At 38.6% G+C, this 128,035-nt stretch overlaps 3 protein-coding genes across 8 annotated transcripts in view; 2 read left to right on the forward strand and 1 right to left on the reverse strand.

The window, feature by feature from the left end:
* The first annotated feature begins 4,203 nt into the window (after positions 1-4,203).
* Positions 4,204-111,124, forward strand: adarb1b (adenosine deaminase RNA specific B1b). 3 transcript variants are annotated; one of them, XM_056754783.1, is made up of 12 exons: positions 4,204-4,372; positions 39,650-39,712; positions 74,603-74,658; positions 92,470-92,547; positions 95,100-96,025; positions 100,024-100,138; positions 100,484-100,652; positions 101,044-101,195; positions 101,840-102,008; positions 105,130-105,311; positions 107,042-107,220; positions 107,457-111,124. In XM_056754783.1, the coding sequence occupies exons 4-12, from the start codon at positions 92,520-92,522 to the stop codon at positions 107,631-107,633; spliced, it is 2,097 nt and encodes a 698-aa protein (XP_056610761.1). In that variant the 5' UTR covers positions 4,204-4,372; positions 39,650-39,712; positions 74,603-74,658; positions 92,470-92,519; the 3' UTR covers positions 107,634-111,124. The 3 variants fall into 3 exon arrangements, with proteins under 3 accessions (XP_056610761.1, XP_056610762.1, XP_056610763.1); XM_056754784.1 differs by having other exon boundaries at positions 39,653-39,712; XM_056754785.1 differs by lacking the exon at positions 39,650-39,712.
* A 7,897-nt stretch (positions 111,125-119,021) lies between these two features.
* Positions 119,022-121,623, reverse strand: agr1 (anterior gradient 1). The gene is made up of 8 exons (XM_056755328.1): positions 121,489-121,623; positions 120,617-120,739; positions 120,434-120,497; positions 120,301-120,353; positions 119,958-120,034; positions 119,779-119,842; positions 119,429-119,512; positions 119,022-119,240 (listed from the first exon to the last, which is right to left on the reverse strand). The coding sequence occupies exons 2-8, from the start codon at positions 120,714-120,716 to the stop codon at positions 119,173-119,175; spliced, it is 510 nt and encodes a 169-aa protein (XP_056611306.1). The 5' UTR covers positions 120,717-120,739; positions 121,489-121,623; the 3' UTR covers positions 119,022-119,172.
* An 808-nt stretch (positions 121,624-122,431) lies between these two features.
* traf3ip1 (TNF receptor-associated factor 3 interacting protein 1) overlaps positions 122,432-128,035 on the forward strand; it is a 17,803-nt gene continuing 12,199 nt past the window's right edge. For all 4 annotated transcript variants that reach the window (XM_056755652.1, XM_056755653.1, XM_056755654.1 and 1 more), the window contains exons 1-4: positions 122,432-122,674; positions 124,997-125,065; positions 126,545-126,706; positions 127,471-127,599. In XM_056755652.1, coding sequence (XP_056611630.1) covers positions 122,552-122,674; positions 124,997-125,065; positions 126,545-126,706; positions 127,471-127,599 — 483 coding nt within the window. In that variant the 5' untranslated portion in view covers positions 122,432-122,551. The remainder of the gene's footprint in view (positions 122,675-124,996; positions 125,066-126,544; positions 126,707-127,470; positions 127,600-128,035) is intronic.

A 128,035-nucleotide genomic window follows, 5' to 3' on the forward strand; every position in this document is an offset into this window, starting at 1 on the left:
TGAACCAAACCACCCACCCACTGTCTGAATGACCGATCACCAATCATTTTATTTTTATGTCCCTTATAGAAGCTAGTTTATCTGGGACGATAACGAACCGCCATCTAATTAGTCATTTAAATAACTGCACAACCGTGTCCAATTTATTCATAATTATGTGAATATATCTGCTTCGATCTAAATAAAGAAATCTTCAGTTCACACCATGCATCGCTACAGCTGATAATGTCCTTTTCTTTTGTATGCTCAGAGGAGCAGGCATTCCAGACTCATCTCTAGGCCATCAAGTGTGTGATTGTGTTATCTCACAGTGGCATTACCCACCGGCCTTCACTCTGTAACCCTTGGAGAGAGCTCACCGTGCATATCCCGGTGACGTGTTAAACACTTCTCTCCCGGTCTTTCCCACCCCCTCCCTTTCCAAGGCCTCTGTAGTCTTGTTAATCCATTTTGAATTAATTATCTATGCTGCCGGGCCCAGTGTTCTTTAATCTTGCTCTTTCATCCAATTGCAGTGTCTGACAGCCACACGTAGTCTCACGCTTTCATTTGTAAATATAACGTTTGAGCACTAGAGCCGAAAGGGGAGGCCTGACCCTTAAACAAAGACACTTTGGTGCCATGCCATGAAATACTTTCGCACACTGCCAGCAGTCAATCTGTATTGCCAAGAAGTTCATTACAATGACTTGATTTTTGTCAGGACATGTCATGATTTCGTAAACACGATAAAATTATTTTGTTCTATAGACATAAATAATGTCTAAATCGAAAGTGTTGTGTTAGATGTACATAGAAGTTCATTCTACTTTTGCGAAAGAAACTGCAATGTTGGTGTTGCTTACCGGATGTGCTCTTTTAAAGGTATTTCTGACCTCCTTCAACCTAATGCAGGGAAGTGCCGTCAATAGACCAGATGGCTAAAGCTTTTCAGATCAGATGAAGATGTGATGTGTTTTTATTCTGTGTTTACAGCGGTGACCCCATTGCTGTCTCTCCTGTCTATCAATGATGCAGCAGGCTGGCCGTCTCCAGAGATGCTCCATCCGCAGTCACATCTTGCAGAGTTCACAGAAGTGGTTATATTTAGCTGCTAAGTGCAATATCACAACATGGTGGTGTTTTGTGAACTGAGAGGAAGTGATTTTTTGAGGTTTTTGGGAAGGGGGAATAGATGAAAATTTTACTTCCAAGGGATTATTTTATTAACATTCAATTAGGCCACTTTTCCAGATTATAAATTAACATTTGATGAAGTTTGAGAAGATGGTAGCGTTGGTTTGTTTTAGTACTGTGAATTCTGTCTTGCTATTAAAATGTCTGTAAAATGTTCTATAATTCCTATAGAAAAAACACAAGGCACACAGGATGACTCATCTTTTATTTCATAAAATGTGGAAATAAGCAACTTAACATTATAGTACAGAATCTTTAACCTTTTCAGTTAAAACTGTGGCTGCTTGAAGGTATTGTCTTTCAGACTGAGTTAGAGGAAAATTTACATTAGAAATAAAAAGATTTCAGCTTTTATATACTGTACACACAGGTTAAGTAAAGGGGCTGCTGCTTCCAAAATTAAAAATGTGTTCATTTCAAATTTTACAAACATATATATGCAATGAAATCCAATGATAGGCATTTTCAGTCAACCAGCACATGTAAAAATCTATTTCAATCATCTGAGTGATTGGTGGTCCAATAGTTCATCATTGAGTGACCTTTAAAGTTATTGTGGCAAAATTCCAACTGACGCAATTTTGTGCAATATTTTATATTTCTTTGATGTCTTTCTGTTTGCCAGACAAAAAGGACAGCATAAAGAAATCTTTCACACATTCACCCCAGGCTAAGTTTCTTATGTGGATTTATCTCCTGAGCATTGTTGACATTTGTGTAATTTACTAAAAGAATATCAGTTGCACAAAATTATTTAATTATATTTTTACAGATTTTTTACGCTTAAATGAAAAGCCTTACAATTTACTGATCTTCATGTTGTCCCAAACCCGTATGCTGTCATTTTTCTCTAGAATACAGAAGGAGATTGGTTTAAGAGGCTTTAACCCCTTTAAATTCCTGTGGGCCATTGTTAAGTGAAGGACTCTCGTAAAGCTGAGCTTCCCCTGAGTGAGTGCAGCACTGAAGATTTTTCAGAGAGGCGCAGATTGTGCCGTCCTCTGTGATGAGGGGCAAAGGGTCTTCAAGCCTGTTGCAGAACAAAAATCTAAAATGTTTAAAAAAAGATTAATCAGAAGGTTATTGCTCAAAGGTTGGCCTTTCACTTATAGGAGCTTTAATGGAATTAATGGATGTTTCATACAATTATCAATTCATAAATCAATATTGAATATACATTGAAATAAATTATCTCTTTCCATACAGAAGATTTAAATAGTAAAATTAAAGCTGGCTTTAGAAGAATTAGAAGGAAATTTAAAAGTTCATGTTTCAATTTTGTAACTTTTAATTGCAGATTTAGATATTTTGACACTTCTAAGCAAAGTTTTTCATTGATTTATAATTAAATATCATTTTGTATCAATTCAGTTTACTAAGATGGTTACCTATATTCTGACATGTTTCAAAAACCCACTTCTTATCTTTGATATGTAATGGTTAAGAGATCAATAAACTGTGCACTTCTAAAAAAACATTTGCACTATTGATTTCTCACCACTTGTCTTTCCCGTTTGATGACAATGGACCATAGCTGCAAATCGGATGGGCACTGCTTAATTTAGACTGTGCGCATTTATATAAACAGTGCAGCGGCGTGTACATTCCATAATAAATAAATATATTATTATTTGACTGATATTACATAAAAAATGACCATGTATTATTTTGCGATTCATGTGAAAAGATTGAAGACATGTGATTGCAGCTACACGAGAGTCATATTGTCATAAAAACCCAGGTTTAGACTGAGGTTCAGTTAAACACTGATTTTAGACAAATGATATCTGAGGCATATCTTCAGACATAAGAGTAAAAAGTCTATATTTAATGTTAAATGCATAAATGTTGTATGCTATAACACATCATTTATTTATTTTATCCAATTGTGGAGAGTCAACATTGAATAATGGCTTTTATTCCAGAAGATAATATAAAACTTTTATTGGACTTTTTTTCACCATTAAATCAGTTTGGTGGTTTGAAACGCAGATACTGAAACTCCTTAGCCTTTCCTGTGCTTTCTGATGGTGTTAGGGACTATTACAGGCTCAGCATCTTCACAAATGTCCCAGACATGAATGGGTAACAGTGTTCCACAATTTAAATTGAATGTAACTCCATCCACACTGGTGGCTGATTTATCTGTTCTACCTGTAAGGCTTTCTGATGAAACTGCAATAAAGGGAATTAAGCAAAACCGTTTCTAAAATGTTTTACTGTTTACTGTGTTACTGTCACAGATAAACGAATAAAATCATATTAGGAGAAAAGAGGAATCATGCAGGTTGCATCATTTCTACTGTAGAAAATAAGATGTTGCATTGTTCCTTTTTTTGTCAAATTGAATATTATTTAAATAAAAATAAAGCGATAAAATAAAAGTATTTTCTTTAAGTCTTTTTTTCCCTTTTCTCTAATAAACACGTTTAAGTTGGAAACTTGATTAAATTAAATTCATCCTATTTCAAGAAAGTATTTTAAAAGGTAAAAAAATATAAATATTTACTTCAAGTATGTAACCTCAACAGGCTAAATCTCAGGTCACTTTCCTCCTGTAGCCATTATGTTACCTTTTTTGTTATTATAAGCAAATAAAGTTATAATGAATAAAGCTACGTGCCATACATTGCTATACACATCTTTATAAGAGTTAAAGCTGCAGAATGCAAAAAAACTTTAACGTGACAGAACAACCTTTTTTTCTTAATGTGCGATAAATGTGCAAAAGTTAAGAGCACTTAAAATATTAAACTAAATAATTGCAATAGACCCCATCCCTGTTATGCGTAATCACGCTGTATGTTACACATATCAATAATCGCCACAAATGTGCATTTTCATATCACAAAAGTAATCATCCGCTGTGTTTACAGACCGTCTATTTCGCTCCGCCAACCATATTCATCTCCTCTGTTCCGCCTCCCGCCCCTATCGACCGAATATGGGCGGTCCTTCAGTCATCCAGCCAATCAGAGTATGTATCTGAAAACACGTTGCGAGCCGCCGACAAGCGACCCAGCGCGAGTATTCTAGGCCGCTCGTCTCTCGTGTGATCGAACGTCTTTGCGGCGTACACATCCGCTCCGTTCCCGGGAACATCAACGAGATTAGAGGTGAACTCAACTTCATTCAAATGGCACACGAGGGTCCTCTGGATCTCCTTTGAGCTCTGTCGATTTCTGCGCTCAAACCCGTGAGTACTGATTCAAATGCACTCTTAGATTTATTTTAAGACATGGGATATTTCGCGCGTGTTCACGTCGTGTTTATGTAACGCGAGCAGATAATGGGAACAGAATAGGTCGGTTTCTCTTTTGATCGAATGCTCCGCAAACCATCATGCAGACGCAACTTTACGCAATCGGAAGACTGTTGTTGTGATGTTTTGCCACCGCGCTTTTGGTGGGCGAATGTATAACGGGCTCCAACGCAGAACGAGATCACGCTTTTAGTGTTGTAGTGCAATGATAAAGCGATACATTATTGCGTGGTGATGACAAAAGGATACATTGTTGCTTCGTGACCTTAAAAACGATACGTTGTAGTTCTGCGATGATCAAAGCGATACATTGTTGCGGGTCTGATCGGATGCGGGGCACGCGGCTGGCTGTCATAATGCAGTTCCACGGTCTATAATGCAACCCAGAGCCCCGCGTGAAAATCCACTGAGCTTAAAAACACGACTGCAGGAAACCACCGTGGAATTGCTGTAATGAAAAGATTTGAGCAGGCAAGAACGGATAATGCGTACTCGATGTGGTAGAACAAGTGTCGGGAGCTCTTTAAGCGAAGAGGATTTTGAACGCAACTTCAAATTGTGTATTTTATGATTGTGTTTTACGCGTATAGCCTGTTAGGTGTTTGTGTAAAGCGCTGAGGCAGAAATCGCACATTAACACATCTAAATTTGGTAAGTTCGTCGAGTCGCACCTTGGCACCAGCTACACACCCTCATGTCACTTGAAACTCAAATGACTTTGTGTATGTCTTAATAACAAAGCTGCTCTTTTTGTGACAACCAGGTTGTATGGGAATCGCCATGTGTAAAGAGCATTTTTCTTTGGTCATGTGTCCTCTGACCCAGAGCAGAGGGTTTTGCGTTTGGACCTGGATTTCACATTGGGCATGACGTGATAACTCAACAGACGATCAAAACAGCTCCAGGACCAATAGTGCGCAAAATATTACAAATATATTTCCCCTCCCCAAAATTAAAATTCTGTCATTTGTCCTTCGACAGAATGTTAGTGACTGACCACTAAAGTCCCCATTCACAAAAATTGTGCAAGTGCAGCCTTGCCATTCTACAAAATATTTTTTTCTAATATTCCATAAAAGAAAGTCTTGTTGGTTTAGTCACATGAGGGTGGATCAGTTCATCACCAAAATGCTTTGTGGTTTACCCTTGTTTATCCTTTTTGCAAATGAATCCATATTTATTGTAGTCTGGATCGAATTTGTTCTTGCATACTTGCATGGTCTCTGAAGATGAGGTCATGGCAAGCAACCTGCCCTTGTGGCCATTTAACTTATTTGGCTAGTTGCTGTGGAGTGGCAGATAAATTTGCACCGAAATAACATGGAGTGATCACCCTTTTATGTTAGCGGCATAAGATATTTGGAGATGTCATCTGCCATTGGAAAACACATGTTGACCCTCCACCATCAGTGTGTCAAAGCAGCCGTTAATCATATTGTCCCATAATGCAGACCCCTGTGTGCTCTAATATAAACTAGTACTGTTGGGTGTCCATGAGTTAACCTGAGAGTCTGTGTCATCTGATGGGCGGTTGTTCTCTGCCGTGCCTCTGCGCCAAACAGTTGTGGATGATTCACTCAGAGATGGCCAATCTCATACTGCTTTAGTCAGATGTGTCCTTAAGACTAGAAGCTCATATTTGTGTCCTAACAATGGCTCTGAATGCTGCAGTAATCAGATGGCCTACGACATTATGAACAGATTATGTAAAAAAGCTTTTGAGGTTTTTATATTTGACTCTCAGCTTTCTGTGTTTAATTGGATGTTCATTAAGTGTCCAGCTATTCTGCTTCTTCGTTGCCACTGCTTTGGCATTGGTTGCATTCAGCATGCGGCCCTCAATATTCATACATTGATACATACATTATACTGAGTCTTAGACCTAAGTTTGTTAAAATGTCCCTGTAGGTCAAAAAGGGCATAATGCTGGCAGCGCCAAGATCACAGGGATTCAGTTGGTAGGATGCAACATATACCTATATAAATTTGCGCATGCACCGCATGCAATGTCTAAGTCGCTGTACAACAAGTGTCTTATCGGTCACATGGCACGGCCGCATGCTTGTTAGCAGCTTGTGTAGGGCCACGGCATCGTGTGCGTGTGCAGCGCTTCCATTAATCAGTTTTCGACCGGCTCATTTACAGCGACATGGAGAGATTCCTGTGCTGCGATCTTTATTGGTTAGACACGGATGAGTTTAGCCACAGGGCGGACAGAAAGTGAATATTGAGTGTTGCATGTAATGTCAAGTTCGGAGTTGAAGGTTAGGTGTCTCGGTTTATTTGTTCCTCTCTGTACGCCAATCATGTCAGATTGAATTTCATCTCATAAATTGACTTTAGTTTGAATGTTCATTGGGCTAACGAAAATACACAGGACATGACACGGGTGCTGTTGTTTGAGGCGGTGAAATAATGGATCTGTACGGTCGCCAAATAAATCAATGCGAGGAGACTTTTGTGTTGCGTGCAAGCAGGCTGGTGCCTTGCAGATTTGTAACAATTTAAGTCCATTGAATATCATTTTTTTGCATTTTGAAGCGGTTATAAAGTGTATTAAAATGAATTGAAAATCGAATTTAAAAGACCTTTTTTATTTAAAATAATGGACCAAAATACATGATATGCGTCGTGAGTATTTTTGAGTGAAAACAAAATTGTTCAAGATGTCGTCACGTTTTCGCTTCTTTGCCGAAGGAGATAAAGTATTTACAAAACACTCTGTGGAGAAGTTTGTCCGTTAAAGGCTAATGTAGAAACAACATGTAAGGGGACCCGCGGTGTATGTAGATAGAAATAGCTCATTCTAAGGTTATAAAAACGCATCGCTTCATTATGTAAGGTCTTTATACACCTCTAGAGACAGTTATGTATATTATATTGCAATAGAACAATAATTACACACAGCACCTTTAAGCTATGAAAGGTTTAAGCAAACCTCTGACCTTTACTTTACCGCAGTGCTCAAGCTGTTGAGCTACCGGGACTACTTTCATAACAAATCATCACATTTCTGGATGTTTTGTTTATAGGCATCGACATAGTAACTTCTAAGTGTATGTGTGGCATCAATGCACAATCAAAACTTTAATATACACCAGCCACACGAAAACCCATTTAAGGGTGTTTCTTTTTAAATAAAAAGTCACGGACAACTTTATGAAATCTGTTTTAATCTGGTAAAACCATGTATCTGCTTTTCCATTCATTTTTAATTAATTCAGGTCTTCATTGAATGTTAGCTGTATTACAGAGTTTCGCATGAGCAGACATGTCTTCTCACCAGCAGTCTGTTTGATGGTCATTCTGTTAAATTCAAGCGGCTCTGTTTAACCGCTAACTGTTGAAGTTGTAGACTTCTTATTTGTTAATGTTTGGAAAGTGTGACTAAAAGTTATGTTAAAGCTGGCGAATAAAGTTTTAAGGGGAGATTTATTGGACTGGAAGTATCGGCCCTTCGATGAGTTCTCTCTAAAGGCTGGGGGCTCCTTTATTCAGACTAATTGGGCAGCAGCAAGACCCATAGAAACGAAGACACGTGATTCAGAGTTTTTGTCACAGTCCCGGTGATGAAAACACGGGCCGGGACATCCTGAATGCTTCCCGCAGGGCGCATCATTGCCGCCCCATCTCCCCGTCACAAAATCTGGGCGATGCTGAACCTTCAGGTTCGCAGACAGAGCCGGTTGCGTAATTCCTTTTTAGAACAAGTAAATGGCCCTAAGAAAGTACACCAATCGCATCAGCTGCACTTAGACGGGCTGGGCCTCGGCCAACATTTATTTTGTAACCCGTTTCATAACTTTAATTCAAAAGAAAGCAACCAAGAGGGGGGTGGTCTTCCCGTGTATGACAAAGCCCTGATCTATGAAGCGTGTCCGGTTACTACTTCATTTGATGAGATTCTCAGAGCTCCTTAAGTAGAATGTTAGCAGCGCTCAAAGGTCGTTCTTTCAGCTCGGAGCGGATAAGACACCTTAAGGGGAGACATTCCAGCATTTAAAATGATTGCGTCATTCATATTTATAGTGCACAGTCACAGAATGTCCAAACCTTGTTTGTTCCAAAATGGTCTCATCACCACTTATGTTTCTTTCCTACGTTGTGAAGATAAATTTTTTAGAAGTTATGTAAACGAATGAGCTGCTGCAGTTCTTTTATAATTACATTTCATTTTTGTGGGATGTAAATAATAGTGCTTTTTATTGAAAGGAAAAACTCACCTTCGTGTGATGTCCATCAGAACAAGATCGTGCTGGTCTCTATGCCAATGTGTCATTATATAAACTATATTGTAAACTATGCAATGTCTGATCTCAAATCTAGGAAAAATGTAATCTACATTTTTGTAACGTTTTGAATTTTGCATTTTTGATTTTGTTCCAAATACTGTGATTCTATTGCATTGTAAACATTATGTTTTGTATCAATTCATGCGCCGTGTGTATCGTTGCACCCTCAGTTATGTCATCTGCCTCTTCGCTGATGTTCTTTAACATTGTGTTGGTTTCCAGTGTTTTCATTTGTAGCAAAGCAATGTGTTTATTAATTGTTGGTGTTTGTTTGAGATGCCACTGCATGCTGGAAATATAACTCTTTGGATCTGGCTTCGGAGAGTCTAAGAGGTGCGTTGTTAAATACAGGCAGACATGTAAATACATCGTGGATGTGTGTGAAAACAGCATGATGTGTTTGCTTGGACCATCAGGATGAGGTCTTGGCCCATAATTAACTGACATCAGCAGCAAGCACCAACGATGAATGTACCTAGACATACAATCCAATTCCCAATAGTGCAGTCTGTTTATATGAAGGAACCAAAGAGTGATTTCCAATTAGCCTAGATATACTTTATTTGATCATGCCAAGAGTTGTGTGTCTGATTTGTGTGGCACATCTTAAGATCAGGGTCTAGTCATGTTGAGTCATAGAACAGTTCAGATTCAGCTGCAATAGCGGTTCAGTTATCTTTACCTTGAAGGTGAAGTTAATAGTCATGTGTTGTGTTCTGTTCAACTCTTATTGAAATGTGCATTGGAACGCCAATTTAAACCAGATAGCCAATGACAAAACAAGGCTTAGGAAATGGGGAGCTGAGTCGGCACCGAGAACCCTGTGGTTAGTGCACCGACAAAAAGTGGCAACTCGAGTTTGAGTATCTCTGCCCAATGCTTTCCTGACAGCTCTATACTGTCATGTCCCAATAATTGGTTTAAACCCCTTAAAGGGATACTTCACCCCAAAATAAAAATTCTGTCATCATTTACTAACCCTCAGATTGTTCCAAACCTGTATAAATTTCTTTCTTCTGCTATACACACAGGAATATATCTGGAAGATTGTCAAATCTCACCCCCCATTAGCTCCCATTAGGGCTGGGCGGAATGAAGGAATATGCCGTTGCCGTGGAATATAATTTCAACCGTAAAAGATTTTTCTATTCCGTGTATTCCCCGGAATGCAAATAGGCAGGCGTGGTGAACTCGGCGCTGTGCAAGTTGGGATTTATGATGAAAAAACATGTGAATAAATGCAGCCACAACAAAGTATCAAATCAAATATTCTTTTGACCTTGATCCAGTCCGGCGCTCTCTCTCTCACCTGCGCGTGCATATTAAAAAAAGCTCCTCAAGTATTTCAGAAGTCAGTTGTGTTGTTAAGCTGTTAATAGTTTTAATTAAGTTCAACTTTAGGCAAGCCGAGGCGGTTGAAAAGCACAATGATGCTCACAACATGAGTGCTTTGACGTGCCGCAAACCCCCGTTTGGGAGACGCGTGTGTCACCAGGGACTCGCAGTGCAAAGACAAGCACCAGAATAAACAAACCTAAAGATCGAGAGTTGCAACACACAAAAAATGCTCATCAAATAGAGAGTAAAGAGCGATGAAGACCTACAGTACAGACCCCATGAACACCTGTTTATAAGACCAGCCATATACTGTACTCTCATTGTTTGTGCATACTTCATTGTTATACACATTGTCTATCTTCCTTCTGTATACAAATGATATAGCTTGAAGATAAATAAAGATATCAAACTAAGTTCTGATAATGAGATTTATTATTTAAGACTTTTCATAGCTCGCCTACAGTATTGCAATGGTGAGCATTCAAATGAACTGTAGTAAATAATTAAATTAAATCAATTTAAGAAAAATTAGGTATAAGACATAGAATTTTAATGGGAGATTGGTTGCCGTGAAATAAAATGAAAAATTCTGTGAAATCGATTTTTGGTCTTTCGGCCGGAGCCCACCCCTAACTCCCATAGTATTTATTTTCCGTACTGATGCAGGAAATGATGGGTGAGATCTGACATTCTTCCAAATTTCTTCCTCTGTGTTCAGCAAAACAAAGACATTTATACAGGTTTGTAACAATCTAAGGGTGAGTAAATGATGCCAGAACTTTCTTTTTTGGGTGAAGTATCTCTTTAACCTTAAAAAAAGACAACAGGGAGAGAGCTGCTTTTTTGTGGAATACACTCGGTTCATGATTTGATAAAGGACGTGATGCAGGGTTCACAATATGATGGCATCACAATATTTAGAACAAATATCAAACGAAAAAATTATGTTTACAATGGATTTATGAGGTCATAAAGTAAAGTTTTGCATTACATTTGACAAAAAAGCCCAAAAATGTACACAAAGAAAAAACATCCCATAATGTAAATTAATTGTCACAGAATAACTACATTTTGACAAACATCTCAGGTCCTAATTCCAAGCCGACATCTGTTTTGTTGTGCAAACAACTTTGTTATAATTTAAACGAATTATTTATCATTTTAACGTAATTTCATTTAGTTAAAATTCTGGAAGTAAATTAACAAGAATTGAATATAAAGATAAAAGATTGAATTAAATTGGGATTAAACGGTATTAAATAGACTCGATATCATAAACGCATATATTGAAGATGTATTGATACACCCCTAACATCCCATATCAATGATGCCAAGCCGAAAGAGTTTGTGGTAAACAATTAATGAAAAACTCTTTAGATGAGTCCAAGCTTAAATATTTTGTTAGGATTAAACCAGCTTTTCATTGAAAATGTCAAATAGCATTGTTTTGGGCATTAGAAGACTTGAGGTCCCAGATTGCTTGGACTCTGCGTGAGAAAACATCCTCAGCTAGCAGCGGTGAAAGATTCTCTTCTGTATCCTTTAACACGGTGCACTTTACAACAATTCAGGCCTTTTGTTTCTAATGCAGTAAAAAAACAACAGAGGGCAAGTCCATATCTGCAAGTCATACATGTGCTGTTCCTCTCCCACAGAGTCCCTGATGGAAGCACTCGTAGGTCTTAGATAAAATAAAAGATCTATGAATAATACACCTGAATCTGATGTCCTGTGGGAAAGAACAGCCCTCTTTAGTTTTCACCAGCCTACCATGAGTGCTACTATAAATGACTGAGGCTGTTGTAGTTGGCACACAATGAGTCAAAAAAACAAGTCAAGCTTGCCACATGGAGTTGGGCATTGAAATGGACATTTACGTTTGTGCATTTGGAAGATGATTTTGTACATTTTTATCAGTATAATTTCTAGGAGCTTTGCATTTTTTCACAATGTTGTACCAAGTAAGCTACAGGAACGACTTGGACCATTACTGTTATAATGGATTTATCAGTCAAGGTTAACCGCGACATTAAATTGAGGACAGTAAAAATGTAAAGTAATTTGATTCTGATATGTAAAATCTTAAAAGCACTTCCATTTGACTCTAATCGCTTGAGTGGCAATTCAAAACTGCTTGTTTGTTCTTTCTGTTGTCAGAGTTTAAGAATGAATGCATCAAGATTTACCACTGCCATATTTTGGCCTGTCCTGCTGTTTCTGCTTGTGTTGTGGACAGAAGGCTGAAGCGAGCATCTAAGCGTTTTTCTGCAACCCAGCGATTGGCCGAATGTGGATTCCCTGGGAGCCATTGTTCTGTTGGAGGCAGTGCAGCCATCTGCTCTTTTCGCAGTGTCTTTGTACAATCTGCCTCACTGTTTCTGTCCACTCTTCATCTCCTCGGCACTGTTAGATGTTTATGGAGACGATCCCAAGCCCCTATGGCTTGCCGCAAAGGTTCCGTCATGGTCCGGGTGTGTGTATATGTGAGAGTGTGTGAGATCGTAGTAACACTGGATTAAGGTGATGTAACATGATCGGCGATGTCAGTTTCACATGGACAGACACGCACCATGCCATAACATCTCTGCGGCACGGACGGGTACAGATGCTGCTATTGATGCATGATAGAGTTTTTGTCAGTGTTTTATTTGTAAATATTAGTTGTTGTAAATGTAAATAGTTTTACATTCACGAACAATTCACTTCAGAGCCACATGCTGCAGACCACAAGCTCGGATGTGTTCGGTTATCGCCTCTCCATCGTGACCATTAGATGCTGTTGGCAACATCACCCCAATTATGCGGGTCGGTGGATTGGCTTTTAGGAATTAAAACGTAATGAATAATTGATCACAGATGCCTAAATGTGGATTCTGACTGTTCTGGTCACCTGAGGCTGGTGCAGGGTTGCTTTGATGAATATTTCTGAACTAAAATTTGACTTCTTTAACAATAAATTAAGCGGTATTCACATTCTTAATCTCTAACATTGTTTTATTCACACTGTAAGCATTATTGTCAGCTCGGAGACTGTCGATTCCGTAGTGGTGCAGTGCAGAACCTACGGCTTTGAATTAAAACCGGTTCTCGATTCCCAACTCTGGTTAAAAGAAGAGATGTCCTCATCTGAACTCTTACTTTTCATTCTGACGTGACTGCCCATAGTTTTTTCCGTTTTGATGGATGAGTCAGTATGTTTTTTCCCCTTACAGGGCTTGCTTCGTGCTCAAGGGCAGAGCTTGATGGCGACCTGAGAACCGTCCGTATGAGTTTGTTATTTCTTGTGAACGTTGTCTCGCTTACAGAACTGCTCCTCAGAGTTCTGCAACATTACAGTTTTGGGGCGCTTCACAATTCCCCGGCCTCTCATTTGTGAGGATATATGACGCTGCCCGTCGTCCTGACCGAAACCTCGGTGGGAGTCAGGTGAACCTGGTATTGGCTGATGAAAAAGTAATGAAATGGCTGGAAGAAATAGATTGTTAACTGCACTCCTGACAGCTTGTGAAGGCGGTTGCGAGATTTGGTGGCAAAGCATGCCGTTAATATGGTATAGGAACATTTTCAGTCAGTTTTGTGATGCAGCATGTGTTGCATATGAAACCAGATATAATATACGTATAAGGTAGAGATTACAGACCACATTTTGAAAAATATATGAGAAAAATACCAAAGCTCAATATTGCGACTGTATTATTGGAATCCGGTTTTTAAACCTTTCTTATCCTCGAGGCAATAGTAGCTGCATTTGCTTTACTAAAACAAGCTATCGTAAATAAAAGTAATGTCCACAGGATATCTGTTGTCTTATGATTCAGAACGGTTTGATTTTTTTTGTGTTTAAAACAAATAACCATTCAGGCTTTTTTCCATCAACAAAGAAGTTTGGCAAATTGCTTTCCATAATCATATTCTATCTTTATTTTTAGCCACGACTCACAAGAGGCTCTGTGTTACTGTAGGTATTCCACGGGTACAATGTCTTTTTGGTAAACCCCTATAAGTAGTCTCACACAGCAGCAACATTTCCATGTCGTATAATAAAGGCAGTTCCCGTCATTGTCCCTGCATGAAGCAGAACAGCCCTCCAGAAAACATTTCCAACCCTTTAAAAGGTTTCTTCCTTATTTGCTTTCATACTGGAGTCACCTGAGGTGCTGAATGTCTATGAAAAAGAATTCCTCTGATGCTTTGCTTGAAATGACAGCCGCTAACTCTTTTGTGCCCTGTAACGCTCTTATGTTTTTATTCTCCTGTTTGGTATCGGGGTCACATTTCAACGTCCGGGCTCTTGTTTTGAACGTAGACTGGTTATGAAACCGGAATACCAAAACAATGTCAGCTTAAATGAGGTTTATTCTGGACAAGCAGAGGGTTCCTGTTTATTTCGCTCGTGACACCGGCTTTTCCGAGATGGGTTATCTATTTATGGTATTCAGATGACTTGAGTTTTTTTCTGAGTTTTGTCAGCATGTTTAGCTCTCTCTGTCTCTTCTTGTCTCCAATGATTTACTCGGGAGAATATGCTGCACAGTGTTTTCTAGATCATGTCAATCACTGCCAAGTTTTGCTCTTCCTGTGTATATTTGTCCGCACTGGCTGCTCTCGAAAAATGAGGTGATGTTTGTTAAAGTGGGTATTGCTTTGCGTTTTGCCGGGTTGAACCTAGGGCTGCACTATTATGACAAAAATCATAACGATTATTCACCTTGATATTGTAATTGGGATTATTACTGATTATTAATAGATTTTACTTTGAAGATTTGAAATGTTTTATAAACTTCTGTGACGCAGCTGCATGACATATTCTTTATATAAACAAACATCCAAAAATACAAATAAGATAATGTTAATAACAAATAATTATGGGAGTTATTTTGCCAATTAATAATCCAAAACTAATATTTTGAAGACACGTCAAGTTATTAATTCTTTGATTCGCCGTTGTATCCGGTGCCCAAACACGTACAGAAACGTACAGAAATGAGCGCAAATGGACAGCTGTAATTGAGGCTTTTGGTGATGATTTAATTGTTTCACACGTATTTGTAATCCCGATAATTTTTTCGATAAATTATGCAGCCCTACATGAACCGTAGTAAAACCGCTGTACATAGATATGTAGGATTCAGAATTTCGGACTGCAAGATGGTTTATAATAACTACTTGACTTTAAAACTTGGAAAAGTTATGAAGTCAACATTTTTACTAAATATTTAATCCCTGGATGGATTTCCATTTGTTTCTCTCTCTCTCTCTCCGTCTCTCTTCCTCCTGTCACAAAGTCTCCCAGCATCTGAGTGACGGCTTCCGCCAGGAGCGCTCTGGCCACGGAGACTTATTTCCTTCCCTTCGCTAGCGCGGCTGACAGCCTGTCTCTGACATATTGGGAATGCAGGGACTTGAATGTGATATTTTTGTCTCCTTGTGGGAATAACAGTTGTTGTCAAAATAAGAAGGCAGCATCATTTGTAAGCACTTGCCGACGATCGCTTACCTCTTCATTTGTTAATGATGGAGAGTTTTGCTTTCTGCTTCACTGTTTCCATGGCATCTCTTTGTCACCGTGTGCTTGAGATAGCTGATGTGTACAAAGCTCTAAATTTAGGTCAAGCTGAGATGAGCCGCATAGACATCACACAGTTCATCTCCGTATCAAAACCTTGTCAGCTGCCTACAGGCAGCATCAAAGGCGTCATAGGTGCGCTCGGGTGAAGATAGGCAGCATCATTCAGCTTTGTCTGAAAGAGTTTGGGCCAAAGTTGTGGAAGTTTTGTTTTTTATTCACAGTTCAGGAAATCCTAGAATGTGCTTAATTCAGTTTCACCAATTATTGGTTGAAAGTGTCAGTCTAGTTTAATAGACTGTTGACTGTTTGTAACAATAAATAAACAGTCTAGTGCAAATAAACCATATTTAGATGTTTGTAAGAGCTTGGAGTGTTGAGTAGCTCTCCGCTCTAATGATTTTTCTCCAATTTACTTACTTTTCGTAATGTTTAGAAATCTTTTTACTGGTTCACCACTGAATAAAAGCACTTCCATTATGATATTTTGCACATTCTCCTTGGCCATTTTGTGCCTTTTTTACACCATTCAAGGGCATGAGAGATTAAGGCCACTTAACCAGCGCCGTCATTTTTTAATGAGGCGACAATCGCGTTCCTCGCTCTCAACCCACGGTTCTATATTGACAGCATAAGACTGACAGTAAAGGCCGGATGAGATTCAGTGATGCCTTCATCATGACCTTCACATACTATGGCCTCCAGTGACCACCTGCTTGGCCAAATTAAAATGAAACTCTAATGTGGTTATACAAAATTCAAGCTAGCCTTGTTTGGGCAAAACATTGAGCAGCCTTATTTGTTTACCAAACCCAACAATATAATCTTCACTGCACGAGTAACCGTTTGAGGATTTGTTTTTCATTTGATTGACGGGAAATTGTTTAGTGAAAATACAACACCTTTAATAATTGAAGAGCAGTCTTATTGTATGGCTAGGATTCCCGATGGTTGGGTTTCTCCTGGTGTTTTATTCATGGACTGGTGAATGCCGTGTATCGGGCGTATGTGAGGCGAGAGACAGATCTTCCACCCTGGGGTTTTCAAGCTGCAGACGCTGAAATGTTATGATGGTGTGAGGTATCTTCTCACTGACTTCATTATTGCATGCTGAATTAGTCAGAAGCCTTGAGATGGAAAGAGTCGAATCGCCAAAAGAACTGGCCTGAACTAAAATCGACAAGGAGATGGGTAATAGCTACTTAATATTTAACAATATGATAGCACAATCGGTTTTAATGGCTTTTCATTTATATTTAGGTTGTTTATACAGTCATTTCGGGTCGGCTGTATTCAGTTAAAGAGAAACAAAAAATTCTGGGTGTTTGTTTGCGTTTTTGAGGACATATTTTCTCAATCTGAAAAAATACTGTACAAAATATTAAACCCTCTGGTAAAATGCATTTAAAATTAATCTAACATCGAGGCCATCAGGCAAATATTTCTTACTTTCTGACCTTTCCTTCACCTCTGGAGCTCCACAACCAGCCCTCAACCCTGCTTTATTTATTTGACTTTGTAGTGACCTTGTGTTCTTTAGGAAGATGAGTGGACTATGAGTGTCCTTTGACACATCATGCCTGTAAGGTCACTGTTCTGCTGACCGAGATCACGTCATCTTACTCGGCTCTTCATTTTATTTGACATAGAAATTGTAATGGTTGTGCATTAGGACGGAGCATCACACATTTATGGTTTATGTTCTGTCATAAATTAAGAAACATTGTGGATATGAATGTTTGTGTTATTTGGTCATGATGTTTGCATTTCTGGACTAGTTTCTGTGTGACTTGCATATGAGATTTTTTTTACATCTTTTTAAAAAGCTTGCTATAAATGGTTATATAGCTGCTAGGGATGTAACGATTCACCATGAGCCAGTTGAAAATCGATTATATATGTGACGATTCATGCCGGTTGAGATGTTATTTGAATCACAATATGTTTTGAACAGCAGGGGCTTCTGTTATTTCTTAAATTTAAGTATCCAAGAAAAGCAAAGACAAAGTCTAAGTTTGTTTATATTAGATAATATATATAAGATACTTTTGTCTTATAAATTTACGTTTTAAAATTGCAGTTTAGTTTTGTAATTTGATAATAAATATATTTTTATTTGTCAAAGAAATGTCCAGCATTTGAGAAATAATAAAAGGTTAGTTGTTCATTGCTAATTTTTCTCGAATCATTTTGTAAAAATAAATCAAACATGAATAGTATGTGACATCAGTATTGTGAATCGCATTGCATCATGATCTGAGGGAATCGTTACATCTCTAATTGTTCCATGAAATTAAATTTGTTATAATATTTAGAAACTAATTGGCTTTTTGTTAAAAATGATTGCTCTATAATTTTCCTTTTTTAATTCTGATCATTTCAACATCTAAATCAAGATCTTAAATATTGGAAAAAAATGACCATTACAGCCCATCTCCAATATGAATTCTTATACAACGTATACATTTCCATATATTTCTTTTGTTTTTGAATCCCAGGTGACCTTTGCATGTGCTGGACATTCAGTCGTCTGCATGTAGGGTATCACCCGTCTTGTTGTGTTTACTGCTGTATAAGCTTACGGGCTCTTATTGCACCGCTGACAGTGAGTTAGAGATGCGGTTGGATTCTCCTAATGATCCAGTAACGTCTGTGAGATGGATCTTAGTCCCAATGAAAGGCCTAATTGTTTGGAGCTTGTTATGCAGAAAGCGTTTGCATTAGTAATGTGTGAACCTCAATGAAGATTATTGTGTCTCTATTTTACAGTCCCTGCTTTAAAAAGTGTCAATTATGCGGGAATATGGTTTCTGTGCTGGTCCTTAGCTGGTTTAAGCTGGTCAAACCAGCATCAAAACATACCTAACCCAGCATATGCATTTTTTTAATCAACAGGGCTGTGCACGTCCATTAGTACGGTTTTGGTTAGCTCTCTTGCAAAGCCACGGTAAATAATTAAACTGAATAGACGTTCCAATATTGGTTGTATTTAGCAGGAATGTGGGAGAAGGTTCAAGCCCGGGGAGATGTGGAGTTTCTACCCCTGTCTGTATGAGTCAACCCCATCACTATGGTACGATACAGACCTAGAGTCTCTGCTGCATCTGGCATCGTTTCCATCACCACAGCCCCTGGTGCAACATGCAACAGCATGAAAAACATTGCAAATCACCAAAGACAAGGAAAAATAACGCTCTCCTTATCTCCTCAGAGCCGCGTGGTAATGTGTGTTTGTTTAACACTTTGTAACGCATCCTCGGGCGATTTCTGCATTGTAGGGACTGTTGCAGAGGAGTGGACTGCTTGTCTCTCGATAGGAGGCTCGTGTTGGACCACAGGCTGAGGGGATTTAGCTATTCTAAGCCTTCTCAACAATTGTGCTTGTGACATGAGCGTTCTGTAGTTTACAGGGGCAGCGGTGAGCGTGTTAATCCAGCTCGATACGGTGTTTTTTTTTTCGCTGATGCTTCCGGTCCTCAAGCAGCTGCGGACGCCAAGACCTCTTCCCAAAGATGTATTTCTTTGAATTATTATGCACGCACACATCAGGCCAGTTTAAAGAGCATGTGCAAAACTATGTATTTTTTATATAGTCTATGGATAGGTAAGTGTGGGCTGGTTTAATGTCTACTCAAACTCAAGATTTCAAAATCTGTAATAAAGTCACAAATTGTGATTTACTATTATTCACCCCTAAAAAAAAAAAGTTAGGACTGGTTTTAGAAGGATGGCTGTCATAAGACTCTTTTATTCTGTGGAGTACAAAATATATTTTGAGAAATGTCTCTGTGGTTTTGTGCCCATACAATGGAAGTCAATGGAGCCAATGTTGTTTGGTTACCAACGCTCTTCAAAATATCTTCTTTTGTGTTCTTCAAAAAGAGAACCGTCATATACATTTGGAAATACATTTGGGTGAATAAATGTTGATAAAATGTTCTTAATGTAGGTAAACTATTCTAGAGTAAAAAAACATGCTTTGATTGCTCACATTGCTGTTAATGCTCTCTGAAATGTGTCTCCCACTGGGATAGCGAGTGCTCCCCTGATCTGCTTACAAACACAGATCAATGGTGATTTTGCCTTCTGCAAAGATCTCACCGACTGCTCTGGAACGGTGAAAATTGGCTGCCCGCTGCAGGTGGCGTAACAGGCCTCTTGTTCATGATGGGTGGGGGAAACTAGATATAATAAACAAATAAACATGATGATTTCGCTGATGTAAGACAAAATCAGCAGCCAGTGTGAAGCAAAATGCCTTCTAGAATACTCCCCACATTTAATTGTTTATGTATGTATTGTACAATTTGGCAAGTATTTCATAATTGTGTTGACTGTGATTTATAAATGGGAAGATCATCATAGAATTGGTAGTGTCATGTAGCGTGGTGCAGAGATGACGTGTATTTGCAGGCCAACCCGGAAGTTGCCGCCGCACTGGTTCCCTCTCCCAAAATTCTACAGATTTTCCGCATATACTTAAGGAAGATCACAAAAAATAAGCTCTGTGATATTTGATGCACAATATATTTACTCTGTGAATGAATCTCCATCCACGTTTTTAGTGATTTCTGTCCATTTAACATTATTTGTAAGCTTTTAATGCAAGATGACGTTTTATCTCCCCGCCAAAGGATGAAGTTGCTTTAAGCAACATGTAAGCGACTGCCGTTTTTAAGACAAGAAAAAGGCATTAAAAACTACATGCAGGATATCACTGGCAATGTCTGTGTGTCATAGAATAAAACATGAAACTATAAAGAGGATTAAACAAAAATGAAAACATAAAAACCCATCGACTCCGGAGCAGGGTCGATAAGCTTTGCATTAGATACCGAAATATTCAAAGTTGACAGCAATCTGCGTTCACGTTGTACTAAGAGTTGGATATGTTTTTGGTCCCCTTGAGGTGTGATAGTGTGTCAGTCAAAGATTTATTAATTTCATTTCATTTATTAATCTATACATTATTTATAACCGTACGTTGTAGTAACAATTGCACAATATTGTGGCAAAATTGTAATTTCTATTATTTGGACTTACAATGGTACTATTGTTGGTATGTTTTTCTATTTCTGTTTAGCAAAGCTTCATGCGCTTCTCTGGGATTTTGAACATATTTTGCCTCCATAAAGGATTTTTTTTCTATGGTGTCTTACCACTGGGCCGGTCTAAAAATAGGTTTAATTAACCAACCTGCTTCAGAATTAGATCATAACTCTGACTCATGGCAAATAATTAATGAACTCTCAACAGCTGCCTTTAATTTAAGAACGCCAATATTTATAGATTATAAGTATATTTGTCTGCGCTTTATTTTGCCTATAGTATCTCTGCATTTACTCTTTGTATCAGTAGAATTAGACCTACATAGAATCTAATGTAGGTGAATATTTCATGTAGACATAATACTGGATTACTGCTGAAATGTAGAGTCATTCTTTTGAAGGGACAGTGCAAGGATCTTTCTTGGGCTGATGATTTTATTGCTAAGGGTTATGGGAAACCCTGTTAGCCAGGCAGCGAGCTCAAGACAGCGTCAGCAGACTTCTGGATAGGTCTCTGAAAATGTCTGTCAGCTAAATATAGGACGCGCAGCACAGTATGCACTGCTGGGATTTTGCGGCGTCTGGTTTTGTCTGCCCGTTGAACCCAGAACACTGAAGATAAGAAACGCTCACAGCACAGTGGGTCTGGAAGATCAGTATCAGTGTTCTCCATATGATAAGGTGTAAATATAAATAAGGATAATTTGGTATGCTTTGAAAGATAGGTTTGGATAATAATAAGAATTGAATGATTCATGTATGCTGAACGATTTGCAGGCTTTAATGGTTTAATTAGTGAATCATTTGACTGAATCATTTGAATCATTTTCGAAATGAACACTGATTTGAGCATTAAGTTCTTAGATTTTTAGAGCTGCAACCTCTATATCGCCATGTTCGAGGAGGAGTTAAAAGATGCTCCGCCCAAGCCGTCTAACATATGTCGTTTAAGATGGATAGAAGGCCACATTCCCCGCGATCACATCTTTCAACCTTTAGCTAATGTGTAATTTTGCTGTTAGAGCATAAACAATACCTGCAAAATGATGAAGTTCAAAGTTGGGTGCCAAGCGAGATATTGTCTTTAACCGAATTCGCTTTTCAAGGAATGCAGAGAACTGCTGGTATCTGACTACAGCCTGTCCCTATTCCGAGTGCTTTTAATAACCTCCGCCCAAAGGAATACTCCAAAAAAGGGGCGAGGTCTTCCTTTGAAAAGAGGAAGAGCCGCTCGAGTAGCGTTTGGTTAGCAGAGATTGTAAACTTTGACTGAGCTACGCGCTAAACTACTTTCATCACAGTCCTACAGCTTGTAATAAGAATTCAGCTACAAACATTCTAAGATAACCAACTATCAAATAACAGCTTCATGACTTTTACATCAGCTGTGAAAGCTGTTCTGTGTAATACACTGATATTGTGTGTGCGTGTGTGCGCATAGCCTACCTCTTAAACACTTCTATGAAACGACCTTTGAAGTCCTGCTTGTAAATGTCTCCTAGTCAATCTGCTTGTTTTATTATCCTACTCGGGTCCAATACAAAAAGGCAATACTAACGCTTCTGTTAATTAATAAAACCGGTCTGATGGCAGGCAGTCTGGTGTCATTTCCCTATCTAATAAAGACTGACGTTTGCACATGCACTAGCAGACCTCCGTTACACTTCGATTGATCCGCATGTTTTTAACTGATGAATTTGACGCAATTGTTACTGTTTATTACAAAAAGCCAGAGCTTATGAAAACACGTGCACAGAGAGGGGGCAGACCAATCACAACAGCCTGAGCAGAGGAAGCTCACTGATATGGTATGGGTGGGACATCTTCTAGGCGTTGAAACATGAACATCCATTGTTAAACGCACAAAAACATAATCAAAGCTTCTAAAACGGCAAAAGACTGGGTCCTTTAACTTAAGATTATAAGGGGAACACAAATTTTAAATAGAGAATTACCCACATTGATCAACTATTTACAATAAACTCACGAAAAAAAGGCATTGTCATTTTTTATTTAAATGGGACTTTCACTGGGAAGTCAAATGACGTCAAATTGACATTTTGCCCAAACGCGCTTGACAAAAACTGGTTTACATGTCGAGCGATTTGGGGAAAAATGTCAATTTGATGTCATTTGACTTCGACTCACTTAAAGTCTCTGTGAAATAAAGATTACAATGCCTATTTTTTCATGAAATAAGAACAAATTAAAGATACAGTCAGTTTTCAGTTCACTTTTTTGATAACTGATTTGTTTTTTTAACAAAAAGTTATAGATTGTAGCTATAAAAAACACTGTCACTTGCAAATCAAACACTTCTGGTATGTTTGCTGTTGCGTGTAGCCGACAAGGACATCGTAACCGCAGAAAGTGCATGAGGTCATCAAGATCCTAGGGATGATGTGTTTGCCCAGAGCTTGACACGTCTAACCACCATCTTTAAGACGACCTGACACCTCCTGAAGTGGAACCGATTATTTTGGCGGCTTACACTCTCAAACCAAAGACGCCCTGGACTGTGGCCCCAAGGGGGCTCTTTGAAAGGTTTCTGGGCTTTCACTGAATGCCAGAAAGACCTTGGGGTGCCTCATATTTTGAATCCAAACAAACCAGATTCAATCTTTGACGTATGGCTGCTGGAAAACGATGACTGATTTGGGCACGCTTCTTCCAAAAGTTATGAAAGAGTTGGCGTAAGACCCCCACCCGCCTGCCTGGAAGGCCAGGGCTGTCGGATTAAATCTCAATGAATTCATTATCGCATATTTAAATGCCATTTGCAGACAGCAAGCTAAAATTATCCCACTTGTTCATATTTTTTCATTTCACTTTTTGTTTTTTGTCAAGTGGACAGCCATGAGGTGTGCTCAAGCACAGTCATGCATGCAAGATGGGAAATTTGACATCAGTGATGTCTTTGTGCACGGCGCTCAGACCCTGTCCTAGTTTGGCTCATCATAGAATCTCATATTTGTTGGTCTGTCTTTATCTGTCTGGGTCAGAATTGAACCATTTTTAATTTTGTTGAAGCTTATAACATTAAAGTGATAGTTCACCCCCAATGCGTAGCATTGGTAACCGAACAGCTGCATACCCATTCGCTTGCATTGGTTTTGTGTCCAAACAATAGAAGTAAATGAATACCGTCGCTGTTTACCAACATTTTTAAACATGTCTTCTATTGTGTTCTGCAGAGGGAAGAAAGTCACACAGGTTGAGTAAATGATGACAGAATTTTCATTTTTGGGTGAACTATCCTTGACTGTAAGAGAAGAAGGTTTATTGGCACCATTTAAAAACTTGTGGTCTCTTCTGGAGTCTGCGAAGAGGATTCTGGACTTTCTTACTTTGCTTTATGGATTTAGCTTTTTTTCCATTCCATTTTCTACCGCTTATCCGAACTACCTCGGGTCACGGGGAGCCTGTGCCTATCTCAGGAGTCATCGGGCATCAAGGCAGGATACACCCTGGATGGAGTGCCAACCCATCGCAGGGCACACACAGGATTTAGCTTTTATCATCGCTAAATGTTGCTCATACCATTCTGGCTCTGTTCCTCTGTGTCCCTCACATTCACTGAAATGGATACAAGCCTCCATCTTCGTTCTATTGGTTTTTGTCACCCCTCTGAGTGGTTTTGTGTGTGTGTAGGTACTGTCAGGTGTCTATGGAGGTCTTTGCGTAATTCATGGCAGGAGGCCTGAAAGGAGAGATGCTTGTCAGAGAGGCTTTCTCCAGGACCTGAAATCACCAGCTATTATGAATAAATGCCTGCTCAGTGCTCACACAAACACACTTTCACCTTCACTCAGGGCTTTGGCCTTCTCTACGGTGGGGGATTATGGGTGTAAACACGGGACATTGGAGAAGCTGTAAAACTCATTGCTGAGGGGAGCGAGGCGCTCTTCTAATTCCCTGTACTGTTTTTAGAGCTCGTTAAAAGGCGTTTTGGAACGGTTTGGAATCACACAGCATTTTCATTTCATGAGTGTGGCTTCTGTGCGTAATTTAAAAAGACTTTATGTTTGGTTTGTTGATTGACAAACAGCATCTGGGAAAGATCTGAGGGTTAAAATAAACATTTACAATTGCCTCCGAATGCTCAGAGCACAGACGCAAAAGGATAGAAGAAGTCTTTTTTTAATTATTCGTCTTTTACTCACCCTCATGTCGTTCAAAACCCGTCTGACATACTTTCCTCTGTGAAACACAATATTTTGTGAAATGTCTCCGTGATTTTGTGACCATACAATGGAAGTCAATGGCCAATGATTTTTGGGTACCAACATTCTTTCAAATATCTTTTGTGTTCTGTAAAATAAAGTCGTACAGGTTTGAAATAAATGTACAGGGCGTGTAAATGACGAATGAATTTCACTTTCTTGGGTGACGCACCCCTTAAAAATGTCCTTCACTTTGGTTAAAAAGTACAGGGGGGAAATGTACGGTTCTTTGTCATTGAATGTTTTCAAATCTCTGGCAAGCCACAAATAACAGCTGTATTAAAAGGCTGCTCATTTTCCAGATCACACTCCATTTTTTTACTTTAATTATTAATGCGACAGCTTCGTAAATATTACTTCAGCAAGCAGCCCGTGGTGAAGATTTTCAATTATGAGCACATTCTTGAGCCAGATGTCTTTGGGTTCCGACAGACTTTTTGTAAAACCCTTCGGACTTGATGTGTCAGAGATAAAATGGGCTTCTGTTAATTAGCCAGCCAATGAGCTGAGACGGTGACGTGCATGTCATTTGGACAGGCATTTATTTTTCGGGGGACCGTAGCAAATGTGAGTTGCTGTCAGCTGGGCTAATGCTGATAGTTGTGATTGATAGTTTAGTTGGAGTTATTTGTCAGCCTGTGTCCCCAGATGTGACATTTTGGTATTTGATTCTGAGGTTTTTGAAGCATTGGTATAAGTGGGGTTCAATCGTCGCCTACTGTTGGTTGCTCATTTTAGCCAACCGACAATTTAAGAATAAGGTATACAAATGTTTTGACAAACAGATCTTTAAATGGTAAGATTTGGGCCATATATCATGTCTTGGTCTGGATTGTTGTTGGTGTGTCACTGTTTCCTTGTATTCAAGAAGAATGAGTGATTAATTCATAGGATTCATCTTCTTTAATCTTCTTTAATCTTCTTTAATCTCTTTCCAGTCAGCACCGGGACATCATTGAGCATGACTTCAAATGTCAAACATTTATTTAACTGTGCCACTAAAACATTTCACCTATAGTTCTCAACAAATCAGTATTCTTTCCATATGACTTGTTACTGGACAATATTGCTAAAAAAAGTTAGACGTGTGTTGAGATACCATATTTTTCCCCTAAAATAAACAGGCACATTGTGTATTTTTACCATATTTCCTTTTACAATTAAATAGTTAACTCTGTTTTTTTATTGTGCATTCCAAGTAATATTAATCAATTTGCATTTGGGTTCTTTTGATTAAGAAGTAATAAGACAAAATATATAGATTAAGGAACTCTAAAAAAACATGATAATGAATTAAAACGAAACATGCCAATAAACTCTTCAAATATTGGTTGAGTTTGTCCGGGTAAAATATTTTCATGTGCAAATATAGTGTTTTATATCAATCAAATACGAAACGGACTCTTTATGTACAGTATGTAGCAAAGAAAATTGAATGAATGTTTAATCAATATTATATTGGTTTTCATCAATATTGATTTAACATTAAATGAATGATCTCTTTTGCTTATTGGTTGGCATAAAATCTGGACTGAAGGGTTTCCAGGGGAGGACTGTCAGTGTGTTGTCATTCACAAGACTGCTGTTGTTCTAGTGTCAGAGCTGCTCTGGCCATGATGTTCAGCTCTCCTCACCTTAGTATACTGTGTCTAGAGATAAAGCAGCTTTGGGTTTGCTCTGGGTGATATGGACATAAAGACGATGTTACCGTATGCTCACTCAAGCAGAAATAATGCAGAGGTGTCTGTGTGAGAAGCTGCATCTCTCTCTCTCTCTCTCTCTCTCTCTCTCTCTCGCTCTCTCTATCTCTCTCTCTCTCTCTCTCTCTCTCTCTCTCTCTCTCTCGCTCTTTTAGTGTCGAATAAATAATGTAATCAGTATTTCTGCCTCTTGTCAGCCTTCAGGATTCTGTTTTTTAATATCATGTAATGTTCAATGCAGATTATTCTAAATTTATTTAGATATTTTTTGCATCTGTTAAAAAGACTGTATACGTAGGAGTGGATCTGAGTCATGGAGTAATGAGTTATATAAAATAAATGCTGTTTGTAAGCTTCGCAAGTCATGACCCACCAAGTCACTTGGCTACTGCAGTGCATGAGACATAACGTTTATTCCAAAAAGTAACAATGACATTTATTGTGTTTCCACGTAGGGGTGGGCGATCTAGAAAAAAAAATCAAATCACGATTTTTTCCAGATAGATCACGATTCACGATTTTATCGCGGTTCTTCTTCAAGTTGGTTTTAAGACTATTTTGCAAATTGAAGGGGCTTCAATACAGCCAAACTAAGTCCCCATATAAAAATATACTCTTTACCATTTATATTATGAAGAATATTTTAATCAAGTTAATATTTAATGCAAGTGCAAGACCATAAATCAGCTGTTAGCAAAAAACTTTTGAATTTTGTTTTTCAACTTGTTGCGGCACTCGGAGTAAAGCTGTGGAATGGGCGTGGAGGATAAATATTTTTGGCTGGGTATTTTGTAACGTGGATCTACGACTTTGAGCAGTTTTTTAAAGCCCTCATTTTCCACAGTCTTTATGGGAATCATGTCTTTGGCCAGGTAAAATGTGACCGCGTCAGTGACATCTTTCCAGCGCTTGTTCATTCTGTCATACGGATACGTGTTTTTTTTCTCAAATGGTTCTTTCGCTAAAGTCGTTGTTTAAGCCCTTTAGTTTCCGTATGCTTGGTTGTACCTGATTTACTCGCGTGGGATCCCTTTATAATTTGACTGTCGGCATACTCTTTCAGTCCCTTTTATTTTGAGGTGGTTAAAAAGGTTTGTTGTGTTGCCTTACGACGCTCGAATCTTATCATTGCCACATTTGCAAATAACTGTTGTTTGGGCCGTGTCAGTTGGGGAAAACCCAAACCATTTCATTATTACTGATGGATAACTTTTTTTAGGTACCAAGTCCTCCGTGTTTCCCTCCATCTTCACTGACCGCGTCACTTAATCTTACTGAATTCACAAGCAACGTATACGAGCTTGTTAACATGGCGCAATCTATCGCAAGTATGTTGACGAATTCTATAGAACAGCACTATATATGACGATTTAACGATTTTCCCGAAAAAGTGGATCGTGCAGTCATTTTAATCGTTCGCGATCTAATATCGTCATATCGCACACCCCTATTTCCACGGATGTGACGCCAGCACATTCAAGACACGGATGAACCAGGGATTTTAACTGCCCATGTTCATAGTTTTTACTGTAATGCACCACAACGGCCAAGTGACTTGCATGACCGACCTTATTCCCTTGTGCTAATTGCACGAGGGATGCAATCCCCAGTTTGGGAACCCAAACCTCAGATCTAAAGGGCCATGCATCGCAAATGTGCATCGTATCGAAAAACATAGCAATATATTGTATCATGACCCATCTATCTTGATATGTATCGTATCGAGAGGATCTTGCCAATACACAGCCCTAATATGCAGCATTAATACCCATAATGCATCTGGCCAAGGTTTTAGATTTTGCATGCATGAAAGTTATTAATCTAATTTAGGTGTCAGCTAAAGTAGATAAGAAAAGGATTGAGTGTTAGTATTTCCTGCATTGTGTGTTTGTTTGGGTGTTAAAAGCTTATGAGCGTTTGCTGATTGAACAACACAATAAACACGTTTCCTAAGTGATTTAATTATCTGTGAGTTTGTACTTGGGTCTTTACAATTTTGTTTTTGACTTTATTTGTCTATCTGAGCTCAAAGGTCAAACATCTTTTTTTGTCTAACAGATGTGAATTCGTGCAGTTCAACGTTAAGGTCTGACCAATTCAATTCTTATTTTAGCTCTCTTTATTTTGTTATTTTATGTATATGTATGCATAATGTATTGGCATAAAGTTGTCAAATCAAATTCCATTATTGCTACAAAACTAAAACATTGCTGCAAAAAGTAAAATATTGCAACGAAAGTCTTAATGAAACTAACAATAAAACACATCAAAATCCTCAACAATATTCAAAATTTGTCTCTCAGTGCCGTTTTAATTTTTACCTTAATGTGACTTCAGTTCTGCACATCTCATACATTCTGTCAGTGTATTGTTCTCCATCTGTGTTTATCTTTATTCATGTGTTGTTTCCTTGCCTGCGTGTGTTTTGGGTGTTGTTTGGAAGTCTGTCACATTCTGTGCTTCTGGGAAGTTTTGGGGTTTGTGCTGTGACGCTCCATAAAAATGAGGGAACGCCACAACACAAGTTTAGCGCAAGTTTTATTAGTTAATAAATCCATAGCCCTGTTTGGATATCAAATTTAAAAGGTTGCAATTCAAATATATTGTGGATTGATTGTTATAAAGATCGCGATTGTTTTTTTGGGGAATATCCCTACCAGGATTCTGCTTTGCGTTCATGAGCGTTTGCTTATGAAAAGACCTCAGTGTTTCGCCTAGTCTGCGTCATTGTCTCAGTGAGATAGATGTCTTGAGGTAATGAAGCGCAGCCCTGTCAACTGTAGGAAAATTATGCTGATGTTTCAGGCATGTCCTTTGGATTTAGACATTTAGATTCTTTCGATCTGGCCGTTGTCCATGGTAGTCATCACTTTCTTAGTCATTTTTTCTCCTTCGCCCCTTTTTCAGAAAAAAAAAAGTTTTCCTCTGGGATGGAGGGTAAATTGTCACTGGGTGAGTGCAATGGCCCGTATCTTGATGTGCGTGTGCATGTGCTTGTGTTGGGTGTCGACTGTATGTTAGCCAATGAAATGTTCCATGGTAACACCAGTTATGACGTTTCAATTGGTTAAAACTCTTATGCTCTGTAATTAATCCTGAATGAAATTCATATGCGTTTATTCAACCGATACAGCCCCGCATCTAAATCCAGCAGTCTGCCTAGCAAAAATCTTTCCAGAGAACAGTGAAGCTTTTGTGTGCTTTGGCCTGATTATTCAGGACTTAGCTTTAGCTATTTTTGCTGCGGCGCTGGAAGAGAGCAGTCCGTCAATATTTAATTTGATGTTTTATTGAGATCAAAACAACATATTGACATCTCTGAGAGATTTGGTCTGGTGAACGGGTCGCAGGCGGAGGGTGAATAGACGTTCGGTGTGCTTTGAAGGAGAGCACAATGGACTGGACCCAGAGATGTTTAATAAATCGTTGTTTCTTACATTATTCTACCATTATTTTTAGAACGACTAGGGATGAGTTTCACTCAATGAAATTAAGTTCTGAATCATAAACTAGACAGTGAGCACTGCATTACTTGGATTTTACCACATGTTAGAGATGCTCTTTAGAGGCCACCAATAAGGAAATTCTGCTGGACTTATTTCGCTAATTTCTAGATTTTGACCACATTTTCACTCCGCCTGACACTACAGTATAATATATTGCTAAAAATAATGTAAGAGTTTGTGCATAAATGTATATAAATGTTTATATTGTATATCTGTGTCTGGATTCACCTCTTTATCTTTTATCTATTGGAAAAGTCGTAATACACACACACACACACACACACACTCATAAATTACAGCGAGTTAAACAGTCATCATTTCGTAATGGGTTCATCAGAAGTTTAATTTTCCTTTGCTCAAGCCTCTTGACCTTCAAATAGGAGTCATGACCTCTGTTTGTTCTCTACGGTCAGCGGCGGTCCGTCGTCACATCCCTCTCTCCGCCTTTTTTTCTCAGCATGCGCTTGGCTTACGATGGGCTGCTGAGGTTTCACGTGTCTCCGTCAGTGGACCATTACAAAAGGTCCTTCTTTTCCACATCCTACAGGGGTTGGGGGTGACATCATTGGCCTGGTTTATAGCAGATTCATGTGAGGGGGGCATGGACTGTCTATGTCGCTGTAGATCTTGTGTCTTTCACTAAGAGACCGCCAGGATCCATCTGCGTTATCAACGCACTGATGGAGTAACACCTGGCAATATGGTAAATGTTTATAATGCGTTTGCTGTGAATGTGTTGGCGCCATGGTATGTGATTATTTTAAATGCACTTTTTGTAAATATAGTTTTGTTTAATGGCCAAGATATATAAAGATCAACTATCTTATACATTTGAATAATGAGCTATATTGTAAAAAGCAATGTAAGGTGTTTGAGCAGCTGCCACCTCTCAAACTCAATAGAATTGTGTATTGGTTTCTTCATTGCAGCAGCTGCTCATACAAGATTAATATTTTCTTCCGATCATTTGTATGGCTTATTTAGTAGATTTATCTTTAGGTTAGACTGTTTGCTTGTGAAGAAAAAGTGTCGAGTCAGCTGTGGGTTTTCTCCCTTTTGGTAATTTGTCTTTTGTGGAACAAAAAGATCACAGTATGGAACATAACGTCCTGTACTGACTTGTTATCCCCTTGATTTTCCAGCTCATCAATAAGACGAAAAGAATTTAACAGGAAGGCGAAATGTTGATTTATGATTTCGTTTCATAAATGGGACCTTTGTAAGCAGGCCCACACAATGCACACAGAAATCCCCTGAAAGTTAAAACGTTTAGAACGTCTGCATATCTGCAAAGCACCTTACCATGTTTAAATCTGTAAAATGTTATAAAATATGAAAGTATAAAAATATGAAAGAAGTATTCACCTGGGCCTGTTTGTAAGCGGGCTAGAGAGATGTTTAGAAATGAGATGGTGGCTCAAAAAAACTTGGATCTTAAAGGCCACATTTCTTTTAAATAGCTTTTTTTTACTTTTTTAATGAAAATGTGGCGTCCACCTGATAGTCGGAGCTTTGTTTTTGTAGAGCAGATCCATGTGGAGTATTGGAACAGTTGAGAAGATCCAGATCACTGGTCTTACCGCATGCAGTTGTGTGCAGGTAGATTAGCAGCAGGTTTTCATTTGTTTTGAAGGCACAATATGTACCATGTTGGAATAGCAAACAGTCTTCCAGGTGCCCCAGGATGCAGCATAAGTGTTTAGGTATGTGGCACCCAGAGCCTCCTCTTTGTAACGTCACATATGCAATCAACAAAGACAAGACACCTCTGCAATCCATTTACACCACCAGACCCGAATCACCCGATCGATGCCGTTTCTGCTTGGTTTGGAGGTTTCTCCTTGACGGCTGCTATAGATTAGAGCATGAATTTATCCTATCTGGATGTCATGAGGTGAAGACCTCCTTTTTCAGGTTAGCGCGACTGCAGTAATGTCTACCACAGAGGCCGCCGAAGGGTCAAAGCCGTGGCTGGAGAATCGATAGAGTTACAGATCGCTAATGATAACCTCTCATGGGATAGGACCGCACTGCAGAGAAGAATGAGAATGGAAATGTTCGAATGCAAATGAGCAGCTTTTCATTCGGATGGTGTCAAGTAATGAGGTTCTGAACATGCGTGTTTGTGTGTGTGGTTTTTATATGGAACTCATCTCATTCTTTTACACTAACAGCAATTGGCGGTCAATTGCTCTTTATTGCTGTTGATGGAAACATTTTATTCGGGATCAAGAACATCAAATGCGTAAACGGGTGCGTTTGTGGATAAAGCGATTGTAATGCATATAAACCATTAACAATAGGAAGTATCAGTATTACAGCACCTTTTAGGACATCATTTAATAATAAGGCTGTCGCCATGTTAGATTTTCACTTCATGATTATCGTGGCCAAAAGAATGTATGTGAATGATATTACCGTGATATGCCCAGTCAAATTTTTGGCTGTCCATCACTCAAAATACAAGGCATGGCTCGGTATGAGATTTTTACCGGATGATAACCGTAAGCCAGAATATGACAGTATGTGTGTCTGGTAAAAAACATGGAACACATTATATTTTATTTTTAAGCCACACAAAATATTTGGGACAGTAGTAAAAATGTAGAGTAGTGGTGCGCAAACTTTTTGAAAGCATGTCACCCCTTTCTAGTCTTTTTTTACTTTTAATTTTGGGATTGAAAAGAAAGAGTTTGTAATGAAAAGATGCTGTCGCTGAATTATTTACGATATCATACTGTATGTGTTGTATTGAAACAATATCAACGATCATATTATCATTTGATTATGAGGCACCATTTTAATGTATTTAAATGTTTAAAAAATGGAAGTAACGATCATATCGTGACGTCTTTAATGTTTGATGTTTCAGTACAACTGATCCCAGCATTGTGCCTTACTCTTTATAGATGATTTTCTTGAATCGCTTGTAATGTTTTCATAATGTAACTGATCCTCAGCCATATGTAATTTGCAGCCACCGTAAAAGGGGGGATTAAGACCAACTGTCTGTCTTGGTAGGGTTCATTTCGAGTGCTATGCTTAACGTAATTGCATGTTATCACGCAAAAAGGAGCTTAGAGTAACCACCTCTCCTCTCCGGTTTCATATATTTTTCCTTAAAGAAGGTTATTTGTCACGTTTAACAAAAACGCAGATCCTTCTTTTTGGAGTTGGATGCGTGCTATGTTGCTGTCAGTAAGCGAAACACCTCACTGAAAGAAAAGTTGTCTGATCACCTTTTCACTGTTTGGTTTTCAGTAAAACTGGAGTCCAGGGAAGAGAGACGGCTGCTTTATTGTGCCTCTCTGTGATGGCTGGATGGATGTGGCACATGGCAACCGGAGTGGTGTCACGGGAATGCGTTTAGGCGGAGCACGAGTTGGCATATTTAAACCGTGGCTTTCAGCCACGACACGTCGTCTAATTGACTCCGCTAATTGCATCTGGAAACTCCTCCCTGTAGGTTTTCCAGGTCCAAAAGCAAACATATTTTCCCTAGCACCCTCATGCATGCCATGCTGATACAAATCACACGGCTTGAGTTCCACACTTTCCGTCTAAAGTACTCCTCCGTTGCAGTGTGTGGTTGGGCAGGAACCTAGATCATTTGCACAAATTCCCCCGAGTCCATAATGATACTGTCTTGTTAAATCAGATTGATGTTTATTTCAATGTGGCGCCTGTCATCCCCTTTTAAGACCCCCCCCCCATTCCCGATGGTACATTACAGCTCCCCTGCTGCTTAACAGGTTCGAACTTTCTATCCCAGCCAATTTGGGTGACGGAGCTGTTGCTTCGACCTCCCCAAAATAAAGACGCCACGGAGCGAGATGAATTTGAATCAAGCCCCTGCTCAATTAGACGCCAGCGAAGCCACTAACGGCTGCCTCCGCATGAATATAAAATTGCCCTCAGCCTCGTAGATCATCTATTGCAACAATCAGAATTGATCTTCCTCATTACCCAAGGTTCAGGAGCAGATCATAGGCCTGACGCTTGTCCAGGCGTCAGCAGTGCCCATTGAATCTTGAACTGTGTCCCTGAAGTCATGATGTCATAGATTCTCCGCTCCATCATGTGGACCCATTAGTGCCATGTCCGGCTACAATGTGATTTTGATAGAGCGAGAGATCCAGTCAGATTTGCCCGTCGCTGTGCTGTCCCATCTGAAACTGTCCCCCTGGCCCACGGCCTACGGCTCAGGGAAAATTGAGTGCACTCCTGCGGAATTCAATATGACATGCTGGAAATAATGGCCTCTTGTCTCACAGATATCCATCAGACAGCCCTGGACCCTTGTAGACATTCAACTGCAATAAATAATAAATCATGTTTGGATGATATTAATAAGGTCGGTTGAGAGATAGTCATTGATTTGGTGACTGCGTGAGTAGAGTCAATGTCCGATTGGCCTCTGTGGGTACAACATCTAATATTTCTGGGTCTTAGGTACATGATACCTGGTTTGTCACCCTTAAAGACTTCATGAAATTGCTTGACAGGTGTAGTTTTATTCCCTGGATTGATATATTTGCTACATTATTATATAGATTGCCTTAAAGGCATAGTTTACCAAAAAATGAAAAATCTTTCATTATTTACTCACCCTCATGTTATTCCAAATCTGTATGACTTTCTCTCTTCTGCAGAAAACAAAAGAAGATATTAAAGAACGCTGGTAACCAAACAACATCAGACCATGTTATGGCTGTTCAATGATTAATCGTGATTAACCAGATCCAGAATAAACGTTTCGTGTTTACATAATATACATCTGTTTACTGTGGATATTTATTTTGTATTTATTAACACATTCATGTATATAATTAAGAAAGAAATATAAATTATTAATTGTTTGCATATAATTTAAAATCTATATACACTCACCTAAAGGATTATTAGGAACACCATACTAATACTGTGTTTGACCCCCTTTCGCCTTCAGAACTGCCTTAATTCTACGTGGCATTGATTCAACAAGGTTTCATGATTCAACAATTCATAGTGTAAATGTTGGCCCATATTGATAGGATAACATCTTGCAGTTGATGGAGGTTTGTGGGATGCACGAAGCTCCCGTTCCACCACATCCCAAAGATGCTCTATTGGGTTGAGATCTGGTGACTGTGGGGGCCATTTTAGTACAGTGAACTCATTGTCATGTTCAAGAAACCAATTTGAAATGATTCAAGCTTTGTGACATGGTGCATTATCCTGCTGGAAGTAGCCATCAGAGGATGGGTACATGGTGGTCATAAAGGGATGGACATGGTCAGAAACAATGCTCAGGTAGGCCGTGGCATTTAAACGATGCCCAATTGGCACTAAGGGGCCTAAAGTGTGCCAAGATAACATCCCCCACACCATTACACCACCACCATAATTGCATTAATGAGAAATTGAACAGGTGTTCCTTATAATCCTTTAGGTGAGTGTATGCAGTATATTAATACATGCATGCAGGTATTTCCTAAATATATATATATATTTGTGTACGTGTATGTGGTTATAAATATATTTTATAATAATATTTATTACACAAAACTTTTATTTTGGATGCGATTAATCGCCATTAATCGTTGAACAGCCCTCAATTAATAACACTAAACGACGCAGACGTTTCTCAAAATATCTTCTTTCGTCTTCCACACAAGAGTCACATGCAGGTATTGACTCGACATGAGTGAAGAAATGACATGAATTCTTATTTAAAGGTGGACTGGCCCTTTAAATCGAACCTAGAACTCTTTTTTCTTTAATAAATTTGCTTAAATGAAATTGTCAACAGCATTTCCATTGAAGGTTTTGTGATATCTTCATCCATTGCCGCACGAGAGAGCGTGGTAATTGTGTGAGCTGTTTTAGTATGCAGAGTCACAGACTGAGTCGACTTCCTCGTTCATTTACCCAGGCGCCAGAAGTCTACGCTTCTGCTGAGTCGGCCACATTGCTTTCATGGTTCAGGTCTCATTAAGCCTCTAATATCTTAATTCTGTCCTGTCTATGAAGCCATACTGATGCCCAAAATGTTTTACCTCATCTAAATGCATCACAGAATTAATGCCTATTATGTTCAAAAGTTCAATTCTCTGCTGGTGGAAGAGTTCTCTTTTCAACAATAAGGGACTGTTTTCTCTGAAAAATGCTGTTGCTTTTAGTTCATTCTGATTTCTGAGAAATACATGCTTTACAAAGACTGCAACGATGAGGGAAATATTAGAATGGGGTTATTTATTTTATCGGATATTTATTTAGTGAACCATGGACTAAATCACACAATCCAATGCATTCCGGTCTAACCAGAAAATGTGCCGTTTCGCAGAAATGTATTTTCGTATAAAAAGGGCTTTGTGTTTCTAGGAAATTGCTTTTTATGAAGTATGCAGCGTATTTTGGGAACAAACCACATGCTGTCAGGCTGATCTGAATGGCAGATGTGTTGGTTTTTAGACAGACTGACCACAGGGGTGAATCTGTCAGGACTGACCAGAATAAATGAACACTGCGTGATCCAGACGCCTGAAGAGGGATATCAGGACAGTTCACCCAGAAATAACATTTGTCGTCATTTATTCACCCTCACGTACCTTCTTGTGGTAAATACAAAATAAGATATTTTGAGAAGTGTCCAAGTGTTTTGTGCCCACAGCGGAAGTCAATGAGGACGAATGTCGATTTGTTATAAACGTTCTTCAAAATATATTATTTTGAGTTCTGCAGAAAAAAATAAAGTCATACAAGTTTGAAGGTGAGATTTATCTTTGGTTGAACTGTCCCTTTAACAGTCGGAAACCCTCCGATCGTCTTTGCTTGAGATGCACTTTTTATTAGGCCATTACGTTTTCGAATGTCATTGGATTAGTATTGGGACTGATTAAAAAGCTATTAAGACTTTAATAACCTCTTATATAAACTTCAGTAGCCAAAACTGTGTTCAAGTTAATGTATAATATAAATCTTTAACATGAAGGTATTAAGACATTCTGATTGGCTGATCAAGTTGGCCTGCAAATGTGCAGAACAGAGCCAAGATTTTTCTTTCTGGCTTAATCAGCACTGTAACCGCTCTCAGAGGAATAGCCTCCAGCCTCCATCTCATGTGCAACCTTATCTGAACGCTGACGGAGCTCATTTGCCTTCAGTCTAAACAAATTGTTTCTTGAATTTCTGTAAATCTTGAACACTGTCGAACAGCTACAACCCTTGTTTTCCGCATCGTGAGCAACACTATTATATTTCTGAAACAAGTTGTTTTTGTATGCGTCTTATTTGAGCTGACTAATTGATGTGTGGCGTCACTCTCATTTGAGTTGGTATGATGGGACGCTCACTCTATTTTAAGACCTCCATTTCAGCGCTGCTGTGATGTCATCTGTTTGGAGTCTTTTATTGAGTCTCGTTTTTTTCCCCATCGCTGTCAGAGGTGTTTTTATGATAAGGAAGGGAGGCGGCATCTTGACAGCCGTTCGCCGCAGCTGATGGGGAGGACCATTATAGACTTGCCGTTTTGAAAGCTTTAAAGATTGCACACCGTAGCTATACCATCCTCCCAAAAATGATTTAGCAAGATGGGGTGAAACGAATTTTTAACCAAAAGTAGCTGATTCGATGATGACAAGTGGGCGTTGCAGAATGACAGAACTTTTGTGATGTACCAAAGAAAATATATTAACATTCACAAATGAATTGCGCACAGTGAGACTGCTTTTTATAATGGCAACACGATATCTTGCCAACAATAAGTCGGAAATACCTTTGCCTACTAGGTCACCAGCCCTGATGTTTATGCCATGACATCAGTTAGATAACTCCAAACATGTCCTAGATTGTGCGTCTTATAAGATGCCACTTTCTGTTAGAAGCTCCACCGCTCACAGGAAGCTTTTTGGTATTGATTTTATAATAAATAATTATCCATCTGAATGAATGGACTTGAATATTATGAACTGCAGACAGGTTCTTTAATGAAGCTTTCGGCTTTTTAAGTTAACTTTGATCTTTACTCTGAGCATGAAACTCTCAATTTAGGTGGTTTACAGTCGTGTTACAGGGACATTTTAAAGCCTTTTCAGTCTGACACAAATACGTCCAGTATTCGACCAATCACTACGCACTGGTTAACTGGCCAATAATAGCACACCTTGTTTTTCAGAGCGATGAACTTTGTATATAATCTGCTCATTTCAGAGAGGCTGGGCAAACATGTATGGGATGTGGAAATACAGCGTTTTTTAACCTTAAATCGTGTCTAAAACAAACGATAATAATCGTTTCAGGCGTGTCATATCACCCCATAAGGATAATGTTTGAAATGTCAGGTCTCTGTGATTGATATAATAATAAATATTTATTACATTTTTCTATTAAAAGACTGCATGTTCCGGTTGTATTATTGGTTCTTCTGGATATGTATAACTCCGGTCTGCAAATATTCTCGCCTTACAAAAAAGCTTTTGTGCCTTTTTAGACAAAACAAGGGCGCTTGTCCATTTTCAAATGTCACTGGAAGCTATTTTCAGTTTAGACAACTCTAACATTTATTTTAGTCTAGTCTTAATCCCTGTCCGGGCAACCGCCCCATAGAGTTTGAAATATCTGAATGTTTCATACTTAATTAAACATGATTTTATTGTTTGATTAAATATTCATATTTATTTATTTCGAAGCAATATTTACTTAATTCGCAAATGAGAAGGCCACACAAACCCATGTTCAAGTTTAAAATTAAAATGCAATTGATATAAAAAATTTATACTTCTGTATATTCATCTTTTTTTAATTATGTTAATACCAGGTATACAACATTACAGCTAACTCACGGTTCAATACGCATCTCGTTTTTTTACCCACGTTTTTCCGGTTCGTGTGGCCTGGCACTTTAAAGTGTTGTTTTCATTATTCTATGCTTACGTGGCGGAACAGTAAGAAGTTAAGAATAAACGAGTTAATTGAAATTTTCTTTATCTTTCTTGACTTATTTTATTCTCGTTAAGCAAGAATCAACATGTAAAAAATTTCTTGTGTATTGCATTTTGTGAAATAAAGCTCTGTTTACTGTTCATCAACATGCCAGTAAAATAATTTTCTTGAAGAGGCCTTGAACATCCGTGTATTTAAAGTAACATAATGCACACTTGGGATTTCTGTACTAGTAGTAAACAGACAGACGTCCAAACTCTGTTCAATGGGCAGCTTAGAAGCTCTCCATGCATGTGCTGGGTGAGCAGCACGAACGTATGCTTAACAGTGCTAAAAATTAGTTTATTATCATTAATCATCATGTACTGGTGTTGGAACAGCTGACATCACGACAGTTCATCTGGGTGCCACATTCTCAGTCTTGTTAAAGCTTTTTAGACTTTATGTGGAATCAGACAGGAGGTGTTTAAAAACTGATGGTTGAGCGGAAATGAAGAACATTTGGGAAAATTGTTCATTTATCTCACCATGTTCTAGAACTCCTTGTATTTGAAGAGTTTAGGAGGATATAATAAACTGAGCTTTGGGCTGATGTTTTATTCCTCTCTCTTCGCAGCAGGAAGGATCTTGCTGAGGACTGTTAGAGGTCAGAACATCGTTCACTTCTCTGAAACAGCGGGTAAGTAAGTCTGCTGTGAACACGCTCAAACACATACAGTATAAAAGTGGCTAAAGAGGGAAAGACTTGATGGTGCAATACAACAAATTCAAACTACTGACATTTTCTTTCTGCGTGTTGTTGATATGTACTATAGCTTCCCTGAGGATGTGAGTATGTAACTTGTATGATCGCTGATGTCTGATCTTGTTGGAAGTGGTGTGATGCGTGCCTCCTTATCTCGATTCACAAGGGTATGCTTATAATAATAATTCATAACTTGAGCTGTCTTGTATGATTTTGCGGTTCTACTGTTATTTGACTTCAAGCTGTGTAAAGATAAGCATGTAAAGTAACCTGCAGTTTTAATTTTCAAACAGAGATGGCGATAGAGAGGCAAAAGTAATATGATGTTTTGATAAATTGGGCGAAAAATATCACACTTCTGTAGACCGGAATATTGAATAATCAAGACATGAGGTGGGCCTTTGTTACCTCAGCTAGTAAGCATCCCAGCGCTCATATTTTCCTACTCTATAAATATCTATTTGCCTGTTTTCGTAAGTAACCCCCATTTCTAAAGAATAAGAGAAGTTAAGTTAATCTTATTCAAATCTGACAAACAAACTATGAGAAATATCATCAAAGCAGTTGTCATTCTAACCTTGTTTTAACTTGTTGTAGAGCAAAGCTATTGTCGAGGATGCAGGTATCATCACTTTGTCCACTACATGTAGTGACCGTGCATTATGGGGCACATACGTATGTGCATGACTGCTCATGAGTACTTTATATTCTGTATAGTGTCTATTGTTTAATCTTCGTTAGCACAATGGTATTAGTATTTGAAAATGTTTACATTATATCATTTGCTAAAATACTAAAATCTACCACATCTATTTTATAGTAAGTTTTTTCAACGATTAATAGCGATTAATCGCATCCAGAATAAAAGTTTGTGTTTACATAATAATATCCATCTATGCAATGTGCATATTTATTTTACGATTATAAACATGTACACATATATGCATATATTTCTGAAATATTATAGTATAGTATATAGTAATATTTATATATCATTTAAATTACATATAAACTTTTTTTTTCTTAATATATACATGCATGTTAAATACAAAATAAATATACACAGACATATGTTGCATAAACACAAACTTTTATTCTGGATGCGATTAATGTGAATAAGCCAGTTTACAGCAAGCAAGGCAAGTTTCAATTACTTGTATACTATACATAACTTATCACTTTGAAATAAATTGAGAATCGAATATTTTGCATTTCAACATATGTAGGTAATTTTTTTTACTATTTTGTTAAATGACACATTATAAAAATATATAAATATAACATGTTTGTGAAAAGCGCTTTTGAAAACATTCTGAACTAGGTATTTGGTAAATGTAGAGAGTGAATCTACTTCTATGAAGATGACAAAAAAGGGGAAGGTTCATCCAGATCGTATCAAATTAGGCAAGACATTGTCTAAACAATAAAGAATATTAAAATGTACATTTTGTTCCGTGGTCGTACATCGCCCAGCCCTTGTAGAGTCTGTGATGTTTATAAAGTGGATGAAGAATGGAAAGTTGCATCCATTTCTTATGGAAATATGAAACCAGCTTTTTAAGAATTAAAGACTTGCATTCATCTATTAAACAAGGGTGATATGAATAAAGCCTTTGTTTCAAGGTTTCCATGACTTGCCTCCGAGACATACGGCTGCCTGTAAGATGAAATTACGTGGGGCTGGATTCATTTACCTCTTGCTTTTCAACTCCGTTATTTAACATGCACTTGCAGGGCCTTTGCAATTTAAATTTTAAAGATACAACAAAATATTTTTCATTGTTGAAACGGAGCTGATTTTCTTTTGATCCATTCAAAATTTCTGTGCAAGTAGGCGGTTCAGACTTACATGTTGTTTCAGTCATGTTTCTACTTTTTCCGTTCTCGTTCCGCCGGCTTATCAAAACCTCTGGGCTTTGCACATCCCTGGTGCAAAGCCCCTCTTGTTGTAGAAGTAAGCCATCTAAAGACGTGGGTGCCAGGGGTCCGGAGCATTCTGGGATTTCGGGCCTTTTCAAAGTTTATTCGGTTTCATATACTTTGAGGAATTAAGAGTCTTAAAATACGGCAGACTTAAAACTGCAGTGAGAGCTGATGTGACTGGCAGGATGGAGATGAACATCTCTACAGGTGATGCAGGAGAGATGCGATGCGGGAGGAGACTGCAGATGAGCAGAGATCCTCCTAGAATCAAGGTTATTCACTCTTTTCATCTTTGTTTTGCTGTCTTACGCTCCCTTGCCTATTTAGAGTTGGCATATGGATATTTGACATGGTATTGATGCTGTGGCTTAGTTAACATGCGCTTTAGATGCAGTGAGGCTTGGTGCTCTTATGGAAGATGTTTTGTTTAGTTCAGGCTGTGATGTGTCACTATCCCTCCTCCCCTATTGGCCCAATCAGAACAAGCCAACTGCTTTGCCAAAGGCTAAGTTTGTTACAAGTTAATGTTATTAAGCTCAGCTTTCTCTGCTTATTGATTAGAGACGAATATAGTTGTTCCCTGTAGACCTTATTATAAATCTTCACCCTGCTTTCCTAAAAGAGCAGTTCTTTCTTTTATCTGGGAGCTTTTGGAGGGAGTTCTGGCCAGACTTTCAATGATCCGATACCTGGATCAGAGCAACGAGCTCAGAGCCAAACCTTTGTAACACAACAGTCTGGCTCTGGAAGTTCATCTTGTTCCACCATATACAGTTTATCCATTGATTGTTTAGCGATGGGATATAAACATTTTTGAGACTGAGTTGCAATGAGCACCAACGTTTATATGCAATGATACAGCTGCAGAAAAAAATACATTTTCAGTAGTTCTAGATGTATCGTGTCCATTCTAGTCCAGTGTCTGTTAAATTTAAACAAAATCAAACCTCAGGACTGACAAAGTCATCTAACAAGAAATGTGAAAGACTGACAGCATGTCAAGACCCATGAAAACTGATGAAAAACCGAATGATCACATAAATAAAATAATATTGGAACTTTACCTAAATACATGTACAAATATTACTGTTTTATTGCTTTAAAGTGAATATGAAGTTGTTTTCCTTGCAGTATTTGAGCTCTGAAAATAAACATCTATATAAAAATCTATATAGCATCTTTTCTGTTATTTTGACATGTTCTCCAGTTTTCATTTTCTACCAATAAATGGAAATAGAAACATTACTTTTATTTAAAATATGGGAGAAATATTGTTCCTAGTTAACAGAATGAAACAAAAGTGAACCTAAACCTAAACACATACTTATTAACTCAAAAAAACTAAAATCACATTTGAATTGGTCTCTTAATTTCCGATGGCTGTGTGTTGCAATTTATATTTATATTTAATGTCAATTTTGTCTGTATTGTCATCATTTTACTGTTTCAAGTCATTGTAAGTGCTTTATGGGTTGATAAATTTGTTCCCAGATAAAATAAACTAATCACATGCTCTAGTAACATATGTCAATTGAATATTTGTGTAATTCAATTTGGTTTTAAATATATATATTTTGTAATTGTAATGTTTAAATATAGCAACTGAATGTGATACAGATCTGCTGTGAAAGGAGGCGGTCACTGATGCACGCTGACGTCAATATAGTTTCTGGCCTTTTGGTCTCCACTCCCTCACTGTTGATGAATGACCTCACACGCAGGACTGCAGTGCAGCGTGAAGCGTTTTGTTATGGGAAATGCAGATCTAGGACTTCTGCAGTGGGCAACGAAATCGAAGAGAGATAAATCTCCTCCAGCCGCTGTCCTTTGTTATGTAGAACAGCAGTACATCTTGTCAAAGCAATATTAAAATCTCTCTCGCATTTCATATGCGGGTAGTGGGGCATTAAATTCTATAATAGACCAGTGCTTTGTATGTGTCAGAACTTGCAATATCGAATAACATATTCATTTTCGTAGGTTCGCTGCCCTGCACCGGGAGATGGAAACCTGGATAGACATACAGACATCTAGGCTGGACTGTTTACACTACTGTATTATGATATAAACCATATTAAATAACAGTAAATTATATTATGAATTCATCTTAATGATAAACATGTCATGGTTTGTTGTGCACAGAATAGATTTTAAGAGTGTGGGCTGTTCAGGCCACGTTAATAATGTCATACGAAGAAAGCGGATCCGAGCAGAAAATCCGATTTGGGCCACATTCAGACGCGGTGCAAATGAAGTCGTCGATCAGTGTGAGAACGGCAGAATCGCGTTATTTTTCCCTGTGCGTCACTCATTTTTGTTAGGGGCGAGACGTGTGGGAGGTCTCGGAGCTCAGCCGTGGTCCTGTGAGAGCGGGGACAGGGAGTGCGAGTTCATTATTGAATTTGCTGTCAATATAAATAAGTGCAGTGAAATATACGGGCAGCTGCTATCCTGTCTTCCCCTATAAACACAAGGCAGAGCTAAAGCCCTGGAGGTCTGGGCCAGCTCTGATAATGGTCTGCCAACTATTCAATACCGCCAATCATGTAGATGCGTGTGATTTTTGTCATGTAGACCAGGCGGCGTAAGGAAAACCCAATACATGCCCTATTTACCGCGGTACGAGGCCGAGGGCCTCTTTGATCGGTAGCTTTCGCCAGATAGTCTATGTTTGTTGTTTAAGGTCTGAATCCAGGGCTTGGGATATAGTGTCTCATATCAAAGCCTTGTGGATTTTGGGATAGAGGATTGTTGAATCTGTTACTGTAATAATAATCATAATTTTTCCCATTCGGCTAAAATGTTGCATGCTGTCAGATATATTGCGGATCTTCAGGGAAGCTCGGATGTCCTGCGACGCGTTTTCTTATCTGGAAGCGATGTGTTTGACTACACGAGCGCTATCACTTTCTGAGACCCTGTGATTGGTGCTGCTATCTGATCTTGTTGGAAGTGGTGTGCTGCGTGCTGATTGGCCGATTTAGATCTTGGCCTTCTTATTGGTTTAGAGGGTGTTTGAAGCTGTAATGCCATGTTTAAAATCAGTCAAGTTTGTTTCTTACACTAAAGGACGTGTGCTTGCACTTTGTTTTATTTAGTGGTGCCCAAAGCTGGCATTCATAATGGATGAGTTCAAAATACAGTAAACCATTGCTCGAGTCCAATAAAAATCTCCTTATCTCGATTCACAAGGGTATGCTTATAATAATAATTCATAACTTGAGCTGTCTTGTATGATTTTGCGGTTCTACTGTTATTTGACTTCAAGCCGTGTAAAGATAAGTGTGTAAAGTAACCTGCAGTTTTAATTTTCAAACAGAGATGGCGATAGAGAGGCAAAAGTAATGTGCTACAAGTTAATAATATGATGTTTTGATAAATTGGGCGAAAAATATCACACTTCTGTAGACCAGAATATTGAATCATCCAGACATGAGGTGGGCTTCTGTCTATTTGCCTGTTTTCGTGAGTAACCCGCCTTTCTAAAGAATAAGAGAAGTTAAGTAAATCTTATTTAGATCTGACAAACAAGTTATGAGTAATATCCTCAAAGCAGTTGTCATTCTGACCTTGTTTTAACTTGTTGTAGAGCAAAGCTATTGTCGAGGATGCAGGTATCATTATGTAGTGCACATCTGTCCACTACATGAAGTCACCGTGCATTATGGGGCACATATGTGCCAGACTGCTCTTATGACCGAGAGCTGTTTATACTGCCAGCCTGACCCACGATGCCATCAGCATGTGAATCAGCTTTTTCCTGCCTGGTGTGCAGGTTGTACGTGGCATTAAACATCAGAGCCGCAGATTCACATGAGTCATTTCCACACACACAAGACTGCTGTGTTTATAAGAGCCTGTAGATTTCCTTTTAAAAATGCTTGAATGTGTAATTTAAGATCTCTGTGCCTTCGTTAATAGTTCATTAGTCCATTTTTAGATAAACAGCCATTCAAAAGTAGCTGACTGTTTTTCAAAAGAAGTCATAACAAAGGTCTCAAAAACCGAATTCGACCAGCATCTCAATCACAGATGTTTTTTAGGAAACCCTGGTACTGTATGTTGGTGTATTCATTTGTCAATATTTATGGCCATAGGATTTTTAAACTCTTAACAAGAGTCAACTTTGTACAGGTAGAGCTTTGTCATTGTAGTATTGATTTTTATTTTGTGTGAAAGTTTTGTCATTTAAGTTTTATAACTTCTCTTTCACGACCTTGATGTCCAGCCTTCAGCTTGTTTTTCAGGGGAGATCACGTAAAATGCTTCTATCTTTTTGGTCCTTTGTGCCATTTTTTGTTCCAAAGGTCATTTTCGCCCTCAACAAAGCAGTAATTGCCTGAGGCCGTCCTCTCCCCACCACACAGTGATAAACTCATGCCTTTCTTTTTTTGTGTGGTGACTTTAATCTGCAGTGGGATGTGACGGGGATGAGCAAAAATATGGCATCCGAGAGAAACACAGAGAAATAATAATAATAAGAGGAATAAATGACTTTTGGCTTTAACGAAAGGCCAAACTGATCGTTTTACTTTTAAAGGTTTCATTGTGTTTACTGTGTTTGTCTGTGAACAATTTGCCTTGTTTGTTTAGTTGTTAGTTGTTTGTTTAACTTTGTTTTTCCAGACCGTCAGACTTTAAGCATGTTTGCAGAAATGGGTGTGAGAGGAAACGCACCAATGAACTTGTCCCTCAAATCATCCGTGGTACAGCAGTTATGTTCACACCGTTGCCGTGCAAAATCACATCAGCATGTTAATGCGTACCCTTTTTTTTTCAGTTACGGTTGTGTATTAGCTGAGTATAACTGCACTTAAAGGCGGCGATTTCATGGGGTCATTCAGCAGGGAGATTAGATGTTGGAGGAAACGTAACTACAGGTTCACTTGATTAATGTTGCTGATGTAATTAGAATTGGGGCTGAGAAGACGGATGAGAGCACGTGTTTGAGTCTGTGCACCCGCTGCGTGCTCTACACCCGCCACCTGCAAGAATGCAGAAATGCGACAGACTTATTAGGTGGGTGGAGAAGGGGGCGTGTTTCTGTAGCTCGCTCTTTGTGTCTCTGTCCATTTAAATAATTTCTTTTCAAATAATTAACTTATTTGGCATTTTTTAGCTTTATGAGATTAAGAAAGGACATGAAATCATGTGAGCTAGAGAAGAGAAAAGCAGTCGGGAAAGAACCACATGCCTGGATTCGAATTTAGGCGTCCTATGACTGACATGATTTTGACAGTTAACTATATATTGATCTTTATAATTCTAACAAATACAGTTGAACGGCAGTGCTGCATTGAGATGCGTTTGGATTTATCTCTTGTGACCCCGATGGCCTGATTCCATCATGCTGTAGCTGTGGGCCATATGATGCAGACTTGTTTTCAGTATGTGTGTCAGACGATAGTTTCCACAATCATGACCGTGACGTTCTGTCTATCATATATTGATCAGAATGTAGACAATCTGTCTGTCAAATTCCGATAGATCACTGTGTGACAAACAGGATGGGCACACTGGAGAGACACTTAGCGTAACAGTGGAAATATGTTTGGGTTGTTGTCCAATCACTGGTTTTGCTCAGATGTTTGTTCGAAGGGGCTCAGATAGGTTTGTGTATCGTTTGTGTTGCTGAAACGTAGCCTTCATGTAGCTAAACTGGTTGAGGTCAGCAAGGACATGGGTTTGATACCCAAATTCTGATATAAATAGACTGTAATTAACTTGGATAAAAATGTCAGATGCACACCATAAATGTAAAAATGGCATATTTCATCCGTTCTCACTAAACTGCGGGCAATACAGATAGCCAGACCCATTTGGAATCTGCACACGTTTGTTTTTCAGATGAATTCTATTTGAAAAGACAAGTTCTTCATTTTTTATGTCGTTTAAAAATTGGTGAACGATAGTATTGGTCAAAATAGCTTATTCTGTCATCATTTACTCATCCTCTAATTGTTCCAAACCTGTATAAATCTGCTCTGATAAACACAAAGAAAGATATTTGGAAAAATGCTTTTTGACTGACATTTCTGGGACATCATTGACTACCATAGTAGTCTATAAAAAAATTAAGGTGCCCCAGAACTTTTTGCTTTCCTAAATTCTTCAAAATAAAAAAAAAATTGTTCAACGGAGTTGAAGTCATTTTTTCTACTATTGTATGTCCCAGGAACGTCAGTTGATAACATTTTTCCAAATATCTTTCTTTGTGTTTATCAGAGCAACTTGAGGGACAACTTGAGGGAGAGTACGTGAAGACAGAATTTTCATTTTTGGGTGGAGTATCCCTTTAAGAATGGTAAAATATTGGCATTGAATACAAGGTTCTCTGGGCAACCGCAGTTACTCTGATCCCATTTAAACGGTGCTATTCACTCTCATTCTCTGATAGTATTTCTTTCCCTATTATTAAGCTGATTTCACATGGTTCTGTTATCTTATCTCTCAGAGTCATAGGAGATTCCCAGAGGGCTGAGATTTGGAAATGTAGAGACAGGTTGATTTAATGTCTCTTGTGCTACCTTACGGAGACTGGCAATGGAGGACACTCGGCATCGCTGAACATCATCACTTCTGTCTCCCTCTATCTGTTCCCTTCTCTTATTTTACAGTGACTTTGGTGAGATGTACAACTATTTTGTGCACAGGTCACATTAATAGGTTTCCCTTTGCAGATTAAACATTGTAAGGATTCCTCTTTGACTACACCTTTTGGGATAAGCACCATTTTTTAAAATCTGCTATGCTTTGTGGTTGAAAGTCAGCCAGCGTACTGTTCTTTTTGATATGTTGTGTAATTGTCCTTTTGTGGCAATCTCTGAACATAGAGTTGGAACCGAGTATGTCCCTGGGCAAGTTACAGGATGTCCCATTTTGAGAGATGTCCCTGCTGCCATATTGGACAGGGCAAGAGGTCTCTATAAGCACATACGAGTAAATAGGGAGGTGCTGTTTTTCTGGATAAAAAGCACGATGGCGTCATTTATTTTAGCTGCTTTAAATGCTTGGCGAGGTCTTTTGTACGATGATAAAATACAAGCATTTTTTTGTGGTGACACGATACACAGATTGTGTGTCGACAAAATACACACACATCTCCTAATATACTTTTTTCAACCAGATGGTTTTGTTACATAAGTAACAGGACCGGGCCTGCAAAGCGTATGGAAAAGGAGGTATGAACAAGAGGTGTGGAAACGGAGGTACTTGAGATAATACTCGCCACATGTCAGAGAGCAGCAGGTCCGGCTTAAGCCTGCTCGCCCGAGGCGGGTGTCCTCTCGAGAGCCGGGTATCCTATAGAGAACCATCATGCTCCGCTCCTCACTACAACACTTCTTTCCTCAGTAAGGGCAGAATGCAAGGGCAAGCAAGGGTAGTTCAGCCAAGCGCAGAGTTATTTGACAGAATGCAGTGCTCAGCAGGAAAGCCAAGGCAATCTGTTTCTCAGGGACCTCTGTCAACCCAATATAGCACAGCGCCAGGTTTTCAAATCTCTCTATATATGCGGCTATTCTGGATTTTTGAGCTTTTTTAATGCCAATCAGAAGAACGCTATATTTATGGTTCGGTATTACAGTTGTGGTCTGTTGGAATTTTGCTTACGCAAACTAATGAATTGTAAATTCTCTCAAGCGTTGCAATTGAAATGTTTACAGCAGAAAATCAGTATGCAGTCTGAGTAATTGAGGCGAGGAGCGCACGATTTCGAGGCGGGTTGTTTTTGGACTTTAAAGGTTGTCATTTGGTGTGGGAGAGGAAGTTTCCTTTGTCTGTGTGTAATGTGTATTACCAAGTAGTGCCACATGTGTAAAGTTTTCTTGCATTGAGATCTGAGAATTCTGCTATAATGCACAGTAAATCGCGCTATTCGTGTGTAGTCGGACGCTTGAACATTTTGAGTTTACTCGCCTCATTCGCGCGTCAAATTCACTTCTCTACAGATACGAATTCACGTCATGGGAGGGGCTTCTGCCAGGCGGCTCCAGTCTCGTGTGTGTGTATATATATATATATATATATATATTGCTCAAATTGTGTAAAGATCTTCTTTGACAACTTACGAGATTGTCCGACCTCCTCACTCACTTTCTTCAAAGCAAGATCCTTTTATTTCTGTTTTGATAAAAGTAACGTTTCGTACAGCTCCAGGTATCCACATACAGCAACGATGATTTTGTTTGGGATTTCTGCCTCCGCTCGCAACATCATAATCACATCATTACTAGAGCAAGCTCCTGATTGGTTAACGCGGTGCAAATTTTCGCCAAAGTTCATATTTTTCAACTCCTGGAATCACGCGAATGCTCAATTCGCGTGATTCGCGTCATTCGCGCCACTAGTATGTCTTTCGCGTCTTTGCATTTACTTAACATGTAAATCACTAAGGCTTAACGCTTCATTCACATTTGGTCTGAACACACAGTTACGCTTTACATGCTAAAACATTTATTGAACAAATTTAGAATTCAAAAGTAATTTAAGTATCTATAACAGTTAAATGAAGGTTATTTTTCCAATCCAAGGTCTATTAAAGGCATAGTTCACCCAAAAATAAAAATTTGATTTACCCTCAAGTTATTTAAAACCTGTATATGACTTTCTTCAATGAAACACAAAAATATATATTTTGAGAGACGGTTCAGTGGTTTAGTGTTCATAGAATGGAAGTCAATGGGGACAAAGTTGTTTGGTTACAAACATTCTTCAAAATATCACCTTTCCTGCTCTGCAGAAGAAAGTCATACAGGTTTTGAACTGATGGTGATTAAAATGATACAATTATTTACATTTTGGGGAGAATGTGTACCTGTTATAAATAATTGATTCTAATTGCATGTATGTGCATAAAATGTTTAAAATGTTTTTTTTTTAAGACCAAAAACTCATCACCCATAGAATAAGATGGTGTATACAGTATTGTCAGAGCGGCCTTTGCTGACTGTCTGAAAGCAGGTGCTGTCTCATCCACGTGTCAGCGAAATGTACTTTGAGTCATGGCCACATCTGCCGCTCCGCAGCACACTCTGTGACCTTATGCAGGTTTTTATTCTTGTTGTCTGGATCAGTTCCTTTCTTGGGAAGTGTCTGTATAGATGCATTATAGATCTGATATCTTCTCAGAACCAGTGTGAGTAGGTTGGTGTTCAGTCTTGACAAGTGTAGCGATGACCAACGATACTCAGCGTTTACCATACAGTCTTTTGTTTAGATGAGCTATTTAATATGACCTGTGATTATGTACTAAATCCGCTTCAGAGCCTGGCTGGAACAGTTGGGGGATTATGTGGAATGAAATATGAAGCCTCTTGGATGTAGTTCAACACTATAGAAGAGGACCAAGCGTGAGCATTTGGGCATGTCTTGGATTTCTTAGATGGCCTTACATGATTCAGTGTATTGTTGCAGTTTCATCATTCTTCAGCTGTATTTTAATCTTCTTTTGTGTATTTAGTAGGATTCTCTGTATATTTCATATTCTGTGCGTTTTTAAAAACCAAGGTGAACGGTGATCCTTTTGTTCTTTAAACATTTGATTGGTTTACCTTTAGAAAGTAGTGGTCAATGTATTTTTCCAATAAATCGAAGGTGTTTCTCGTATTTAAAGTTTTTTTCATGGGTACAGGATTGAAAATTAAACATGACAAATCCAACCAATTATGAGCTTTTTGTAAAAAATATTGATCAGATTATTCACTTCTATTGTCAGGGTATAAAAAACTTTCAAATGATGATTCATTTTGGATGTGATAATTCATAATGAATGTTTGCTTTTTTGTTGATTGTGAAAAAAACATGCAGTATTTTGGCTAGTATCATTTTGTCCTTTGCTTCAGCAAGGACAGAGATGCCAGTAAGGTGCAGGAAAGCCAAAACAACACAGCCTCACCGCTTTTACGAGGTGGCAAATTCATATGAATTTGAATGTTTAAGTACGATTTGCTTTTGCGCCACTGGTTCACCCCAAAATGAAAATTCTGTCATCATTAAATTCTCCCTCTTGTCATTTCAAACCTGTTAAGCTTTCTTTCTTCTGCAGGACACAAAAGAAGATATTTTGAAGAATGTTGGTGTGACAAAACCGTCTGTCCCTATTGACTTGCAATGGTTTTGTGTCCATGCAATAGAATTCAACGTGGACCAAGAATTTTTGGATTTTTTCGAAATATCTTCTTTTGTGTTTTGCAAAAGAAAGAACGTCATACAAGTTTAAAATGACAAGAGGGTGAGTGAATGATGAAAGAATTTGTATTTTTGGGTGAACTATGCCTTTAAGTTCGAGGGTGGGTTTACTCAGTATTGTTTTTTTCTAATGATCGTAAGGTTTGGATGATGAAGACTTTTTAATTAAGGCACCTTACGAATTTCAACAAATTGTTTAAATAGTTTTTTTCTTTTTTGTCAACTAACGGTACTGTTTAGAGTGTTGAAAACATTTTATTTGTTCTCATACTTGTAAGTCGGTTTGGATAAAAGCATCTGCCAAATTATTTAATGTTGTTAAGAATGCCCTTGAGATCAGGTTGGAAAGCCATACATTTTTTGTTTGTTTGTTTTCTCACTGTAACGATTTAGGGCATAGAAAGCTTTGTTACCCCTGCTGTTTTCCTCTTGTGTGCTCAACAAGACTTTATTTCCTGATCAGACCCATTTTTCAGAAGCTCTATTGTTCGGGCTCTCTTCACCACGTTCCTTTTTAATATCCGCTGCTCAATGAAATTACCGTCAAATGGAAAACAACAACCCACTGTAAGTTTTGTCATGTACCAGACAAACACAGTCCGCATAATCAATCTTTTCTATGGAGACCACAAGAAATCTGGACTGGAGAAACACAAGAACAAACATGCCGAATCCTTGCGGTAGAAGATTGTTTTCCATACTTAATTCTGAATGGGCTAAATGTCAAGTAATAGCAAATTGCTTGTATTGTTCTTGTGATTATCTCAAACTGCATTTCTTTGTTCTGCCTCCTTTTCATCTTGCGGATGAAAGTCTGATCAGACTTGGACAATTCATGAGACATGGAGTGCGTGTTCCAACACGAAACAGGCGATAAAGAGAAAACAGGACAGTGATTATGGATCATATTCCAGCTTTAGTGGCATAAACTCTTTGATTTCTTCCTTGTTATTATTCGCATTTAATGGTTATTCTGGTCATGCAAACTCTGTTTTGCTGAAAAGTTTTTATTTACCTTCTTGCAAAGTGCTTTGCTTTAATGATTTGTCCTTGTACCTAATGTAGGCATAATCTATTAATATTCTGTCCACGGTTTCACGCTAGTTTTCATTCACAGCTCTCTGAAGGTGTAAACACCCCGCAGATGCCCTCTACTCCGACGTCCTTTTACATCCTTTTCACTTCCCTGTATAAACCTGGACGCTAGAGGACCAATCCTGACCTTATAATATGAGTGGAATGGTAATATACTCAGGTGAAATGAAGTCGTATCCCGTAGTCGAACCAGACAAGCAGCAGTGGCTGTCCAATTGTGCTGTAGATCAAAAAAACAGTTTGTCTTTAACATACGAGTAAAAAACATTTTGAGGTGTGTCACTGTTCTGGTATAGTTTAGAGTCAGTGGGTCTCAACTGGTTTGGCTATGGGACCCACATTTTTCCATGGTCATCATGCCATGACCCAACTTTAGGATACACAACGCCATATGTAGTTTGTTTAGAAAAAAAACAAGAGATTTTTATGTGCTTTACTTTTATTTCACACGCTGCATGGCATGCTCGTAGTTTGGTGCTTCATTGAAGACCGAGCGCTGCCGAATTTGCGTGAGTATAGCACCGCTTAATGTCCAACAGGACAGGATAGTTTGTTTTCTGAGGTGACTTTTAATTTGTAATAAGTTAACGATAAATGACGATCTATTAAAGACACTAACATTCAGCCTCACAACATTTCATCTAAGGGCAGATATCGAATTGGGACAGCAAGCGCTCACTCGCTCGGGCATCTGCTGACAGCTTTCACACACATTTCAAAATAAAAGTCTTGCATCAGAAAAACATTTCGAATTACATTTTTTGTTGTTGATGTTGTTGTTTTAGAATGTACACTCCGCGACACACTTAGAATGGTCTTGCAACCCAGCAGTTGAGAAACACTGCTCCTACGTCTTAAAGGGACAGCTCACCCAAAAAAGTGTTCAAAACTTGGTACTCTGTATCAAATACTGCACTGCTCTTTGGTCAGTATAATAAAATTGAATGGGGACGGACAGTTATTGCTTGTATTCCATGAAATAAAGAAGCTCATACGGTAGTAAACAAAATTGCAGAAGAGTAAAGTTGAGTTTTAAAACGAACTGTCTCTTTAAAAATGAAACGCAGCAGCTGTTAAAGAGAATTCTTAGCCTGCTTATTTACTCTGGCAGTTCGGGCGCGTCTTAGAAATTAATCATTTTGTTTTTTTAATAAACGTCACCTCCTACGCACAAAGCTAATAACAGACCATAACAGCTCATTAAAATCGACGTGCCATTTACACTTCAGGTTTTTCTCCCGCTGCATTACATACCATATGTCATATGCTAATATTTAACTTGAATGTCATTCAGGAGCCGGTCGCCATAAACACTATCCGTAAACGTATATATCAGTGTGATATGATCGTAATAGCCAAACAGTAATTTGCAGCGTGAGTGAGAAAGCTGAACTTTACTAAAGACCAGAGGGGAACTGCCACTCGGACAGAATGGACTTGAGAGAGAATGCTTTACTTGCATGACATGTGCGGTTGTGTGATGGTAATGAGAGGATTGCTCAGCTGGTGAAGTCAGTTCTGCTGAATCGCTCCGGCCGACCGCCTGCCTCAGCATCCAAACTTGATGATTTCTTCATTCTGGTCATTTGGTCTTACAGCCGCTGTGAGGGGATTCAGGCTTTTATTTGGGCCGTTGCTCTTTATCTCTTTGTTTTTTTGCATTGTTGTGTCATATCTGAATGAGCTCAACGACTGTTTACTGTAATAAAACCGTTTCAGATGTTCAGCTTGTGATGATGTATATCTCAACCATTGCCATCTTTTTTATGTTCCATTTGATCTCCTCTCCTTTATCATTCTCTTCTCCCTGCTTCTCTTTTTGTGTTGTTCACTCTTCCTCTCTCTTCTGTCCCTTTTCTCCCTAAGGCCTACTTTTCCCCTTATTTCTTATTTCTCTTTTCCCACTCAACCTCTGATTCTCTTCTCTTTTCCCGTTCATCCTGTTCTCTTTTTCCCCTCATCCACTTTTCCTCTCCCTCTCATCCTCTTCTCCTATCCCGCTCATCCTCTTCTCCCTGATCCTCTTCTCTTCTTCTCTTTTCGCACTCATCCTCTTTTCCTTTCCCTCTCATCCTCTTCTCTCTCATCCTCTTCTCTTCTCTTTTTCCGCTCATCCTCTTCTCCTATCCCGCTCATCCTCTTCTCTCTCGTCCTCTTCTCTTCTTCTCTTTTCCCGCTCATCCTCTTCTCCTATCCCGCTCATCCTCTTCTCTCTGGTCCTCTTCTCTTCTATCCCGCTCATCCTCTTCTCCCTCATCCTCTTCTCTTCTACTCTTTTCCCACTCATCCTCTTCTCCTATCCCGCTCATCCTCTTCTCTCTCATCCTCTTCTCTTATTCTCTTTTTCCGCTCATCCTCTTCTCCTATCCCGCTCATCCTCTTCTCTCTCGTCCTCTTCTCTTCTTCTCTTTTCCCGCTCATCCTCTTCTCCTATCCCGCTCATCCTCTTCTCTCTGGTCCTCTTCTCTTCTATCCCGCTCATCCTCTTCTCCCTCATCCTCTTCTCTTCTTCTCTTTTCCCACTCATCCTCTTCTCCTATCCTGCTCATCCTCTTCTCTCTCATCCTCTTCTCTTCTTCTCTTTTCCCACTCATCCTCTTCTCTCTGGTCCTCTTCTCTTCTATCCCGCTCATCCTCTTCTCTCTCGTCCTCTTCTCTTCTTCTCTTTTCCCGCTCATCCTCTTCTCTCTGGTCCTCTTCTATCCCGCTCATCCTCTTCTCCCTCATCCTCTTCTCTACTTCTCTTTTCCCTCTCATCCTCTTCTCCTATCCCGCTCATCCTCTTCTCCCTCATCCTCTTCTCTACTTCTCTTTTCCCTCTCATCCTCTTCTCCTATCCCGCTCATCCTCTTCTCCCTCATCCTCTTCTTCTCTTTTCCCACTCATCCTCTTCTCCTATCCCGCTCATCCTCTTCTCTCTGGTCCTCTTCTCTTCTATCCCGCTCATCCTCTTCTCCCTCATCCTCTTCTCTTCTTCTCTTTTCCCACTCATCCTCTTCTCCTATCCCGCTCATCCTCTTCTCTCTCATCCTCTTCTCTTCTTCTCTTTTCCCACTCATCCTCTTCTCTCTGGTCCTCTTCTCTTCTATCCCGCTCATCCTCTTCTCCCTCATCCTCTTCTCTACTTCTCTTTTCCCTCTCATCCTCTTCTCCTATCCCGCTCATCCTCTTCTCTCTCATCCTCTTCTCTTATTCTCTTTTTCCGCTCATCCTCTTCTCCTATCCCGCTCATCCTCTTCTCTCTCGTCCTCTTCTCTTCTTCTCTTTTCCCGCTCATCCTCTTCTCCTATCCCGCTCATCCTCTTCTCTCTGGTCCTCTTCTCTTCTATCCCGCTCATCCTCTTCTCCCTCATCCTCTTCTCTTCTTCTCTTTTCCCACTCATCCTCTTCTCCTATCCTGCTCATCCTCTTCTCTCTCATCCTCTTCTCTTCTTCTCTTTTCCCACTCATCCTCTTCTCTCTGGTCCTCTTCTCTTCTATCCCGCTCATCCTCTTCTCTCTCGTCCTCTTCTCTTCTTCTCTTTTCCCGCTCATCCTCTTCTCTCTGGTCCTCTTCTATCCCGCTCATCCTCTTCTCTCTCATCCTCTTCTCTTATTCTCTTTTTCCGCTCATCCTCTTCTCCTATCCCGCTCATCCTCTTCTCTCTCGTCCTCTTCTCTTCTTCTCTTTTCCCGCTCATCCTCTTCTCCTATCCCGCTCATCCTCTTCTCTCTGGTCCTCTTCTCTTCTATCCCGCTCATCCTCTTCTCCCTCATCCTCTTCTCTTCTTCTCTTTTCCCACTCATCCTCTTCTCCTATCCTGCTCATCCTCTTCTCTCTCATCCTCTTCTCTTCTTCTCTTTTCCCACTCATCCTCTTCTCTCTGGTCCTCTTCTCTTCTATCCCGCTCATCCTCTTCTCTCTCGTCCTCTTCTCTTCTTCTCTTTTCCCGCTCATCCTCTTCTCTCTGGTCCTCTTCTATCCCGCTCATCCTCTTCTCCCTCATCCTCTTCTCTACTTCTCTTTTCCCACTCAACCTCTGATTCTCTTCTCTTTTCCCGTTCATCCTGTTCTCTTTTTCCCCTCATCCACTTTTCCTCTCCCTCTCATCCTCTTCTCCTATCCCGCTCATCCTCTTCTCCCTGATCCTCTTCTCTTCTTCTCTTTTCGCACTCATCCTCTTTTCCTTTCCCTCTCATCCTCTTCTCTCTCATCCTCTTCTCTTCTCTTTTTCCGCTCATCCTCTTCTCCTATCCCGCTCATCCTCTTCTCTCTCGTCCTCTTCTCTTCTTCTCTTTTCCCGCTCATCCTCTTCTCCTATCCCGCTCATCCTCTTCTCTCTGGTCCTCTTCTCTTCTATCCCGCTCATCCTCTTCTCCCTCATCCTCTTCTCTTCTACTCTTTTCCCACTCATCCTCTTCTCCTATCCCGCTCATCCTCTTCTCTCTCATCCTCTTCTCTTATTCTCTTTTTCCGCTCATCCTCTTCTCCTATCCCGCTCATCCTCTTCTCTCTCGTCCTCTTCTCTTCTTCTCTTTTCCCGTTCATCCTCTTCTCCTATCCCGCTCATCCTCTTCTCTCTGGTCCTCTTCTCTTCTATCCCGCTCATCCTCTTCTCCCTCATCCTCTTCTCTTCTTCTCTTTTCCCACTCATCCTCTTCTCCTATCCTGCTCATCCTCTTCTCTCTCATCCTCTTCTCTTCTTCTCTTTTCCCACTCATCCTCTTCTCTCTGGTCCTCTTCTCTTCTATCCCGCTCATCCTCTTCTCTCTCGTCCTCTTCTCTTCTTCTCTTTTCCCGCTCATCCTCTTCTCTCTGGTCCTCTTCTATCCCGCTCATCCTCTTCTCTCTCATCCTCTTCTCTTATTCTCTTTTTCCGCTCATCCTCTTCTCCTATCCCGCTCGTCCTCTTCTCTTCTTCTCTTTTCCCGCTCATCCTCTTCTCCTATCCCGCTCATCCTCTTCTCTCTGGTCCTCTTCTCTTCTATCCCGCTCATCCTCTTCTCCCTCATCCTCTTCTCTTCTTCTCTTTTCCCACTCATCCTCTTCTCCTATCCTGCTCATCCTCTTCTCTCTCATCCTCTTCTCTTCTTCTCTTTTCCCACTCATCCTCTTCTCTCTGGTCCTCTTCTCTTCTATCCCGCTCATCCTCTTCTCTCTCGTCCTCTTCTCTTCTTCTCTTTTCCCGCTCATCCTCTTCTCTCTGGTCCTCTTCTATCCCGCTCATCCTCTTCTCCCTCATCCTCTTCTCTACTTCTCTTTTCCCTCTCATCCTCTTCTCCTATCCCGCTCATCCTCTTCTCCCTCATCCTCTTCTTCTCTTTTCCCACTCATCCTCTTCTCCTATCCCGCTCATCCTCTTCTCTCTGGTCCTCTTCTCTTCTATCCCGCTCATCCTCTTCTCCCTCATCCTCTTCTCTTCTTCTCTTTTCCCACTCATCCTCTTCTCCTATCCCGCTCATCCTCTTCTCTCTCATCCTCTTCTCTTCTTCTCTTTTCCCACTCATCCTCTTCTCTCTGGTCCTCTTCTCTTCTATCCCGCTCATCCTGTTCTCTCTCGTCCTCTTCTCTTCTTCTCTTTTCCCGCTCATCCTCTTCTCTCTGGTCCTCTTCTCTTCTATCCCGCTCATCCTCTTCTCCCTCATCCTCTTCTCTACTTCTCTTTTCCCTCTCATCCTCTTCTCCTATCCCGCTCATCCTCTTCTCCCTCATCCTCTTCTTCTCTTTTCCCACTCATCCTCTTCTCCTATCCCGCTCATCCTCTTCTCTCTCATTCTCTTCTTCTCTTTTCCCGCTCATCCTCTTCTCCTATCCCGCTCATCCTCTTCTCTCTCATCCTCTTCTCTTCTTCTCTTTTCCTGCTCATCCTCTTCTTTTCTTCACTTTTCCCGCTCATCCTCTTCTACTCTTCTCTTTTCCGGCTTATCCTCTTCTCTTTTCTCTCTCTCATTCTCTTCTCCTCTTTTCTCTCATCCTCTTCTTTTCTTTCCTCCATCATTCTCTTCTTCTTTTCCCGCTCAGCCTCTTTTCTCTCTCATCCTCTTCTATTTCCCCTCTCATCTTCTCTTTTCTCTCATCCTCTTCTCTTTTTTTTCTCATTCTCTTTTCTACATTATCCTCTCCTCTTCCCTTTCATCCTCTTCTATTCTTTCACATCTTCTCCTTTTCTGCTCATCCTCTTTTCTCTCTCATCCTCTACTCTTTTCTCTCTCCTCTTCTCCTCCTCTCCCCTTTCTCTCTCATCCTGTTCTCTTTTCTCACTAATACTCTTCCCTTTTCTCTCTCATCCTCTACTATTTTCTCTCTCGTCATCTTCTCTTTCCTCCATCATCCTCTCTCATCCTCTTTTCTTCTCTTTCCCTCTCATCCTCTTTTCTTTTCGGTCTCATCCTCTTCTCAATTCACTCTCATGCTCTCCTCTTCAATTTTACTTGGCAGGATTGTGTGATGTTGCCAGTGTTGCCTACAATGTTACCATAAAACTGTACTTAAAACAATACAATAAAACCAAACAGTTAGGGGGTACACATTTTTTCTCTAATGTTCCCTTACACTCTCTGCTTCCCTCTTCTCCTCTCTTTCTCTTCACTCTCTTATTTCAGCTCTCTGCTCTGTATATTTTGTATTGCTCTGTATTCTCTCAGCTGCTTGTGTATGCACTTCACTGTGGTGCTTGTTGTAGAGCAGGTGAGAGAGCAGGAGAGAAGAGTGCTCAGAGGCTGTGGTCCATTAACAGGATCAGACAGATTTGTATCAGACACTTCTCAACGCCCCTTGGGCCGGGCTGACCAAAGGCACCGGTGACCAGTACATGAGGACTATGACCTCAGTGTCCATTCATGTCTAATTATGTCCTTTAGAAAGTGCTTTTTTTCCCTATTGTTTGTGTTCTGGCTCTGAGCCGTCTGCTATGTGGATGATAACACATTATATCAACTCAGTGTTTCTACTTGCCCAGTGTTTGTAACTTCACAAAGCTGCGTGATGGAGTATCTCAAAAGTACAAACCGTACATTTTGCTGAAGTCTTTAAATTGTTTATAAGCTTTTATTGATAATTCAGAGGTGTGCCAGAACACTTCAGATCCTGATCCATATCTACATTTTACTGTGTTGACCCTTTCATAGTTCACATATTGTGTACGTACGCCTTTTTTCATTGTAGATGTGATTTTGTTTCCAAGTTGTACATGGTTGGACATGTTCAGCGTTTTTATTGCTCTACTCACATTGAAGTTTTTTTTGTTATTAAACCGATCAGATTAAAGGATTGGTTTTATAATTTATTAAAAAATAAAAAAATACTTTATTGTCATCCTATTTTTGTAATTCAGATTTTTGATCGATAGACAACACAATATTGCATGACTTATTAATTTTTTTGGTGTATTATTTATCACAATTGATATTGCATTTATTTGTACTTTTGTAATTTGTAATGTCGTTTGTTTTGCAGGGTTATCCCCCTTTTCACATCTAATGACCAAAATTTGTGCAAATTGCCATTTTTGGTGATGGAGCCCATCTATGTGCATGAGACACTTATATAGTGCTTTATATATACATACTACATATGAAAGTATATGCATGTCTATTCAGTTTGGGATACTGTATTTTTAGCAAGTTTGTTGGTCTAGGAACAACATAATATGCAGAATTGCGTCCTATGTGAACTCTGTGTGTCCCACATGTGCGCCACCCATTAAACATGTGTTCAGCATGTGAACTTACCACCAAGCCAAGGCCTTGACCCTGCATATTTTCACTTAACTGATGTCTTTCTGTGATATTTTACTTTTGCTTTCCACAATCTTCAACACCATTCAAAATGACGATTTCCACGCCTTTATTTTTTTCTCTCTTTTTCCTGTCGTTTTCTCCTCTCGAGTGGTTTGCCGGGACATCACTCATTTCTCCTGAGCAGCTCGGTCATCTGGGAGCTTTTTGCAAGAGCAGCATTTTGGGATTTTCACAGAATTGAGGAAAAAAACATGGGGGATAAATGATGCCCTGAGCACCCCGAGGGAAAATGTTCACATGTATTAATGATTGCAGGTGTGCATTTTTTAGGAATGTCCTGTCCAGTGGCGGCTGGTGGATAGGGGCCGCACTGAAGAGGACTGTTTAACATAAGTTCAACATATAATATAAATTTCAACATAATTTTAATATTCAGATTTATTCATATGACATTCGCCTTGCTGATAGCCTAGCAATATATATTTTTATATGTTTGACCTCATGTGATTGGACAATTCTCAAGAGAGTCCTTTTCTTGCACAGAACCCCATTAGGGAACATTATGAAGTTTAAATACAATATTAGATGTATAGACTGCATAAACGTGTTTTACAAATTTACTCAACAGTGATAAAGGATGAGCATTGCTCGCCCTCAGTATAAAGTGTTTACGTGAGCAACGCGACAAAAGCAGAAAATGTACTATAATCAGTGATGCTATTTGCGTTGCTTAAATAATCCCTCTTATTGTTTTGTCTGTTTACTCTCTGTAATACTGTAGCACACTTTTTGATATTACCTCTAGGAAACTGTATTAAATTGTAAGGTGCTATTATATTGTATAGCTATATATAGATTTTTTAAATGTTTCAGTAGTGCTAACCATAGTTGTTGTGCTTGTATTGCATTAGCTTAACATTTACATTTATTCATTTCGCTGCACTTTTATCCAAAGCGACTTACAGAGAGTTCAGGGAGCAATAAGCGATAACTCATACAGGGGCAATAATACAATAGGTTCTAATACAAAATTACTAGTTTCAACAAAAGCCAGTCCAATACCTGTTGAGGGAAAGAGAGAGAGAGAGTTTTTTTTCATTTGTCTGTCAAGTATTCACAGAAATGCGTTTTAAGTAGTTTTGTGAATGTTGTGAGCGATGTGGTTGAGGGGACTGAGTTAGGAAGAATGTTTTAAAATAAGTAAATGGTGAGACAACCCATGGACTGTTAATTTTTCATTACTGAACTAAAGTTAACTGAAAAGTTTCTATCGTATTTTATTACAGAAGAGATGGATGGCCAACCAAAATACTAAACAGGGTTACTCTCTCTATGGTCATTATTAAACATTTACACTACAATAGTGAATTGATAAAATGTATTATACTTTAAACTCTATTATACTTTAATATTTACCATGGTACTGTTCAAAAACACTTTAGCATCTAGGGATATTTTGTTTACTGTAATAAATAATCACGTATACTCTAATATATTTTTTTGGTTTGGACTGGCACCTTATGACGGTTAATAAACATCATTATATGCTTTGATAGTTAAATCTTATTTTAGCTAAGCAGTGATGATACGTTTACATCACATGTCAAATGGTTTGTTGCGCCCCCTCAAAAAAACTGTGCACCAGCTGCCATTGGATCTGTCGTAGTTGATCGTCTGAAGTGAAGGCCTTTCCAAATGTTCATTGGAATAAATAATTTTTGCAACCCTATGCACAAAGATAAATTTAAACACAGTCTATGTTTTATAATCAAGTTCTCTGTTCCCTTTTAGAGGACAGATTAAATGCAATCAAATGTCAGGGTGTTTGTTGTGAAAATCCCTGTGGTGATGTAGTACATAGGACCTGGGTTCATGTGCTGGCATTTGGGTATGTTTCCACCATCCTGTGGCTAAAGTGGAGTCTTTTTTTATTTCAGATTAACGCATTAAAATATTTAACGCAATTAACACAGCATCTGTTTATTTGGTCAGCCTTTGTCTAGCGTGATTATATCTTATTCATGTAAAGGCCTTTAAACCCTTTAAGCGTGATTTAAAACATTGCTTTGATGCGTTCAGTGTAGATAGACACCTTCTAGCTGTGGGACGCGCCGCAATGCGAAAGCGGTCCAGCTAAAGGCTGCGTCCGGGCATCTCGGTCAGACTGCGCATCAGTATTAAGTTCTATTTCATGCTTGAATGAACGAAAACGCACAAGATTATGCCAGAAAGCCTGTTTTGCATTTACATAAGCACAGATTTCATGTGTAAAATAAATCCTAAATAATTGCAAAGAGTTGTGAAAATGTGAAAGGCCTCAGATCTGCATAGAGCGGCAGCTCTTGAAGAAATCTGTTGTTTTTTACATTCATTCGGAGATTAAATGTGAAATTATTAGAATGTAAAAGTGTATTTTAATGGATTGACAGCACTCGTATAAAGCATTGTATAAAGCTCAGATTTCACTGATTTTTTTAATCAAAAGTTGTGTCTGTCGACATAGTTAATGCACAATCAACTAGCGATAGTATTGGCATTGCCTAACATGATCAAAGATAAATAAATTCATAAAACTGTTTTGCTATTTGTTCATGTTCGCAAATGCATTGAGTAATGTTAACAAGTACAAGCTTGTTGTAAAGTGTTTTATGGGAATACTGTATCGAATAATCTTTCTACTGTCAGCTGGCTCCGACTTAGGGCAGAGGATGGAAGTATGGTGTCATGGCAGGGCCGGGAGTTGTGATGCATAAATATGTTTGAGAAAAACAGACTGACAGTTTTGGTCTCAGACTTTTCCTCCTGCAAGGGACAACTGGCATTTCTGCTGTGAAATATGTCTGATTATTATGTGATGTATCGATTCCCACATATCAGCCTTGTTCCTGACTGTCTGCTTAGATCTGTCAGAGCCATCTGATCTGAGAGGCGATGTTAGATATAGTTTAGTAGGGGCATGAGTGGGTGACGACGTTTTTGGTTTTGTCGTTCCACAAAGGAAAAAGTCTCAGCCTTTGCTTTATGACAAAAAACAGACTAAATATGCTTTTATTCGGGATGCTTTGCGATACTTTTATCTCATCATGAACTTGACTTTTTGCATTACAAAAAGCTTTATCTGAGCTGACTAGTGCACCTTGTCTTTTAACACGACCAGAGTTACCTCTCATAATAGTCTCTCATTATCCTCTACGCTGAGGTGAGACCAGAACGTGTTTCCATTTTACCAGAACTCCATTTGTCATTGAGGCCCATTGAGAAACTACCCACAATACCTTGTGGCCCATCAGTCGGGGCCGCAGGGGCTCCAAATTACCTCCTCACAGCTGTTCCGTTCTGCATGGCTGACCCCACGGAGAGCCTCCGACTGAATTGATTAAAGTCTCCAGCTGAAGTGATGATGTGTTTAAATGGAGATGATAGAGAATGCCGCCGTAATGGATTATGCTGCCAAACCCTTGGTGATGTCTCGCATGTGAAAGATGAACACTGAATATTGATTAAGAAAAGCGAAAAAAGTTTCTTTTTATGAATGAGGACTGAAAGTGAATCGTGAAGTTTGGTAAAAGTTAGTCCAGGACAGGCAAACCTTTAGGCAGGAGGTCTTGACTCCATAACCGCTTTCATTAAACAGGGATGTGCAAGAGACTATCTGAGTGACATGTTAAGCGACCAATCACAGTTTGTTTTGTTCAGCATTGTTTAGGGGCATGTATACATTCTGTAGAATTCAACCAATCAGGTGATGACTTTAAATCTCCTGAAGAGTTTTCTGAGGGGTTTTGTGTATCATGTCATGAGATGGTCTTGCAAAAATGCCATTTTTAATTTTTTACTTTGTATTCCTGTCTTGTTTTGCTGTACACCTAGAAATACTTAAATAAGGTAGGTTAATCCTTCAAACTAGCAGAAATATTTGCAAGAGGGGTAAGAAAATTTAAAAAAAATAGTTTTTTTACATCATCAATAATACTTAATTCAAGTTTGATCTAATATCTTAATTTCAATAATTTGATTTAATATCTATGTTTATTCCTTGTCAAATAATTGTATGTTGAGTGAAGATATTTTAGATGTTCGTTCTGCAAAGCTATACCAAAATACTAAGTAAGATATTAAGATACTTGGTAAAATACTTTTAGCGGTAAAAGTATGTTATTTGGATTTGAGAAAGAAATTCTAGAAGAAAACATTCCCAAACTGGGCAAATATTTATCTTATAGGCACAAAAGCAGAGGGAGAAGAACTTTGTTTCGGATATCTGCATGCGTGCTTTGTGTGTCTGTGTTTGAGATCCTACCGCTTACCGCAAGTTTATGTTGTGATTTTCAGATGTTTATCAAAATACATTTAAAATAAATGTTTCTTTTTCGTCCCTATGCCGTAAGTTGAGGAACCATGACCAAAACCTGATGGCATAATATTATCGGCCACGCAATCTTTCCGACTGCTTCCTTCCCTGAATGTATCCGTGACGTTTTTAAAACACCCTGGTACACAGAGTTCCCCGCTGTCACACTGCTTTACTCTTATGCGGTTCTTATGTAACCTCAACCCGCTGGCTTTTTTTGTCAAAGCAGTTGCTGAAAAGCAGCATTAAAAGAGATCTCTCCAGCCTTTTTCCGTCTGAATGAGCTTGTAAATGTTTCGGAGCGACTCAACACACGAGAGGTTTGTAATGAAAGACTGTTAAACATGAATACGGGACTTTATATATTTAATGACAGCTTGAGGGTGAGAAAGAACAGCAACATGCTAAACACGATAAAACCCCTCGCTGCCAAGCTAAAGTAAACGCCCTGGCAGAAAATAAATATCTGCACAGTGCAAGCACGGCCAGTCTTTCTGCTTTTCTTTTCTTTCGTGTGATCTCCCGTCCTCTTAAAAGTTCACCGTGAAGGTCGTTTGATGTAGATGACGGTGACCGTATGCTATTGATTTATCTGATTTACGTCGAGACCAGTGTGAACTCTTTCTGAAATGATTTAGCACCTCCAGCTTTGCCGGGGCTTTTAGTGTCAGTGTGTAGCAGGTGAGGTTAATGAGGTTTTCCTTCAACATAATTCCTCTGTAATGATATACAGCAGATCGGACGAACCCTTTGTGGATATCAGTCTTTCTTTGAGGCAAACTGCTTGGCTTGTGCGCGCCTGGCTGTGTTGCGGATGTCCAGATGTTATGGAAGAGCGAGAGAGATAAGCGCGCAGTCTGATGTTCATGTTGGATTGAGAAACGTTTGAGAACCGGACAGAGTCTGATAGCCTTGTTTCAAATGCCCCCCAAGACCCTTGCGGTGAACACTTATAGACTTGTTTTAGTTCTTAATTGTGGATGGAAGTTACCTTAACATTGCAAGGATGCATCAGTTGTGGGATTTAGGAAAGTAACGCACCGTACGTCTCGTACCGGAACTGCTGACCGGCTCATGCCCTCTCGTTGAATTTAGGAATTAAGAGCAGCTTTCACTTCCTCGTCCCGCGGAAATGGCTGTTTGCTTTGGAGACGCCCGCTGATTGGAGAGATGGATGTCGGGCAGTCCGGCGGCCAACTTTTAACCCAACGCCCTCCTCTACAGACCGCAGGCATCACAAGTGTTTCCTGAGTGCTTGTGAAAAAATCTGTTTGTTTTCTTCCTGTTTTTTTCTCTGTAGGTCTCGAGTTTGCTCCCACTGCTCCTTTTGTTCTATATACAAATATATATTTTTTTACTTATTTGTTTAATGGTTAGTTTTTGCATTATTGACAATAATGCTTTTATTTCTTTTCCATTCTCCTTTCATTTGTATTATTATAATGCATAAAATAACTGTTGGTAAGGCAAAATATTTTTTTGTTCTGGAAAGCTTTCTGGTCTCCTTCTCTGAAATATACTCTAGCCTTCTTTTAAAGGTCCAGTGTATGAAATTTAGTGATGTCTAGTGGCGAATTTGCGAATTGCAACCAACGGCTCACTCCACCCCTCCCATTCGAAGCACTACAGATGCTGACACAGAACTAAGATGTTTAAATTTTTTTCCGAAGGAGATCACGTAATAATGAAACACGCTCCTATAGAGTAGTTTGTCCATTTAGGGCCACTGTAGAAACAACATGGCAAATTCCATGTAAGTGGACCCAAGGTAGATGTAGAAATAGCTCATTCTAAGGTAATCAAAGCATAACGCTTTATTATGCAAAGTCTTTATACACCTCTAAAGACATGGTTTTGTAGATTATATTGATCCTCCAAAAAATGATACACTGGACCTTTAAATGTGATGGATTCTTTGGTCAACCTAGTTTTATCCCACCTCTACTTTTCCCCCTCAAGAGCGCATTGAAAGATCTGTTCTTATGCTCTCGTCGTTGCTCTTTCTCACACTCCTGGCCTACTTAAGCACAGCATCCGTAACACAAGCTGGAGAGCATGTGCAGATCCTTCGTGGGAAAAACTCTGTGGTATTGTTCTTCTGCACTGACAAGAGCACTAGGAGTGTTGAGAAGGAGATCTTATCCTCAGAGGTGTAAATTTTCTGGATTGTCACAGGTGGTACTGGATCTTGATAATCAGTGGGTTTCAGTTTCTGCCGAAGAGCAAAACATCCAGCTAAAAAGAGACAGGTTAAGCTTCATTCACATGCTTACAGATCAGGCTTTGTTGGAGCTTTGTGTGTGTGTGTGTCTGTGAGGACATTTGGTAGAGTTTGCCAGGAACCACACACACAAAGTAATACCAGTTTGCTCCATATGGCTTTAAATCAAACTAAATGATGTCTATTGCAGAAAGATTTGTGTGAGGGTTAGGTTAAGGGGTGAGGTTAGAGAGAGAGCCTGTGTGTGAGAGAGAGAGCATGACATTTTTTGAGTGTGTGTTTGTTGTTGTCAGTGTCTGTTATGACAGTGTTTGTGGGTGTTTTGAGAGTGATCTTGTAAGATTGTGTTTGTTGTGTGTGAGACAAAGGTTGTGTGTGTGCCTTTGGGAGTGTGTGAGATTGAGAGAGAGAGAGAGAGAGAGCGTGATGGTTTGAGAGTGTGTGTGTGTGTGTGTTTGTTGTTGTCAAAGTGTTTTATGACTGTGTTTGTGGGTGTTTTGTGAGTGATCTTGTAAGAGTGTGTTGTTGTCACTGTGTTTGAGTGAGACAGAGGTTGTGTGTGTGCGTTTTGCTAGTTTGTATGAGAGAGTGTGATGGTTTGTGTGTGTGTGTGTTTGTTGTTGTCAGAGTGTGTTATGACTGTGTTTGTGGGGGTTTTGTGAGTGAACTTGTAAGAGTGAGATTGTTGTCAGTGTGTGTGTATTTTGCGAGTGTGTGTGTATAAGAATGCGTTTGTGTGTGAGAGAGAGCGTGATGGTATGTGTGTGTGTGTGTTTGTTGTTGTCAGAGTGTGTTATGAATGTGTTTTTGGATGTTTTGTGAGTGAACTTGTAAGAGTGAGTTTGTTGTCAGTGTGTGTGTATTTTGCGAGTGTGTGTGTATAAGAATGCATGTATGTGAGAGAGAGAGAGAGAGAGAGAGAGAGAGAGCGTAATGGTTTGTGTGTGTGTGTTTGTTGTTGTCAGAGTGTGTTATAAATGTGTTTGTGGATGTTTTGTGAGTGAACTTGTAAGAGTGTGTTTGTTGTCAGTGTGTGTGAGTAAGACAGAGGTTGTGTGTGTGCGTTTTGGGAGTGTGTGTGTATGAGAGTGTGTGTGAGAATGAGAGAGAGAGAGAGAGAGCGTGACGGTTTGTGTGTGTATGTTTGATGTTGTCAGAGTGTGTTATGAATGTGTGTGTGGGTGTTTTGTTATTGAACTTGGAAGAGTGTGTTTGTTGTCAGTGTGTTTAAGTGAGACAGAGGTTGTGTGTTTTGGGAATGTTTGTGTATGAGAGTGTGTGTGTGTGTATGAGAGAGAGCTAGCATGTGTGTTGTGAGTTGGTGGGCGATTGTGTGTGAGAAAGTGTGTATGGGTTATTGGACGTCCTTTATTTTCTCCTGCCATAGCACTTTTTTATTTGGTGCAAGCTGCACTGCGTCACTTCTCCCTTTTCGTATCATAAGCTCACCCTCTGAGATCTGTGGATTGGGAAAGGTTTGGTAGCATCTATATCTCACGATTATTCTCACAGCATCTCATCCCATAACCGACTTGGTTTCCAGGGTCTTGAGCTTTCTCGTTCCCAGAAGGTCTCATCCGTGCCCAGGTGGCAGAGTTGGGTACCCGCCCTTGGCCTCAGAACTGCAGATGTCACCTGGTGGGCTCCATAAGCCCCAGCTGTGCTGGCCAGCTGCTTTCCGCACACTATCCTTCACATCCCCAGAGAGCTGACCCAAATAGCACGCCTCAGGGAATATCAAAACGCAGCGTAAACAAACAACCCCGATGCGTCAAATGCAAGTTAAAATGTGAGGGCGCAAAAGCACACATTCCAAGTTTAAGGTCTAGGAAATGAGATACATTCTCCGATTGTGCTTCACAAACATGGTACATGTGTTGACCATTTGTTCTGCATCACTCAGGTTGTCATAACCTCCATTATAAAGGTCCTGACGTGTTGAATCAGGCAATGCGGTTAGGCTTGTCTCCACCCCCAGTAGGAACTAGAGAACGGTTGTTTTTCTTAAGAAACGTTGTTCTCGTCCCTAGTTGAGCACTGCAAATCCTGACCTGTAAGTGGTGTATTTCTTTTCCCCTGTTTTGTTTTCTTTAACAGGTCCTGACTCAAAGCGATTCAGCTTTGGAGTCAGCGAGTCTGCTACGGCTATTGTGTTGAGCGTTTTCACTTAGACTTGTGTAAATGACTCTTGTTAATGGGCCGAAGCTTCCCATCCTCCGAAGTAACCGGAGAATAAGAGAAGGTCGCACGTCTGTAAATGGGATCGGTTTTCTTTTGCACTTACAGACTCCGCTATCTCACCTCCCTCGATACCCACACCTTCACCACGGGAGCAAATATTGTGGATATTGCAGAGGAGATCATTTACAAGGCACACTTTGTGTGATTGTTTACACGTTTTTGATGCATGTTTGTTTTGTGCCTGTACTTGCAGAGGCGAGGGCGATGCTGCCCCAGTGCCTCATGGGAAAACAGGGCTATGGAGGATATTAGCCTGGCATCTTTAAATAAATGTAATATCTTGCAGACTCTGTCGGAAGTTCACACTCGGGGCAGCAGCAGTAAATTTTCCCTCGTGTCTTTTCTGCAATGTAATGACTCTTTATTTCCTGAATGCTCTGCCAGCAGGGCCCCTTGAGCGGAAGGGGGGTGGGAACAGCCTGGCAGCGGAGATGGGCAGCACGCTTTTTGTTCCGGGTTGTGCAGACCGAGTCCCTGGCATCTCGCATTCTTTCACGCACTGGTCATTCTTTAGGTTAGCAGGTTCTGTCGGCCTCTTGAGTCTGGTGATGACTGACAGTGACAGTGCTTCTGTTTCATCTCTGGATTTAATGTGCTTTCTACTGTACCATCTACTTGGCAGCCGTTTCCTCTTATGAAATATATACAGTGAAACCATCTTCTATACGTTTCAGTGAGCCAGAGCATCAGCGCCCCTATCAGGATGAAGGTGGTATTGCACCTGTTGGCTGGTGGTTTTTCTGCATACAGTCATTTAAACACATGCGTTAGAGGGATGCTTCACCCAAAAATGCAAATTCTGTCATCATTTACTCACCTCGGAGTTGTTCCCAATCTGTATGGATGTATTTGTTATGAATAAAACAGAGAAAGATTGTTGGAAGAATGCTTGCATCCAAACATTTCTTGACCACCATTGACTACCATACAATGGTAGTCAAAAGTCCCCAAGAACAGTCTGCTGTCCTACATTCTTCAAAATGTCTTTTGTGTTTAAAGTTAGAAAAAAATGATAATGTAATATTTCCTACTATGGGGGGCAAGATCTCTTTGGTTATAAGCATTCTTCCAAATATCTTTCACTGTGTTCATTACAACAAAGACATTTATACAGATTGGGAACAACTTGAAGTTGAGTAATAATAATACATTTTATTTATAAAGCACTTTACATTTTGAAGAAAATATCAAAGTAATAAGTAGCACAAGAGTAAATGATGACAGAATAGTCATTTTTGGGTGAAGTGTCATTTTAAGTTGAAACCAAATGGCCAATCAGATGATCGGTGATTTTACAAAGGCTTAGGGACTTCTTATTCCTTTTATCTTATTTTATTTCATGTTTCAGAAAACTGTCTGAAAGTGTGATTTATGTCGTCTTTTATTGAATTCCTCAATGCAGAGCTGCGTTCAGCAGAATTTCATTGGCTGCATTAAAATGGGTCTCATCTGGTACACTTTGATCTTTTAAAGACAATCGCACGCTGGAGAGATGCTGCACAGGATTGTGGGTTATGAAAGCACTTGGCATGTGTAATACTCAGAAAAGGAAAAAAGGTTTGATTCACTTTGCTGGTCTCTGGAATTGCTTGTCATAAAATGTAAAGTAATTAAATCATTTTATTAAAAATATAATTCTATGAAATATTTGCTTAAAGGGATAGTTCACCCAAAATCAAAATGTCAGCGTTGATTCACCCTTCATATCATTTTAAACCTGTATGATTAACCTTATTCTGTGGAGCATAAAAGAAGAAATTTTGAGAAATTTGAGTTTTGTGTCTGTACAATGGGGGGCAATGTCGTTTGGTCACAAATTTTTTGGTGTTCTGCAGTACAAGGTCATACAGGCTTGAAATTAGGGTTGTTGTGCAATATATCACTATTGTTTGCAATAAATGAGCTATTTAATTCTTCCAAAAGATATGTATGGTCAAAGTTTTAGGTCGATGGGGATAGTAGTATCTATCTGGCAAGCGGATGTTAGTTGGGATATACGTGCGTGTGAATGCAAGCGTGCATCTACTCTGATGCAAATCAATCAACGATCCGCGTCTCAAAGCTTTCATAGCGAGCAAAGATGAGCCGTCCAGAGACATCCGCAGCTGCTGCTGACGATTTAGTGCCAAAACGAAGAAGCACCTCAAAGATATGGCAGTATTTTTCAGCAATCTTTCAGAAGTTTTAGTGATGCTTTCTTTTTCCTAAAATAATGTGAAACATATGTTGGTTATATAATTTTTTATATATATTTTAATACAATTTAAATTGAGTTTAGAAAAATAAATATTGCATATCGAGCTTTCCTGTAGCTCAGTGGTAAGAGCATTGGTTGTGGGTTCGATCCCAGTGGATTGCAAATACCTATGTAAAATGTATAGGATAAAGCAATGTAAATCGCTCTGGATAAAAGCGTCTGCCAAATGACTAAATGAATATCTCAGTATTTAGCATGCTATCGCATTTTTCCTCAGTATCGCACAGCCCTACTTGAAATGATGAACTATCATTTTAAACAGACATAAAGTATCTGAACAGTTCAAACCATTTTTACTTTCACCTTTTTTGTGGAAAAGGTAGAAAATGATTGAGGGGTTTGATGGAGGTGTAATCTCATTCTTGTTACCTGCAGTAAATTCAGGCTCTCTGATCTAAACGTGTGACTCCGGCATTTAGTTTGGCTGAGGAGGTTGTTGCCTGACTGTCTGCTCCGTTGAAACATCTCTCACTGAATACTGAATGTTTGTGGTCACACAGTGCTTCTGATGCACATTCCAGTCACTAATGTTCTTGTTTGGACGTAAACTTTCATGACTAATATTTGTTCATCATTCTGTGGGTCCCTCTGGCATTTCCAGGGCTAAAGCTGTCGATCAACCTTCAAACAGTATTTACTGTAAAGGAAATAAATCTGAATCAGTGCATTTTATGTCATTGTAATGGAAGCAAATAATGGCGATTTAAGCATTGATCCCGAGCAGTGAGCTGTAATGCTTCTCTTAGTTCAAAGGGAAAGTTAACCCACAAATGAAAATTCTGTCATTATTTACTCATCCTCTTATCATTACATTCTTTCTTCTGCAGAATACAAATCTCTTTGTAAGAATATTTGTAACCAAACAATGACGATACCCATTGACGTCTGTTGTATAGACACAGAACCAATGCAAGTCCATGGGTAACGCTGTGGTTACCAACGTTCTTCAAAATATATTTTGTGTTCTGTTGAAGGTTTAAAATTACTCTTAAATCAAGTCTTAATTCATCTTCACCGTCCAGACTAGTTTATTTGTGTGTTGTGCTGCCATGTGTGAGTTTGCTTTGAAGTGTTATTGGGTTTATTTGGGTTGTTTGAAGTAACCTGCAAGAATGATAAAACAGCGCCCCTCTGTGTCCATGTAAAAAACTGCAATGACATCTCCTGTCATTTCTAATATTTAGTGGTTGTTGCATCAGGAGCTCTCGGATATTTTGGTTAAAAAATATAATTGGATTAGATTTCTCTTGTTTTATTTAAAGGGATACTTCACCCAAAAATGAAAATTCTGTCTTCATTTACTCACCTCTGAGTTGTTCCAAATCTGTATACATTTCTTTGTTCTGATGAACACAGAGAAAGATATTTCGAAGAATGCCCCTCCCTCGTTGACACAGATTTTGCCCCTCCCTCGTTTACTCTCATAGTAGCAAAATAACTTTTTTTCTCGGTTGAACACAAAAGAAGATATTTTGATGAATGTATGACAGCAAACAGTTCTGGGGCACTTTTGAAGACAATAGTCATGTTTCCTACTGTGGTAGTCAAAGGGGGGCAAAATCTGTCTGGTCATAAGCCATTTTTTCATATATCTTTCTCTGTTTTTAAAGAAATTAATACAGATTTGGAACAACTCGAAGGCGGGTAAATGATGACATCATTTTCACTTTTGGGTGAAGTATCCCTTTAAAATGACATATTATCTTGTTTATCTCCAAAGCGACTTACAGAGGATTTAAAGAACACTGTTTGTTTGTGATGTGTCTGTGCGGTGACCCTCATACTGTGAAATTTTTCGTCTGTGTGGTTATGAGCCCATGAAGGTTTGGTGCTTTAGGAACAAATGTTTGCGTTTATTGCAATGGGACTGTAGTGTGTCAAAGTCACTTGTGTTTCTCAAAACTGTCAAACATATTTTTTCATCGCTATGTGTGGTCGCTTGGATTTTACAGCTTTGTGTGATGGTTCATTTCAGTTTTTAGTTTTCAGTCTATTTAGGTAATAAAGTGAGTAAATGTTTCATATTTCATGTGTGGATGTCTCTGATATTTATGTAAAAGACAGAAGGTGAAGTGTTGGTCTGTGTTATACTCTGCCTCTAAGTCATAAATTATTTGTCTCTCTCCCTACTGTGTGTGTGTGTGTCAGGGTTAAAGAAACATGCAGCAGGGAGTTGCACGGTTCAGGCTGACCGCTGTTTTTATTGGACTGCCGTTTTATTTTTCCTCCATAAAACCTGTTTTGGCTTCCGTTATTCTTGGTCGTGCAAATGATGAGTCCAGGACCTGAAAGAATTCATGTTTTTAGCTCTTTAAAGTGCTCTCAGATGTTAATATATATTTCCGGTTATTATAACTTGTTTTTTATTGTGAGTTTGTTTGACATTTGATTCGAGAGGGACGATCACTCATCTTTCTTACCTGTGTTTAATCTTTCCTTCATGCTTTTGTGTTTCCAAGCCGGGAACGTCTGTGTGCGACTGAGCAATTTATTTTTCCTCTTTCACTTTTATTATTCCAACTGACTTTTTCGTTTGCAGTCGGGGTCATGTTGTTCTCACAGATACGACACGTCACCTGATGGGTTTAGCACAGCCATTAGATCATAGAGTAAAGCAGTACTCGCCTCCAAGGTGAAGAGTTGTAGGAACTTGGATAGATAAAGGCCCATGTGGCCTGGTTACGTGATGTTGTGGAATTTGCAGTAGCTTGGGATCTGCTGAGCTTCGTAAGTCAGTGGAAGGTGATGAGGGATATGAAGACGTTGTTTAAGGTCGATGTGAAAATGCACAAGATCTTATGCTGATATTATCTTTTTTAATCTGTGCAGGTGAAGGTGAACAACTGGAGGGACAGCTGGTGCTCTAATAGCAAGTGGAAACCCAGGTATGCATCTCCTGATTCCATCAATGCACATATTTCTGTCTTCATTTATCTGGATGGCATCCTACCAAGCTGTCCTTGTGATATTGTGCAGCAATGTGCTTTGCATAGTATCCAAATTTTTTATGCACTCGCAATACCCGGTTGACATTTTGGAAGGCTAAGGTTTGCTGTATATAACGCCACAATGTGTGGAAAACTGTATCCAACAATGCAATACACTTACAATTTTCAGTGTCATCAATTTCTTAGAATTTTTTCATCTTGATTTATAATCTGGTTGGGTTGGTAAGAGTTGAGAAAGTACGTTTTTATTTAGATGAATGCATGCCTCTTAGGCCTATGCATGTAAACATGTCAAACGAGGTCCTTTGACAACAATAATGCATTCTAAAAAAGCAGTGATCAATGTTTGGTAAAGTTGTGTGGTATAGTAGTATTTCATACTTAAAAGTCTATTTTAATGCCGTAGTTCCATCAAGTGCCTTTAGAGGGCGCTGAACAGCTATAAAATAATTTTGTTTGCCCCATAATACTAAGCTATCAGCAGCAATTTTTATTGGTATTTGATTTTTGATGTTGTTTTTACTACTATTATTATTGAGCCAATCATCTTCTCTTGTCTCTAAGGTAGAAATTGTTGGTTTGGCTTTTTGTGTTGAAACACATAAGCGAAGGTGTTGGAGAGATTTAAAGAGTGCAGGATATCAGATGTGTTCGTGGTCTAAAAACCTGTGTGTATCTGTCATGATGATGATAGTTAAAAATCCATGTACTGTAGTTTACAGGTATTTTGTTTAAAACTGCAATGCTTTGCTTTGACCACATGATGGCGCGAGAGTTTTTCTTCAGTTTTTAGACGAAACAGTGAGCGCTCTTAAACTGTTTAATGAGAGGATTTTAAAATGACACTTAATATATGTTAAGGCTTTATTTAAACTTAGTCATTTCTTATAACATCTGTTAGGCAATTATTTTTAAATTTCCCAAGTTTTTGTGTTCAATCATAATAAAAATGATTCAACAACATTTATTATTCATGGTTAATGGTAGGCTAATACTTATTTGCCATTTAAAGTTTCTGATTATTAAAATTTTTGAATTAACATGAAAAAACTAGGAACAACAGGATAGTTATAAACAAACCAAAATTCATATAATTAAGTCTTACTTAATTAATATTTTTGAAAGTTTGGCAGTTGCGTCACATCTTGAAAAGGTTTATTATCAACTCTTTTTAAAATGATTAAATGCATACTAAGAGAAGTTTTATCATACTAGTATTTTCACACCATTAACTTTGCCATGTAAAGAACTGATGCCGGGCCTTGATTGGTTCAAAGCGGTGTGATGTCACCATGCCCGATGAGAGCTGATGTTCTTGCCGCAGGTAATGTAGCAGGGCGAAAACAGCACACATGAAATCTGGCACAAAAATCTCCAGCGGTTGCTGTTTACTCGGTCTAACCTTGCGAGCTCTTTGTACAGCTTTTCCCATGATCCCTCGCTCTCTCTCTCACTCTCCCTCTCACAAAGTACTAGAGGGAGAGGAGGGGCAGGAGACCACGCGTGTGTGTGGTAGAGCTTAGAGAGGGAAGGGTCTAAAACCTCACACCTTCTCTGTGAGCTTCAGAAACAGAGAACAGGACAGAGCCGGTAGTTTTCTCGCTGACTTAACCGTGAGGGTCATGGCCCTGTTTCTGGATGGCGCGCACTGCATGGGGGCCTATTACTGTCTCATCAGGACCAGATTCAAGCGGCGACGCAAGAAGCGCTCGGAGAGGAAAGGTCAGTTTTAAAAAGCCGAGGGATAAGGGGAATGTTTTCCTTTTCTAGGAAATTGGATAAATTGTGTTTAGATTTTTTTTTATTTCAGAAAAACTTTGAAAGCTCAGAATCAAAAGAAATTATAATTATTGCAAATAAATAGTGTCATTGGAAATTCTCACTTTAATCTCTCAGGGCTTTGAGTGCATGTGGCACGTGAAGAGCTCTTTACAGTTGTTGTCAGAGTCATCATTATTGCATTGTGTTTCAGGGGTCACGGATGCACCTGTTGTTCAGGTGAACTGATGGAGTGATGTTTAGTGAATTGGGTCTGAGCTGTGTTTGTGGATAGGGCAGCAAAAGTGTGTCCGATCGATAGCCATGGTGGTGATGATCCACGCAAGCAACACTTTAGATCTCTTGCCAGCAGTGTTTGCACAGTTTTTTTGTTTTTCTAGAACAGTACAGCACATAGGAAGTTAACTTAATACATTACAGAATAAATGCGTGAGTTGGAAGGCGAGGTGCTTGGATTTAACGTTCTTTTTTGGGGGCGCACTGTTAGAAATCTAATTTATGGCTAACTCTTGGGAAAGTTCGGGAATTAGATATAACATTGTTTGCAGACTTAAAGCAGGGATTGATTGCAAAACTGTTTTTTAATTTAATTGTGAAAGTACTTGAATGTCCTGAGACTGTTCATATTTCCTTGGGTAGGTTTAAAATCTTGTTTAAGTGTAGGATCATTCTGTATTTCCAGCAGATTATGCGTCTAGAAATGCAAGCAAATACGGGAATCCACTTCTTTTTGAGTTGCTGGATAATAAAATTAAAGTTTAATATCCACTTTTATTTAATTACGCTCATTTCAGTATCACTGACAAATCTTCCTCAGGGAACTTTAAGAAGTTTTCTTTCACTGAATAAATGTAATAACGTCGTACCACTTGGGAAAAGTTTCTTGGTTTGAATGTTCGGTGGAAGCTATTTTCATACTTAAAGGGATAGTTCACCCGAAAATGAAAATTCTGTCATTATTTACTCACCCTCTTGTTATTTCAAACATGTATGTCTTACTACTCCGCAGAACACAAAAGAAGATATTCTGAAGAATGTCAGTTACTTAAAAGAGATGGCACCCCATTCACCTGGATTGGTTTTGTGTCCATAAGAAAGATGTGAATGGGTGCCGGTGCTGTTCGGTTACCAACATTCTTCAAAATATATTTTTATGTTCTGCGGAAGAGAGTCATACAGGATTAAAAATGACAAGAGGGTGAGTAAACTATGACAGAATTTTTATATTTGTGTACTTAAAATTTTCATTGTTAGACATTACTTTTGCTTTTACTGTGTGTTGCACCCCCGAGATTGCACATTTATCTGGAAAATGTGAGTAAAATAGTCAACTACTCAAATCGAGCCTTTGTGTCATGAACTCACCTATGAAGATGATATTTAAGTAGTCAGAAACACAAATCCCTTCCTCAACCAGGCAAACGTCAGCAGGGCACGTTATTCCCTACTAAACTCCACATGTTCACATGTCACACTCATGTGCGGATAAACCCGAGCAGGAGGTATGGCTGGATCCGGCGAGAAAAACGTTCAAAGGTATTAGTCAAACATCCACCATTTGCCTTTACATCTGAAACCGTGCGGCTGAATCGAGACCCGTCATCCAGGCAAATCCTTCGCTGCTGAAGTGGGCTTTCAGCACGCCTCACACCCCCTAATGCCGCCTGGCATCTTAAGGCGGCTTTGTCAAATCCGTGAGTTTGTCTCCTCCTATCATCTGCTCCTGGGTGCCAAAGGAAGGCAGAAAAACGGAGGCATTTTTAATGTGATTGTCGTAAGAAGTCATCTCGTGCTTTAATTCGTTCACTCACGGACCTGATTGGAGCACATTGTTCTGCTGGCGCCTCTCAGTGGCGCTGGATTCTGACGTTTAGCTTACTGTCAGGTATCTTAAGAACTTAAAGGGCTTTGTGTCACTCACGACATGACAAATCACAGTACGAGTGTTATATATCATGATGAAGTCAGAAGTATACGTTACATATTTAGTAATGCTTGCGTTTTGGTAATAGTGAGTTAAGTAATTCACTAATGCTGGACTTGAAAGAACAACAACACAAATGTAGTCACCGACATGCCATCCTAGATGTATATTCATATTCTTCAGTTGAACAAAAAAATGTTAATATGAAAATGCTATCATTTTATCTTACACGAAATCTATAGTGTTCAATTAAATATTGGTATTGAACGCACATCATTCAAGTATTCCAAATCACTCCTGTGCATTTATATTTGGCTTCTCAAATTATACATGTGTGACCCTGGATCACAAAACCAGTCTTAAGCAGCACGGTATCATTTTAAGTAAAAGCATAGATTTTTCTTTTATCCCAAAAATCATTAGGTTATTAAGTAAAGATCGTGTTCTATTAAGATATTTTGTAAATTTCCTACCGTAAATATATCAAAACATTATTTTGGGGAGTGGATGGCCTGCTACAGCTCCTCTGATGGACAACATTAAAGGCAATTTTCTCACTGTTTAGATTTTTTTGCACCCTCCAGAGGGTTATAAACTTCTGTATCTCCAGCATATATTGTCATTTCCTTAACAACTCATACATCAATAGAAAGCTTAATGATTCAGCTTTCAGATGATGTTAAAATCTCAATTTAGACTGGTTCTGTAGTCCAGTGTCACATTGGTGAGAAAAAGGGATATTTTAGATTTTGAGCTTACGCAAAATTGAGACCGTAACAAATGCATACAAATTGAAATATGTCTCATTGTTCTTGCGTGACTAGTTGACATATGATGTTTTATCACGAGATGCACAAGAATCAATGAGATTCAAAGTTATCGATGTGTCGCCATATTGGATTTGGCTTATTTTTGAATGCTCTTTCAGGTTACGGGCAATACTTGAGACCAGTTGTTTGGCATGTGCCTGCATGTAGCACTAATTATAGTGCCATCCGTGATGGAGTTCACTGGAAGCTTCACCTATCTAATAGCAGAACTCATCAATCCATACAACCCCTAGAGTCCTGACCGTCACAAACCTGACATTGTCCGTGTCCAAATTAGCTTTAGTAACCCAAGCAGAGAATCTGTTCAGTTTGAATAATGTGTCTTATGCAGTCATGTCATATATAGCCTCTCTAATGGGTCTCTGATGACATGTGGAGGAGTTTTCTGCCCAGCCAGCACACTGAAGGAAATGAGGCTTTTCTGATGGACTGAACGAATCTCATGATGGTGTTTCTGAGGAAGATCGCCCTTCCTCTCCTCATTGTCCTACGCTGTACTGTATGAACGCAGCAGTTTCACCGTTTCTAAGATAATATTTTTTAAGGTTCTATCTCTTAAATTCTATCATCAAAGGCTCATAACATTTTGCTTGGCTGGTAACAAAAGTGGTCCACTAATATCAGTTTAAAATGTATAAACATCTTTCTTTCTCTCATCATTACCTACCTTATCCAGTATGTATCCTTTATAGCCATAAGCAAGCATAGTGGTTTTACTATTCATTTGTTTTAATAGTTAATGTATTTCTTTCCTTAAGCAAACTGTCATTTTTCTTTGACCTTTATCTTCTCTTTGTTCAGTTTTTTCCTTCTTCTGTTTCTTGTTTCCTTTGTTCTTCGATTTGTTTGTTTTGTTCTCCCTGAGCTTTTGTTTTTCTGTTTCCTCCTTCTGTTATTTGTTATTTGATTGTTCTTTTCTGTTTACGTTCAGCGGTTAGTATCCGTCTCTTTCTTTTTCGTTCATCAGAGGGGCTGATGGGAAGCAGGTGGGTCTGGGTTGTCACCACCAGCACATGTTTCTTTTTCTCCCTCCGTTGGTTCAGTCGCTCAGCGCTCCCACCGTCCATCAACCGTTACCTTCAGACCTGTTAATAACACAGCCAGCCACCGGGTGTAAAATTCAGCGGCTAATCCAATACACACATACACACACATGCCGCCTTCTCCTGTGGATATTGGAGTAACTGACCTGGCCTTGAATTAGGGCTACAGCGATAGTCATCTGTTATGAGCAGCGAGACCGCTGAGGCGAGGAGAATAGGCAGAGAGAGAGTCAGAAAGAAGATGATACATCGTGCTGAGACCAGCAAACTTTCCCGGCTGGCTAGTGTAGCTTGGGAAAGCTGGGGATTAAACAGAAACAGAACACTTCTTGCACAGCAGGTTATAAACTCCAGGGTTTAATCTGTGCTCATAACCGAGATTTGAAGCAATTTGTCATGCTTCAGGGTGCTATATCAATTCTCACAGCATAATGCGGGGGGTCAGGGGTCATCAAGTTTGGGTTCAATTACTGACTAGTCATTTATTAAAGTTTTTTGTGGATGTGCTTTAATAAGGCTGGGTTTATGCAAAATATGCATCCGTTTAAAAGTTAAGGTTTAATTATGTGAAATGTTTCATTACAATATAAATCTTTTAATCTGAAGGTATATGCTTAAATGTATGTTTTGTCGAACCTAATTTTCATAGTTTTGATACATTTACTTTTATTTTAAATAAAAAAAATGTAAAAAAGTAAATTAAAAAATGTGGAAAAAATTAGTTACTTAAAGTTATAATTGATAATCTACATTTTTTAAGTCTTAGGGGATAATTGACTGCTAGAGATTGAATTAATGGATTTTCAATCAGAATCAAGTATTCAGACTATCCTAATATTCATGCTTAAATCTTTTTACATTCATATGGTGTCATATGGTCAAAATTAAGAGTCTTAAGAGTCTGAGTGTTCCAAATAGGGATGCACCGATATGTACATTTACATATGCCGATGAGCGATATTTATTTTAACATTGAATGCCGATAACCGATATACAGTACCTAAATATTAATATAAAGACAGAGAAAAAAGACTTTTATTTGAAAACATTCACTCCATAAATCAACGTAGCCATTAGTTCCATCCTCAAAATCATGTACCAAGCCTACTTTACGATTCTTTAACCTTCAAACTTTTCTGGTATATTTTTTATTTAATAAACAAATTATAGATGTTCTTCCCGAGTTACCCTGAAAATGTTTCTTCATAGCCACATGTCTATCAGGTCTCGAGACAGAAAGCCTTCAGAGCAGTCTGATTCAAACGATATGCTTTTTTTCCTATAATTTACACAATTATTACTACTGTATCTATACTATACCAGCTGAAGTATCTTGATACCAAGTAGTATCACGATACTGTGCCACGTTCATTCAAATCTATACAAAAAACACAGAATTTAATGAAACATTTTGTTTTTACTATAGTAAACTGTATTATACTTTGCACTACATTTAGTCATTTGGCAGACGCTTTTATCCAAAGCGACTTACAGTGCACTTATTACAGGGACAATCCCCCTGGAGCAACATGGAGTAAAGTGTCTTGCTCAAGGACACACTGGTAAACTAGAATATGCACTAGAATATGTTGTTGTATTAACTGTAGTAATTGGATAAGTAGCCAATACTGTAGTATACTTCAATATTCACTATGGTCAGACTCAAAAACACTAGTGTCTACGAGTTTTAGTAGTTTACTGTAGTAAATCCTAAAGTACACAAGATACATTTTTACTTTCTATCTAGCAGGTCAGAGAGACATTTGCATCGCAAGTTAACAGCAATTAGTGGCAAGCGATCTGCGCTCTCTTTCTCACTCTCTCTATCTCTCTATCTCTCTCTCTCTCTCTCTCTCTCTCTCTCTCTCTCTCTCTCTATCTATCTCTCTCTCTCTCTCTCTCTCTCTATCTCTATCTCTCACTCTTTCTCTCACTCTGCCTCTCTCTCACTTTCTCTCTCTATCTCTCTATATCTCTTTCTCTATATCTCTCTATCTCTCTCTATCTCTCTATATCTCTTTCTCTATATCTCTATATCTCTCTCTCTCCATCTATCTCTCTCTATCTCTAACTCTTTCTCTGTCTATCTATCTCTCTCTATCTCTCTATATCTCTTTCTCTCTCTCTAACTCTTTCTCTAACTCTTTCTCTCTCTCTCTCTATATATCTCTCTATATCTCTTTCTCTATATCTCTCTATCTCTCTCTCTCCATCTATCTCTCTCTATCTCTATCTCTCTATATCTCTTTCTCTATATTTCTCTATCTCTCTCTCACTCTTTCTCTAACTCTTTCTCTCACTTACTCTCTCTCTCTCTATCTCTCTCTATATCTCTTTCTCTATATCTCTCTTTCTCTATTATCTCTCTCTCTCTCTCTCTCTCTCTCTCACTCTCTCGATCTGTAATGTATAATTACATGTATGAACCTCTGTGTGGTTTTTATCTTTGCTTTGGTCTCCTTGTGGTACACTGTCAGCTGCAGTTCTATATACGACAGCAGTCTCATTTATCAAGCAGGAGATATTAGGAATCACTTTATCAAAGTGTCTCGTCTCTGGCTATTTCGCAGGAACTCCTAATGTGCCCACGGTCTAAAAACCCTGTAATTTACTGCGAGGAAAAAATGAATGTTGGCAGACTAATTCAAATCTGTTATTGGTCATTAAAGCGCTGAAATTCAATAATAGAGCTAGATGTTGTCAGTGCCGCACGTTACCATGGTGCCAGCCGAATGGGGGTTGGCTGTTCGCAGGGTGCTCAGAGGTGGCTGCGCACATCTTCCAAGCATGCCCGCCCCATCAGTTCTAATCAGGCAGAGCGACAGCCTGCCCCGTCCGCCGGGACCCTCTCCATTAGGTGCTCGGCCGTTCGGCGTCCACCGTACGTGTAGCACATTAAGTTTGCTGTATGGGTACTGAGACCAGAATTCACATTTCTGGGAAGACCGGACAGCTTGTGCCATATGAGAACACATACTAGAACAGAAGCCGTTATTTTACAACATGCATCATTTAAAAGTTTTGCAAAACAGTGTCTGTGAGTCACTGAGCAGTTTCAAACATCATTATTTGCTGATTACAGTATAATAGTTATCTCATCTTTTGCATAATTGTAGACATATTTATACCCAAGTTACCATTACCTTTAATATATATTTTATACATATTTTTGCATTTATCTTTTCCACATTTTGCACATAACAAAAGTGAGCTAGACAGAGGGAAGAAAATATAAATCAGAAATATAGATCTGGGGTTGTAATGGAGGTGAATGCTTCTCCATTTAGGGAAGGGCCCTCATTTCTTGACTGACTGTGGATCTATCCATCTATGTTAGGCCACACAGGGGCTGCCATGATGGTTTGGGCTTATTTCATATATCTCTCCATTAACACACTCTATTCATCTATGTCCACTGTCTCTTTGTCTTCTACTTAAATTTATATAATAATAACAATAAATTTTTTTAAATAAATAAATCTCCAGTCTCTCTGGAAAGCAGCATCATTCAAAGAAACTCTTCACATCATATGGTTGAGAAACATTCAGTAACATAAATTGCATTTTATTGCATCACATTTAAAAGGATTTACTCTGATTCCTTTTTGACGTTGTTTTCTTGAATTCAAGTTCCAGACGACTTAGGAGCAACACGTTTTTTGCCACGTGGACAAAAAAGTACTTGTGTTTGGAACCTAGTAAATTGTTTCAGGAGTCAGATTATGAACTTTCCTGCACGAATCTGAACGCAAAGGTCTCCCTGTAAGTTTAGCTAATATAGTTCATAAATCCATTGCTCAGCACAGACTAAAGCAACATTCAGCAGCATTGGGCTGTATTTTTTCATTCTTGATGGAGGTCAGAATTGAAGGGGGATCAGAGGAATGAAAGAATCTAGAGGCATCTGTTAAATCTTGAGAGTTGGGCTGTGAGCTGTCAGCTGTGTGGCGGTCACTCGACCTTGGAATGATAGACTCTCGAAGGGCAGCCATTTATTCCCCTTGCTGCGATGCCCCGGCTTTCATAGCCACACACGAAGTTGATTTATACCTGACCGCACATTTGAGGTGGGGGTGGAGATGTATTAGTTGAAGGGCTTGGCTGCATGGAATATTTTAAGAATACAGTTTGTCGTGGGTTTGTTCATCTATGTAGAAATGTACAAATCTGTTTTTGAAGGTGTTTTTTAGGTTTAAGCAACAGTGCAGGTTGGTGAAATAATGCAGAATGGTGCTATTTTATGATGCTGTTTTAAGGTCCCTGGGAACCGAAAGTTGTCAATGTTTTTAATTCTGTATGTTGACGCGAATGAGTGCAATGGAATTTCTAATGAGAAATATAATGGGCATGGCTTTCTTCTTTCTCTTTGTTTTGTTCTGCATTTTTTAATGGAACAGTCAGCAGACTGACAGTTGAAGGGGAGGAGATAACAGATGCTCCGCCAAATCCTTCTTACATATGTCATTAAAGATGGATCGTCATTACAGGAAGAAAGTGCATTTACAGATTTGAAATTAATAAATCGAGGGCACTCACATTTTAAAAAGAGAATGACCCACATAGATGAACTATTCACAAAAAACGCAGCAATATTTCATTAAAAAAATGAGAATTGTCATTTTTTATTTCACTGGGACTTTAAATGACTTTGTTACTCCGATCTTTGTTTGTAAGAGACGTTTTCTGTTCATCTGCGTGTGAAGATTTTTGCTGTTTGTTTGTGTCTGCATGTTGGGTCTGCAGGTGTTGAAGGTGATCCACCCCACTTTTCACATCTCCGCTCACCTCTCTCTTCTCCGTGAAAAGCAATCTCACGTAAAACCATCAAATAAAAAATTCATCCCCGCCCAGCCATTCTTTCAACTCCGCCGCCATGTGATGAACAGTCAGCTGTCAAATATTAAATCCACTAACACAATAAAAGAATCTCAGCCTTCAGCTCTGGCCCCAGGAAATCAGCTTCTCAGAACCAGAATCAGAAATCCGCTGCTTGGAAAATCTTCACACTGACTGAACTCTGAATACTTCAACAGCAGAACTTCATAGCGGGAGAATTTTAATTAAAACCTTTTGCATCTAAAGAGAGAGGCTGTGTCTGAAGCCTGGGGCGGCTGCCTGGTCAGTCAATGAATAAACAAACAGTGTTTATGTATGAAGGTCTTCTTCTAAGAGAACTAGCTTCAGACGGACTTCCAAGGAAACCGTAATGCCAAATCTGATGATGTAGAACAGAGGTATTTCATTAAAGTTTCAGGAAGTCCAGCCTTAAAATGTTCTTCCTCGCAAGGGTACAAACGGCATCATTTACACTGCGTATTCAATTTCATACAGCATATTGTTAATGTTTAGGACATAGGTTCCTTGTATCTGCATCTGATGATCTCAAAGAGGATCCTGAAAGCGTGTGTATTATAATAAATCTCCCATGCTAATTTGAAGGCGAATTTAATGCGCATTATAAAGAAATGTACTTCTCTCCTCTGAGGTTTGTGTGAGGTGTACAGAACCTGAGATGTGATGTCATGTGTTTAGGTTTTGTGACCGTGTCTCTGTCCGTGGTGCTGAAATCTCTGGTCTTGGTGTAGGTCTGCATTCCATCACCTGCTGACATATGTTGGGCTTTAGGCCACCCTGCCCCGCAGCACTCTATTAGAGCGCAGTAATTGGCGTTCAGGCAGGCGGAGAGAGGAAGCTCATATCAGCAGTGCTATTATTAAATTTATTTGGAGAGCTGAATTCATTTGTCCTGAGGGCTGCTGTTTGGCTCGAGCTGACAGAGGACCGTACACTTTCAAAAAGGTGGAATATATAATAATAATAAAGCCGCCCATTTTGAGGCATTAAAGGCATAATTCACTCAACAAAAAAATTGTCATCACTTATTTACCTTAATGTTGTATAAAATATGACTTTGTTCAGTGGAACACTAAAGATATTTTGAGAAATGTGTCTTTACAAAACAAAAAGTCAATGGGGTCCAGTGTTGGTTTGACTACCGACATCCTTCCAAATATCTTTTTTTGTTTTGTGTTGACGAGAAGGTCATACTGGTTTTAAATAACGAAATAATTTGTTCATTTTCGGGCAAACTATTCCAGTAATCCGCTGTAAAAAGTGCAGTACTTTTGAGTTTACAAGCTCCCTATTGTAGTTTTTAATGTCGTGTCTTTCATATTGGCTTTGGAGAAGCTTTATTTGTCCGTTTGATATTTTACACAATGACTGATGACGGCAATACTGTGAGTGTTTATTATAGCTGAGCTTGTCGGAATTAAGCGTTTTGCACACAAAACGAGTGCCTAATGTTTCAGCATAAAATATATAAAGATGTACATTTTCTGTAGTCTGAATCTTATAACAAAGTTTGAGGAAAATACAGTTGTAAAACAAAGCAATGCTCTATACCTTAACAGATCCACAAGTTTTTTTTTTAAGCACTTTACTCTTGAATGACATGTACTCCTGAATTAGTCACAATTTGAGTTTATGTGGAGTGGAAATGCTTGTGGTTTTCTGTAAATATGGGACCATCGTGCTCTATTTTCTTCACTTTTTGTTCACCCAAACAGCGTGACACATGACAGCTGTAGTTAAAGGCATGAAAGAATGTTCTGGACCAGAGCGCTGGGGGCGTGTCATCCTTCACCCGTCCATCAATACCAGTCACAGACCACTCTGACAAAATTACACAGTGGGCTTCCAGCTCGTGGTGAATGGCCTTACCTGGAGAAATCTCACTCCAGCTTGCTCTTCTGTAGATGTAATGTTGACACCGTATGAATGTCTTTGTCCTGTAAGACTCTCGCTCAGAGATTCAGACCCCTGTCAACTCGTCGAAAACAAGTCTTCATTTGAATAAGAGATGGCTGATGCTATTATAATCTTATTTCAGAACGAATGGCCCTTTTCGTTTGCTTTCTCATCAGAAGCTGCCCATGACTTAAGAAATGTGCTTTTTCTCTGAAATCAGTCCGCTCTCTGACAAACCAAATTACAGGATGAGAATTGAGAGAGAGGTTTGCTAAAAGTCTAATCTCTGAGGAAATGATCTCTTATCATGGCTTAAACTACATAATCCTCTCCTTCGTGTCATTTTTATTCTTGTGGTTGAATTCATAATATGTATCGTTTCAAAGCAGTTCCACCGTAATTTATGTTCTAAGCTTCCAGCAAAAAAGAAGTTTAGATGGTGGGAGAAAAAAACCTTGATAGTCACAATGAGTGTAACTACAATTCACACCTGTGTAAGATTAAATGTCCGATTTCATTTTGGAACAGATTTCAACAGGTTACATACAACCACAGAAAAAAAACTATGAGACCGTTTCAAAAGAATTTTCAGTTTTTCTGAATTCACGATTTCTAGATCAAACGAACAGTTTTGTTTCATTCTGTGAACTACCAACAATATTTTCCAAATTTCCAATAAAATATTGTTTCTATTTGCATTTATTTGCAGAATTTGACATTTATTGTAAATAGCTTATCAATGTGGGTCAATATCTTTTTAAAATTCATATGCAAATTTTAAAATTCAAATTGCAGTGGAAAAAAAGGCACGGCCCACTATTTTTTAATCATTCGAAATTTCGTCTCAATTGGAAATGTGTCCGAATACGGAAGTATAGACGATCGCTATTTCCGGTTCACGGTGACTTAAACAATCCAACAGTAATATTTTGACATGTATTTAAAATATAAGTTCAAAATTTATTTTTTATGCGATAACCTTGATTTGTATCACAGTTTTCATGTGTCTTGTCATGCTTGTCAGTCTTTCACATGGCTGTTGGATGACCACTTCTGAGGTTTGATTTTGTTGAAATTCAACAGACACTGGACTTGTCTTCAAATTTATTCCGCGCATAAAACACAAATGAGCAGCACAATTTAAAAATGGCATTAAGATGCCTCATGTATTTTTATTTTTTTGTTCAAAAATATATTTTAGAAAATTCTTTGCACAATGCAATTTTATCTATTTTTCTTCCTAACAATTATTTTCAGTAGTATTCACCTAAGGGTTCACGTTAAAAGATAGTTCCAATAGTTCTGTCATCCTTTTCAGGCTCATATCCATCTATTTAAGAATGACCCACAACTGTTTAATAAATCTCAAGCTTGTTTTACATCATAAATGCTGTCAGTGTGAAAACTGCGTGGCGGCATGTTGCTGACATCAAGATGATCGGTGTCTCTTCCATACAGCTACATCGAACAAATGATCTACAGATCAGAAAGTGCTCAAATAGCTTTTTTCCACAGTCCTGCACTTTTCACAAGCCAGATCAGCTTTTTTATTAGTTTTTCAGTTTTATATTCTAGTTTCATGTTGTACTGCACTTTCTCGGTTTTTCTTTTTAATTGCAGAAAATGTTGCTTTGGCAGTGTCTTGGTATTAAGAAAAACCTGCTAGCTGTCTAACCCACATGCGGAAAGAGCTGGTGGTGGGTCTGTATTTGAGCGGTGTGTTCGAGCAGTAAAATTAATGAACTGGTGTGCGTCCAGCCGCTGGTTAAACTGTGCCTGGATGGTGTGCAGTCAGACGCATGGATCTGACACAGCTGTGCAAACAGAAAGCTCTGTGACCTGTAAAAAACTGGTCAAATGTAAAACAAATGCCAGACTCTAATGTCCAGAGACATTGGCACTTCCGATTTTTTGGAACGCTCTGTGACCGGGTTTTTGTGTCCAGTATTTTTGGACAGTCCAAGGCCAGGGCGATGCTTGTGGGCTGAGATAATGAAAATCATAACCCGAAGAATCCGACATCCTCCGCTCACCTGTGCTTCATATGTGCTTCATATGCAGACTACAAATACCGGAGGGCCTATCTGCCTTGTCTTTACCTCCCTTTGTAGATTGAAGCTGATCTCGGTGCTGTTTATGGATTCATGCGGGAAATGAGAACAGCAGATGAAGCGAAATCAAAAAAGACAGACACAAAACGAGTCTCCGACCCGCTCATTACAGCGCACACCATTAGCGGTCCAGCGTGAGGAGAATAAAGAGGGGTGGGGGGAATTAAGGGTCCGTTTGACACCCGGTGAAGTTTTGGCTCCTCTCAGACAAATGCTCCTTCCAAAACACCACTTCCTTGACTCTTTTCAATTTTCTTATGGCATATTAATCTTTAATAGGGTAATAATTGTGGTAGCATATTTGATGTCACCCACCATTAGACCAGATTAATTAGGCCATTTAGTTTAGTTTAAGAAAGTGTCGCCTGTGAAGAATGAGACGGAGAAAAAGCACAGAGCTATGATCGGCTGCTTTAGGTATTTTTTTTAGGCTTTCGTGGGCTTCTGGAGAAGTGCGTGAGGTTTAGTATCGAGGAGTGGAAGTGCTGTTTTTTGTGACAAGTTCACAATTTATACATATATTTTGCATATACACTAGATGTATGAGTTTATTAATTTGAATTGCATTTAAAAAACATTTTTTGCGTTAATATCATTTTTTTAATCTTGATGATTTTTAAGAGCCTTAAAGCCATAATGTAGTTAATTTTTGAAGGTGTGTTTTGGTAAACAACTATTAGCCCTAAAGTATTAATACGTCAAATATTTTGTCCACTATATATGTGCTGTGTTACCAAAGCAGGATTTAGTTTTTTAATTTTGATTTATTGTTTATTTGGTTTTTGTTGAAGTGGCTAACTCTGAAAGTTTCTGCATACCTCATATTAATCTTGAGTACTTACAGAATAGTTTCGCACCCTTCCAATATCTGTTGTGTCTTTAGTTTGATCACATTTGTAAAAGACAGATACAGCTGTACGATTATTTCCAAAAACATACTACGTATGTAGCACGTGCGCGCCCGTTGCCAACAAAAAACGGACATATGACTCTGTTTCATTTCCGTATTTGGTTCATGTCCTACATCATTTAGCACTGGGAACGCTCCATGTATCAGTTTCAAAGGATCTCCAAATCCAGGGTTATATCCACCGCTTATCTAACATTTATGCATTTGGGAGACGATTTACTCTTGTGCATTACCATAATGATAACCATCCATTCATTCTCTTCAGTTTAATGCAGATGGACTGAATCAGCCTCGGGCAGTGTGACCCAGCTCATGTCTCCAGTGCAGGACAGAATTAGACGGATTGTCTTTGATATCCCCTTGGTCAGTGCTGTGCATTATTTGGCCTATTTGGAATGAACTGGCATCCATAGCCGTCCTTGGGCATGGTGGGTTTGTCATTCAGAGGTGGTTGGACCTCTCCGGACAACTGAGAGCTCCACTGGTGCTGCTAAAATCAAACTCATGTGTTTCTAAGGTTTCCAACCTTAAATCAAACCAAAGCTTTAGAGATTCTGCATAACACATTTATCCACATCTCTTAAAGCGATAGTTCACCCAAAATCGAAAATTCTATAATTGATTTACTCTGTCATTAGAAACCTGTATGATTTTCTTTCTACTGCAGAACACAAGTGATATTTTGAAGAATGTTGGCGAACAAACAAAATTGACCCCCACTGATCTTCTCCAAATATCTTCTTTTGTGTTTCACAGAATAAAGAGTGATATACAGGTTTTGAATGACAATAGGGTGAATAACTGAAAGATTTTTTTTAGAATAAATCTCAGTTTTTCTAAATGCTCCTACAAGTGTCTGTTTGACAACCATGCTGTTCTATTCTTTCTTTTCTTTTGGAAAACCTCTCGGCCTTTCATTTTGAAGTCAACACTTGCTATCATCCCTGTTTCTTTACAGTATGAGCTATTTTAATGCAGCGTTGAATTATGCTTTTGTGTTTGTGTCGCATTTTCTTCTCACCCAAAGCGGAATCTGTGTCGAGAGGGACTTAAGGCCTGTTGATGTCAATAACTGTATTTTTCCTCCAAGGCAGCTGAAGATGAGGTCTAATCGAATGGATATTAAAGTCACAATAGACTGCACCCGCTATTACGACCTGTCAAGCGCGGCTCTTTCTCTCAAAGATTAGTTTCTCCTGCTGAATATTTATACACTTAGTGTAGGCTTAACCTCGCAGTCAGTGCCGTTTGATTCCCGCGTCTAACCTCTCATCCGCTCTCTTCTGTCCTCTGGATTAATTAATTCATCTCGGTGCATGACACTGTTTTTACTGATACTTCATTCTGGTTCTTGCTGATGCGGGCATCTGTGTTTTTATGTGATTTAAGTACAGTACACTGAATACTGCTTGTTATATTTTCAGGAAATTCACAAATAAAATCAAAAACAGGACTCTAGTTACTTTATCACCATGGCATCATAAAATCTAAGTTTAATATTCCTGCTTAATTGTGTTTTTATATAAAAAAATTGTGTTGCATGCTCATTCAAGTGTTTTTGTAAGGTGGTTCTGAGTGGTTTTGAGTGTGTTGCTGGGATGTTCTTTTTGGTTGCTTACTTGTCCCTTAATTGGACTTGGTCCTGTTTTCAGTTTTCAAATGACGTTCTTTTTAAACTTCACCATTTAAGACTCAATGACATGATGTTCTTTATGAGTAATTATTTTGATCAAATAAAACTAAAACATTAATATTACAAAATAAATACAAATTCTACTTTACTGTGAACGCTCATCATTATTTCATTAATATTAAATAATTGTTGTTCACTTGAAATTTATTTTGATATATTTTTGAGCAACAATAATGTACTTTCTTGTGGTGTGTTGAAGTACTATTAGCCTTAAAGATTTTATATTTTAGAAGCTTGTGTCCACCAAATATTTGCTGTGTGCAGAACTTATGCATTGTGGTAAGTTTTTTGAAGTAAAAAACATAAATGCGTCCATCAATTACATAAATTTAAATGTATTTATTTATTTTAAAAACTAAATAGATAGCACAATAATATTATTTTAAATTATATTGGCTTTGGAGTTAATTTACTATCATGATGTTGTGTACTTAGGCTACAATATTGCCAAAGCATTAAACATAAATCAAACGTTAAAATGGAATTAAAATAAGGGGCTAAGAGGATACAATACAAACAAATATAAAATAATGAAGTACGTAAATAAATAAATAAAATATGTAATGTATATGTAAAGACTCCTACACCAGGCCACGTTGTGTGGGACTAGATACATGCCAAATTAATTATTATTCTATAAACAAACACCAGTAATGATGATCTCTATCTCTCTCTCTCTCTCTTTTGCTCTCTCTCTCTCTCTCTCAGGTGTGGCTGGGGCTCAGCAGGCACAGGGCCAGCCGAGGCATTTCTCCACCATGGATATAGATGAGGAGGAGAACATGAGTGAGTGATTATTCCTGAACCCCAGTCCCTTCCTTTCACAAACACCCATCACACTCCCCTTAACTAATGTGGCACTTTGAACAGTTCATGAACCTCCCCTCCACCTCCTCTGAGACCCTCACTCAAAAGAATCCCTCCCAATAGAGTCACATCACACAAATCTTTGAAAGACAACAAGATGTGTTGGTAGTAGTTCATAAAAAGATGTCCTTGATCGGGTCCGGTACTTTTTTTTAATCCAGACTAGCAATGTGAACCAGACAGTGACCATCATTTCAAATCTGGCTATGGGAGTTTCCCCTTCAAAGAAAATCTCAATTCACTGCCTTCACAATTGAACTTTATATGAAGATAAACTTCGCTGAAGTGATACGTAGACAGCCTTTCTTCCGTGTTTCTCTTTATTCAGCAGCGCAGTGAATAGAAATTCCACATTAATAGATTTCTGACGAGAGGAGTTGTTAACCCAGAGGAGATGTTGCGGTCTATTGTGCTGAATCCTGTGACAATAGAGAGCCTGTCATTCATTACAGGTGCAGAGCCAAGCAGACGGTTTCTTATTTAGATTTTCTGCTGATAAGTATATGTTGATATCCAAAAGCCGTCTGTTTCTGATAGAGAAGAATGCACTGGCAGCTTTAGACTTTAGGAGCAGGAAACTATAGGATTATGTGATGGGGTTTTGGAGGTTCTGCTGTAGATTTTCCATCAGAAGTTGTGAATATGAATTGTCAGATGTTAACTAAATGTATTTTATCTGTTTTAAAAGCAAGATTATATTTTGTCAGGCTATGCTGATGAATGGATTCTTAGCTGATGACTGAGAAAAAGTTAGAGAGATTCAGGGCTGTGTGTGTGTGTGTGTGTGTGTGTGTGTGTGTGTGTTTGTGCATGAGAGAGAGAGAGATGCGCATTCAAATGTGAGACACAAAAGGGCTTCTGGTTGTTCAGATCCTGTATTGTGTATCTCTCTCTCTCTCTCGCTCTTTCTCTCCCTCTCTCTCTCCCTCTCACTCTCCCTCTCTCTCTCCCTCTCTCTCTCTCTCTCTCTCCCTCTCTTTTTCATCTCCCTCTGACTCTTTCTTGTCTCTCTGACCCTACCCTCGGATCTCGATCACTCAGCTTTCTCTCCTCTCAGATATCTTCCTCTTTTCCTCCTCCTGCCCTGCACCTCCTCCCTCCCTCCTGTTACTCCTGCTGTTTACAGAGAGCTCTAACTGTGTCCCTCTCTGTTCATGGACGCTTTTCTCTCTGCCTGAGCACTGAAAGCAGTAACCTAGCGAGCTTTTGCTGAAGGATGTTATAAATGGAAATTTAGCCAAAGTTCCGTCAGCTTTGTCAACAGGACGTTATGATGTGTGTTTCAATACAAAACATATCTGACGCTAAAGGTTTAATGTTATTAAAACATGTCTAGGTCGTATTTCACCCCAAATCCAAAGAAAAGCTTACATGTTAGAATTGTAGTTTGTTTGATTAATGAAATTAATGATTTTTTTCCCTCTCTTGATTTTGAGGTGAAATATGACATGATTTTGGGAAATTCAGCTTAAAAAAATCTAAATGATTTATTTTCAGGATGAAAAAATTGAAATTTGCAACAAAAAACACATTTATGCTTAGCAGTAATTTATTTCATTGGTAAGAAGTTATGTTTTTGTTGTTTCAAGAAATACATTTTTACCAAATAATGACGAACGGTTAAAAAGTAATCACAATTGTTGGGCCCAAAAAACTTTCCATGTGATTTTTCCCTCTCATGTAAAAAAAATGCACTTTAAGTACGCTTCCATGATGTACTTCAATCACTGCATTGTTGCATATTGATGTTGTACTTATTATACTAAAAATATATACTTATATTTTACTTCTATTCATGGTGTCTCAAAATAGCACCGTTAAGAACACTTACAGTAGATCTTCTTTAATTTCTTTTAAAAAGTACTAAAAACTAATTTTTTATAGTAAGTACAAAAGAAATATGTGAAAATGTAACTACATTTATCTTATTATTATATATTTTAGTATTTAAGTGCACCTTTTTTTACATGAGCAACAATATTTAATACAAGTTAATAGTGAAACTAATTGTATTAGCATCTTTAGGGTCCCTCTATATAATTACAAATTGAATGGAGAGACGATAAATGCAAGAGTCTAATTTAGATATTGCCTTTGTTTTTAAATCAATATTTTGTAATCCATTCCTATGTCTTTTGTCTTGACTTACCAATGAGATGATTGATTTCACTTTAATTGCACAAGCCATTGCATCCAAAATGAACACTCAAACTGTACTCGAAATGAATCTGATGATTGTGATCATTTAGACGTTATACCCCATGGTCTTAATTATATTAAGAGCTTTGTTTTGTGCAGTCAGCCCCGCTATAATGCTGTTTCGCAAAATGAGTCTAAAATCTATCATCGGCACAAACAAGAAACACACATCACTTGTTCGGTTACAAAGAAAGATAAAGGAATCTATAAATTTTACATTTACAAGATCCTGCAACGAAGGCGTTGTAAGTTACTCTTTCTGGGCACCGCAGGTTCATGCAGCACCGACGTAAAGGAAAACCGCAACCTGGACAACGTGTCTTCTAAAGAAGGAGTCGGCCTGGTCGAACAGCTCCCCAATGGAGGCGGAGGTGGGGGTCGCAAGCGCCCCCTGGAGGAGGGTAACAATGGCCATGCGCATTCCAAATTCAGACCAAAGAAACGTAAAAAAACGCCAGGGCCTGTTCTGCCCAAGAACGCCCTGATGCAGCTGAACGAAATCAAACCGGGCTTACAGTACAAGCTGCTCTCGCAGACGGGTCCAGTCCACGCTCCCGTCTTTGTCATGACCGTCGAGGTTAACGGTCAGTTGTTCGAGGGCTCTGGCCCCACCAAGAAAAAGGCCAAGCTGAACGCCGCCGAGAAGGCCCTGCGTTCCTTCGTGCAGTTCCCCAACGCGTCCGAGGCTCATCTGGCCATGGGCCGTACTCTCACAGTCAACACAGATTTCACCTCCGACCAGGCTGACTTCCCCGACATGCTCTTCAACGGGTTTGAGACGCCGACACTGCCCGAGGAAGCGTTTTTTCTGGGCTCCAACGGCAACGGCTCCTTTAACCCGCTGGGAGAGTATCCCTTGCCCCAGGCGCCAGGTACTAACAGTCTCGTGCAGGCACCCCTTCCGCCTCCCTCCTTCACCTCCTCATCCAGCGGCAAGAACCCGGTCATGATCCTCAACGAGCTTCGGCCGGGCCTCAAGTATGAGTTTGTGTCAGAGAGCGGCGAGAGCCACGCCAAGAACTTTGTGATGGCAGTGACCGTGGATTCGCAGACGTTCGAGGGCTCGGGGAGGAATAAGAAACTGGCGAAAGCCAGGGCTGCCCAGGCGGCTCTGTCTGCTCTTTTCAACATGCAGCTGGATCAGACGCCATCCCGCCAACCCATTCCTAGTGAGGGCTTACAGCTCCATCTGCCACAGGTAAGATATCCACACCAAATTGTCAAAGAAATCTTTTATGTACTCTTTCTTTTGTGCAATTTGAAAAATACTATGAAAGGGTTTTGGAGACTGAGGCTGTCACCTAAACCTTCATCTTCTTTTGTGCTTTGGACCAACATGAGTTACGCGTGATTCACACGGGGCATCGGCGTCGATGCTTGATGGAGGGCATGTCTGACGCAAATAGTGACAACAGCCAATCCCTTTTAACCACAACACAACTGTTCTGATTGGCTGTTGCTTGCATTGGTGCTTGAAAAGTTGAAAATGTTCAAATTCTGCAGTGACGCGACGGACCAACAATTTGTCCAACGCGACACATGACGTCACCTATTCAAAGTAAATGAAGAGTGTCAACGAAGACGCCCTATGTGAATCTAGTGTGAGAAAGGAAATGAGCTGTAAAAGAATGACTACATGTGACAGCGTCTTAAGATGATTCCATCTGATGCATACATCCATTGACCAGTAAATTGAAACAATACACCATGTCCTGCTGTGTGAACTACCTAAAGACCATATTTATTTTTTACAAAGTTTTTGAAAGATGCATGAATAATTAATGTCTATGCAGCAGTGAAGTTATGGTCAGGAAAGTTTGTTCATTGCCTGAAGTCATGCAGGCCTCAAATGATAAATGTAATACAAGCTGGTTCCATTACAAAGCTGTAAATAGTTCCAAAAAGTTATAAAGTTTCCAAAAGGTGTTGCTGTCATGTTGAACTACGTGTTGCAAACACATATACTTCGACTTAATCTACCCACAAGTCAGACTATGTTGAACGTCTGTATATCTAACAGTTATCTGATGAATATCAGATCAAATCCTCTCTTCACATCTCATAGCGTTTGATTGCCGTTTCTGAGCTCTTTAAGTTTATCAGAGATTCTTCTTCAAGTCTTTATAACATGATATTCAAAGCCGGCAGATCATTGAAACAGATATCAAGATTAAAGTTTAGATTAAAAGTAAGACTGAGATTAATGTGTGAGAGTGTGCGTGATTGTACGTGTGCCTGTGTGTGTGTGTGTGTGTTTAGACCATTTATGATGCGTGTTTGCTCTGAAATATCTCAAAAGTATTTTTCAAGTACATTTAAAATGACAATGGGCTATAGAACTTTAAGGATATAATACTTTTTTTGGTGGCAGATAAACCAAAATCAGTGCTAAGGCAAGTATCTAAATCTGTCTTTTAGTTTTTTTAATAAACATAATATTTGAATGATAGTACATTAATTCATCCCTTTTAAGTTGTAAATGGGTAGTTGACAAATATATCGTACATGTGCCTAATGATGTGACAGCAAATACATATTTTTATGTAATTTTATAATAAAATATTAATAAGTAAGGGATAATGTACAGGCAGCCAGTTGTTATTGCAGAAATAAGTGCAGACAGTGTGATCAGGACCCGAACGAAACAGAGGGATTTGTATCACAGTCATGTGGCTTATTTCGCTATAACATCCTGCTGCTTGTATATTATCCTGCTTATTACACGGCTACCTGCCACATCAGAAAAACATAGACATGAAATGGGAATTTTAAATATTTTTTTAGCTCATTTTTACCAAATGCATACCTTCCTCGAGGAAAAGCTGTTTACATTCGAACAGGAAATTTTGTTTAATCTTTCTGTAAATGTAATGACATGTTATCTAAAGACATGTATATTTAATTAAAAAAAAAAACTTGATTTGCTGCATCCGGGTTACCGTGTGTTATTACTTTTGAGCAGTTGTTATCTGGGAATGATGAACCTGCAAAAGTACGACTGGCCAATCAGAATCTGCAATCCATCTGCATTGCAGATCTGCAATCTGAAATATAGAAATATTGGAAATATAAAGTATTTAAAAATACTTAGAAAATCGCCTTTAAAGTTGTCCAAATAAAGTCCTTAGCATATCATGTTAATTATATGATAATTGTTTTTATATATTTACAGTAGGGAATCTTCAAAATATCTTAATGGAACATGATCTTTAATTAATATCCTAATGATTTTTTTCCATTTTTCCAGCACAATGCTTTTTTGGGTATTGCCAAAAAACTTCCTGTGCTGTTTATGGCTGGTTTTCATGGTCCAGGATCACATATTATTTAAATTTTTTGCTATGTCACACGATAGGACACATGTACGGTATAACTACCCAAATGCGTATATTGTGAATAGTTAGCATCGTCCATTCTTAACAGTTTGTCGAGAAGACCAAAAGCCTGCCGTTTGTTTGAAAAGACGTCTATTTACACATTTCCAAAAATCCTGTTAATCCAGCTTTTGAGATAAGGCCGGTCCTGTCCAATCTTAATTAACATCTTCCTCTAAACCGTGTCAAAACAAGACATTTTGTTTCAAACCGCCCGCTACCTGTCCACTAAGAGCAGGTCTGTCGACGTTATGTTTTGCTGATAGCTCTCGGGTTGTCTGTTTGTGTGACGGATACATCGTATTCAATGCAGAACCCCATTATCCATCTCTATCTGATATCCACATATTTAACATGTCGTCAATAGGGATTGTGTAGATGTTTTAAACAGATGGTGACAAGATAAATAGACTCCCGTTTTTGGTCGACTGATGGTTTCAATCCGGCTATTTTTGGTTTTGTGAAGCCATACAGACAGACATCAATGTTTTAAGATGAATATGCCATTTTTTCTACTCATTAATCGCAAATGTATCTCACGTTATACTGTAGCAAAATCTCTTCAGATTGACTTGTTTTTGCTGTAGCAACGTGTATATTTTTGTAAAGTGGGAGGCCATTAAAAAATATGTTTTTGTTTAAATTATTTTCTGGTTAGCCCATGCATCCCTTGTCAGCTGTCTATTTTGCCAAATAAAAACAAATAAAGATCCTTCCGTTCGATGGGAAATTTCTCTGTGTCATAAAACGTTGTGTGTGTGCTCCGTTTCAAACTCCCATTAGCCGCGTGTGAAAGGCTGACTGAAGTATTTGTGAAGTTATGTCAGACCTAATGTCTGTAATTCGTGCTCACTGGGCCATCGGTTTCTCTGTGGCATGATCATTTTCCAGCATATTATCAGAGAACTAAAGAATGTCTAGGGAAGTGTGGAAATATCTGAGGTGCTGGAGGAGAGTTTCAATAAAATATTGATATTATATTGCAGCAGTGAAAGGTGAATCTGAGGTCTACAGTCAATTCTGATCAACTTTCGACTGAAGTCATGGTCTTATTTTTAATAATAAATTGAGCTTGAACGTAGTGTTCTGGCCATTCAAAGTCTAAATAGCCTACTGCTGCGTATTGATTTCTTTCAATAGAAAATAAGACATTTATTTCATAAATAGTTGACTTGGCTTGACAAAAGAAGGAAAGCTGCCAGTAGATCCAATCGCGTCTCAGGGTCACAACGCCAAGAAGTTGTTTGATAAAATATCAGAAGGACATTTCGATAGACTGTTTCGATAAACACACACACCTGGCTCGAAATTAACCTACGATCTGTTTGTGATAAGAATGTATTTTATATTTAATTTATATTTATATTCATATTTACTTATATTAATATTTTATTTAATATGTAAATTAATTGTTTTAAACTAATGAAATCTACTGGACAGGTAATGATTTTTTGAGGAGGTCTAAGTTAGGTTTGGGCCACGTGTTGTATTAATTTTTTTCGCTGAAACCATCTATAAATTCAAAAGGGTATTTTGATGATTTGTAAAATACTGTATGGAAAACAATCTATAAGCAACCCTAAACTTAATGCATTTAAAAAACAATTTACAAACATAAAATGCAGAGAGAATCATAAACAATAAGACCTAAAATGTTTTGTCAAATTAAATTCATTCAGTTTTTTTCATATATTGAATGTAGTTGTTTCGTTTCTACATGTTGTCTCATACCTGCATGTTAAGGCATCAGCGACGTATTGTTGTAGACCTTGTTCTTGACCTTATTTTATGTGAAATCTGACCGCTGTATGATCTTTACCAGGTTCTTGCGGATGCTGTTTCCCGTCTAGTTGTGGACAAATTCAGCGAGCTGACGGACAACTTCACCTCTCCACATGCACGCCGGAAAGTTCTGGCTGGAGTTGTCATGACAACAGGTACAATTTTACCTAGAATTGAAAACCAAAACAAGATTGCTGTTTCATAAAAAGCACTGAATCAAAAAGATTTTCATTACATTTTAACTATTCTTGACTGTATGCATTCATCTGTTGATATTGATATCAGGCTGTGTTGATACTGAATATACAACACTACAGCAAAAGCAATTGTTCTGAATTTACAATTTTTTTTAAAAGTAATGAGAGAGAAAGACTCAGCATTGTGCAAAATAATAGTAATATCGTCAATAGATGGAGGATAATCTTGAAACCTGTATAGACTTCAGAAAGGACGTGTGAGTTAGTAAGTTTATTTCATAGTCCTGGTTTGATTCCTCTCAGGCACTGACGTCAAAGACGCTCAGGTCATCTGCGTCTCGACAGGAACCAAGTGTATAAACGGCGAGTACATGAGCGACCGCGGCCTGGCGCTGAACGATTGTCACGCTGAAATCATCGCTCGACGTTCCCTCATCAGGTATCTGTACATGCAGCTGGAGCACTTCCTAAGGTGAGACATTGCCTATGGTCCGTTACAGTACAATGTTTTATTTTTAATAAAACTGCAATCTGTAACTTTTCCGAATATATCGCTATCTCTTTGAAACATTTTGATTACTTTACGCCCTCAGTGAAACTGAACCCAGAAGCTCACATTATAACATTATTTTAAGTTTAAGGAGATATTTTAAGCGGCTGTTTAAGTATATTTGTTCAATGGCTGATATTTATTTATTTATTTTTAAGTTACAGATTGCAGCTTTAAGCATCTGGAGCCTTTTCACTTCAAAACAATATTCGATTTCTAAACGAACTTAACATCTTATTGATATAAACTATTTTATATAATTTAATCCTTTAAAACTTAAAATGTATACCATTTTTTGTACTGTTCAATTTAGCAACAATAAAGAGGAGTACCAGAAGTCCATATTTACACAGTGTGAGAAACGCAGCTACCGGCTGAAAGACAATGTCCAGTTTCATCTCTACATCAGCACGTCACCCTGTGGAGATGCTCGGATCTTCTCGCCTCACGAGGCGGGCGTAGAGGGTGAGCGAGGAATTAACCTAAACTATTCAATCTTTTGATGCCTCTAGAAATGATCTCATCTGGATGTGGACTTTATTTGATCAAATCCTTGTTAGAAGCGAAGGATCAGAATGGCTCTTATGATCAGGTCTCATTTCATTATAATTTCATTCAACTGCTTTTCAAAACAAATTTCATCAGCGTTTTAATTAGCAAACTTTGTTGTTTCCTCTCGTGGCCTGATTAATTTTCCTATCGAGTGTCGCGTTTAAATCATTCTGCATTTAGCCGCTTTGCATCAGCCGCACAATTATTTTCCTGATTAATCGAAGCCACCACGACAACATATTAACTCTTCTGTATGTTAGTGTTGTAAGTTAATTAAATATTTATATTTTTACACTTATTCATTTGCCGGGCACTTTTATCCAAAGCGACGTACAGTGCATTCAGTCCATTACATTTTAATCAATATGTGTGTTCTCTGGGAGTGAATCAAATGATCTTTGCAGACCTGTTGCTAAATCTGTTGCTGATTAATGCTTCCCGAAATGATTGCCATAAGAGCTTAATGTTTATTTACAATCTCATTCTCTCATAATTATAATTGCAGTAAAACTGAAAATGCAAACAATGACCCGCTTATGTTTTTCTGTTCATTTTAGACCAGGGAGACAGACACCCGAATAGAAAAGCAAGAGGCCAACTGAGGACCAAGATTGAATCTGGAGAGGGGACCATACCGGTTCGCTCCAGTAACACCATACAGACGTGGGACGGAGTTCTTCAGGGGGAGCGACTGCTCACCATGTCATGCAGTGACAAAATTGCGAGGTAGTTCCTGATTTTTTTATTAGTTTTATCAAATCTTTATTGACGTTTAAGTATTGGTTACATATGCAGAATGACGCAGACAGTCAGTTTAACAATCTTATATTGATAATAATAATACAATTTAATAATTAAATAAGGATATGAACAATAATAAAGGTAAAAAAACAGAAATATACAAAACCATTATCTAAAATATTCTGTATATAAAACAAAGGTGAGAGAAGAGAAGAAGAAAAAAGAAGAAAAAACAACGTAGTTCCTGATTTAAAAGTGAAAATTCTTGTGAAAACAAGTCCTCACAATCTGATTATGACATAAAAAGCATCAAGTCTGATTTCAACCCATAATTTCGTTATGATTTCAATCTTTGATGTGACTTTACTCAGTCGATATTAAATATATCAAAGTTATATTTTCACAGAATATTCTTCACATTATGTAGGATCATTTTATGTAGAGAACAGTATATCACAAAAAATGACTTTAGCTGTGTTGTTACAGACTGGGTCACAAATAACCTAGAAACAATAATAGGACAGTTCAGTTAAATGATTTGTCCTTCTGGTTAATTTTACAGCATAAGGTAAACATTTAAACCATCTCCGCTTTGTCACTAATAGAATAAAAGCTTTTCAGAGCTTTTGATGCACGGGTTTAAAACTCAATTTTTCAACCCTAGTTAAATAGGAAAGAAGGCCGTATTAAGCGGCTTTCATTTATGCAGCGGGGTCAATATGGCGATGCCGTCTGTCTTTGCCACCCGGCAGCTGTGAGCGCAGAGATAAGGAGGTGTCAGATACAGCTGTGAGCGGAGAGACAGGTCCTGTCTTTCTTATTAACACCTGTGTTCACCCCCTGCACACATACATTAACCAGCATTACAAACCCGTATGGCTCTATTTCTTCTGCAGAACACAAAAGAAGATATTTCGAAGAGCGTTGCTAACCAAACAACATGGCAAGTATTGACTTCCAGTGTATGGAAACAGAACTATTAAGACATTTATCAAAATATCTTCTTTGTGTTCCACAAAAGGTTTTGAACAACATGAGGGTGAAAAGATGATGCCACTAACTTATAAATTGATGTTTTCCTATACATGCCCTACACCTCATCAAGTGCTGTGAATTTGATAAAAAGCGAATGTGCTTTTGTGTTATCTGTAAGCTCATTAAATTGATCGTGTCACTTTGATCCTGAATTGTTTGTTTTCAGTGTAAAACAGTGTTTAGTGAGCCAAAGGGTTGGTTAATATGTTGCTCAGGGACGAGCTGAAATGCTCATTGGCAGCTAAACTGATGATTGCATCCCTCAGTCAAGGGAAAGCTGCACATTAACAGAGATCAATGACTGGTGTGTTGATGAAAACTGACCCTGGTTTAGGAGATGCAGTACCTGCTCTGGGTGACAAGATTCATGTTTTTAACTGAGATACACAGGAGGTGGTGGATATCCCTCTGAATCGTGCCATTCCACCTTCATATGACAGTAGCTCAGAAAACAGAGTTTATTTGATTGGAATATTAGAAAATGTCAGTTTTCAGTTGGTATATATTGGAAGTCTAATTTAATGATTTGACCTTTGTTGAATTTCTTAAATAGGATTGAATTGAATTTACACTGAATGAAATCTTTATAAGAAAATATTAACCCATTGTGTCTTTGGATTTGACTTTGAATATTATTGTAAAATTAATAAATTATGATGACGATAACAATAATAATTGTTGTTGCATTATTATTATTATTCATTCATTTCACAAAAATATGAATATTACAATACACAATAAATATTCATTAATTTGTGTTAAAAATAATAAAAAGTCAGACACGAAATCTAAATATTATTTTGATAAAAATAAACGAAAATCAATTATGGAGCAAGAAGGGTTGTCAAACGATTAATCGCGATTAATCACTTCCAGAATAAAGGTTTGTGTTTACACAGTATATCTCTGTATACTGTGGATATTAATTTTGTAATTATAAAAACATGCATATATTTGATAAAAAATATATAGATAATTGTATTATTGGTAAATATAGATAAATACATGTAAATATTTCCTTTATAGGTATATATGTATGTGTATGTTTTTATTAATACAAAATTTATATGCACAGTGCACAGACATACAGTATATTATGTAATTTTTATTCCGCATGCGTTTAATAGCGATTAATCGTTTGACTCCCCTATGTGTTTTTTCTTTTTACATTACCATGATTCACAACCGCTAGCTTCTAATAATAAAATATTAATCTAATAATAATGTTTCAATAATAGAGGTGGTGAGAGAGGTGGAAATCAAATGCAGCTTTTATATCCAAAACTCTAAAACAGCCATAAATAATACAAAATATGGCAAATTTAGCTTCCCATGACTGGTTGTTTTAAACTTAAACAACCCAAGTAGGGATTCTGAAAACTAGTGGTATACCATTAGTTGAAGTTGGTTGGGTGTTCGAGGCAGCTGATTGGTCAGGCTGAGGATGAACGCTTCAATCACTTGAGTTTGGTTTCTACAGCAGGTGTTTTGGGCAGCAGATTTGGGCTTGATTAGGCCTTTGATTGTGTTCTGCAGAGACGTGAGACGAGATGTGAAGACACATGAGAGGCTATGAAAGAACGGCACTAATGAAACAATTCATCCACTATTGTTGAGTTTTTGTATATCACGCATTTGGAAATCATTCACAAATGGTCTGCCGGTCAGATTGCTTTTCTCACATGCACTGGCTGGGGATCTCACCTATCGTGTAACTCATTTCATGTGGTTTCCTGATTGCCTTGTACACACACATTTTCGTAGTAATTTTCGAAACGTTTTAGATGGAACATGTGAAATCAGGACATGAAAGCATGTATCATTATGTCAAGAGTTTAGAAAGGGCTTCAGGTAAAGATAAATAAATAACACATTACACAGACAGTATAACCGATGTGTTGTCTGCTGGTGGGTCAGAATCTAGACGTGGGTCACAGACGGCAGGGAGAAAACAATGCAAAGTGCACACTATAATGCAACAAAGCATGTATTTGTGTGAGAATATGAAAAGTAAAAGTCTTAAAAATGAAAAAAATGCTGAGACTTACAGCTCTGTTGTGTCTGTCTGCAGATGGAACGTGGTGGGCATCCAGGGCTCTCTCATGAGCTACTTCACCGAGCCCCTCTACTTCTCCAGCATCATTCTGGGCAGCCTGTATCACGCTGATCATCTCTCCCGAGCCATGTACCAGCGGATCGCTGACATCGAAGACCTGCCCCAGCAATTCTCGCTCAACCGGCCCCTGCTCAGCGGTGAGAGAGCATCAACCACCCATTCCCAAATCATTCACAAGTGCCCCTGATGTCCAATTATATTATCATTTACTGGATGGGCAGTTTTCCCACTCTCACCTTCAATTCTCTGCTCTGTTGATGAATTACGGGAATTTTCTCAATTTCAGTCTTGCATGGGCGGCGTGTTTATCCGGCACCTGAATCCCAGATGCCCGGCTCTTTTGCTCTGTGGAAAATAATATCTTTTTATAGCTTGGTATTAATAGCTTCCTATGCAATATGGACAAAATGTTTGTTAATTATTAAGACATACTAACACACTGCATTAAACTACAGCTTCAGATGTTTTTTATCACATGTTTGATAATACAGTATAATTTATTTTTAAATCTGAAATTTATTTGTTACTATTAATGTTTTAAATGTATTAAGAGAGCTTACATAACCCTCACAAACAAACAAACATCATCTTATCATGCTAATCAAAAAGTTAGTACCTTTGTTATCCAGTCGTTTAACTTTGAGTGTTCTTGTCTTGCCTGAATTACATCAGATATTTGGGAGAATCTGCTCCTTTTAACAGCTTTACTGCTGAAAATCTCCATTTGATGAAATGTTGTGAGAGGTTGAAGCATAACGCAGCCTGGTACTCTACCGATGCATCAGAATACCAGATTAACTCACAGAAGAGCTCTTCTGCAATATATAAATGATCTGAACTCCTCTTTCAGACTCATTACTAAGTCTTAGTGTCCAGATACAAAGAAAGTGTGGAAGATTTTATTTAAGACATTTATACTTCACAGAATATTAGACTAATACGGCCCACAAAACTATCAATGAGAATCATAAGGGTGTCAGAAATCAATAGTTGTGATATTAATAAACGTGATTATCGATATCGGTTCAATAAAACACATTTGATAATATCATCAATAATCCATCTTTGAATCAGGTTAACACGGAGTTGGTGGTATTGCATCAGTTTTAACATTTTGCCTTAAGAGCAACAATGGTTCCAAACCTTTTCCCCGCATTCTACCCTTCTATTTGAAATATGATTTATTATTTTTGTGAAAAAAGATAAAACAGTAAATAAACAAAATCAATTTGGCTGATAGCATTATTTTATTTAGTTGAGACCACGATAATATGGCTTTTGTGAATTCTTTTTGATGATGTGATTGATGTAATTGAACAAATATTGAGTTTTTAAAGCAGTTTCTGACAATAAAAAGCTGTTAATATTAAAGAATTTTAATTGTGATTTTCTGGAAATAAGTCATAGAAGATTCTAGTAAAATGTGAAATATTATAGCATTTTTATAGAATAAAAATAGAATATCCTATTATAAGAATAGAATAGAACAGAATACTTATTGTCGTTGTTAAAAAAAAATGACTTTAACGAAGGAAATGAAAAATGATCTACAGAAGACAATATTAACAGATATTAATTAAATAAATGATATCCAACACGTGATACGAAAAACTTTTTACTTTCTCCGAGATTTTGCTCAGAAATACATTGGTTTAATCAATCCATTGAATAAAAAGTAACATACGATGAAATGACAAAAAGGCATATTGAACCTTTTCAAATAGTTTTTATCTTCTTTTGTGCAGAAATACCTTCGCTATATCATGTTGCTTCCACGAATCAGAGCCCTCTCAGTGTAGCAAAGCATTAAAATTAAGAAGTATGCATTTTTGACTGAAGCTTTCCGCTGTGGTTTGTGTGTTTGCAGGCATCAGCAACGCTGAGGCGCGGCAGCCGGGTAAAGCTCCCAATTTTAGTGTGAACTGGACTGTAGGAGACCAGGCTCTAGAAGTCATTAACGCCACCACGGGCAAGGATGACATGGGCAGACCTTCTCGTCTGTGTAAGCACGCCCTGTACAGCCGCTGGGTGCGACTGCACTCCAAGGTAAACTTTATATTGAACTTTCTCCGTATTTGCCAGCGTCCAATGAAATATCTCCTTGCCTGCCATCTGCCCCGCTCAAAAATAAAACAGTCTGAAATAGCATGAGGTGGTTAGGCTGGTTTATTTTGACGGTTTTAAAGGGATTTGGGGGCGTTTTTATGCAGGTCAAGCAAGGTCCATTTTTTTCTTTGAATATGATTTCCGCTAAGCGTGATTATTGTCTCATCTCTCCGCAGCTCTCGTCGACCCTTCGCATCAAAGTGGCCAAGCCCAGCTCATACCACGAAGCCAAACAAGCGGCCATGGAGTACCACACAGCAAAGCAAACGCTCATCAAAGCCTTTCACAAAGCGGGTCTGGGTGCTTGGGTAAAAAAACCCATCGAACAGGACCAGTTCTCTCTGAACTCTTGAAGGGAACAAACAAAAGACGTGACAACAACCAGCTGTTAATACTTCACTTGATGTGCGAGTGTGGGTATGCGTGATGGTGTTTGTTCTCGGACAAACCAAGAACCCTTTAGCGTCTGGCATTTTGCTCTTCGTGTGAACTGATACCGTTTTATTTGTATTGCAGAAGCACATTGTCCTTTAAATTCGTGTTTGTTTGTTTATTTAGTGGCATTAGCCTACACCAGATGATGGAAAGTCATGTCGATTTTAACTGGAAAAACGTTCTTAGTAATTTTATTTTGTTTTCCGTTTCGTGTGAGAGGGTTGAGAAAAACCATGATGCCATAAATGCGCATGTCACATGGCTTTAGCTGTGCACAAAAGGTTTTGAAGGTTTTCCGGTCCAGCCTATTCTAATCCTGGCTCACCTTTTCAGGCATGGTTCTCCTTATTATGCAAAACATTGAATTTTTTAAAGAATCATAATAACATAGCATGGTCCCTTTAGATAGACACACAAGTCAAAACTTTACTGTAGTTTTAGCGTACGCCGTCTTTCTAGTCGCAATAGAGTTCAATTTGACCTTGTCGGGAAACTTTCATTTCTTGAAATTGTATTTCCACCTAGTTTTATTTGAATCGGAAGTGGAAGAGGGTGTTGGTATTGATGCAACCAAAGTGCATTGATGTTATTAAACGTTTTTAAATGCATGTATGTGTTTGTCGCTCGGATTCCGACCTCGCTGAAAGAAAAGCTCTTTATCTGGGCAAAAAAGATTACTAGCCAATTAAATGGACCATTTTAAAAGCCCCTTCTTAATTTTTTTTTCATATTGTATTGACTATAAGCGGTTCGAATCCGACGACAGGTTTGATGGATCTGCTGGTGTTATGCGACTAACATTTATGTTTCAGGAATAGTTAAAAAATCATTAGTTTAAGGAATAACTCACCCAAAAATGGTACCCGTTGACTTTTCATATTAGGAATAAAAATTACTATGGTCAAGTCAGAGCCATTGAGAGAGAGAGTCGCGTCAACTCCGCTGACTCCAACGGGACAGTTTTTTCACAGGAATGGTGGTTCATGGAGGCTCCGGGAAGTTACTAGTAACGCATGGATCTGAGACTAAACAGACTAACTGAGGTAAACTTCTAACCCATTTAAAGATGAAAGCCTTTTAATGAATAATAAAATGAAAGAAATAAAGCATTTAAAGAGAAAACATAACTTCCTGGAGCTATCTAAAGGGTCCATGAATCACGTGACGCTCCAACGTTTTGGACTTCCGTTGGCAGAACTCTCTCTCTTAATGGCTCTGTGTCAAGTCAACCGGGACAATTTTTTGGGTGAACTATTCCTTTGATCACCTCTGCATTCTTCCAAAATTATACTGTTATTATAGAGTGTTACAGAAAACCAACATTTTGGAGAAACTTTAGACAGCATTTAACTGTCAGGCTATGAAAACTAAAAAAACATGTTAATTTAGATGCATGATAGATAAATAAATAATGAACTATTCCTGTAACATTTATTGTGCGTTAAGTCACTGCAGGTCTGAGATCAGGGCATACATACAAGTTTTTCAAGATGGCGGAATGGACTGAAAAATGATGCACGTTTATTATTGACGCAAGCCGTCTCTGCATGCAGAAGAGAAGTGGGTTTGAACGGAGACCTTGTGTTTTGTTGAGTTTTTTTTCCTCATAGACCTGCATTCCTCTACAAAGACTGCTTCAGTAAGACTAAAGTCCTTGAAGATGGGTTTTCCCCTTTGGAGACTTCTGCTGTACGGGACTGTGAGCAGAGAGCTCAGACTCTCTTTGATTTATGACTTATCCGGTGCAGCATGCTTGACTGTTAAGGTTACAGAAAGCGTGAACGCAGATCTGTTTGCAGATCTTACAATCTTCTCTGTAAAATTTTCCTAAAGTTGATAATTGGTGGGATTCACATTCCAGAAGTATTACACAGTACTGTATGTTCCGAATTGGATTTATGACAATAGTAATGCTAACATTTCATGATCATGATTTGACAGGAAACTGATGAAAAATGTGTATTTGAGTAACAGTTCACCCAAAAATGATGATTCGGCACAAATGTCTGAAATTGTGACAAATAAATATATTTTACTATAACCTTAAACCCTAAAAATAGTTAATGATGCCTCTGCGTATCGATAGGTCAAAGGTGCTCCCTTTTCACGACCCACGATGACATCAGGTTGCTTTAGCAGAATTGTTGATTTTAAACCTTTTAAAAGAAACCAGCAGTATGTGTGTGTTTGTTCGAATGTGTTCGTCTGTGCACCTGCTGCTGAGCCAAGTTGGCATTCTGCAGAGACGTGGTGGCAAAAAGACTTTGAGATTGCCGTGGAATGTTCACCAAAGATGTCCATGTTACTATTCTTTCGAGCATCCAAACAAACGGAGACTATTTTTTTAAGTTGAAAAAGTCGCAACGATTGTTCAGTATTTTACGGTTTTGCCTCGAGTTGTGTTCTTTCAATCACTGATGTATTTTTTATTGTGTATGTTTGTGTTGGTTGAGTCAGGACCGGCTTTAGGACATGCTCGTAATTCTCAGCACTCTTGTGAAACGTGGACGTACTGCTGTAATTATATTGTGACCCCCTCGGATACCGACGCAGTTGACTCTCTGCATATGTAATAGTTTCATTTTTATGTCAAAACACAACATGCATTTTGTTCAAGGTCTTTCTCAGCGCAGAAAAAAATACCAAGGCGGGAAGAAGGGCTCTTGTGGCCTTGTAGAATGGGCGCTAATGCATTTCTGAAGGGCCCCTATACGCGTACAGGGAATGTACAGTATAGTACTGTAATGATTAATGACTGTAGAGTTTGACTCCCTTTGCTCTAATGGAAAAGATTACTGCCCTGAAATTAATGAGCACAGTCAGTTCTGCATAAATGTGGCTCAGCAAAAAGTACCTTTTTCTGTGAGTGACTTCTCAAGGACAGCAGACTTGTGGGATTTTTGGTCTTTCTTTTTTTGCATCGTCCTATTTTTTCCTCTTCGACTCGCAGCTGTCAGAGCTTTACTTCTGTCTGCTTCTACTGTTACTGATGGCGAAATATGCCATTGATGATGTCACAATGTACTCGGTCCCATCTGAGATGGAACCTTTATTCTGTTTTTGTTTGTTTTCTGTTGCGGAAACTGAGCCGAGTGTTAGCAAAAATTCCCGACTTTCGTCCTCCTCTGGTCCTGGCCGGTCCGTTTCTAAACGTCTTGTGATTTGGTGACTGTACAGTGGAGTCCGGCGGCGTGCCGACCCGACACAGCTCAATCTTGGTCCGCACCAATTCTTGCCTGTCCTTCGTAATATCCACATGGGTCACCTGCATGAGCTACTTCACTGAAGCTGCACCCAGCATGACGACATCCTTTAAAAATGGACTTGTATGTAGAAAACAGGAACAAAATAGATCTATACAGAAGGAAAAAATAAAAACAAATAAAAAAGATCCTAGTTTACGTTTGTATATTGGTGTTGTTTTTTCTTGACTTTTCATGGTTGTGTGTGTGTGTGTGTGCATGTACTTGTACTTCATGACGAAGTTAAATTCTATATAAAAATATATATATTTTTGTGATTCATATTTCATTGTGTACTGTATAGTTTCTTTACTATATATATATTTTTTAACGAGTTATGTGTCAAATTGTAAAGCTGCTTTGCAGTGATGCACATTGTAAAAGTGCTACAGAGAAAAATGTATTGAAAATGGCCAGCATAATATGGGACAATGGAATCAGACATACAGCAGCAGGAAAAAGTTAAGAGACCATTTCTGAATTAACTATTATGTTTATAGGTATAATGATCATTTTTGTTTCATTCTGTGAAGAACTTAAATTAATTCTCCCAAATTTAAAATAAATTCTATTTGCATTTATTTGCAGAAAATGAAAGCTGGAGAAGCAGGTCAAAGTAACAGAAAAGATGCTCTGTATTTTCTAGACCTCAAATACTGCAAAGAAAACAAGTCCAGATACACTGTAGGCAATACGGTAATATTTGTACATGTATTTTGGAAATATTCACAATCAAAAATATTTCATTTTTTGATTCATTTTTAGCAACATTTTCTTGCGTCTTGCATATTTTCTGTTGGATAACTTTGTCAATCCTGAGGTTTGATTTTATGAAAATTCAACAGAAATGCAGATTACATGGAAATTTGAAATGGTCTCTTAATTTAGCAATAACTACAAAATATATTTAAATAAAACTTGGGAACACACCTGCCGCATGGAAAAAAATTGAATACGTTGGATAAAAGCATCTGCAAAAGTGCAGAAATGTAAAATGAAAGTGAAAATGTATTCAATTTTTTGTGTGAGGGTCAGGGTTAGCTGATAGATCATCTGTTGATATGAAATTAATATCATCGTGTCTGTGGTAAGTCTCCATGTGTAGAAACCAATGTGTTACTGTAATGTCCTAGTTCACTGTAAAACAACAACAGACTCACGTGTGATTCCTATGATCCATCCAGAGAGACGACACAGTCTTGTGTAGGTGCTGATGTACACAAGACTGTTTTCTGTGAGAAATTCTGCTGTCCCGGCAGCTGCAGGCAGAGTGCCTGTCAACACAAAGAATCCCTCTCCCGAAGCCCCTGGAAAGTTTCTAGAGGTATTTTCAGGACGTCCTCCTAAATTTCATCAATCTATGATTTCCATCCCTGCATGTGGATGTACAGTATCTCCTCCGCTGGTAGACTAACTTGACATTTAATTTATTATGTAATTTCCCTTGAATCGATACCGTCGCTAATCGTCTACCGAAATTGTCATACCAAAGTACGTAGTGCTTCTGTTAATAATGAATCAATAGCCACTGGTACATGAAGACTCAAATACTCTGTCTGCTGGGATGTGCTTATGATGTATATCAGGTAGGCCTAATTGGTCTTGTTCCCATGTTTGAGTGATTCAGGACGCCCTAAAGCCTCTTGCACTTGCTTTAGCTCAGTTTAGACATACAGAATGTTTCGGGGTCCCTTCTGTGCAATAAAGAGTGAATGTATAGGTGATTCACCCCAAAATCAAGATGATATTTAATGAAACTGTGAGAAATGGCTTCATGATAATTACAATTAAGAAACAACAAGAAGGTTGTTTGTAATAACTTTGGTTGTTGCATTATTTAACCAGACCTAGTACAATATATTTTACAGCATTTATTAATCTGTTAGTTAATACAATTTCTTATTTACGTTTTGCATTAATAATCATGTTAACAGATACAACATTGATTTTAAAAATGTATAAGTAAATGTTGAAATTAACGTACCCGATGAATGCTGTATAATTGTATTGTGTATAGTTCATTGTTATTTTGTATAGTAGCTATTAAGACTTACTGGGATCCAGAATATTGTATCACAGTAATGGGAATCTAATGATAAAAATATGGTCCTAAATGCAGAAAAGTTAATTGTTTTCAATGCATTACAAAAATATTTTCATGAGGTTCATAAAGCATGTCCTCTGCACACACTTTTTTGCACAAAAATATGTCAATAACACTGATTTAAAATAAAATCAGTGAAAATAGTACATCTTGATTTTAGAGTAGCCAGCCTGGTGTACCTAATGAAAAAAAAAAAATGATGTTGCTTTGGCCATTTGCTGGCTTGTCCCGACGCTGGCTCTCTGATATTCCTCAGTGATCAGCTTAATGGAGCCAAAGCTGCCGTTTCAGACAGTGTTCTCCAACAGATGGACTTTTCTCCTCCAAACACCTTCGCCGGCCTCATCCATGCATCAATGTTTCTCTACAGTCCAGAGGAACTCTGCATTAAAAATGATAAATCTAAAAAAACACATCTTAGTCCCCTCTAACGTCATAACATAAAAATGTAAGTGGCCAGATGTGTAGCGAACTTCGAATAATTTTATTTAATTGCAATCATAATTTATTATTACTAATGTTTTCTGAAACTAAATACCGTACCTTTGTTTATTTATCTAAATTGTATCTATTCATATATTATAAAGGCTGTGGCTCTTGTGGCAAAATTTGAAATTGGTGCTGAATTTTTACTTTATCATACTTTTTATAGGTTGTGTTTTATAGGTTTTTGGTCATATAAATGAAGTTTATTCTCACCCACAGCAATTAAATTAGAAATATGTTTTATTATTTTTATTGAGTTTTCAGAATTTATGCAAATTCTCTCAACTTATCTCTTCTTTTCACTTTCAGAGTGTATTTTTACTTAGATTTTCAAAAAAAAATTGGTTAAAATGTAAAGGCCTAGTGTTAGTTGCAGTCCATAATATTTTGGTACTGGTCTATTTAGTACCTTTCTCATTGCTTTTGCACCTCAATTGTATTTCTTTCTCAGCATATATAGGCTACAGCAATCACGTTTCTTGCAGTCAGCTCTATATGAGTCCATACTGAGCTGATCTAGCCTCGTTGAAAAGTCATCATACTCACGGGATTCTTCATCAGACACACCTGCAAAGTTTCACATGGGCACACCTGTCCAGTTTGGGTTCAAAATGAAGCGGCGAGCGAAGACCAGCCGCCTTAAAAGATATCGTACATCATCAGATTGCGTTCCTGGAGACAATGGGATCTGCACTCATTCAAGGCCCAGATTTCCATTTCAATTTTCTGCTCAGTGGAGTTGATGTATGTGGCGAATCGCTCTGCGGCCTCTCTCTCCACCGGCCGCTCCATCTCCACACCATTTATTAGCCTGGAATCCCTGTGACCTTGTCTCCTCGTGCGGGCTGACGCCACACCTGCTGTCACAAAGAGCAGAACGGAGGAGAGGAGCGGCGCGCTATGTGATGGCCTCAAACCCCAGGACATTACACATTTCTGCCTCCAGCACACTTCAATTTGGTTTGAACCCTGCATCTGTAGCTACTCCATTTGAGTTGTTGGTTAAACTTAACTTTTGCTTCATTCTTAGAGGTGGAAGGTTGGCACCGTGTTTTCTTAAATGCAGATTCAAAGTCTGTTTGGGGAATTCGTGACTATTTTGCGAAGTGGCTAATTCGTATGAATTGGTACGATGAGGCCTGCAACCAAGTACGATTATTGGAAAAAACAGTACTGTAGCCCCTCCCCTAATCAAGTCATAGTAAATAAGTTTTACGATATACAAATTAATTTATAATGTTTTTATGATGTTACCTGAAGATAGCCAATGTGTACAATTTGTGTTACATGACTGTCGTGAATTTTTCTAACATATTTTGTCAAATCAGATTAGATTCCTTTGATTAACATTGGAATAGGGACCGCCCACCAAAGATTTGGGCTCTTATGAGTTAAACCCCCCTCAACCTGGCAACCATTCACACCATCCTATGACATTATTTATGTATTGTGTACCGTTTAAAAAAAAAAATCTGAAAATGTGAACATTTGTTACTATTTTCACATGCAAATACTGATCTTTTGGAAATCTTTTGCACTTGCATTGTAGTTGGACTGTCAGGCGTGTTTGTTTTTCGTGTCATTGGTTTGGAAAGAGCACTTACCTCAGAATAAAGATATGTTAGTTTTTGTGTCCGCTAGATTGAGCGCAGTCTGTGATTACATTGTTTCCTGATGTCAAATAAAACACTACACGCCCATTCACTTCGCAGAACTATTTAGCTAATGTCTGGAGAGTTAATTGGACCTGTTCCCACTGCCAACCTTAAGCATATTGATCTATTGTAATTACTCTTGAGGTATGGGCGAGAGTCTGCAAGACAGAGAAAGAGAGAGAGAGACACGCCGTCACAGAAATGGATAACAGTTATCGGAGAGCTCAGACCTTCGGACGAGGAATTCTTTGAAGCTGACAGAATAATTAAAAACATCAGCCCGGTCTCTATTGATGGGTGAGCCTAACGTGGAGGAAGAATCAGGGCGAATTAGCATTTTGACCTTCCTGTTTCAATGGCATGGATGCCCTCTTTCTTCCAGCGCACACGCTGGAATCAAAGAGACATCAGAGACCACTCAGACCAGCCGGATCTCTGGTAAAGGTGTGCTATGGGACAAACGCAGGGAGGGAGAGATTAATGTCACATTACCTATTCATCTTTTCATTGCAAACTGTTTCCACAATGCCAGGGCATATTTGAATATCTAAATTGTCTGTGCGGTGCTGGAATGGCAGCAAATGGCTTTTGTCCTTGTCTTATTTTAGTGAGTCAAAACCTTACAGAACACTTACAGAATTCGGCTGTTTAAAATGTTTACATTTAAATTTCAACATTGCAGCTTATGCATAACTCTTTTTTAATTGCAATTCCCGACCGCATTAAATAAACACAACACAATGAGACTTCTTGTGATCTGGAAATTCTGCCAAAATTGTAATAAAGGGAACCTCAAGTAACTGTGGATCTCTCAAAACCCTTCATTTCTGAAATTTTAAATGCTTTTTAGAATTGTATAGATTTAACGTGATGGGCGCACACTTGTCCTTGAGAAACAGCAGAACTCTTTGTGCTTATGAATTTGCCCAACACAATAGATTTATGAAGAATAACAAATAGTACAGTTTGTAATACATGTGTCTCACTATAAAATTAAGTTTGTTACATAAGACAACGGAGTTCCCATCTTGCTTTTGCTTAGTTACATTAAATACTGTATTTGTTTCAGAGCTGTAAGAGAATCTAAAAAATAATTTGTTGAAACGATATTCTTTGGTATGTTTTTGGTTTGGGCGTCTTAAATCTTGCGTGTTTTGTGTCAGTCCCTGTCGCGGCGATGATCAATCCAAAGCCATCAGATTTCCTTTAAGATCATATTTAGGAAATGAAAAACACTGCTGAACATGTCTGACAATTTTTTGTGTGACCTTGGTTAAATCTCTTTAATTTCTACTTCATTTGAACCATAAGTCAATTATCTTAAAGCTTACAGGATTCATATTAGGAGTTCCCACAATCTTTGTCTCTAAAGGAACAACTGTCTCTCTCTAATACTGCCTGCAACCAACAAACAAAAGCATATTTCATGACCCTGATGTCACCTAAAGGCTATTGGCCACTCCTTTTGTGTGTTTGATGTTGGAACTAATAGAATGTATTAACATATTTTAATGAACATAAATGCTTGCTATGCTCGGCTCTAAATATAACATCATCCAGAAGTCATTCTTTGTGAGTATTAAATGATTTTCAAATATCCTTCACAAAAAAGCTTCACGGGATATTGACGTTTCTCTATTCGTGTGCATGATAGCTTCACGCTTTCTCGGAGCCTCTTCAAAAATTCATCACCAAAACACATTTATTAACTAATGCATTTATTTTCTGTGGGTAGATGTGTATTGGCACTCATCCTGGTTGTCTTTTGTGAAGGGCCTGCTGTGTGTGTGTTTAGAGAATATTGACACTGCCTCTGAACCTGACAGCCTTATTGGTAAGGGTGTGCTCATCTGTGGCATTAATAAGACTGTTCCCTGCACCTCTGTAACCAGAGTGCGACTGTCCGTCAGAGCCGTAACCAGGCGTACAGCATTAATTCACTCTGTCGGGAGAGGAACGGCCGTGCCGCTCCGCTCCATTACTCCCTGTGACCCTGGGCCGGGAAGGTTGACCGCCAGATTAAACGGCAGTGGGCAGAAGCTGTGAGCCTGTCACAGTGAGCGCGAGGTGTTGTGTCCCTTCCAAGGCGTTTAGCACACTCATCAAGTCACTTCTTCCTTATATTCTGTGTCAAAAGTATTTTAAAACTTCAGGCCCACCTCTTTATAATTATAATTTTTACTTTATATTTCCGTAGATTTATGTGAAAGGCATTTGTGATTGTCAGCATATGTCCCAACTTCTTAAAACACCTGTGCACGGTTGCATAAAGCACCTTAAGCTTTTCTCTTTACCAAAGACAATAGGAAAAAAACGTAGTAAAACTTAAGGTATATTTAAGGGCACACTTAAGGGTTAATGGCGCTTAACGCAACCAGGCCCTGGGATTTAGGATATTTCCCCCTTTAACCCAGAAGTAATTTCTGGAACGGCGCTGGTACTAAAAAATTGCAATCTCTTAATAATACTAATAAACCATAAGCAGCTTTCACGTTTTAATGTTACTAAATACTTTTAGTGATAGGCTACTACATCAAGGCGTTACTTCCGGGTTTGTGGTAGGAAATATACCAAATCGTTGTCTATGGTCTTGAACGCAGCTTTATACACTTAAAGAGACACAATCTGTTTTGTTATACCTGCGCATAAAATGCAAAAATCAAATTTGCTCCAAAGATAAAGTAATTTTGGCAGGTTTGAATCTTTCATTCAGACTGTCCATGAGGTATAGACGGAACTCACACCGCCGCCATGTTGAAATCACAACGAGGCAGAGCAGAGATGGAAAGAAACCCGTAAAGAAAGATAGACTGCAATGGTTAGGACAACCAACCTGGAGTTATTAAAACGATTTTGCATCTTAAATATGACAATATAAGCATAGGATGCATGTCACAAGTTTACTTGACCACTTAAGTACCATCACATATTAATGACTGTTTAAATGGCCATAAACGGGTTTCATTCGCGCGCACACATCCACTCATACGTTACGTAGTTTTGAAACGCATCATTTCTTCTGTGTCCTTTCTGTTTTCTTCCCACATCTTCCTCGTTTTCAATTTCAGTCTGTGAAATCAATCTGTATTGGTCAAGGGATGGTTTGTGCTTCTGTAGAACTGATTTATGTTTGCCTGTCTAAAGGGTTTAGATTGTTTTGCTTTTTATTGCGTGACATTATTTCATCATTCATGGGCTGAGTAGTAGGCTAATTCACAAGATTTGTTGAATTCAGTGAAAGGCATATGTTATTTACGAATGGGGAAAATACTTGAAAGGTGCAGAAAGAAAATATACGGTGACCAAACAAATACCAAATAGATTATAAGCCCAAATGTTTGTTAACTTCTGGGGCTACTCTAACCAAGTTCCTTTGATTTAATTTCGTATGTGAATGTCTTTTAATTATTAAATTAATATTATATATGTTACTTCCTACATTAGGAAGCCTATTGTATTGAGTTATTGAGCATTTTGTTAATAACCAATAGCTCATTGACCGTGTCCTCTGTACAGTGTGTTGTGCCATCTAGTGGATACTCTGTGTCATTGACGACTAGATTTTTACGTTGATTATGATTCACAAGATGAAACTTGTTTGTTTTTCTTCCTTTTTCCAGAAGTCGCAGATATGCCTCTTAATTCTTCGTAGTTCACACCTGCAACTCTTGGTAGCCTACTTGTAGTCATACATGTTCCTAATAGTTCAAATAAAAACAGAGGCAAAAATAAACCTGTTCTTGTAAATATTTCACTTCAGCACAAAACGCATTCATACCTCCTCATTATTACCCTGAAAGGAAACCAACCAACTTTTTTCAACCCGACAAAATACTTTATTTAAAGTTGTTAATTTGAAAATGGCTAGTTACACAAAGAACACCTGCATTCGGTTTACAAGTTTCATTAAAAGGAATGTTCTCTCCGCAATGAGAGTAGTCTGTCGTCTTGGGATCGTGTTTTGCACCCTTCACAGATCACCATGTTGCTCGTGTCCCTCCTTTAGAAGCATCTTGGCCTTCATCATGTTCTCCGCCACTACATACAAACACAGACGTAGACAGGGGACATTGATGCATGTTGAACTAATGGCTCATCTCAAATCAAACATTAAAATCAGGGTTGAATATATAGAATGTAGGTTACAGAATGGGTTACAGATGAGCTTCAATACACAAATGAACAAGCTGGCTCTTAGATGAGCTCATTAGATAGAAGACACTCACAGAAGTCCATGTCGGCTGGCTCGTAAGCGTAAATTCGGTTGGCGTACTTTCCGGAAATGTCAGCTCGCACAGTCATTGACGGATCTGGATGGATGGGTTCGGAGAAGTGTTAGGACAGATGTTGAATTGTGGGTGACAGAGAACAAAATGAAGGTCACCCCAAAATCCAAATTGGTAATATTGTTTAATAGCAAGGCAAGAGTCACAGGTTTGAACCCAGGGAACACAATGCACAGTCACTTTGGATAAAAGCCAAAGTATTTGAGAATAATAAGAATGCGACGCATATTTTTAGGACCATTTAGGTATTTGTTCCATGATTATTTACTCTTTTGATTAAGGAAACTCACCAACAAACAGGATTCTTGGGACATAGAAGCCATCAGGAGCCAAGTTTACATCGTTGGACTCATTCTGAAAATCATAATCACAGGTATAGATCTTATATCTCAAAATATTCTTGCTTTTATTTTATTTTACTCGAATGATTATTGACTTTACACTATATAATACAACATTTGTACTGTACCACTAAATTGAGCATGACGAAATCTGATTTGGCCATCCGTTGAATAGACGGATGTTCCGCTAAAGCCTTTTTCAAAGCTAAATGAGAAGGATTAGAGCACAGAGAGATTCACAAACTGATATGCAGTGGCCTTTTCCATCAACTTTACTGCGTTCCTGTGCTTTGTCTTTAAAATAATTAATTCATTATTTAATCCCCCTTATCTTGTTACGAATCTGTATGCTCTTTTTCATACATCATTGAGGGCAGAAAGACATGTTCTTGTATGTTCTTACTAGTTCAATAAAAACGGGATGTGTTGAATATGTTGAATATTTAAAAGGAGAACAATAAAAATGCAAACCTTTACTGTGTGGACAATCTTCCAGATGATGAATGACCATCAGAGGTTTTTTACTACGATGAAACAGAGATACTGTGAATTTATAATCTGCTGTAACATATACAGGGGAGTGTGGAGTGCAACGAGAGGGTACCTTTCTACCATTTTGGCCAATCCATCTTCATATGTCTGAACCCAAGTGATGTCATCGCCCCAGCCTAAAAAAGAAAGAATTAATTTTATTGTGAATGATTTTTTGACATAATACAAAAAAATTATCATTTTAATGTACTTCATAATTTTTAATAATGCCTTGAATGAGGAAATTCAGTATTGCCTCTTGAGAGAGTTTGGGTGGTGGACTTTTTCTTTCTTTGAGATGAGACATCACAGAAGACCAGAAATAAAAATAAAATATATGCGGGCCAGTTCTGCATGATGACAGTGTGTATTGGGCACCCTGGTGAAAAAGCCAGAGGAAAAGCGTAAGCAAAAGTGACATTAGATGTTTTTGTGGGTGGGTCCACATAGTACTAACATTGCATAGCATACTCTTAAATACAGAGTTGTTAAACAGGACAAACATGCTTCTGAGTTATTGTTCTCAGTGACAACTGTCAACTGACTTTATTAGTATTTCATTTGGGAAGCTCACAATTTATTAACTTTGCAAAATCAAAATACCAGTTGAAACATTGATCCACAATCTACTGATATAATTTCATACAACCATGACAATTTTAGAGCGATATTACATTTTGAATTTGATCCTAAATCTTTTCCTCGATCTAAATTCAGATTACAATCATCATATTCAAAAAGTACCAACAGTTTTGGAGTTTGCTTCTGTGCTTTACAGAAAAAATGTCATGAGTTGATTGACTAGAGGTTGGTTCACACGTTCATGGCGCTACAGCCACGCCAAAGTTCTGGGTTTGATTCTCAGGGAACACACAGGTGATGATACATTCAATATCTACTCTAAATACAAGTTGCATTGGTAAAAAGCCTCTGACAAACACAAATGTAAAGAACGTACTGTGCCATTTATTGAAATATTATGAATGAACCTTAAAACAAAAACTATTTGTGCTGGTCAGTTTGGACTAAATATAAGAAAATAGAACCATATATTTACAGCAAATCCAGACTATATATTTTGAGACACCACAGCCAATCATATTAAGAAGTTGCAAGTAAAGAACCTACCAGGTGTGCAACCGTTGAACCAGGTGTATCCTGCTGTGTTGTACCTCTACGCTGACAGTAACTGTTCTCTGTGTGGCGGGCATTCTTATAGTCTCATTCTAACCCCACAAACCGGTTTGGCATTCAGGAAAAATCAGAATTCCACTCCAGCTCATTTCCGTAGCCAATCACAGAAGCTCAAGAAATAATGGACTTCTGCGATGTACTTTAGCAGGTTTCTCTCTTTATTCAGGACACTATTTTATAACCTACTTCAGGTTTTTAGTCCATATTTTGGAAAGCACATCCATGCAGCCGTGCAACAGGCTCAAAAATGTGACAGTTTTAGGTGGAGACTTAAATGTTTCATGTCTAGACTGATATGTATCTGCATTCTCTTTATTAAAGGGTAAGTCGGGTGTGGCTGTGTGTTATCATCAAATATTAACAGTATTTCTCTGTCTAGTATAGTGAATTGCTGAACACTGATGCTTTTTTTTCATAAAATCAGAGGGAAATTGGTACAAAATGACTTATACGTAATAAACACATTAAATGCAGTAAAAAGTGTTCTTTTTATATGTAGGCTGTCTCCATTTAATATTTTTTTTTCTTTTTCTCCTTAATATTATTACAACGTAGGCTTGTTAAAAATAAACGGTATTAACATATGTACATTTCCTGTATCCAATTTTTTAATAATTAGACTATATTTTCGTTTTTGTCATTTCTACAATCGACTTCTTATAGGCCTGTGTTTGTGACAAGTAACATTAATGAAATTTATTCCGGTTTTGTTCTGGGTAAAAAATAGAGATAACGAAACAAAAGAAAGACGAGTCATAAATTTGGACAAAATGCTCTGCTGTTGTTAGTTGTTGCCTCGGTGACTTGTAGTCCCTGACGACCGCCTGGGCTCTGCGCATGCGCAAAATCAGCGGAGCGAAGGATTGTGGGACAGAAAGCTATCGCCAAGGCAACAGCAGAGTTTAGCGACCGGAAACCTGCAGCTAGCATAACACCAACCGAGAATTATTGAGTCGAGAAACATATTTTACACTAAATACCGCTTTAGTTTGTTGCCATGAACGATTCAGTGGCCAAAAAGACCCAGGAGACGTTGGGAAAAGTGATCAAAAAACCTCCTCTGACAGAAAAACTGCTCAGTAAACCTCCGTTTCGATACCTGCACGATATATTCAGCGAGGTGAGTTATTAAACAAGTTATTATGGCATACTTGCTGTTTTTATTAACTCGCTTTCTTTATGCGCAGCTTTAGATGCTTAAAATTCGGTTTAGAAATCAAAATGCTAGCTTGCTAACGTAACGTTAGCCTGTTCAGAACGCGCACGACATGAAATAAACAGTTAATTTCGCAATATTTTAGTTTGTGTGTTTCAAATCTTACATTTAGAAGCAATCAGGCTTCACATGACTTTAGATCAAAGGTTTGAAAGAGGGTCGGGTTTTGTTGAATTGGCTGTATTGCTGGTGGGTAGGGATAGCAAACTAAATAAAAATAGTTTGGAAAAAAATCTTTAACACAGTGTCACAGTATGATTGTTTTATCTTTAAGACTGCATGTGTGTAACAGGGTTAAAGTCACATTAAATTTCACATCTGTTGTTGAGTTGATTGGGCTGTTTACCGGGTTACTATGCATGGGTCTGTCCACATGGTTATGCAAACATAAACTTCAGGGTTTCCAATCTTGGTGTCCAGGATAACATGGGCACGACATATACTGGATAAATGTATGTCAGAAAAATATCTGAAAGCTGGACAATTTCATGAAAATGTCAACCTTATCACTAAACAGCACAGATTTTAACATTTGGTGGTTCAAATATCAATGGGAGATCTCCCTTCAATTTTGTAAAGCATTTGTTTTATTTTAGTGCGTGATGTTCATGTAAGAGCCATTTTCAGGATTGTCACATCCATAACGCACATATTCCTCATAAATGGACACATGAAAATTAATATAAAGAAACTTTTTTATGTTCTATAAAGAGGCATCCCTCCTCCATTCATTGGGTATTTTTGTATCAGGATTGTGCATTCATTTGACAGAAATCCTACAAAGTTCATCGTCTCCCAAAAACCGCGTCCTTTTTTAGCACATGTGTGTTTCCCCTTTTTTAAATAGAAATGTTTTTCATAGACTGACATGAGTCTATCAACCAGTGTTCAGTAAAATATGAACAGATGGTTCAACATAATGGGGGCACGGTGGCTTAGTGGTTAGCACATTCGCCTCACACCTCCATGGTTGGGGGTTCGATTCCCGCTTCCGACTTGTGTGTGTGGAGTTTGCATGTTCTCCCCGTGCCTCGGGGGTTTCCTCCGGGTACTCCGTTTTCCTCCCCTGGTCCAAAGACATGCATGGTAGGTTGATTGGCATCTCTGGAAAAAATTGTCCGTAGGGTGTGAGTGCGTGAGTGAATGAGTGTGTGTGTGCCCTGCGATGGGTTGGCACTCCATCGAGGGTGTATCCCGATGACTCCTGAGATAGGCGCAGGCTCCCCGTGACCCGAGGTAGTTCGGATAAGCGGTAGAAAATGGATGGACGGATGGGTTCAACATAATCATAACATTCATTCTCTGAGCATTCTTATGTTACTTCCATAACGCAAATGTCACGTACATAACGCTGGAATTGCCCAGCTGTTTATTTTAAATTTTGTTGCAAAATCTTTCGCTTGTCTAATATTCAAGACATTTGTGAAAAACACAAAACCATGTTAAGATCATGCAGAATATTATAGTTAGAGTGTGTGGTTAATTCATTAAATTAATATATAATACTGTGGGTCAAGACAGTAAAATAATACATTTACTTTAATGACCCACTAGATATTTAACATTTAAGTTTACTACTTTACACCCTTACCGGCTCAATTGACATGTCTAGTTCACAGCTCTGTGTGCATTTACTTGACCAATTTCATGAGGTCTATGCTGGGATTTTTTTTAACAGTATTGAGAGCTGTAGATCAGAAGTTTTTTAACATCCTGTAAAACTTTCTGTTTGGCGTTTCTAAACTTTTGACAGCTGTAGCCTAGATTACATTAGGGATGGTTTTAGACACAGTATTAGGTAAAAGAATAGGACAGGTGAGGATGAAGAGGGTGTATTTCTATCCAGAGATAGACCCGTTGGAGGCTCAGGTAAGATTAGCCAGACACACAACACAGTAATACACTGTCTAAAGGTCACATAACCTGTCCACTGACAGAATACCCACTGGAGTGCTACTACTCATTATCAGTTGTATTTTATTGGACAGTAATTTTTTGATTATGTTGTGGCTTTTGTACAATATAACTGAATTGTCAACCACCTGTTTTGCCAAACTACTCGTATGCTTTGGTTTGTTTGGTCTTTCTTTCTTATATGATATAATACAGCTCAAATCTTCTTTATTAAAAATGATTTCAGAATAGATTGTGTCATTAATGCAAACCATTTGTGCTTGTGAAAAATCTCTAAGTTGGCTTTAAATCATGTTATCCAATTTCTTTCAGGTAATTCGTACCACAGGCTTTATGAAAGGCCTTTATGGAGAAGCAGAGATGAAGTCAGATAACGTGAAGGTAAATCTCTTCCAAACTGTTTGTCATAAAGTTTTTGTTGGCTTTTTCATTTTGATGCCTATTGGGGAGGATGCATTAAGTTTGTTTCTTAAATAAACAGTACATATAAAACTGATATTTATTTGGTAAATAACTCAATATTTACTTGCTGAATTGCACTTGACTGTTGTTAGAATTTTAGCAAGTCAGGGACAATCGGTCCTTATAGAAAAAGGCATTTTATTGGCCTGCTAGTAATGTCTTTATATTGTCTTTAATATAGAATGCTACATTTGTTTTTTATAGTTCTGCCTTAAAATCATTGATAAATGATGTTGTCGTTGACCGTCCTATCGTGACCTGAGTTATTTAACATGTTAGTATGATTCTTGCCTATGTTTGTGCCGACATTAATAACATATGTACACAAGTGAAACTCAACACTCCAGTTACCGTGCCAATGTCCCACTTCTCACTGAGACGTGTGGTGTGATAAATCTCCCAGTTAAACGCTTATAGGGCCATTAACTAGCTTTCCTCGGATCAGTGTCACATTGACCCTGTAAAAGAAGCAGGTAACTACTACCACAGCCCTGTGTGGGTAAAGTGAGGAGGATGCATGTGATCATCCTTCAGATACTGGCCAGTCTCAAAGTACCACAGCCTTTGATGTTCTAGCATGCATAATACATTACCTCCCCACACCTGTGTGAAGCACTGAGACCAAAACTACACCACCTATGCTTGACTGAGAGTTTGTTTGGGTTTGCCATCATATATCTACACATGTGTAAATGTGTTTGAGACGTTTTTGTAACACCTTTGACATTATTTCACAGTATGTATTGCAAACCAATTCATACTTTCTGTATTTTTATTTTAATACATTATGAAGAATTACTGCATTTGTATATAATACAATATCAATTATGTGAATTAGCTTCGAGATATAAAAATGTCAAACATCATGATGTAAAAATGAAATGGCCTCAACATGTTTTCCTTTGATTATGTTATGGAAACATGTTGTAACTACACATTCTGTTGCTGGTAGATGGATATTAAACAATGCTTAATGTGTAATGTCACATCAGCTCACATTGGTTGTTTCGCCTGTGTGAGCTCATTATTATTACCTCGCCAAGAATAGGACAGTTTGATTTCATTAAAAGCAGCAAAGCAGAAAGAAAAAAGGTTTCATGGAATGGATTTTTCATTAAGCTGCTGTGGATGATATATTATCATAGTTTTATATTGTGTACAAATCATAGCAATTGGGCCTAAGACACCAAAACATTTACTGTTGCTGAACCGTTAGCATGAAAACAGGGTGACGCATAAACTTGCAAATCATATGCTTTGAATGGACTTTAGGTTGCTTTGGGGAAAAAAACAAAAGTTTTTGTAAATTAAATGTTAAAAGGAAAATGTTGTATGTTATGTACATTTTGCTGTGGTTAGTCGTGGGACAACTCTACAAACTTTCTTTGTGTCCTGCAGGATAAAGACTCAAAAATAGCCTTTCTCCAAATGGCCATTGACGTTGTAATGCTGGTCAGCGGAGAGCCCTTGGCCGCTAAGCCTGCTCGAATCATAGCCGGGCATGAACCAGAGAAGACCAACGAGCTCCTGCAAGCCATCGCTAAGTGCTGTCTCAACAAGGTCAGTCCTGCAATGAAAGAGCACAGGGTTACAAAACTCCTGTCCTACATGCTCAAAGCCATTTAACCAGCGAATGACTTGAGACTGATGCTGTCCGAGGGAGGGTCACATTTATACGCATGCTGCTGTAATTAGACCCTTGAGCTTTTCTGAAGGTTAAGAAGTAACAGAAAAGCGTCAGAGGAATTATCAAGCGAGCCCAGCGCCAATAACAGGTGTGAACATTGGGCTGAATGACGGCTTTGTGGCACGCTGGGATATTTTAAGAGACAGCTGACATAAAAAGACATAAAACGTTACAGGGGGGATCCTTAATGGTTAATGTTTTGGACTACCAAGATTACATGGATGACCCAAGGTCTGGAAACATTTGGCCTTTTTATACCTTTTCTTTAGGGAGATTGTAAAAAGCTTTATATAGAAAGCTTCATTTGTGGTTTGTGTTGTTGTTGAAGGAGTTATTCATCCCAACATAGATCCAGCACAGTTGAATTGCCCAATAGTACAATTCCCACGCCTTATGCAGGGGGAAGCAGTCAAGAATATGAATAGAGAAAAGGAGGTCGGAGGTTTCACTGGTTCGTCGGGTAGGCATCCTCTGTGTTTGGGCCTAAATGATTATAGAATACATAGCATGCCTTACCTTTCCTTGCCATTATCAGAGAGACATCTCATGAGTTAAACATAAAAAATTCAAAATAGCTGTATGTTAATGCATTAGGCAAAATTGGCAAAATTTTAAGAATGTATTTTTGGTTTTTAAGCTCTCCAGCGATGAGGCTGTTAAGCGAGTGTTGGGTGGAGAAAAGTTGGACCTGAAGGGTAAGCCCAGCACCTCCAGGTCCCAGGACAAAGAGAACAGAGAGGGCAGGGAACGCCACAGAGATCGAGAGGTGAGACCTGATCCTTTATTCAGTGAAAGCTGCTTTCTAACCAGACTTTTCTGTTCTGTCTCCACTCTCAAATCAATATTCATTCCTCAGCTCTTACCCCTGGGCTTCCTTAGCAGTAATGACAGCAATATATTTTTAGTAGAATTGACAGTGATGCCAAGAACCATTTCTAGTTCCACAAAGAACCAGTCAAAGTTTCTTTAAAGCATCATCTCTTTCTTACCTTTTATAATTTGAAGAACCTTTTAATGCCTCAAGGAACCTTTCCTAAAGCACCTTTATTTTGTAAAGTCTAAAAATAGTAAATTGTAAAATCAGAAAAACTCGTTTTAAATGGTCTTAAAATTTCTGCAATGCATTAACTTTGGACATAAGATTGTAACAGTATTGTCTTTGTGCATGACTCATCCACACAGAAACATCAGTATGGCCGGGA

Source organism: Triplophysa dalaica, chromosome 8 (genome assembly GCF_015846415.1).
Source record: "Triplophysa dalaica isolate WHDGS20190420 chromosome 8, ASM1584641v1, whole genome shotgun sequence".
Classification (NCBI taxonomy): domain Eukaryota; kingdom Metazoa; phylum Chordata; class Actinopteri; order Cypriniformes; family Nemacheilidae; genus Triplophysa; species Triplophysa dalaica.

What these genes read in the sequence shown, in the direction of transcription:
- adarb1b (XM_056754783.1), top strand. Translation starts at nt 92,520, where the DNA reads ATGGATATAGATGAGGAGGAGAACATGA. An exon ending in CAGCTGGAGCACTTCCTAAG is followed by an intron (nt 100,653 to 101,043) that starts GTGAGACATTGC and finishes TGTTCAATTTAG; the next exon opens with CAACAATAAAGAGGAGTACC. An exon ending in CAACCGGCCCCTGCTCAGCG is followed by an intron (nt 105,312 to 107,041) that starts GTGAGAGAGCAT and finishes GTGTGTTTGCAG; the next exon opens with GCATCAGCAACGCTGAGGCG.
- agr1 (XM_056755328.1), bottom strand. Translation starts at nt 120,716, where the DNA reads ATGCAGAACTGGCCCGCATATATTTTATTTTTATTTCTGGTCTTCTGT. An exon ending in CACCCAAACTCTCTCAAGAG is followed by an intron (nt 120,498 to 120,616) that starts GCAATACTGAAT and finishes TTTCTTTTTTAG; the next exon opens with GCTGGGGCGATGACATCACT. An exon ending in CCCAAGAATCCTGTTTGTTG is followed by an intron (nt 119,513 to 119,778) that starts GTGAGTTTCCTT and finishes CCATCCATCCAG; the next exon opens with ATCCGTCAATGACTGTGCGA.